Raw genomic sequence first — 144,179 nt, 5'->3', positions numbered from 1 at the left:
TCTTCTTTGGAGAAATGTCTATTTAGGTCTTCTGCCCATTTTTGGATTGGGTTGTTTTGATACTGAGCTGCATGAGCTGCTTGTAAATTTTGGAGATTAATCCTTTGTCAGTTGCTTCATTTGTAAATATTTTCTCCCATTCTGAAGGTTGTCTTTTGGTCTTGTTTATGGTTTCCTTTGCTGTGCAAAAGCTTTTAAGTTTCCTCAGGTCCCATATGTTTATTTTTGTTTCTATTTCCATTTCTCTAGGAGCTGGGTCAAAAAGGATCTTGCTGTGATTTATGTCATAGAGTGTTCTGCCTATGTTTTCCTCTAAGAGTTTGATAGTGTCTGGCCTTACACTTAGGTTTTTAATCCATTTTGAGTTTATTTTTGTGTATGGTGTCAGGGAGTGTTCTAATTTCATACTTTTACATGTACCTGTCCAGTTTTCCCAGCACCACTTATTGAAGAGGCTGTCTTTTCTCCACTGTATATGCTTGCCTCCTTTATCAAAGATAAGGTGACCATACGTGCGTGGGTTTATCTCTGGGCTTTCTATCCTGTTCCATTGATCTATGTTTCTGTTTCTGTGCCAGTACCAAACTGTCTTGATTACTGTAGCTTTGTAATATAGTCTGAAGTCAGGGAGCCTGATTCCTCCAGCTCCATTTTTCGTTCTCAAGATTGCTTTGGCTATTCGGGGTCTTTTGTGTTTCCATACAAATTGTGAAATTTTTTGTTCTAGTTCTGTGAAAAATGCCATTGGTAGTTTGATAGGGATTGCATTGAATCTGCAGATTGCTTTGGGTAGCAGAGTCATTTTCACAATGTTGATTCTTCCAATCCAAGAACATGGTATATCTCTCCATCTATTTGTATCATCTTTAATTTCTTTCATCAGTGTCTTATAATTTTCTGCATATAGGTCTTTTTTTTCCTTAGGTAGGTTTATTCCTAGATATTTTATTCTTTTTGTTGCAATGGTAAACGGGAGTGTTTTCTTAATTTCACTTTCAGATTTCTCATCATTAGTGTATAGGAATGCAAGAGATTTCTGTGCATTAATTTTGTATCCTGCTACTTTACCAAAATCATTGATTAGCTCTAGTAGTTTTCTGGTAGCATCTTTAGGATTCTCTATGTATAGTATCATGTCATCTGCAAACAGTGACAGCTTTATTTCTTCTTTTCTGATTTGGATTCCTTTTATTTCTTTTTCTTCTCTGATTGCTGTGGCTAACACTTCCAAAACTATGTTGAATAATAGTGGTGAGAGTGGGCAACCTTGTCTTGTTCCTGATCTTAGTGGAAATGGTTTCAGTTTTTCACCATTGAGGACAATGTTGACTGTGGGTTTGTCATATATGGCCTTTATTATGTTGAGGAAAGTTCCCTCTATGCCTACTTTCTGCAGGGCTTTTATCATAAATGGGTGTTGAATTTTGTCGAAAGCTTTCTCTGCATCTATTGAGATGATCATATGGTTTTTCTCCTTCAATTTGTTAATATGATATATCACGTTGATTGATTTGTGTATATTGAAGAATCCTTGCATTCCTGGAATAAGCCCCACTTGATCATGGTGTATGATCCTCTTAATGTGCTGTTGGATTCTGTGTGCTAGTATTTTGTTGAGGATTTTTTCATCTATGTTCATCAGTGATATTGGCCTGTAGTTTTCTTTCGTTGTGACATCTTTGTCTGGTTTTGGTATCAGGGTGATGGTGGCCTCGTAGAATGAGTTGGGGAGTGTTCCTCCCTCTGCAATATTTTGGAAGAGTTTGAGAAGGATAGGTGTTAGCTCTTCTCTAAATGTTTGATAGAATTCGCCTGTGAAGCCATCTGGCCCTGGGCTTTTGTTTGTTTGAATATACTTCACTGGGTCACAATCAAATGTCAAATTTATACCACTGCTACTTTATCTAGTACCAGTACTGGAGGCATAAGTTGAATAAATGTTGACTTGAATTGCTAGAAATCCAATCTAGACTGAGACAGGCTAGTTTCAAAAGCAATTGGAAACTGAATGATGAAGTAAAGGATGAAAAATAGACAGTTATAGGTAATGGTTTACTGCATGTTAATTTACTTCAAAATTGCCTGATGTTCAGTATCTTGATAAGCCATGCTTCATGTATTTCATGGAGATTTTTTGTTTGTTTTAGGTCAGAGCATAAATTCTGTGTCTGTTACTTGATATTGGGTGGAGTATCTGTGTTTCTTAGGAAAAGGCTCATCATATCTTATTAAATGAGATTTATTCTCCAGTATGACACTACAGGTGTGATATTGGTTACACAATCAATTTGACAAGTTATGAGTCTATTTGTCCAATTATATATCTTGGTAAAAAGGAGGATGGATTTTCATTGAGCCTATGTAAATAAAGCGATTGCTTGGAAAATGTAAGGTGATTCTGTAAAGTATTTCTCTCTCAATTCTGAAGAGTTATTGAGAACAAATTTTATTTAAAATGGTTAATTTCAGTTTGGAAAAGCATAACCTACTATATTAAGAGTTAAAAGGGTTTCCTCATTTTCTTAGTCATTTGGGCTGCTATAAAAAAATACCATAAACTACGTGGCTTATAAACAACAGAAATTTATTTCTCACAGTTCTGTAGACTTGGAATTCCAAGATCAAGGTGCCAGTAGATTCAGTGTCTGGTGAGAACCTGCTTCCTGGTTCACAGACAGCTGTCTTGCAGTGTCCTCACATGGTGGAAAAGACAAGGGAGCTCTCTGGGGTCTCTTTTATAAGGGCATGAATCCATTCATGACGGCTCACAGTCATGACTCAATCACCTCCCAAAGGCCCACCTCCAAATACATCACATTGGTCATTAGGATTTAACATATGAATTGGGGGCAGCAGGGTGGGAACAAATTCAGTCTATAAAACTCATATATACATAAAATTAGAACAATAAAATGATACCAATAATATTTCCAAAATATCACCACAATTGAATTTCCTTCATCATTTCATTATGTAATTTGTAATTTTTGTAACTATTCATCTTGAGTAAGTGGTCTGCTTTCATAAAGTAGGTCTGCTTCCAGACAGAAAAGAGTTCTAGAATTACTGACTCAGACCACCTATATTGTACGAATGTTTCCTAAGCGTTGTCAGCTTGGAAGATACTTCTAATTATCTGTTCCTTGAAGCAAGAATAATTTAGAGTGTCTGGTGAAGTCCTTTCAGTAGGCATTTTGACTGCCTTTTTAAATCGTATCACAAAATCCAACCTATAGTTTATAGCAAGTCTTCTGGCAAATTATTTGAGTGCTGCATAATTTCTGAAATACTGATTATAATAATATTTGACCTATATAATCTTTACTAAAGAAAAAGTTGTGTGTTTCTGCTGTTTTGATGATTCTTCCCACACAGATTTTACAATAATGTTAAGCTAATTATGAAATATGGAACACAGCAAACAACCCTAATTGTTACTATCATCTCTTTTTTTATAAGGTAAAGCGACAGATATTTGTGCTTGTCTAGAAGACCTATAAAGACCCCCTAAATATATTGTTTTATTTTTTTCTAAATTTGGGATCTGATATTTGAGGCAAACCAAAAAATTAGAACAGATTTGATGACTCAAGATAGGACCATTGATGCGGAGAAACAGTATTTGGCTATCTACTTAAAGTGATAAAATGCTTTAAATAAACATAAAAAATTATAACAGTTTTGTAAGAAACTTTCCTTTTTCCATAAGTGAATAAATATTTTCCTTTTTTGTTTTAAATTAACCAGTTGCATATAAAGTCAAACCTAAGCAGAGAATATTATTCTGATAAGATATGGCATCTCTGCTATGTGGGAAGTTTATATAGAAGATGAAGAATGATATTTTATTATCCATTAAGAGTTTCTAAGACTTAGTTTTCAATTTGACAGAGAAAAAAGCCAAATTTTAATTTTGCATCAATGTATGTTTGACAGCAAAATTTTCATGAGTCTCCCCCAACCTCTTTAAATTATCTGGTGAGTAAGTCCGTTGAAACTGACTTAACTTTGCCAAAATTTAAAACTTTTCATAGAGACTTTCAAGCCCAGGTATTATAAACCAAGGCAAACAAAATTAACTTCCCTCATACCTTCTACTACTTGCTGTACACAGCAAAGTTTTTTTTTCCTTTTCTGTGTTTTTTCTTATTTTGGATCAAACTTGTACTTTAAGACAAAATTACTCTCTTTTTTTCTTTGAAAGCAAATGCCTCAATTTTACATACACAGTGATTTTCTCAATGATTATTACTCCTAGTATAGTCTCAATAACCAATATTAGTTATAATTTTTAACCGAAATTACCATCTTCTATTGAAAGAGGAAACTGGAAGATGGTACTGAAACTTCATTATATCTAAGCACAATTTTAGCAAATTACCACAGCTCATAGATACATATAAGTATAGCTACAAACATCTGTTTTCTGCCTTATTAAAGTGGCAAGAAAGAACAGGTTCATTACCATGAACCAAAGATAAAGCCACTCCATACCACATGCAGATAAGAAGTAAATAATATAAAATTAAAATTATGCTGTGTGACCAGTTGTTCACTATTCAGTCTCACTTGGAAATTATCTAAGAATTTAAAGATTATTCACTAACTCATTTTAGTATTAGTTGAAGGATTTTGGTTATCTAAAGATCTACGAAATTTTGTTCAGTATGATGTACTATAAAACATATTTATACTTTTTATAAAAAAATCTTGTCAGAATTATGATTCAACTTAATTAAATCCACACTTACATTTTTAAAAATCATTTTCACAGTTGTTCTCTTTTTTCAAAATTTACTTTTGGCTGCGTTCGGTCTTCATTGTTGCCTGTGGGCTTTCTCTAGTTGCTGCAAGCAGGGGCTAGTCCTCGTTGTGATGCGCAGGCTTCTCATTGTGGTGGCTTCTCCTGTGGCAGAGCACGGGCTCCAGTAGTTGTGGCACGTGGGCTCAGTAGTTGTGTCTAGCGGGCTGTACAGCACAGGCTCAGTAGCTGTGGTGCACAGGCTTAGTTGCTCCGCAGCATGTGGGATCTTCCCGGACCAGGGCTCGAACCCATATCCCCTACATTGGCAGGCGGATTCTTAACCACTGCACCACCAGGGAAGCCCTTCACGCTTACATATTTTATGATCCTAAACATTATATAGATTTAATGTTAGTAAACCAGTATGAGAAGTTTAGAAATTTCAGACTAATTTATCTCTTTATGAGAAAACAAATCCAAATTTTATAAAAAATAAAGCTCTTATAAATCTTATAAAATAGGTAATATTTTTATAATCTTCGAAAAGGTTTATATTTTATGCCATATTGAAACAAGTAACAAACATATAGTTATCATTTATTTTTAAACATAAAATTATTTAAGTAATATAATTTTAAAAATTCACATTGATTATATGATCTTGTACTCTTTAAATGTTTCTATGATAGCAGTGTCTGTAATAAACATATGTCTTAGTACTTTTAAAGGATCATTGATTCATTTTACTTATTTACTGTGAAATTTAAAAATATTCTAATTTTTATATGTGCATACATTTAACTATAAAACAATTGGAAGATAATCTATTTAATTAAGAAATGTTATAATCTACTTTGTACCTTCTGGAATTAGGAAAATATTTCACACTCAAAATTAAAGCTTTCTTCAGTTACAGACACATAGACAAATTATGTTTCAATTCTACAAACTAAACCCTGAGTCAAAAGTAAACACAAAATGAAAAATCATCTTTTCAGATTTCAAAGAGCTGTTTTCCTTCTCAGTGCGTATGCAATTCTTAATTGATATACACTCACAAATAAATCAACAGGCTAAAAAGCAATTTTAAAAAACTAACAAATAAATAGACTAACAAGCCATATATTCCTTCCTAGCTCAAACAACATAGAATAGATCTCTATAATCTTTTTGATGGAGATTATCAAATATTTAGACCATAAAATCAAATATTTGATTTTTATTATTACTGTAGTAGAATAACTTGTTGTCTGTGTACAAACTAGAAACAAAAACAAAATGATAAAAACAGTAAGAAGTAAAGAAGAAAAAAGTCACAGATATCTTAGTACTATTGTCATTTGGGATTCACTCATGGAACCAAGAAAAGATATGCCTGGGTTTAAATCTCTCACAGGATACACTTCTCTGCCATTACTGCTTACTTGCTGCCATCAGGTGTGTTCATCTGGCATTTCAGTGGATGATATACAATTTTCTTTCTTTCTTTCTCTTTCTTTTGTTTTTTTTTCTTTTTTTCTTTTTTTTTTGCCATTGACATAGACTTTTATTTCCCTGTGCCATGGTAATATGGGGCTTTAATATCTGACTTTTCCTTATTTTGCTGACACATTACAAAAAAATAATGGAATGTAAAATGACCTACTTCCAGTTCATAAGCCGTTAAGAAATAGAAACAGCTAATATCATTATTCAAGAAGGAGTCAAAGGTAATGAATGAGTAGGACCTATGTACCATTCACTTTATGTGTGCAATGTCATTTAATCCATACACCAGTCTCATGAGATAAGATTCCTATTTTATAAATGAGGACCCTGAGACCAAGGTCTCCTTAAACAGTGGTGGCATTTAAGCTGTGGTTTGCCTAACCAAAAAGCCTGAGTATATTTTCCATTGACTATACTGTTTACTAACCTCCCCATGGGATTTACTGAAAAAAAAAAAAAATCTTAAAGTAATACAAAGAAGTGTTATCCCTATTTTACATTCTCTAAGTATCAATCTTTGATTTTCACAAAGGCACAAGATTACTTTTGCGCATTTATTTGAGTTTCAAGCTATGTTCTAGCCATATGCCAATAGAACTATAATTTACTCAACAGTTCTCTTGTATGAATTCATTTTTAATTTAAATTTATTTAAAGAGGAAACTTTATATCACTATTATAAAGGTAAATCCACCATGTTTATCAGAAAGAGAACAAAAAAGAGAAATAACTATGAAAATATGGGAGTTCATACAGCTTCTAGAATTCTTTCAGGCAGGCATCCTCAACTGTGTCTCCTGTAACCCTGGGGTGGTGGTGGTGATACAGGACTGGGAAGTGAGAAGGCTTCTTGCAGGTAGAGGAGTGGTCTGCAGGACGAGTTTCTTGAGAGTCCCATCCAGGCCTCGATGTCATCACATCATTTACTTTTCTACTTTCAGACATCAGAGATTCATGGTATTGTGGATGACATTAGCCCATTATATGAAATTTTCTCTCTTAAACATGACTAAATTACAGTAACAAGGATGCATATGTTATTGGAGCAGGAGCTTTAGAATTCCAAGTGTAATAATAATCAGAATAAATTAGTTTCTGCTGTATACTTATTTTGGTTTTCCTGATATAAAAACTTGCACTGAATGCTGATATATATACATAACACCCAGTGACTGTGTAACCAAAGATTCTAAAATGAAAGTTTAAATACACTGTATCTCCAGTACAAATCTGTTCAAATGGCTGCTTCTCCTGGACCTTGGCGCCAAACTTACAGTTCCATAAAGAGTAATCTTCATTAATTTTGGAAACTTTGGGTCAATAATCCAGATCAATAAACTTTTCTCTTAAAATATTTGAGCTGACGAAACTAACTTTGTATTTGAAATATGTGATTGGACTTCTATTGTAAAAGGGCATATGAGCTTCACAGAATTAAATTATATTTTATGTACATTTTCATGAAGTTTTAAATCAGAAGTTATTTTTAGTTGAATTTTTTTAACTGATAAAAAATCAAAATTGGTGGGTCAGAGGCCTGGGAAGTGTAATAGCATCAGTTGAATGACTCTAAAAGGCGAATTAAAGGGAAATTTGTGGACTTTCCTAGTAGCACAGTGGTTAAGAATCCACCTGTCAATGCAGGGGTCACAGGTTCAATCCCAGGTCCAGGAAGATCCCACATGCCGCAGAGCAACTAAGCCTGTGCACCACAATTACTGAGCCTGCGCTCTAGAGCCCAAGGGCCCCAACTACTGAGCCCACGCACCAAAACTACTGAAGCCCATGAACCAGAGCCCATGCTCTGCAACAAGAGAAGCCACCACAATGAGAAGCCCGTGCACCACAACGAAGAGTGGCCCCTGCTCACCTCAACTAGAGAAAGCCCTCATGCAGTGACAAAAACCCAATGCAGCAAAAAATAAATAAATAATTAAAAAATTTTTTTAAAAAAGGACATTTGTAAGGCCCATTAAATGTAGAATCATCCATTGCATCAGTACTACTAGAAATCAGAATGGCAGTGTCAAGCGAAGTCACACAAGGATGAACCAGAATATCCTAAATGGAAATCCACTGGTGGGAGCAGAATGTTTAAAGTTAAATATTTTAAAAGGTAAAATCATGACTTTCAGGCACATTGAAAGACAACTTTTGTCATAGATTTTATTTAACTCATTAATTAATGAGGAAACTGGGAAGATGTTAAAACTTGTCCACACAACACTTAAGAAACTAGGCTATTTGTGGTAAATTTAAGAAAGTGATGTTAGAATAAGATTGCCTGGTTACATACAAAACTTGTTAATATCTCACAGAGCAATAAAATATAACTGTGTACACACTACTATATATAAAATAGATAATCAACAAGGACTTACTGTATATCACAGGGAACTCTACTCAAAATTCTGTAATAACCGAAATGGGAAAAGAATTTGAAAAAGAATAGATATATGTATATGTGTAACTAAATCACTTTGCTGTACACCCAAAACTCACACACATTGTAAATCAACTATAATATAAAATAAAGATTAAAAAAAAAAAGATAACCTTGTGGTTATCTGTTTTACTGAACAAAAATTGACATCTCTTCTAGATTAAAAAAATAAAATATCTAGGAATAAACCTACCTAGGGAGACAAAAGACCTGTATGCAGAAAACTATAAGACACTGATGAAAGAAATTAAAGATGATACCAACAGATGGAGAGATATACCATGTTCTTCGATTAGAAGAATCAATATTGTGAAAATGACTATACTACCCAAAGCAATCTACAGATTCAATGCAATCCCTATCAAATTACCAATGGCATTTTTTAAGGAACTAGAACAAATCATCTTAAAATTTGTATGGAGACACAAAAGACCCCAAATAGCCAAAGCAGTCTTGAGGGAAAAAAATGGAGCTGGAGGAATCAGACTCCCTGACTTCAGACTATACTACAAAGCTACAGTAATCAAGACAATATGGTACTGGCACAAAAACAGAAACATAGATCAATGGAACAAGATAGAAAGCCCAGAGATAAACCCATGCACCTATGGTCAACTAATCTATGACAAAGGAGGCAAAGATATACAATGGAGAAAAGACAGTGTCTTCAATAAGTGGTGCTGGGAAAACTGGACAACTACATGTAAAAGAATAAAATTAGAACACTCCCTAACACCATACACAAAAATAAACTCAAAGTGGATTTGAGACCTAAATGTAAGACCGGACACTATAAAACTCTTAGAGGAAAACATAGGAAGAGCACTCTTTGACATAAATCACAGCAAGATCTTTTTTGATCCACCTCCTAGAGTAATGGAAATAAAAACAAAAATAAACAAATGGGACCTAATGAAACTTCAAAGCTTTTGCACAGCAAAGGAAACCGTAAACAAGACGAAAAGACAACCCTCAGAATGGGAGAAAATATTTGCAAACGAATCATCGGACAAAGGATTAATCTCCAAAATATACAAACAGCTCATGCAGCTCAATATTAAAGAAACAAACAACCCAATCCAAAAATAGGTGGAAGACCTAAATAGACATTTCTCCAAAGAAGACATACAGATGGCCAAGAAGCACATGAAAAGCTGCTCAACATCACTAATTATTAGAGAAATGCAAATCAAAACTACAATGAGGTATCACCTCACACCAGTTAGAATGGGCATCATCAGCAAATCTACAAACAACAAATGCTGGAGAGGGTGTGGGGAAAAGGGCACCCTCTTGCACTGTTGGCGGGAATGTAAATTGATACAGCCACTCTGGAGAACAGTATGGAGGTTCCTTAAAAAACTAAATATAGAATTACCATATGATCTAGCAATCCCACTACTGGGCATATACCCACAGAAAACCATTATTCAAAAAGACACATGCACCCCAATGTTCATTGCAGCACTATTTACAATAGCCAGGTCATTGGAGCAACCTAAATGCCCATCAACAGATGAATGGATAAAGAAGATGTGGTACATATATACAATGGAATATTACTCAGCCTTAAAAAGGAATGAAATTGAGTCATTTGTTGAGACGTGGATGGATTTAGAGACTGTCATACAGAGTGAAGTAAGTCAGAAAGAGAAAAACAAATATCGTATATTAATGCATGTATGTGGAACCTAGAAAAATGGTACAGATGAACCAGTTTGCAGGGCAGAAGTTGAGACACAGATGTAGAGAACAAACGTATGGACACCAAGAGGGGAAAACCACCGTGGGGTGGGGATGGTGGTGTGCTGAATTGGGCAATTGGGATTGACATGTATACACTGATCTGTATAAAATTGATGACTAATAAGAACCTGTAGTATAAAAAAACAAACAAACAAACAAAACACAGTTAATCTACAGCTTCACTCAGTTTAAGACTTTTAATCAATTGGAAATAAGTCAAACTAAAGACATTTCCTTTGGTTTTCATCTGGTGGCCTTCAGTTCATCCCACCTATCTTTTTGATTAATTTATATATTTTGGTTTACATTTTCACAACAGTATAACAAGAGAATAGTGATCCCTGGCACAAAATAAAGATATCCTGAGCATTACCTGACTCATTTCCCATCCCTTAAGTTCAAAGCAGAGGTTGGGATGATGAAAGGTGAAAAGAAAATCCCTTTATTAACAGCAATCCAAATAAATATGATAGGGGTTTCCTGCCACCAAGGAGCTAAGTGTGGAAGTTCAAAATGTATTGATATTTGGACCTATGCCACTATGTTGTGGGTACAACTGAAAATAAGGGAGAAATTGCCATACTACCTGGGGAAAAAAAAGAACACTGGAGAACAGGAGTCAGGTAGTCACCTGTAAATACTTGATGTAAATACTTGATGCTGGAAATACTTGATGCTGGAAGAGTACAATACATGCCTTGAAGTGTACTGTGGGTAGGCTGAGTATCACCAGCTGAGCTGCTTGAGAACTTGCAACAGACAATCAGGAGAAGTGCAGACAATGATCTTTAGGAAAAATTGAACAAGAGTTTAGGTGATGATGAGTACTGGCATGAACTTGTTGCAATTCAAATGCTAATGACCAAAACAACTGTTGATAAAGGTGAAAAGCACTTCATGGAGTGTTAGGACAGCAGAGAAGTAAGTACTTTGACAAAGTATCTGTCTTGGAAATTCCCAAGGGAAGACCAGAAGGAGAAAGGACTTGCATCCTGTTTGAAAGTTATAAAATTGGCGCTTTGGACTCTACGATCAACTAAAAAAGCACATTTCCATGGAAAGTACAAGTTGGTGATGACTGTGTGGTATTAAGATTACAAATAATACTGCATAAGGGGGTGAAGTCAAAGAGTTCTAAATCTAAAATTGCTATATACAGAGACGATTTATATCATTTCTCGTCATCTGGTCAGGGAAGAATAGATATTTCCTGTACTTCTCAGAATGTAATTAATATACTTTTCTCTCAAATAGAAAGCCCTGATTATCCTACTGAAGCTGTCCTGACACACCCATAGTGTGTTAATCTCACCTGATTAAAAAAAGGAGGAATATGGAGCTTGGCATCAGATGAAATTTTGTGGGTAGAGGGGGTTAGCAAAATAGCAGAGGTTAGATCAATTTTTGAAGAGAGAAAAAAATCTGAATGAAAGAAATTAGGATAAAAATAGTCTTTCTCTATAAAGAGACCTTCTTCCCCTCCTACCTCCTTAAAGCTTAACCTCTTGAATAAGTACCCTTATTCTGTAAGAAAATTATTATGTGGCACATATCTCTAAGTTTTCTCCTCCTACACTGTAATTACATTTCATTTTCTCAAGGCTTTAATTAAGTCTTATACACCTGTATGTTTTATATAATAGTGTCATGGAAAATAAAGATAGAGAACAGTAAATAAAGTGTGACTTGCCCTGCAGTAACCTCTCCAATGGCACTAGTCGGGAGAATTTTGAGTCCTATTGAGGAAACAGTGAGACCAGGAGTTCCAGACAAGGCCTTGATCCTAAGGAACTCCTCTTCAAGACTTTGGGAAAAGTGGGTGACAAGCAGAATACCCCAAGGAACACTAATAAACAGACAACAAGAAAAACTAGAGTAAAATCTACTTTTCTTTCTGTCTGTGCTAGACGACGGACCATTGATTGTAGTGGGATAGAAGCTTTGTAGAAGTCTCCTCAGAAATGAAGAAACTGAACATGAGCATGCATGACCACAGGCATGCTGCTTGTCAACAGCAGTACCAGATAGAGCCTGAGATTTTTCAAATGCAGGTACAATATTCTTTTCACTGGACTAGTTTTCACAGGAAGAGACTTAATGGAAATACAACCCTGACAGGTTCTATGAAAGTAGGAGCATACCTCGTCTTATTGTGCTTTGCTTTATTGCACTTCACAGATAGAACGTTGTTTACAAATTGAAGATTTGTGGCAACATTTCTTCAAGCTAGACTATCAGTGCCATTTTTTCTAAAAGTATTTGCTCACTTCATGTCTCTGTGTTACATTTTGGTGAGTCTCACAATATTTCAAACTTTTTCGTTATATTTGTTATGGTGAACTGTGATCCGTGATCTTTGATGTTACTATTGTAATTGTGTCGCGGCACCACAAACTGTGCCATATATGGTGGTCAACTTAATCAATAAATATTGTGCGTATGTTCTGACTGCTCCACCAGCTGGCTGTTCCCCCATCTCTCTCCCTCTCCTCAGGCCTTCCTATTCCTGAGGACAAAACCATATTGAAATTAGGCCAATTAATAACCCTACAGTGGCCTCTAAGTGTTCAACTGAAAGGAAAAGTCACAAGTCTCTCACTTTAAATCAAAAGCTAGAAATGATTAAACTTAGTGAGGAAGGCATGTTGAAAGCTGACATAGGCCAAAATCTGGGCCTCTTGCACCAGTTAGCCAGGTTGTGAATGCGAAGGAAAAGTTCTTGAAGGAAATTATATGTGCTGCTCCAGTGGACACACAAATGTTAAGAAAACAAAACAGACTTATCGCTAGTTATGGAGAAAGTATTAGTGGTTTGGATACACCAAATCATACACAATATTCCCTAGAGCCAAAGCCTAATCCAAAAGAAGGCTCTAATTCATTTCAATTCTGTTAAGGTTGAGAGAGGTAAGGAAGCTGCAGAAAAAAGGTTTGAAGCCAGCAGAGGTTGGTTCATGAGGGTTAAGGAAAGAAGCCATCTCTGTAACATAAAAGTGCAAGGTGAAGCCATGAGTGTTCACGTAGAACTGCAGCAAGTTATCCAGAAGATGTAGCTCAGATAATTAATGTAGGTGGCTATACTAAACAACAGATTTTCAATGTAGATGAAACAACCTTATGTTGGAAGAAGATGCCACCTAGGACTTTCATAGGTAGAGAGGAGAAGTCAATACCTGGCTTCAAAGTTTCAAAGGACAGACAGGCTGACTCTCATTAGGGGCTAATGCATCTGGTGACTTAAAGTTGAAGCCAGGTCTCATTTACCATTCCCAAAATCCGTGGCCCTTAAAAATGATGCTAAATCTATTCTGCCTGTGTTTTAGAAATGTAACAACAAAGTCTAGATGATGGTGCATCTGTTTACAACATCATTTAAGCCCACTGCGGAGACCTACTGCTCAGAAAAGATTCCTTTCAAAATATGACTTCTCACTGACAATGTACCTGGTCACCCAAGATCTCTGATGGATATGTACAAGGAGATTAATGCTGTTGTCATGCCTGTTAACACAACATCCATTCTGCAGTCCATGGGACAAGGAGTAATTTTGACTTTCAGGTCTTATTTAAGAAATACATTTCACAAGGCTATAGCCCATAAATGGCGATTCTTCTGATGGATCTTGGCAAAGTAAACTGAAAACCTGTGGAAAGGATTCATCATTCCAGATGCCGTTATGAATATTTATGGTTCCTGGGAAGAGGCTAAAATATCAATATTAACAGGAGTTTGGAAGAGGTTGATTCCAATCCTCATGGATGACTTTAAGGGATTCAAGTTTTCAGTGGAGGAAGTAACTGTAGATGCGGTGGAAAGAACTAGAATTAGAAGTGGAGCCTGAAGATGTGACTGAATGCCTGCAATTTCATGATAAAAATTGAACAGATGAGCAATCGCTTCTCATAGATGAGAAAGAAAGTGTTTTCTTGGGATGGAATCTACTTCTGGTGGAGATGCTGTGAAGATTGCTTAAATGACAAGAAAGGATTTAGAATATGACGTTAACTTATTTGATAAAGCAGCAGCAGGATTTAAGAGGATTGACTCTGATTTTGAAAGAAATTCAGCTGGGGGTAAAATGTTATCAAACAGCACTGTGAGCTACAGAGAAATCTTTCGTGAAAGGAAGAGTCCATCAATGGGGCAAATGTCATTGTTGTCTTTTTTTTTTTTTTTAATAAATTTATTTATTTATTTTTGGCTGCACTGGGTCTTTGTTGCTGTGCACGGCCTTTCTCTGGTTGCGGTGAGCGAGGGTTACTCTTCGTTGCGGTGCGTGGGCTTCTCATTGCGGTGGCTTCTCTTGTTGCGGAGCACGGGCTCTAGGCATGCGGGCTTCAGTAGTTGTGGCGTGCGGGCTGTAGAGCACAGGCTCAGTAGTTGTGGTGCACATGCTTAGTTGCTCCGCGCCACGTGGGATCTTCCCGGACCAGGGCTCGAACCCGTGTCCCCTGCCTTGGCAGGCGGAATCTTAACCACTGCGCCCCAGGGAAGCCCCATTGTTGTCTTATTTAAATAAATTGCCACAGACACCCCCAGATTCAGCAACCACCACCTAATCTGTCAGCAGCCATCAATATTAAGGCAGGAACCTCCATCAGCAAAAGATTAGGACTCCGCTAAAGGCTCAGAGGATGGTTAGCATATTTTAGCAATAAAGTATTGTTTTTTAATTAAGGTATGTACATTGTTTTTTTAGACATAATGCTATTGCACACTTAATAGACTAGGATATAGTGTAAACAAACTTTTTATGCACTGGGAAGCCAAAAAAAATTTGTGTGACTCACTTTATTGTGATATTTAATTTATTGATGTGATCTGGAATTGAACTCACAATATCTCTCAGGTGTGCCTGTAGTAAGGAAGATGCACTTTCTTCCATAAAGGAGAACAAAAGAAGCCACCAGAACCTGGGTTCAAGATTCTACTTGACCCCTAATAGTTATGGGAATTTAAGCAATACAATTCACTACTTTGAGCCTTACTCATCAATGAAATGGTTATGTTAATACCTTCTTGGAGTGTTGTTGTGAGGTAAAATTATAATCTGTAAATATAAAGTTTTAATAAAATAAATGTTCTATAAATCTAAAGTATAGATAATATGCATACAATAAAAAGATTCTTTCCAAATCTTTATGCCTATCTGACTTTCTCCCCTTCTTTAGTTGAATTTACCCAGGTGGGTATAGTCATTCATTCAACAAACACTATCCTTATCACTAGAATATGATTCCCTTATCTTTATATCCCATTCCCTCCCTCTCCCACATTTAGAAGACTGCCATAGTAGAAATGTAATATTTGTTAAATGATTAAAGTCATGACGGATTTATTTAGTGCCACATTTTTCCTGATTCTTTGCTTGGTGCTTCGAATGAGATAAATAAGAAATATCCCTTGTCCCCATCGTCTTCATCTTTTTCTGTCTTAATTATATAAACTTTTAATCATTGCATTTTGACTTCCTAGTTTACCACCAAATGAGATTCTTTTCAGTAAGGAAATGCACCTATACAGAGCAGTTCACATTTTATGCATATTTAAGGAGCCCAGTGAATTGTAATCTGTGTTTACATCTTACCACGTTGTGGTGCCATTTTAGGTGATAAATACAAACCCAATGTGCTTATCCGGCTCAGTTTTAAATAAAGCACATTTTCTATCATGCGTCACCTATGAACACATCTTTGTTTTAAATGTGGCCACAAAAAGGAATCTTAGCAAAATTAAATCAACATTTTTCTATTGTGGTTTTATAATACATAATACTATGTGAATTTAGCAAGTGTCCTTTGATAATCCCTCTATATCTGCCACAAAGTACACATGGCTGCTAGAAACCTTGCAGAATATCCTCCTCCTCCTGCTGATACATATGTGAGGGTGGTGAGAAGTGAAGGTAAAATAAATAATAAGGAATAAAGGGTCCTTCTCACCTTCAGATGATGTCTTAAACTTCAATGGGTTTCTAAAGTCCACTCCTCAGAGAGGAAAAGGGCTACTGTCAAGTGAAAGCCTGCATTTCAAAATCGTCTCTCTGAGGCTGGTGAAACCATGACTAATTATAACTTCTTACATCATTTCTCATATCCTCTCATTTTTTCCTTTATCTTATTACATGTTTCCGTTCACTCAGTGCTGTTTTTTCCTGCTGTGTGCCTACCATTTCCAAAAGACATATGAAAAAGGCAGTATTTGATTACTTTGGAATTTTAATTTTGTCATAACTTTATTTTTATTTTTATATATAAAAATAAAATGCTAGCTATTTTATCTTAAGCCAAAACTAAATATTAAAGTTCATTTTTCATTTGTATAGTAACTTTCTTAATATCTCCAAACTCAACTTTATGTAGTTTCATCCTGTATGGATCAGTTTACCATTTGCTTGTTCATAGTTATTTCTAATTTTCAATGTAGAGAGATTCTCCCTTCAATGACACCAAAAGTTCCCGGAAATATGCTATCTTCTCTTTTTTTCTGAGTTTTGAAAAATGAGATGATTCTCTAAGCAGAAAGGAAGAGACAGGTCATTCTTGACAGAGAGGACATTGTAGGCTTAGGGTCATATCGGTGGAATATGACAACTCAGAGATGTGAGTCCAGCTCAGTACCACTGCAAAACCCACAGAGGCCCTCTGAGTTCATGTGCAATAAGAAATCTAGTTTGAAAAAGTTCTCTAATAAGTATACAAATTTTGGCAATCATCTATGTGAGAGAACATTTCCAGGTGACCCTTGATTTGAAAGTCTAAGCAGATTCTGGAGATATTTTTGTCTGTTTCTTTTTCTGGTGATATTTACATAAAGGAAACATTGGCAGAAATCCTCAATCCTGGTGTACATCCAATTTCTTTTTGTTTTGATTGGCTAGGCTTCAGTAAATGATTTTCACATTAACAAAGAGATATTGAAATACTAATTTGGAATCCTGTATTCCTTTCTGATGCTGATGTTGATGAGTCTGAATGCTGAAGTTCATGAAGGTAATGTACACAGGTTTTGACTTATGAAAAAAATATGGCATTTATTTCAGATTACCGGTTATATTACAGTAAAGTAGACTTCATTTTTGACTTGGAGAAAGCAAAGGAAAGGTAATCAGATGCCACTTAAAACAAATTTCTAGGTTGGAAATATGTAAAAAAGTTTCATTGTCTGCCATAATTTTGACAGGTTATATTCAATTACTAAGAACTATTTAATTTGTTTACCTCAACTACTTTTGAGAAGATGCAGATTTGCATGGTTATATGTAATTTAGATCTAATTGTTAAGTTTTAAGATCTTGGAAACAGAAATCAGCAGAAAAACTATATTCTTTGAGAAACTGATTTATCAGTTGCAGAGAGGTTGGAAATAGTAAAGACTTTTGATGAAATTTTAGTAGTTTAAATACATGATTATTTGTGGAATATAATGAGGAGTAGTCCAATATGATCTAGAGGGTGAATTAATGACTAACAAAATAATTTCCTTTTATACATGATGTGCTAGTCTGTGCTGGCTACATTGTACAAATATACATTGTACATGTACATTGTACAACTACAGTAAGATAAGAAAAGCAAAGATGAAAAAACTTAAGAGGAATGAGGCCATTTATTTTCAACATTTGATTCTGATTTTAAAAGTGTTCCCTGAGAAATGTTGGACAATATAAGAATATAAAAAGAAGATTAAATTATTGATAATTCCAATATCCAAAGTTTAATATTTTGTTATGATGAAAAGTTTTTCACTACTCAGATGATTAATAAATAGATGGATAAAAAATAATGAAGGTAGAAATAGATATATATTTATAAAATTGGCATTAAACTGCCAATTATCCTGCAAATACATTATTGTATATTTGTTTTAACTCAATACTTGCTTTTAGCATTAGGCTATATTAAATCTTCAAAAGTATAAAATATTTGATGAATAACATTCTATAAGATATGGGCAACATAAATTACTGAACAATCTCATCTATTAATTTGTAGGTTAGTTCTTTTTTTCCCCTATAAACAATTCTATAATGCATATTCTCATCTAAATTGTCACACCTATGAATGAAGTTTTGAGGAATTTAGTTCTCGCACAAAGGATAGAAAAATACTTTTGTCCTCTCTATATAGACTTCCAAAATCATTTCCAGACCTGCACCACAATTTTATCTTTCATCAGCAGTAATAAGTTTTGGTCACACCATACCCTCTCTCACAAAGTATTAGTCCTAAAAAATTTTTTTTGGCAGCAAATAGAATTTAGTTATTTTAAATTAAGTAATTATATCAATATTAAAGTAAAACACTTCTTTAAAAAATTGTACCCATTCTTTCACATCTATTTCTATTTTTATTGCTGTATATGTTAATACATTTAGATTTATGACATTTTTACATATTAAAAAATTAACTTCGATCATACTTATTACAAAATATACAAGTTTATTTTTTAATCTTTTCATGTTATCTGTGACTATTCAGGGTTTAAAATATTTATAAAATGTGTACTTAATATGTCACCCTATTCATCCCCGATTATTTTCCCTTAGAGCATCATCATTTTACATTTTGTTTATACTGTTTCTGGTGTTTTAAGACTGCTCATTTTTACACATAACTTCTAAATTTATTGGGCGGCATATAGTTTAGTTGTTCTATGATGTAAAGATCCAAACTTAATTTTTTCCAGCCACTTTTCTAAAAACTGTATTTTAAAAGAATACTTTTCCATTAGTGTGTAATGCTCTCTTTAAGATACATTTAATTCTATATGCCAAAAATATTCAACAACATTTGTAGGTTTCTCCTGGCTCGGAGAACATAGGAGATTTAACTCCTCTTAAATCGGATGATAGGTGCTACGGGGAAGTTAGTCATAAATGCCAGCACTCACTTGGGAGCAGTGTGTGTCGCACTGTTCAGTCATTTGCATCTTGAGTTAGTAAAACACTGAAAACTCTTTAGCTTCTTTAGCAGGTTTCTTGTATAGTCTGAATGAAGAGAAATAAATGGTGTTTTGGGGGAGAAATCACAATAACAGGACACTTTATTATGAACAATTATGTCTCTGGATAGAGTTTGGAAAAACCAGATATAGCTATAAATAAGGTTGAAATTGCTTTGCATAATAATATAAAGGAGTTTTTTTCATTTCTGGCATGTCATATTTCTACCGATTATTGCTTTAGGAAAACGATCATTCTTTATTAATATGGATTTAGACCTCATTGAATCTGAGAATAATTTTATTTCCTTAGAAGAGGTATGTGAGTGTGTGTCTCTGGTGTGTGTGTGTGTGTGTGTGTGTGTGGCATAGCCTAGTCTGAATCAACTCTTTTGCTGAAATTACTTTGCCCCTTTAACACACCATATTAAAAATGATAGGGCTTCCCTGGTGGCACAGTGGTTAAGAATCTGCCTGACAACGCAGGGGACACAGGTTCTAGCCCTGGTCCGGAAGATACCACATGCTGCGGATCAGCTAAGCCCGTGCACCACAACTACTGAGCTTGCACTCTAGAGCCCGCGAGCCACGACTACTGAAGCCCGCGCCTAGAACCTATGCTCTGCCACAAGAGAAGCCACCGCAATGAGAAGCCCGCGCACCGCAACGAAGAGTAGCCCCTGCTCGCCGCAACTAGAGAAAGCCCGCGCACAGCAACAAAGACCCAACACAGCACAAAATAAAATTAATAAAAATTTAAAAAATGATACTATTCCTAGACTGAGCATTGAAATTTGGGGAAATGCATTGGTGAAAGATTTTGAAAAAACGTTAAAGATATTTTTTCTCCTTTTTTGACATTTTTGTGGAAGTATAATATATGTACAGAAAAATACACAAATCAAAAGTGGGGGGATTAATTTATAAATTTACTACACCTGTAACCAGCACTGGCATGTAGGAACAGAACATCCTAGCAGCATCCTAGAAAAATCTAACATGTAATCATCTATTCATTTCTCCCCCAGGGTAATCACTATTCTGATTTTTAATATTACAGATTCATTTTGCCTGTTTTTAAACTGCACATCAATAGAATCATATACTTTTGGTATCTGGCTTCTTTGGCTCAAAATAATATATCTGAGATTCATCCATGTTGTTGCAAGTAGGTGTAAATCATTCATTCTCATTTCCGTAGAGCGTTCCATTCTTTGACCATATCGTATTTTATTCACTCAACTCTTGATTGGGATTTGCATTGTTTCAATTTTAGGGTCCCTTATGAATAGTGCTGCTATAAACACACTAATATATGTCTTTTGGTGTGCACATTTCTGTTAGTAACACACCCAGAAATGGAGTCGGTGGGTAATAGATTATGTTCAGTGTAGGTTTGTACTACCAAGTAATTTTCTAAAGAGTTTGTTAACAATTTATATACCCACCAGCAGTGTATAATGAGATTCCCTATTACCCCAATTCCCTGACAGCTGTTGCTATGATCCCTTTTACATTTTAGAATGTCCCTTGGGTATTCAGTGAAATTTTATTGTAATTTAAATTTACATTTCCCTGATAACAAATGAAGTGGGACATTTTTCATTTGCTTTTTGGCCATTTATGCGCATCCTTTTTTATAAAGTACCCCTTCAAATTTGCTTTTTTCTACTGATTTTTAATCAACTTGTAAAAGTTTCTTTTGTTATCTTTTGAGAACTAGATATTTGTCAAATATATGTGCTACAAATATCTTATTCCATTCTATGTATTGCCTCTTCATTCTTATAACCCATCTATTGATGGAAAAATGTTCTTAATCTTCTTCACACATTGTTATTTATTTTTTATTTCCTTTTTTAAAAGTATTTTTAAAAATTGAGCATGAGATGGCTATGCCTAATCCAAGTTCAGGAGACATTCTCTATGTTTTCTTCAAAAGTCTGTGTTAATTTACCTTCCATAACGATGTCAGCAGCATATCTGGCATTGAATTTTTGTTGTCATAAGAAGAACAAAGTTCCTCTATTTCCCTTATGGATATCAACTTACCTAGCACCTTTCATTTTATTTTTTATTTTTTTGAATTTTATTTTATTTATTTTTTTATACAGCAGGTTCTTATTTGTTATCTATTTTATACATATTAGTGTATGTATGTCAATCCCAATCTCCCAATTCATCACACACACCTCCCCTGCGCCTCTTTCCCCCCTTGGTGTCCATACATTTATTCTCTATGTCTGTGTCTCTATTTCTGCCCTGCAAACCAGTTCATCTGTACCATTTTTCTAGGTGCCACATGTATGTGTTAATATATCATATTTGATTTTCTCTTTCTGACTTACTTCACTCTGTATGACAGTCTCTAGATCCATCCATGTCTCTACAAATGACCCAATTTTGTTCCTTTTTATGGCTGAGTAATATTCCATTGTATATATTACCACATCTTCTTTATCCATTTGTCTGTCAATGGGCATTTAGGTTGCTTCCACGACCTGGCTATTGTAAATAGTAGCACCCTTTATTTAAAATACTATCCTTTCTCCATTGTACTGTGGTGTCACCTGTTTCATGAATCAGTTTACCATGTATGTATGCATTTTTATTGTGTTCCATTGGTCAATTTGTATATTCTTGTTAAATTACCACACTCTTTTGAAAATTATAATTCTATAATAGAAATCAATATCTTGTACTGGCTCACTTTGTTCTTCTTGAAAAATACCTTGGCTATTCTCGGCCATGAAATCGTAATTGTGTCCTAGTTTACCCTGCTGATGTGGGTGATGGAATGAAGGATGAGGAGAGGTTGATAGAAGTTATAGAGCCAAGCCACACCCTGAGAAAAGAAAGGTGTTTTTTTCATTGTTTGTTTGTTTTTTAATTTCAATCAAGTCCTCTTTCTCAAACATAGAAGAGGACATACTTCAGGTCAGGCATGCTAGTTTGGATGTGAACTGAGTATGTGAGTAGTCCCTTCTAAAAGTTTTGTGCTTTTTTGAAAGATTTTTTTCCCTCAGTATCTAGACATATTTTCCTTTAGTTTTCCCCCAAGTAATCTATAATGTTTCATATATACAATGTTTTTATTTAAGTTGAATTGAAGCCAATTTAGGAATAACACTGTGAAAGGAAGGGTGGTTTTCCCCGGGTGTTCTGTCTCTAGAATAAAATTTCACAGCTGCAAAGAAATTTAGAGACAATTTTCTGCCTTCGATCTTAGCATAAGATGAAATAAAGAACTTGAGGAAAGGGCAGAATCTGAGGAATCTGCAGACTTTAAGTTTGAAGATTATACTCAAGATTTTATTTGAGGAACTACTAGTCAAATGTCTCACTGGTTATTATTGGTGGCAGGGCACTATAAATTCGATTGCAGACTATTCCATGTTAAGATAATAAATGGAACTGTCAGAGGTGGCTTTTATCTTAGCTTTAAAACACATTAAAGCAACACTAGTTGTATTTATAGTACTGGAATAGAATCACTTCAGCATACTGATTTCATTTTCTTCACATGTCAATAACTAACATTTTCATTTCCTGGACTTAAGCCAATCAGGAAAGAAAAATAGAATACTCATCATTTATAATAAATCATTTACCACTCAGTCAAGCAAGTAGGGTTGTATGTTACTTTCTATAGCTGTAAGAAGCTTTAATTATTAATACAATTGCATCTTGGGTTATGAGTCCTTAAAACTATGGGGCTGATGATTTCTGAACTTGCATAAGTGACTTCAAAAAGACGATAGAAAGCTATAAGCACATTTTTATCATTCTTGTTTTTAAGTTCTCTCATTTGATACCCAATAGTTACAAGATAGTTGTTCTTCTGTTTTTTGTCAAAGGCTTTTAAGTATCTTTTCTTTTGTTATTGAATCCCAGGGTTAGTTGGTCTGAACTCAGTATTTCAACTAGTTCCAAGCTGAGAACTATACTTGAATTGGTTCTGTGAAATGTGAAGGAAACAAAGATTGGATACGTTGTCATTTAAACTTTCACTAGCCTGGACCCAAAAGGTTAGAAAGGTATTTTCCATATTCCAGTTTAAATGGGTATGTAAATAATATTTTAGAGACAAAAAAATGTATAATATACTATTTATTGCAAATATATGCAAATTATAAAGCATGATAAATTATTTAAATTTTGGGAGTAAGGACAATGTGAAGAGCATGACATTTAAATATCTTACTGAGTAATTGTTTAAAGCACCCAATAATCACTTAATTTTTTAGGAGAGATTACTTTATTTGATTTGACTATTTGCTGTTAAGGGCTTAGACTACAGAAGTAACATGTTAACTTGTAGACCTGTCTAGTCAAAATAATAACTTTCTGGTAGAAAATAGAACTCTAAAGATTACAACTTTATTGCCCTGTAAGCTATTAACCAGTTTGATTTAGTACACATATTTTGGACTATCTTCCCCAGTGGGCTATAAATACTCTGTTCCTAAAAATATCATTTGAACATGCTGATTAATTAGTAAGCTGCCTAAATCTGACATATATTTAATCACATTTTAAAGTGTTTATAAATTGTATTTTGACAGTTTTGGAGAACCCACCAAAAGTTCAAAGGACTCACCTGCCAGAGACAATTAAATCGTCTTGTCTGAGAAGCACACTTCATAGACTCAGGCAAATCTTTTCATAGCCCCTGAAATGATTCTCAGGTAACACTAGGACCTTACTTTCACTGACTCTATTTCTCTAATTTGTGTTCTTTCTTGTAATCTTGATTTCTTTTGGTTTCTTTTTTTTTTTATTGAGTGTGTTATTTTGTTTGCATCTTGCCTAACTCATGGTCATGTCCATGCTTTTTCCATAACAAGGCCCAGGGACTTATTAATCTGTACCTCATCCTGGGATATACTACGTTGTCTCACCTGTATAGCAAAGAGAGCACCGCAGGTATGTGTCAAGCTGATTTGTACACAGTTGATAATTTATTCCATTATGGAAGCAGCAAAGATTGTATTCTGGTTTATGTGACCATTTGATGATCTCAGTCAAGTGGATGATGAGATCTATTCTTTGTTGGATAAGAGATGACAGAGGATCAAGTTTTTTTAGACTATTTCATTTTAGTCTATTTGTAAGATTTACTGCCCACTGGAAAGGAGAATGGCTCTTTGAGATATGAAACTGTGATTTTTTTATGCTTCTGTGTTTACTTTGACTAGGGTAATCTCTAAGCTTTCTGTAGGTCTGCCATCTGTAAATAGAAAGGGTCTTTATATCTCCTTGTGTGAATGTGAAACATTTTTTCTATGTTCAAAAGTATTAATAAATTAGATTAAAATATCTCTTAAAATAAGAATATTTTAATTGGTTCATAAATAAATGTATATAAATTAAATATTTCAACATTTCCAGGAGATAAACTAAATTTCTAATACTTTAATCGTGCTCAGTATTTCTCAAAAGTGTGCTGTCTATGAGGTCAAAACTATTTTCATAATAATATTAAGACATTATATGCTTTTTTACTCTCATTTTTTATGGGAACATAGTGGATCTGTCTAGATGTTGTATATTTGATGAGAATATTTTTCAGAGAGCTAATGGAAAATGTTTTTGTGATTGCTAGAATTTTTAAGGTAGTAGCTTTTGTATGTAAATACATGCATATTCAGACATTGACTCAGTATATTCTCAGTAGTATTATTATCCTCTTACTAGCTGTACCTACTGCTATCCCCATAACCTCATCATTGTCCATTTTTACTTGACAGAATGATAAATAGACATAGTTATTCAGATTTGGATATTTAGCAGACATTTTCTGAAAAGTGAATAAGTACATCTGTTAAGTCAAGGAAAAACCGACAGCACTTGTTATTAAAAATTTTTGAGCTTTCAAACAAAAATTATAATTTTGGAAAACTTGTATCTGTCACCATGATCTTAAGAACTTGCTAGTAGTAAGAGATTTTTCTGATGAGATCACTGGTGATATTAACTAATACAATTTCTGATATCGTATGATCAGTTGTGTTTACATTTGGAAGATCTGTATAATCCAGTGAACTAATATTTTCCAAATGACCAATGGAAGATCTTATAAAAGGAAGGACAGATAAAAGATCCATTCAAAAGACAGAATACATCAATGGATTTTAAAGAAACAGTATGAAAAATTTACTGATATGATATCAAATTCCACATTGCAAATAACCTTTAGAAATAACGTATCATGTTTTTGAAGTAGTATCAAAGGAAAATATCTACAATGATCTAAAAAAGCTATTCAAATACTCTCTGTTTTTCTAACTACATATCTAGTGAGGACAGATGTTCTACATAAACTTGACAGGTTGAATGCAGATATATATTTTATTAAGGAGATCTATTTATTAAGGAGATATTAAAGTATAAAATGATCCCATTCTTCTCAAAATTTTATTTTGGAAAATACAGTTTAATAAATAAATCGTGTTATAGACATTAATATGTTATGGATTTATTATTGTTATTTTTAAATAAATTAATAAAAAAATATTTAAAGTGGCTAATACAGTAAACGTTGAGAGATAAACCCACTGAAAACACTTTAAGTTTTTCAGAATTTTTTAGGAGTTGTAGAGAGTTCTTGAGTCCAGAGTTTGAGCACTGATATTAGTCTTTCGAGAAAGAAAGAGAGTCAGAAACTGCTAGCTCAGAAACCTTTTTATATAAGATTGAAAGTTTGTATTATTAAGAAGAATCCTTGGATGAATCAGACTAGTTTGATACTTTTAGTTGAAAAGAGGAGAGAGAAAATCACTGAAGTCAAAAAGCACTATAGGAGAAATCTAGTGGAGAGAATTTTTTTTCTTGGTTAGCCTCAAGATGAAAGAGATAATAATAAAGGCTTTCACATTATACAATTTGAGATTCCTTAACGAAATTTTGAGACAGAAATTAATTCTCTTGCTTCAGAATGTGCTCAATACTGTATACTCAAAGAAGTTTATATGGTTAATTAACACTTCTTATAGCCCTATGTAAATAATTAAGCCAAAGCCTACTGCAACTATCATTTTTTTTTTAACATCTTTATTGGAGTATAATTGCCTTACAATGGTGTGTTAGTTTCTGCTTTATAACAAAGTGAATCAGTTATACATATACATATGTTCCCATATTTCTTCCCTCTTGCATCTCCCTCCCTCCCACCCTCCCTATCCCACCCCTCTAGGTGGTCACAAAGCACCGAGCTGATCTCCCTGTACTATGCGGCTGCTTCCCACTAGCTATCTATTTTACATTTGGTAGTGTATATATGTCCATGCCACTCTCTCACTTTGTCCCAGCTTACCCTTCCCCGTCCCCACATCCTCACGTCCATTCTCTAGTAGGTCTGTGTCTTTAACCCTGTCTTGCCCCTAGGTTCTTCATGACCTTTTTTTTTAATCTTAGATTCCATATATATGTGTTAGCATACGGTATTTGTTTTTCTCTTTCTGACTTACTTCATTCTGTATGACAGACTCCAAGTCCATCCACCTCATTACAAATAACTCAATTTCGTTTCTTTTTACGACTGAGTAATTTTCCATTGTATATATGTGCCACATCTTCTTTATCCATTCATCTGTTGATGGACACCTAGGTTGCTTCCATGCCCTGGCTATTGTAAATAGAGCTGCAATGAACATTGTGGTACATGACTCTTTCTGAATTATGGTTTTCTCAGGGTATATGCCCAGTAGTGGGATTGCTGAGTCGTATGGTAGTTCTATTTTTAGTTTTTTAAGGAACCTCCATACTGTTCTCCATAGTGGCTGTATCAATTTACATTCCCACCAACAGTGCAAGAGGGTTCCCTTTTCTCCACACCCTCTCCAGCATTTGTTGTTTGTAGATTTTTTGATGATGGCCATTCTGACCGGTGTGAGGTGATATCTCATTGTGGTATTGATTTGCATTTCTCTAATGGTTAGTGATGTTGAGCATCCTTTCATGTGTTTGTTGGCAATCTGTATATCTTCTTTGGAGAAATGTCTATTTAGGTCTTCTGCCCATTTTTGGATTGGGTTGCTTGTTTTTTTTGATATTGAGCTGCATGAACTGCTTGTAAATTTTGGAGATTAATCCTTTGTCAGTTGCTTCATTTGTAAATATTTTCTCCCATTCTGAGGGTTGTCTTTTGGTCTTGTTTATGGTTTCCTTTGCTGTGCAAAAGCTTTTAAGTTTCATTAGGTCCCATTTGTTTATTTTTGTTTTTATTTCCATTTCTCTAGGAGGGACTATCATTTTTGTGATCAAGAATAACCTTTGGAGACTATATATTATCAAATTGGCAGGGTCATTAAGAACAATTATTTACAACTTGGAAATAAAGCAGAAATGTGGACAGTATATTCTTTCAAATTTATATTGAAACTTCTGCAACGAATGACTTAACACTCTAGAAAAATGTAACTGTGGTTGATGTTGCTATTAAATAAAGGCTCACACACTCATAAATTACCTGTTAACTTGTAGATCTTATCCAATAGAATTGCAAATAATTTCTGTCCTGTAGAAAAATAACCCCAAAGGTTATGTACTGTCCTGTAGGTCGTTAATCATTTTTGTTGCTAACTAAGTAGACTATTTTAGAATGCCTTTTACAGTAGACTTATAATCATTTTTCTTCTAATTCTTGTTTGAATCAGGTTTACCATCTGATCAGTTCCCTCCTTCATTAATGAGCTGAATAAAATCTTTCTCATGTTTTCATTGTATGTGTGTCTGAAAATCATTTTTTTAACTTTTTGAAAAAATGAGCACTTTTTAAAAGTTTGCATTTTGCTTTGTAGAAATATTTAATTGCTATATCACCTGTGAATGCAGTGGTATAGGACCACTATACCTATAGTGGCTGGGACCACTGAGTATTGGCACCAAAGAGCCTATTATTTGCATCTTTTCCCAATTTCACTTTCAGATCTGCAATGTTGCTAGTTAGAAAATCAGCCATGATGGCAATATTTACACCACAAAAATCAGTATAAACTAAAAATCATGACTTTTTGTTTTTTGAAGAGCCAATTTACCATCACGCCACTTTATGCATGTTAAAAAAATTGCTTAATTTTGCTTATGTTTGAACTTTAAAATGGTCTTGTACTTTCTTTTTTCACTAAACATGTTTCTTAGAGTTATCTGTACTGTTGCATCTAGTGATAGTTCACTCCTTTACCCTGATGTATTATATGTGAATATTCTATTTATTCATTCCCTTACTAATGAACTTTTGTGTTGCTTCCAGTTTATGTTATTACAAACATATTGTATAGCTATAAATATCAATGCACATTTTTTAAAATACTAGTTTAAATCTTATTCATTTTCCTACTGGTTTTCTTTATTTTAAATTCATTTGTGGGATATTTATACTTACCTATTAGAGATATGTGGAATATATACATATATATGTATGTTTTATATATATACATTGTGTGTGTGTGTGTGTGTGTGTGTAGCTTGTGAGCTATATTTGTTGCAAATAATTTCTCCCACTCTGTGGCTTGCATTTTCATTCTCTTGGCAGGAGTGTCTTGATGAATTCAAGTTTTTAATTTTAATGTAGCCCAGCTTATTTTCTTGTCTCATTAAGTTTAAAAATTTTCTTTGTGCTTATTAAAAGGTTTTGCCTATCCTGAAGTCAAAAGCATGTTTTACTAAATAATCTCCTAAAATACATATTATTTTTCACATTAACATTATTTTACACATCTCTTGAAAGCCTAACACATTTTTTCTCAAAAAATCTGAAGTAGGATTAGGTTCCACTTTTTTTCCCATGTAGGTAATTTTCCAGCAACTTTTATTGAGAACTTTCTTATTTGTCTATCACTCTGCAGTAATACTTTCAAGGGTCCACTTATATGTGAGTTTGTATCTGAGCGTTTATCTCTTTATTCTTATACCAATGTGTATTGCCATATTTATTATAGCTTTATAATTAGTCTTGGCATTCAGTAAAGTAAGTCTTCTCATCTTATCCTTTTAAAATAAATATTTGGTTCTTATTGACCACTTATATTCCCAAATAAACTTTAGTTTTACCTTGTCAAATTTCCTCAAATTCTTATGGATTTTGATTGAAATTGAACTAAATCTAAATTTGGGGGAAGTGTCAAATTCAAAATATTATCTTCTGCCTAATAAATCTGATAACTCTTGCATTTTATGAAACACAGCTTTTATGGGTTTCTATGTAGAAATCTTTTACTTCATTTGTTAAATTTATTCCCAGGTTTATAATATTTTTGTACTATTATAAATGGTATATGTTTTTACATTTTATCCTATATTTGTTGTTAATACACAGAGAGAAATTGTATTTTTTCATAAATTTGTTTCATATTATCACCAAACAAAAATATATAGAATATTTTCCTAGAGAGAATTGTACTTTAGATATTAAGAAAATAATTTTGCTAATTAATTTTGAAATCATTGCAAGTTCATTAGCACAAAACAATCAAATTCTAGTATTATTTCTTAAATAGGGTGATATGCAAGAAAAATTAACAGTAATATACTATACAGGATATCTGGCTTAGGTAGTATCCATTTATGTACCATAAAGCCAGAAGAATTTCAAGAAAATAACTTGCTGTTTTGTGGTTCTTTAAAAATCTACCAGTTTTCACAGATTTTCAATCAGACAATTATGTTGATGTGTTATTTGTTATGTTTTTGAGATGAGGAAGACTAGAGGTGAGTATGTAGTGAAAAAAGTATTTGTGTTACTACTTGTACATAAAACTTGAGATGCTTATTAAACATTAAAGAGGAGATTGCAAGTAGCTTGAAACTCATAGAAAGCTTGCCAAGGAATAAGAATTTGAGAGTTATTGGCTTATGGATGGTATTAAAACCTATGGGCATGGATGAGATCACAGGAAGTAAACATCATTTTCATCAGTCCATTCACATTTCCTTACCTCATTGTCAGTATTTCCACACAGCTCACGCACCTATCATTCAGTAATGTTCATCCCAGTTCATGTAGGTGCCTAATTGCTAATTACCACTGAATTTAACAAAATTGTTAGGGGACAGCTACAAAACAAGTTCAGTTAAAAGGCATTTGTTGAAATCTCTGAGCTGTAATAAACATTGCATGCTTACTGGTGTACTAATAAAGGTCTAGTTTTACTAAAATAATTTAATTTTCTTTCCCCAGAAAGAGTTTAATAAACATTTGGATTAAATTGGCAGCTTAAAATACTCTGTATAATCATGACTGCAATAGGAAATGTAATTGTGACTCCCAGGAATGAAGTGAATAGTGATCAGTTATCAGGAAGAAAAGAGAATATATATGGAGAAGGAGAGAGATCCCTGGCGCTGAATAAATGATCCCTGTGAGGTCAGGAGTTAGTATTTGAAAATCAAGATTTACAGTGCATTTGTATTAATGGCACTTTCTTTTATTACTTTGTTCCAGATGCAGAAATGAATTGAATAGGGGATGAGTGAAAGGTGCTGATGGTTTTCCTTCCATTCCTTTGGGAAGGAAAAACCATTTTGTAAATAAAATTTCCCAAATTCAACTCCTTATTGAACAAGATTTTAATTGCTAATGAATGGGAGTTTATAGACAACTGTCCTATTGGTAAGTGAGATATTGTTACCAAACCAAACTTGGGTCCACTTGCCTGCTTGCAGTAAAGCCAGTCTACTGACACCAAGTTGTGGTGAAGGAGAGTACAGCATTTATTGCAAGACACCCAACCTGGGGCCAAGCAAGGAGAATGAGTAGCTCATGCTCAAAAGACCTGAACCCACTGATGGCTTTCAGGGAAAGTTTTTTAAAGGCAAGGTGAGGAAGAGGGCCACAGGGTGCCTGATCACCTTGTGGACATTCTTCTGATTAGTTGGTGGTTAGGTAACTGGGTGGTATTCTGGGAGTCAACATCATCAACCTCCTGGTTCCAACAGGTCTCGGGTCTACACACTGGTGGTCAGCATGCAGTTAACTTTTTCCACATGGTGGGGATTTTATTATCTGCAAAACAACTCAAAGATATGGCTAGGGATATTATCTGTAGCCTCTGAGGAGGAACTAAAAGTCCTGACTTTTTGTCTTATGGCTAAACTATTATCATTTTGTCTTGCATGAATGTTTTCCTCTGTTTCTGCATTTTCTCACTTCTCTGATTAAATGCGCTCTTTGGAACTCAGGGAAGCCCCAGGAGGCTAAAGCTTTTCTACAAACAAGAGGCAGACAGGGGATACCAGGGATCTGTCCCTGGGAAGGCCCTGCAGGGTCCTGCTCATTTCAATATCACATACCTGACACTAAAGATTTAGTGTAATCAAGACACCCTAATTTTGATTCAGGAAAATTTGGAATGTGAATTTTTAAATTAGATGGCAAGAAATGCATACTGCTTATTACAAATGATACATGCTGTGTATAGGTGTGTAGGGTTGCACTGGAATTCTTGAAAAAGTCTTGAAAAATTTGGAGGAGTACATGGGAAAGAGATATTTTAGGCATCTTTTTGTGCATGCTTGAGGACAGAAGGCATTTTAGGAGAGAAATAAGTGAACCAAAGGATGGGACGGACTCTGCTAGGGAGAGTTGCTGAATAAATACTCTTTATAATGATAAAATTTCTACATTATGTGAGAATCATTTATTTAGGGCTCCCTTTATGTTAATTACTGTATTAACTGCCATGCTTTATCTCATGTAATCAATTCAACAGCCCTATAAAATTGGTAATAATTGAGTTTTAGAGGTTAAAAAAACTGAGACAAAAAATCACCTAATTATTGAATAATTAAGCTTAAACTTGAACCTGGGCTTAATTGATTCCAAAGCCTACATTTTATATGTACATTTATGTGTAAAGCATACATATTTTAACCATTGTATATTCTGATAAAATGTATATCCTAGCAAGCCTAGGGTAGGTGTATAGAGACTCTGGTTACCTGAATGATTTTTTTAAAAATCTCTCATCCATTGAATACCCTTTACTTATATGACAAAAAGGAGATTATTCAACTAGGTCTAATTTAATCACACAAGTTCTTAAACTCAGAGACAGAAGAGGAAATCAGGGAGAACTGAAGTGCAAAAAGAAATTGATGTACCATTGCTGGCTTTGAAGATAAAAAGAGCAATGTTAAAAGAAATGTATTTGGCATTAAGGAGCAGGAGAGAGCCCCACATCCACCTCACTGCCCACAGCAGGTAAGGAAATGGGACCTTAGTCCAACTGATGCAAGGAACTGCATTCTGCCAACAACAAAAATGAGTGTGGAAGATAATTCTTCTCCAGATAATGTGCAAAGGACTAGCCCATCCAACCCTTTGCATTTGGCCTGGGGAGACTCTGAGCAGAGGACCCTGTTGGTCCTGCCTGGATTTCTGACCTAGAGAAACTATGTGATAATAAATGGATGTTGTTCTAAGCTGTAAAGTCTGTTATAATTTGCAGACAGTATAGGAAACTAACACAGTAAGAGAACAGTCAATATGCATCACCCTCATTTTCTTGTATCTGATAATCAGATGAGACAACTGTAAAGCTTTCTCTTTGGAACCAGGGATAAGATGGGTTCTCAAGAAACTTTCAGTTCTATACAATAAAGATGGCAAAATAAAGTTTTATTTTTTTTTATGCTTTGAATGGTCCTCAGTTTCGATACCAATTTGAAATTCTGTTTCCAACCTCTAAATGATAACAAATCTCAGTTGAATAGTGTGACATTTCTATTGAATGTGGTTAGAATTGTGAGGTGGGGACCAAGAATTACACTTTGCAACTCTTGGTTTTAATATCCATTGAAAAACATAGACATGACTGATAAAACTGTAAGAAATATCTCCCTTTGAAAGTGGGCACTGTGCATTAGGTAAGACTGAGTATAAGAAATATTGTCATGCAAAGAAAAAAACTGGGCAGTGGTCCAATTTGGGGACAAAACACATTGAATATCTGATTTTAAAAATTGAATGTTTTTGGTCCAAATCTCCTTGATGTAACATAGATCCAAGCACACACACACACACACACACACACACACAGAAGCAAATTGAAATATTTTAAGCTAACTATTCTTTTTACAAATATGTATATGCTGTTTAATCTTGATATATTCTTAGTGTAATGTTAATGTAAGAAGAAAGAAAGATTGCCTGAGTGGCTTACTTTAATAAAATTTAAATGAATTTCATATGGATGCTAATACAGCCCAATGTCCGCAACATCATTTTCCTGCATCAGAGATGCTCCAGAAATGGACACTTACAAGGGCTTTCCAACTAGATGACTAGGAAATAAACTCAAGTGAAAATGTTGGTTTTTATCATGGATAAGCCTTGAGAAATTATGACTGTAAAAAGCTTCAGTTTTAATGACACCACTTTACCTCTAGTAGGCATGCATTAACAATGAGTCCCTTCTTCATCTTTTTTGCTCCATAAACTTTTACACCCAGTGTAGCCTAGTGACTTCCCTGGGGAGGGTGATTCAAATAATTGAAAACAGAGGCCCAGGCTATTCCAATTATGACTCAGGAGCTTCAATTACTCTCCTATTCATAAACACACCCAACTCAAAAAAGTATTCATTTACTCTGTCCACTTTCCATGAGGATTCTGCTTTGGGACTAGAGAAGAGAAAATAGGCTATTTCTCAATTTTGTTAAAGAATGTGTGAATATGCAAGCAAGCTTGAAAGTTTTCAGTAAACTAATCTAAAAATAATTCACTTTTATATAGCCCTTGCTCCACTGGGTATCTACTAGGTGTTAAAGACTGCTTCAATAATCCTGTGTCTTCAACATAAAGCATGGATGATAAATAATAATATTTATGATCATAATAACCAATGACATTGTTCATGGTTAGTATGTTTTGGGCATACATAAAACATACTTTATTCCCTTTAATCTTGACTATAGCTCTGTAATAGATGCTAGTCTTAAACCTAGATATTACATATCTGGATATTGATCTAATCTCTGTAGGATTCTTCTACTGAACTCCATTATGATTAAAGTATCATTGGGATCTGTGGATCTGTTAATGTGATATCACTAATTAATGTCACTAATTAAATTTCATTATTTTTATTTTTTATTTTATTTTTAATTTTTATTATTATTCCCTGTGTTAATCCTATTACTAGGGCCCATGAGATTACTATTATATACCTTTATGTAGGCTTTCCAGTTATCTCTCTTTTCTTTTATCTATTCAATTGTTGCTTGCTTGACTCCTACCCCTTTAATGATTAAAAATATTTTCATTCACTACTTTACCTATATTGCCATTCTGCCTATGCATCTTTATGATTTCTCATTTTCTTATGTAATATGCTGACATCTCAGCAGATTTCTTTAAATTCTTCACCCATCAAATGGAACAGAATGTAGTTATCAAACAGTTCATATCATATTATTAAAAATATAAAACATGACTCTAAAATGAGACAGTATATATTTTGGTTTTCTATTTTTATGCCCCTAGTTTTCTTATTTTAATTTATATATTAGTAATGTAACAATTATTTGATGTGACTGAATATTAAATCTTGAAAAGACAGTGACTTCTATTTTAGTTGTTTTTTTAAGTAAAGCCATTCAAGCTAGTCTACCTGAGGAGACTTAATTGACATAATAAAGATTTCTTAATACTAATATATTAGTTTAAATCATATTTATTGGTTGAGTAAAAATTCTGAAGAATACACATCAACTACATGCACATATTTGCACATATGTGTTGCACATGCCATGAGAAAAATGAATTCCATTGTCAAATAAATTTAAAAATTTGGGAGGATGCACAGTGTTAAATCATTATCTTTGTTAAAGATTTTATCACGGTAATTAGTACATACCATGGCTCTCTAAAAAGAGCTTTTAGATAGATTTGCATATATATTATCAATGAGAAGTTCTATCAATTAGTCATATCCATATTTTTATCAATATCTATAATTTTTCATCTATAAAATTAAGGATTATTTATAATTGGGGTACACATTACAAGGCAAGCCAAGGTTAAATATATGTGAATTTTCAGAATGAAATTATGAATATGATTTTATATTTATTTATTTTGACAGTTTCTATAAATAATATGGCTTATTCCAAAGGGTTGCTGATATGTAAATTATATAATTTAGCTTACTATTAGCTTGAGACATCCAGTTTGTGTAAAGTATTAGTAGAATGACAATTTTCACCACAGGTTATCTTAAATTTATACTATTAGCAAATCGTGTGTGAGATTTCCCTAGGGCCATTTAGCAAACATAACCTTTTGTAAATGAAATTATCAAAATATAAAAATAGAAATTATACTATCATGAAATATTGTATACTTCATTTTGCTACAACAAGTATAAACTTTTTGCCAGTCTGTATCCTGTATCCCTCCCTCCCAACTTTTTTTTTAAGTGCTAGAGTATTTTCAATCAATCCCAGACAGTATACTGTTTCATATTTTCATATATTTCCACTTTTTCATAAAGACTTTATACTGGTATAGACTTCTCTTTTATTTGTTAACCAACATGATAATATCAATCTTTAAAAAATTAATATTACTTACTACCATGTAACATCTAGCCCATATTTCAATTGTCCCAACTGACTCATAGAATTTATTTTACACTTGCTTGGTTCAAATCGATTTCCAAACAAAGTCCAAACACTACATTTGGTTATTAAAGCTGTTTAAGTTACCTTTATTCTCTCTATAATACTACTCCTCCCCTCAGCTTAAGTTTTTATTTGTTGGAGAAATAAATTTGTTTTATAGATTCTCACATATTGTGGGTTTATCTGATTGTTTCTTTATTGCATTTTTGAACTGTTTCTCTATCCCTTCAGTTTCTGGTAGATTTTTGTCAACAGAAAAAATTAATTAATCTAATTAATTAATCTAAGAAAGAAATAGAAAATTTTATTTGAGCCAAACTGAGGATTATGACCCAGGAAACAGTCTCTCAGAGAGCTCTGAGAACGGTTCCAAAAACATAAGAGAGGAAGGTCAGTATCTATGTGATTTTGGAGAAGGGGGTACCTGCAATCAAACACACATATCAGTAGAAAGTTGCTGCTACACACAAGGAATAGACATTTTAATTAATGAATTTAGTGCTTTTCTAAGTATGGGAAATGCAAGAATCCAGGTTCATAAAAATTTTTTTCTGAAAAAAATCTAACTATGCCTGTTAGTTAGGAAGGCCTGTTCTGCCAGTTTCCCCAGAGAACAGAGTGTTTCATCCTGATCTTCACCCTGAATTCCTTTCAGGGTGTATTGTAGGTCAGCAACTGCAGTGGCTAATGACTTGATTCTTGTAGAACTGGATGGTGGGCAACATTGTTTATTTTACAATCCTTTCCCTTTTGGTCTTAATTTCGACCAAGATTTGGGAGGCATTTTGTGACCAGTTTGCCCCATGGTGCTAGAAATGTTCATTCCCAGTTTAGGCAAGGATTTCATTGGTAGACTCTCAATGTGCTATCACCAGACTAATCCCTGTTAACAGTAGCCAGAAACCTCTGGACCACCTGTCTTACTAGTCTATTATGGTCCAGGAAATTTTTCCCTCTTGTTGCTTCTGCCCATATCTAGAGTTACACTATTACAATCATTGATCTTATAGAACTATTATATTCTGTCAATCGTTTTAAGTTGACTAATGATCATAAATTATATCTGAGGCTCAGTCACACATTTGGTAATACAAGAAACAATAATCAATAATAATAAATAATAATAAAACAATAATAATGCCTTTGTAAAAGTGACCCCACAGAGCTCTCTCACTCTTTCTGATATGTTAACAGATGAGGAAACTGTGCTCAGTGTAGACAGAAATTCCCCAAGGTCACATGATTTGGTCTTATCACCAACAGAGTTGATTTCAAAGCAAAGATTCCTGAACTCCATTTCCAGTGTTTTTAATACATTTTTGCTTATGCCACCACTGAACTTAAAAAACAATGACAGGTAAATTATCAGAGGAAACATAAAGTGTCTATAATGCAAATTAAGAAACAAGAGATTAAAATATAAATAAGTATTAAAATATATTAAATTAAGATTTTCTGTTTGTTTTTAAATTTCTTACATGAAGGTAATTATTAAATTGTGTATCAGTAAAAAAAAATGCTAGCTTAAGCACCACAAACTTACTTTAATATTTTTAATTAAAAAGATTTTTCTTTTTTTTGCAAATAGCAAAAAAGTGATACAAAATATCCAATGTAATTTTATATATCTTAATAAAAAAGAAAAGAATTTTAATTTGCAATTTTGTTTATTAAATGCAATTTAAATATACATTATAAAACTTTCATGAACAAATTGAAGCCTATAATATATATTTATAATTCATAAATGTAATAGATTGTCTGCAGCTTTGCTTCGACTGGCATATATTTGAACTTTCTAACATTTCCAGTATTTGTTCCTCTGTAAGACAGGACAACGTCCTCTAGAAACTATCTGCCTTCCAGTATTTCCAGAAATTTTCATTTTTCTGTGTATAGCTCTTTCATGATCTGAAGAAGCATTTGTCAATTGCAATTCGACTTGAAGAAGTTGGAATACATGCTTCCTTTGTGATTTGGTATATTACAAGGAGGCAGAGTGAATTGCACTTGAGTAATAAATTGTAACTAAAGCCATAAATAAGACTTTTTTGAGTTAGTTTATGATTGTTCCCAAATTCAGATATAACTGTCCAAAAGAGTGCATAATAATAAATTCTCTGGTTTTCTAATTCCAGATGGAATTAGTAAGAACTCCTTAGTACTTTATCAACAATTTCTCTACATGTAGCATAATATTCTTGGTATTGCAGGAAATTTAAAGAACTGTAACACAGAGGCCCAGCCTTAAAAAAGTTTATACTTTATGGGAAAAGACAGGTGTTTAAATATATACACAGCAGTGTGAATTAAACTACAGCTCTCTCACAATTCATATCATGACAATTTGGCTAATGAACGGAAGAGATAATAAAATCTATGAGCAGAGAAATTTCTAAGGTATAAAGCATCATTTATTAAGTCCTACCCCTCACTCCAAAACATAAAATAACATAAAAGATTTTATATTTATCCAGGTGAAGTCTGCAAAGCCACTTTCTAGCACTTAGCATGGTGATTTGAACTTAGATAGTTTTTGATAAGTATCTTGTAACTCAAATAGATAAATATAGAGCAATATTCAACTTGCACATTGATGGAACTAAACCACTCCTGGAGGCTGAAGCTTGGAGGCTGGGCCATGTGCTAGGCTGACATCATATCAAGTCCCCACAGCAGCTCTGAAATTAGTGGTATTAACTCTATTTCATTGATGCAGTAATTAGAGGTGAAAAAGCCTAGCTGTTTCTTCAAGTTCCCCCAGACAGCAAGCCAAAAAAAGAACCCAGATTTTTTTTTCAAGATATCTTTAGTCTTTCTTTTTTTTTTTCCTTAAATTTTTATTGGAGTACAGTTGATTTGCAATGTTGCATTAGTTTCAGGTGTACAGCAAAGTGAATCAGTTATACATATACATATATCCACTCTTTTTTAGATTCTTTTCCCATATAGGCCATTACAGAGTATTGAATAGTGTTCTTTGAAGACTGGGATTGACATATACATACTACTATATATAAAATAGGTAACTAATAAGGACCTACTGTATAGCACAAAGAACCCAGATAATTTAGACTTGAACGTTTATGCTCATTCCACTGAACCATTCAATGTTGTTACCATTCTTATTTAAATGTATAGGAGTCATTTCCTTGTTTTTTAGAAGCTCTGATAATACCCATACTTAATGTCTCTTTAAAGCCTATCCACATAGCCCTTAATAGGGACCCCTTAAAGAGCGAGAATTTAAGATTACCCCTCTGGTTTTTAAATAGTTAAAAGAGGAGCTATAAAACCTAGAGAGCTTTCCCTATTTGAGACCAATCCTTTTTTCTAAGCCACTTTGGAGAAAACATTTTCCAAAGAAATTAGATGTAACCTGAGTTAGGCTAGCATTTTCTCTTGATGACATATTTAAGTAGCATCTGATAACATACAGCTATTGTGCATTAATATTATTAAAGGGAGGAAACTTGGTTGCTGTTGCCTATCTCCTGCATCACGGGGCACCCTAAGGGTCTGAATGTTGGCACAGGTCTGGCATCCTCCCCTCCTTCCTGCCTGTACCCTTCCCTTCATTTTCTCCCTTCCTTTTTAACTCTTTTTTTCACTCCCTCATTTTTCTCTTATTCTTTCATTCCCTTATACCTTCCATCTCATCCTCTCTCCTTCTCTCTCCTTTTCTCCATTCTCTCTCTCTCCTTCTTTCTTTTCCCTCTTTCTTTCCCCCCACCTTATATCCCTTTTAGGTGAAAGCATCTTGTTTTTTGATTCTGCACAGTAAAAATCATTGTCTTTCCCAAGCTGTTTTCCTCTGCTATTCCTATTTGTCACTTGGATCACTTTTTATCTGGGAAATAATCAAGTTAGGTTTTTATCTCTATAATGACCACTCGCCCACTGGTTGTTGCACCAGCCCAAAATATTTCCTCTTCCCTAGGAACTACCATTCCAATCTTTTTTTTAAATTGTTATTTATTTTTTAAATTTTTATTCAATTTTAAGTGTTACACTCCATTTACAGTTATTACTCAATATTGGTTATATTCTCCATGTAGTACAATATATCCTTGAGCCTATCTTGCAGCCAATAGTTTGTACTTTCCAATCCTCCACCCCTCTATTTCCCATCTGCTCCTTCTCCCCACTGGTCACCACTAGTTTGTTCTCTATATCAGTGAGTTTACTTCTTTTTTATTATATTCACTAGTTTGTTGTATTTTTTAGATTCCCCATATAAGTGATATCATACAGTATTTGTCTTTCTCTGTCTGACTTTTTTCACTTAGCATAATGCCCTCCAAGTCCATTTATGTTACTGCAAAATGGTAGAATTTCATTCTCTTTATGGCTGAGTAGTATTCCATTGTGGGTATATATTACCACATCTTCTTTATCCATTCGTATATTGATGGACACTTAAGTTGTTTCATATCTTGGAAACTGTAAATAATGCTGCTATTAACATTAGGGTGCATGAATCTATTTTTGTGAATCTGTCTCCTAAAGCCAAGGAAATAAAAACAAAAGTAAATAAATGGGACCTAATCAAATTTAAATCTTTTGCACAACAAAGGAAACCATGGACAAAAAGAAAAAACAACCTACTGAATGGGAGAAAATATTTGCAAATGATATGACTGATAAGGGATTAATAGCCAACATATGTAAATAGCTCATACAACTCACCATCAAAAAACCAAACAACCCAATTAAAAAATGGGCAGAGGAACTGAATAGACATTTTTCCAAAGAAGACATGCAGATGGTCAACAGTCACATGAAAAGATGCTCAACAACACTAACCATCAGGGAAATGCAAATCAAAATCACAATGAGATATCATTTCATACCTGTCAGAATTGTTATCATCAAAAAGAACACAAGTAACAAACATTGGCAAGGATGTGGAGAAAAGGGAACACTTGTACAGTGTTGGTGGGAATGTAAATTGATGCAGCCACTATGGAAAACAGTATGGAGGTTCCTCAAAAAACTAAAAATAGAACTACCATGTGACCCAGCAATTCCACTTCTGGGTATATATCCAAAAAAAACAAAAACATTAATTTGAAAAGATACATGCATCCCCTGAATCTTTGATATAAAATCTGATCCTCAGAGAGTGGTCTGCTAGGACCACTTGTAAATGTTCCTGTGATAGAACATTTGATGAAAACAGCTGCATTCAAACTAAAAGTTTCTGACAAGGGAGATATGAAAAAAAACTTATAGCAATCACTTTCTCAATGTTGGTTAAGCCACAATGTGTTTTATGTTGCTGATTTTTCTGTAGTAAAAACTGCCATCAATGAACAATGATTTCCATTCTTAGCACATTTGGAAATTATGTAAATTAGAAGAGGAGACAAGAATATTCTGATGCTCTTGAGTATATCTCTGTGTAATGACCATAGTTGGCCTATTTATCTCTTCAAACTCTCAGTATCAGAGGCTTCCAATGAAGAGCCTAGATTAAACAGGCAAATGAATCATAAATAAGCTTGCTCATCCTTTCTGCAGATAAATGTCTAGAATTTTGCTTTAGCTTTATTTGAAATATACATGTCTGGTGGAAGCTAATATGGGTCTTGGAAGGGATAATGAACAGAGAATGCATCCATTTATAACGGTAAGAGAAACTTTAACTACTGAGGCTTTTAAATTTATTTGGGATCTGTCGTATAGGATTATCTGTATTTAGATTTAGAGCTATCAAAATATCCATGAAAATGACACAGGAAAAAGATAGTGGCTTAAAATATGAATAGATTCTTTAAGTCAAGAAGTAAATATTTCTTGTGTTGGCATCAAATTTTATCTGTTGTAAATGGAAGTATATTTTTTGTTACTAATTCAACCTTGCCAAATTTGTATATTTAAATGAAATATTAAACAGATAAATACGGTGAGACCTATTTTGTGGCAGACAATGTCAACTGCCTATCTGACAGCTAGCTATCATACTTCTCTGATATCCCTGTCTTTAAATATCTGATTGCAATTCCTGAGATGCTGAAGTTAGATCAGGAGGGCAGTCATCAGTGACATGTTTAGGGTGGCACAGTGAAAATATGCAAAGCTCTAGGAATGTTGATGATCTTCTGAGTTAACTTTGGAATTGTTCAAACTCAATTTTAGTTGGGCAAGACCAGAGGCTGGAAGACCCATGTTAGAGAGGGTTTTTTTTTCTAGTTCACTGTGAATCCTTTGTATCCCTGTGATTCTAGAGGATAGTTTTATTTTTGCAGCAGAATCATGAAACAAATGGTTGAATTTTGACAGCTAGTGTAGGCTTTTTATGACACATGTCACATTCCCTTGGAATGATGTCTCAGCCCTTTGCTGTTTTGCAGACAATTTTAGAACAATCCTAAATTCTCTGAGATACTGGGAGAATCAAGACCCTGGTGCCCATACCAGTTCCCTAAACACATCCTAAATCCTCCTTCCCTGGCTTCGTTTTTCTGACCCTTCTCTCCTGATTTTGCAGAGAGCTTTCCAAATAATTTACCTGTACCTATGTCTTTGTATCAGACTTTGCTCTTAGGTAGGCTCCAACTAATATACCTACTGTCAAATACATGCAGCATCATAATTTTAGGAATTTAAATGTATAATTTTCAAAATGATAAGAAATATTCAAACTAGAAAAGTTTTTATTTTGCTTCGTTAAACTAACCAGTTGTAGATTAACTGTTGTTAAGGTCTGCAAATTTCACACCTGTCTGGTGAAGGAGGATGGGCATGGGTAGGGTAGAAACCAGGGAAAAAAAACTAAAGCTTAGGTAACGATCACTACTGGAAGTAAAATTAGATCTCAGATATCTGAGTCTCCTTAAATGTAATTAATTGAAAACCTAGTTAGAGTTCTTCTATGTAACTCAAAGGTAAATGTAGTTTTAGTTTAGCCAACATTTAGGAGTTTGAAAGTATTTCTTACATTCTGTTCATCGCATTCTTACCACCAATCTTCCCACTTTATGACTCCCTCCCATACTTTGTAGACAATTTTCTGTATAGAGTATTATATAATCTTAGGTTAGTTTAATTGGCTATTGTCATGCAATAGATGTAATTACTATATATAGATATTATAAAAGTCTTAAAAAAGTGATATAAAATTTCAGCATGGAACAGTTTAGTTGATGTTATATTTTAAATGTTCTTTTTTAACCAACAATGGATGAGCAAACAAGGTATATAATGGAAAAACAAATGAATAGGTATTAAGAGTACAAATATTGCACATTTTTATCAACTGTATTTTGTTAAAACAATTCAGGAACTGAATATATGAGACATGCAAACAATTCCAAGAAAATTCCTGTGGTCATAATACACTCTTCCCCCTCCTGGCAACTTTTTCATAGAATCGTCAATGCTTTACTAAATGTGTATTCTCTACTAAAATCATATTTTTTTTGGAGACAGGTGCAAGGTCTGATTTATCTTTGCTGCATTCACTGTATATCAGCATAGTGCTTCACATAAATACTTTCTATTTCACCTCCCCCCACGCACTACTCTGAATTTCAGCTTCATATTTCCAACTGTCTACTTTGCATCTGCACTTGGATACTGATTCAAGCTAACCATGCCCACATCCAAACGCTAGATTCTTCCCGTTGTCCTGTCATCTTAGTAAGTGTAAATGTTATGTGTTGGTTGCTCAGGACAAAGACTTGGGCATTCATCTTTGACAACTTTCTTTACATCACAATACACATCTAATCAATTAAACAAATATAAAGGAACAAACAAAAATCTCTATTAGCTTTACTTTCAATATAATCTAAAATTTAACCACTTCTTACCATCTCCACCCTTAACATCCTTATCCAAGCCACATGTGTCTCATTGAACTATTGCAGTTGCTCTCTCATTGATCACCTTCCTCCTACTCTTCCTCCTCTATTCCCATCTCAGCTATCAGAGTTTCCTTGTGTACAGAATAAAGCTTATCTGGCTATTAAAGATCTGGACCTCCATTACTTCTCTTACCTTATCTCCTGATAATCTCTCCCTTATCTACTCTGCTATAGGAACATTACCCCTTTACTCTTCCTTTCCTGTGGCTTGTTCCTTGTATTCATCTTCTAGAGCTGTCATAACAAAATGCCATAGATAGGGTGGTTTAAACAACAATAAAGAAATGTATTTTCTTATGATTCTGGCAGCTGGAAGTCCAAGATCAAGATATTGACACAGTTGGCTTCTCTTGAAGATTTTCTCCTTGGCTTGTAGACTGGTACATTCTCTTTATGTCTTCACATGGCCTTTCTCAGTGCACTCCTGATGTCTCTTTTTTTTTTTTTTTTTTTTTTTTTTTTTTTTAGGAAAGAGTACCAAAGTTTAATGCTGATTCTACACAGAATTGGCCAAAGATTTTTCACAGGTCGCCACCACCTGGAACTAGACTAAATCATTGTTACTTAAAGGTGATCTTTAGTACAAGCAGAACCAAAAGGTACAGCAGGTCTGACCTATGAAGTCCCCAGCCTAGGAATGGATTAGAGTTGCCCTTTTTTTTTTGAAGCCCCATATAAAGTGCTATATACAAATGACTACAGTAAGACCTCAGTGTAAAATGTCTTAAGAGCCAGACTTGTACATCTGATGAAATTTGTTAACTGTGACATTTCTTTTTTTTTTTTTTTTTTTCTCACACACACTGTATTTTATTTTTACAAGAGATAAATAGACTGACACCAAGCATTGTACATGGATGACCACAACAAAAGCAACAATGATTGCAATTACCAAACATGAAACACACTCATACTATGTCATAATATTGACATTCAGTCCAGTAATCCTCCACTGCAACAGCTCCTTTACTTTGCAGTGAAAATTGATTTGTATATTCTTTGCCTCTGAGTTCTTGTGGGATTTTTTCTTTTTTTAAATTCAACCAGAAAGTCACAAAAATTATACTCATCCTCATCAGTTCACTCAGTCCCATGTAATTAATTTTTTTTTTTTTTCATCTTGATCTTTTGTTAGCACTTTTATGAGCTCATCAGTTTTTCATTAGAGTTCTGAAAATGCTTATTCATTCAGTTCAGCAGTACAGTCAGGTACCAGAAACCTGTACTTGTCAGAGTCTTTTCCATGAATTTCCTGAAGATGAAACCCTTTTATAGGAACATATTTACAAAAGCATCAGAGTACACCCAGAACTGTCTGTAAATGACAAAAGACTTAAAAATGACCACGGTTAAAGATTTGATGAAAGTTCATAATAATGCAGTTGACAAGAAAATTAGTTATTTCTGAGATATACATTTTAAAGTAATAACTAGGATTATGACTTATAACATTATACCAGAACATATAAGATTTTTAGAAATTTCATGTAATGTCTGTGATGTCTCTTCTTATAAGGATGTCAGTCCTATTGTATTAGGACCCACATTTATGGTGTCATTTAACCTTAATTACTTCCTTAAGGGACCTATCTCCAAATACAGTCACATTAAGGTTAGGGTCCCATGAATGTTGGGAGGACACTATTCAGCCCGTATTATTCCCTTATTCTCTTCATTCATCACTCTGTCAGTGAGCAGTGAAGGTTTCTCTGACTACTCTTCAAAAATTTCACTCCCCTCACCATCACCTTCTTACCCACCCCATTCCTTCTTTATTCTTCTTTATAGCAATTATTACCACTTCATCATAATAAACTTACTGTTGATTGTCTGTGCCCTTCATTAGGTGATAAGCTCCATGAGATCAAGGACTTTTCCTTTTGTTCCTACCTGGTGGTTTTTTTCTCAGCACAGGGATTGATACTCAGCATACATAGTTGCCAAGATAATAAATGAACTATTTCAATTGATAATTTAAAGATAGGTACCAGTAAGGGTTTCAGTAAGATGGGAATATTCAGAAAGGTTTAACTGAAGTGTGATTAGTGGGGGGACTATTTAGAATGGGGTAGGCAGAGTTAAAGGAACCAACAGAGGATGGTGAGACACCAAGGACCTAGCCACAGGGAGAAAACATCTCCCTTTCTAGACTGGAAGGATCAAAGAGGGAAGGACAGCTGTAACTGGAGTCAAGGAAGAGAGTTAGCCTAATGGATGCCTGACCATAGAGAATGGAGACCTTGCCAGCCATAGTGAAACAAGGCAGGTGAAGGGAGAACAAATAGACATCTCTCTCCCTTTCCTCTCTAATCTCCCTTTGGTACCATCCATTGGCCTAAAGGAATTGGACATCGGAGAGCAAGAGAGTATAAATGATGCAGCGTGTAGTTAGCCTCTTGATGGGAACAATCAGGGCAGCAAAGTGAAGAAAATAGATCTGCTTGGAGAAGGGAAGGGGGAAAATGGAAATTAGACAACACAAAGAATTAAGATTTTTGAAATTATTAATATGTCTTTCTATTTTTCATTTTGTCTACATGACCTTCTCCCTAGTAATCTTGAGACACACTCCTACTACCAGGGATAACCCCATTAGGGATTGGGTGAGACATGTACAGAATTGTGATGGGTGACATGCAAAGAGTAATAAAGAATTGCTATTCAGCTACTAGAATTCCCCCAAATCATCTTGCAACAAACAGAAAAGCTTGTGATCCAGGACTGAAAAAGAGATGGAAGATTTTCTAAATTCTCTCAGCATATCATGAACCAATTCTGGAACCAGATCATGTCATATTGTATAGATAAGAAACCTATGCTTACAACTAGCTCATGAGGTTAGCACCCTAGAATAGAATGAAAGAGCAAGGGATAAGAATGCCAGCACAGAGAGGGTCACATGTATCTGTTAAATGGAGGGACCACTGAAAGCAGGGAGCTTTTCCCTTTAACCAATATGAAACCCTGGGAGATAATATTGATGTACCAAAGGGGCTAGTGATATGGGTTTTCCATTAATGTAAACTCAGTGACATGACATGACATTGTTATGTGGAAAAGAGCCTGAGTGTAGCTTCCTTTATTCCCATATAGTGTGAATGTGTCCATTTTCTTTTAGGAGGGATAGTGGCATAGGAGTTAGTTCAACATCTGGCTTAGGAGGTTGGCAGAAGAGGGGGCTCTCCAGAGGGGCAATGGGGACCTTATAGGTAAGGGCTGAAGAGTAGACCACATGGACGGGGTCTATGGACATCACTGCCAGACCTGGAGCCAAGGGACAGCTGCAGTAAGAGTTGAGATGGAGGCGAAACAGCCAAAGACCCACCCTGACCAAGCAGATAAATATGAAAAACTGACACCAGCAGAGGCCCCAGGATGGGCCAGTCACACTTTAGGAGTCTTCGGTCCAGGGAACAGCAGAACACACTTCAGTCAGTTTTGAGACTCTCTTCATTTGATGGCATGTGTGTATTCAACCCCTTCATACCAGCAGACACTAAAGTGAACTGTAGCAGGAGCAAAGATAATCTAAAACACTGGGTGCTTATCCTAGGGAAACTCATCTCCTAAACACTCCAAGAAACTAACCTCCTCAAAGTATATCTCAAATTATAAAATTAAACCAGACTTGACCCTCCCCTCTCAAAAAAGTTAACTTTGATTCCTTTTTACTCTTCTTACCCAACAGTGGCTAGAGGTACGCATGAAGATAATATGTCATTTTCAGAGAATAAGGAACTATATTTTTCTTCAAACTTGAGTATACTATGCACAACTCTGTAATTCCAGAAAAACTCAAAATCTTTTTTAAAGTTACAGATCACAAGTAAGTGTATGCATCTTTAAACTTGTTCAGGCTCAGCTATGCTTTAAATTCACTCTTGGTTCTATCAGATCATTGATTTGACATTGATCTGATTTGATTATACTTAGATGATATCAGCTCTAATATTGAGGAAGTAGACAATGCAAAGTAATTAGTCACAAAGCTCTCTGTAAGCCTCCAATATAATGAACTCTGGGCAAATTAGACCATAAGCATAATATCTCCCATTTTAATTTGATTTCTGAACTCCAGAATTAGGAAGGCCATCAGTAAGATCCGTTGTTATTTTGCCCAATATAATTAGAGGGTCAACAATTTGATCTTGCCTTGATGACAAAACAATTATCTTTGGCATCCCCTTTCCCATTTAGAAAAAAATAAAAGCCTGTGCTTACTTAGGCTTCTTTTCTAATTAAGGAGAGTTAGTCCTGCTTTCACAGCCTTCTCTTTTATCTCCATGAGTATGAGTGACTGTTGGTTGCTCTCTTTTCCCATCTGACCTGTGTTTGCACTGTAAGCTCCCCAGCTATCCTGGCAAATGTCTGGTCACTTCAATTTTCTTCATTTCTTCAGTTATCCTAGTTGGGGGTTTTTCAGTGGAATTTCTCTAGCAAACTATAATAAAATAGAAAATAATTCAAAATAAGGACATGTTGAAGATTTGTGTTTGCTGGTGTTTTGTTTGTTTGTTTGTTTTAACATACTGAAAGTGTGAAATTCTGTGAACTCCCTTGGCAAACCATTCCAATTGCTTACACCCTTGAATGAGGAAGTTCTCTTAAAAGACTAATTTGAAACTTTTGACATTCAGTTAATCCCACTTCCTTCCTATTAACAATCAATATTCAATACTGTGGCACTTAAGTAATATGATAGTTCTTACATATCATTTTATATTTACCACATTAAAACTCTTGGCTGTTTTTGCTCCCCCACTTACAGTTTTTTGTTTTTCCTCCACTTACAAATGAAAGTATGGACTATATACAAACAGCTGAAGTTCTACTTTTATTATGAAATAGACAGTGTCCTTAATTACTTTTTTGGGAAACAGTCTCAATAGCATGAGTGACAGCAACCTAAATAGAGAGAATGGAACCAAAACCCACAATAAGCCCTGTGGACTATGACAGAAAACAAAAAACAAAACAAAACAAAAAAGAAAAAACAGGTTTTTATTGCACAGAATTCTTAACTTTAAAACAAAATGAAGTCCTGTAAAGCTCTGCTTGCGTGGTAAAATTTGCCAAGTATGTGAACCACCATCTTCCCTTTTAATCTTATTGTACTTGTCTTAATTAAAGGATTACTCCTCATCTGTAGTAAAATACCTGATACTTATTTTAGGGTAGGGGAATGAATCAGTTCTTGCCAAAACCACATCCCTGAAGCTAGAGTTCATAGATGTCAGAAGAACATGGGTAAAGACACCTGCTGTAGCAAATTTAGCTCTGTGCTTTGGAGCAAATTGCTTAACCTTGCTAACTTTGTTTTTAACTGTGTTATATCTATGTTTGTTTTATGTATAACAAGAACCATCATACCAACTTCATAAAGTAGTTCTGGGAATTAGTGATATCATAAGTAAGGTTAAGCACTCAATATGGTGCCCAGCAAATAATAAAGGCTCAATAAATGTTCATTGTTTTGATTATTTAGTTTTAGTAGTATTCCTAATTTTCATCTGGAGAAGAAATTCTTTATGGGATTTTTGTTCTCTCCAAGGACTGTTTGAAGCATATTGACAAGCCACAATTAAAAGACAGTTTCACCTATTGTTTTGGGAAAATAGGTCTGTCTAGGAAACCCTCTTGTAACCATGTGTCCTTCTGAAGTACTGAGGATTAGGACTTCTACAGAACTTTTGAGAGAACATTTCAACCCATAATAGTTCCTTAAGAGTAAGTCTTAATTTTACCTTTAGTATTCAGTTTTAGATCATATTTCCTTCCAATTTCCTAAATTACAACAGTTAGAGCAAATTATAGATGGAGACATTTCTGTATGGTTTAATATTTCCAAAATATATAATGATTTTGACATCTAGGTATCTCAAAAGCTCCTTTCCTGCATGTTTTCTTTTTCTTTTTTGTCTTTCTTTGTCCTTTATAAAAGGGCAAATGATACAAGAATACATCCCCAAATGATTGAATTTATCTGCAAATTGCTTCCAGGTGCTCATATCACTTTCTCTCTCTCTTCAAACAAAAGGAGAAAAAAAATAGATTCAATGTCACAGAAGAGCAAAACCATGAGGAATTTAAATGGTTTTGGTTTTCACCTCATTTTCCATCTGAAATATTGCTTGTTTATACTTCTCCAGTCCATATTTACTTATGCTTACCAGTTTATAACACTAGTATAGTATGAGGCTTTTGTTTATTCTGATTTTCCAGTTGCCAACATAGCACATGACTCACAATAGGCACTAAAGAAGTGTTGATTGACTTAATAATGTGGGGTTTTCAAGTGCTTTAAATTCACTCACTTGAGGGTACCTAATGTACCACAACTTCAGAGGATGTATTGGTAATGACAGATCAAAAGAGATTAGTCATCAATACAGAAAAGAAACAGAGTTTAAACTCTGACAATCTCTGTTTATATTCTATTTTCTTATTGTAGATGTAGATGGTACTGTAAGGGGGTTTGAAACATTATTACTCTGTTATAAACTCAATATACAGCTTTTAATTTACTTGGCATTCCTCCACCTCTGTTCCTCTTAAAAAATGCAAAGGTAAATAAGATAGCAGTTAAACCACCATCTAGCCACATAGACCAAATTGTCCGTTTTTCTGGTATCCACAAGAGAGCACAAAAAGAACAAAGGCAAAAATAGACCAGCTACAAATAAATCCATATAACTCCATTGGTGTCTAAATTAAATATGCACCATACAGTATATAAGATTATAAATAATGTATCCATATGTGGATTCATATTGTCTTCATTTGGAACTTTCATTAATTGATAGTGTTGCTTAGCTTCAGTGAAAATTAAGAAAACAACTTAAGGACATCTAAATTAATGAGTCAGTATTATTACTTTCTTATTTTAATAGAGTATGTTAGTTTACTGGATAAATGTTTAGCATGTGGGGTGATATATTGAAACTACATGAACAATATTCACTGTCTTCAACTGTGCAGCAGGATTTTTTCCAGTTGTGTATAACTAAAAGCTAACTCAGCTAGCTTTAACCAAGAAAGGAATTTTCCAAAAACTGTGCAATCAGGGAGTGGCACTAGCCTTAAAGACATCTGAAAAGCAAAAAATGTCATTAGAACCATGTTCTCTCTCTCTCTCTCTCTCTCTCTCTCTGTCTACCTGTAATGCTGGACCTCCCTTCCCCTCTTTGTTTCTTTCTTACTGCTTATTTTTTATGCCTTGGAGATCTTGGATTTACGGTGGGTATCATCAGCCCAGAAAGTTGAAGCATGCATCCTTCCAATTTAGCAAAGTTTGAAGGAAAAAAAAGATTCCCTTGATCTGAGATTGCACATAAACTCCTAGAGAAGCACTCTGATCTGTTTAGTTTGTATGCCTGTCTCTTGGCTGACCACTATGGACTCCAGGGAGAGTGAATACAATAATTTTACTACCCTCAATAAAGTGTTCACTCTTAAGTCACAGAGTTTGAAAACTATGATTTCCAATTAACTCAAACTTCTTAGGTGCAAGATTGAGCAAGCATCCCAAAGAGGAATTGGTAGGTGAAAAGGACTCTATGTACACAAATACAACACATCCTCTAAAGACAGCTAGTCAAGTGAGTGAATATCATCACAAATTTGGAAACATTAGTTCATCTTTAAAATTACAGTGAACCAGAAGGATCAAAGTGCTGTCAATTTGAATACACTCAAACACTATTGTTATGGTGGCAGCTAAAATACAGATAAGGTGATTTTGCACTTCATATGTTTATCCCTTCATTCATTCAGACACATGTTTATTTGCCTCTGCCATGTGCTTAAGGGTCATCCTAATCTCAGTTCAGTTTATTTATTTTACATTTTTATTTTTTTATCCTGAAATTTTTAAACCCATAGAAAAGGTAAAAGAGTGATACAGTGAACAATCACGTATATTTGACTAGATTCACCAATTGTTAACATCCTCTTTCTCTCAATTGTTTGCAAATAAATTGAAGGAATCATGATGTTTTATCCCAAAATACTTTAGTAAGCATCTCAAAAAAAAAAAAAAAGGGTATTTGCTGCAGCTCCTTCTGAAAAGTAACATTAATTCAGTAATACAACGTAATGCACAGTTCATATTCAGTTTTCACCAAAATCTCATTTATCATTATTTTAAAATCCAAGATCCAGTAAAAGTTGATGCATTTGATTTGTATGCTTCATTAGTTGTTTTAAATCTAAGACAGCCCCTCTACCTTTTCTTTTTTTTAATTTCAACATATATATTTTTCATGGAGTTTATGCCACTTATCTTGCAGAACATCTTGCATTCTATATTTATCCATTTGTTTTGTCATTATCAGATTTAGATTAAATACTTTTGGAAAGAATATTACAAAGCTGTTGTTTGAATATTTTATTGCATCAATTCAGGAGGCATGTAAATTCAGTTTCACAAAATTGGTAATGCTTGATTTGATTACTTGGTTAGGGAGAGGGTCATAGAAATTGTAAAAGGTAGTCTTTTTTTCCTTTTTGGAAGAGGGTATGGAAATATTCAGTTCCTCAAAAATAGTTCATCAAAATGTTTTAGCATCCTTTGATGACCTTTACCTGAATTAATCATTACATTGGGGCTTATATCAATAAAATGGTGCATTTTCCCATTCTATCATTTCTTCTACAATTATTAGCTAGAATTTTTCTATAAAGGAAAGTTTTCCTTCTTTTCCTCTCTCTTGTTTTCTAATATGGTTATTATCATCACTATCATCATCATTTTTCTAGTGTCACTGTAGGTCTGTGAATTTTTCAACTCCATGTGTTATGATCTGTTTCTGTTATTATTCACTATTCATTTTAATACTCAAATTGTCCCACATTTAGTTTGTGGAAGTACCATCACACTAGCTCCTGTGTCCTTGTTTTCAGGCATTAAGTGTTCTAAGTTCACTTTATATTTTATCTGCCTAAACCTGGAATCATTCATTTCTACAAGGAGCCTGGTTTCTTTCATTAGGGAATGGTGTTTCAGAAGCAATATTTAAGACCTAAACGTGCTTATGATAGTGAAGTGTCATTATTTCTAAGCCTTTTTAGTGAACAGATGTAGAAAAATATTTTTACAAAATAGGAACCTATATTAATACTTTCCATTATCATCAAACTCCACCGCATTCTTTCTCACCTTCTCTAGTTCACATTACTTTTACCTTCTTAAGCAATGAAAGCTGGTTTCCAAACATATTAGTATATATACTCATATGCTATAATTTACAATATACTAAAAACAATTTTGAATCACACCTCCAACGCTTTTATCAAGAACAAACTGATAACTCAGTCTTGAGTTTTGTCTTTCTGTTTTTTTTTTTTTAAGATTTTTTTTTGCCCTTAGAATACATTCCTTGAGGAGAGTAGTGTTCAAAAGTTATGTGAAATCATGTGTTCTCATGATTTCAATTTGATATGAAGTTAAATTTTGTAATTTCTATTTGCAGTCAATTTTAAGATTTGGTTTTTCTTTCTATTTTATTTATATATTTTGAATATGCAAAACATTGACATGGTTTAAAATTCAAACCATTTTAAAAATTATATCAAGAAATGTCACACTCTCATCCCTCGTCCTTATCATATGTCATCTGCCCTCTAGAAGCCACAATTTCCTTACTTTCTGGTTTATCTTTCTATAAGTTTTTTTTGCAAACATAAACAAACATCACCACACACACACACACACACACACACTCACACTCTTATTTCCCTTTCTATCTCAGGCAAAAAGTAGCCTATAGACATTCTTTCATTCCTTTCATTTTTCATTTAACAATTCATGGCAAAAAATACTAACGTCAGTTTGTAAAGGTTCTTCCTCATTTCAATTAAGCTTCACTGTACTGCACTATGTGAATGTACCATAGTATATTCAGCACAGTCTCTTATGAATGACATGCATGTAATTTCAGATATTTTACTTTTCCAACTGACTCCACTATGAACAAATTTGTTCATATATTTTCTCATACCAGTGGACATATAGCTTCACGATCATTTCTCATAAGTGCAGTGCATTATTCTAATAAATTTTCATGAGGTAAACGTGTACGTGGTTTTGATGCAAATTTATTTAATTCCTCTCCATAATGGGTGCATCACTTTGCTCTTTTTTTTTAATTTATTATTTCATTTAAAAAAAAATTTTAACATCTTTATTGGAGTATAATTGCCTTACAATGGTGTGTTAGTTTCTGCTTTATAACAAAGTGAATCAGTTATACATATACATATGTCCCCATACCTCTTCCCTCTTGTGTCTCCCTCCCTCCCACCCTCCCTATCCCACCCCTGTAGGTGGTCACAAAGCACCGAGCTGATCTCCCTGTGCTATGCGGCTGCTTCCACTAGCAATCTATTTTACGTTTGGTAGTGTATATATGTCCATGCCACTCTCTCACATTGTCCCAGCTTACCCTTCCCCCTCCCTGTATCCTCAAGTCCATTCTCTAGTAGGTCTGCGTCTTTATTCCCATCTTGCCCCTAGGTTCTTCAGGACCTTTTTTTTTTTTTTTTTTAGATTCCATATATATGTGTTAGCATACGGTATTTGTTTTACCCTTTCTGATGTACTTCACTCTGATGACAGACTCTAGGTCCATCCACCTCACTACAAACAACTCAATTTCGTTACTTTTTATGGCTGAGTAATATTACATTGTATATATGTGCCACATCTTCTTTATCCATTCATCTGTTGATGGACACTTAGATTGCTTCCATGTTCTGGCTATTGTAAATAGAGCTGCAATGAACATTTTGGTACATGACTCTTTTTGAATTATGGTTTTCTCAGGGTATATGCCCACTAGTGGGATTGCTGGGTTGTATGGTAGTTCTATTTTTAGTTTTTTAAGGAACCTCCATACTGTTCTCCATAGTGGCTGTATCAATTTACATTCCCACCAACAGTGCAAGAGGGTTCCCTTTTCTCCACACCCTCTCCAGCATTTATTATTTGTAGATTTTTTGATGATGGCCATTCTGACTGGTGTGAGGTGATACCTCATTGTAGTTACGATTTGCATTTCTCTAATGATTAGTGATGTTGAGCATTCTTTCATGTGTTTGTTGGCAATCTCTATATCTTCTTTGGAGAAATGTCTATTTAGGTCTTCTGCCCACTTTTGGATTGGGTTGTTTGTATTTTTGATATTGAGCTGCATGAGCTGCTTGTAAATTTTGGAGATTAATCCTTTGTCAGTTGCTTCATTTGCAAATATTTTCTCCCATTCTGAGGGTTGTCTTTTCATCTTGTTTATGGTTTCCTTGGCTGTGCAAAAGCTTTTAAGTTTCATTAGGTCCCATTTGTTTATTTTTGCTTTTATTTCCATTTCTCTAGGAGGTGGGTCAAAAAGGATCTTGCTGTGATTTATGTCATAGAGTGTTCTGCCTATGTTTTCCTTTAAGAGTTTGATAGTGTCTGGCCTTACATTTAGGTCTTTAATCCATTTTGAGTTTATTTTTGTGTATGGTGTTAGGGAGTGTTCTAATTTCATTCTTTTACATGTAGCTGTACAGTTTTCCCTGTACCACTTATTGAAGAGGTTGTGTTTTTTCCACTGTATATTCTTTCCTCCTTTATCAAAGATAAGGTGACCATATGTGCGTGGGTTTATCTCTGGGCTTTCTATCCTGTTCCATTGATTTATGTTTCTGTTTTTGTGCCAGTACCATACTGTCTTGATTACTGTAGCTTTGTAGTATAGCCTGAAGTCAGGGAGCCTGATTCCTCCAGCTCCATTTTTCTTTCTCAAGATTGCTTTGGCTATTCGGGGTCTTTTGTGTTTCCATACAAATTGTGAAAATTTTTGTTCTAGTTCTGTGAAAAATGCCAGTGGTAGTTTGATACGTATTGCATTGAATCTGTAGATTGTTTTGGGTAGTTGAGTCATTTTCACAATGTTGATTCTACCAATCCAAGAACATGGTATATCTCTCCATCTATTTGTATCATCTTTAATTTCTTTCATCAGTGTCTTATAATTTTCTGCATAGAGGTCTTTTGTCTCCTTAGGTAGGTTTATTCCTAGGTATTTTATTCTTTTTGTTGCAATGGTAAATGAGAGTGTTTTCTTAATTTCAATTTCAGATTTTTCATCATTGGTGTATACGAATGCAAGAGATTTCTGTGCATTAATTTTGTATCCTGCTACTTTACCAAATTAATTGATTAGCTCTAGTAGTTTTCTGGTAGCATCTTTAGGATTCTCTATGTACAGTATCATGTCATCTGCAAACAGTGACAGCTTTACTTCTTCTTTTCTGATTTGGATTCCTTTTATTTCTTTTTCTTCTCTGATTGCTGTGACTAAAACTTCCAAAACTATGTTGAATAATAGTGGTGAGAGTGGGCAACCTTGGCTTGTTCCTGATATTAGTGGAAATGGTTTCAGTTTTTCACCATTGAGGACGATGTTGGCTGTGGGTTTGTCATATATGGGCTTTATTATGTTGAGGAAAGTTCCCTCTATGCCTACTTTCTGGAGGGTTTTTATCATAAATGGGTGTTGAATTTTGTGGAAAGCTTTCTCTGCATCAATTGAGATGATCATATGGTTTTTCTCCTTCAATTTGTTAATATGGTGTATCACATTGATTGATTTGCGTATATTGAAGAATCCTTGCATTCCTGAGATAAACTACACTTGATCATGGTGTATGATCCTTTTAATGTGCTGCTGGATTCTGTATGTTAGTATTTTGTTGAGGATTTTTGCATCTATGTTCATCAGTGATATTGACCTGTAGTTTTCTTTCTTTGTGACATCTTTGTCTGGTTTTGGTATCAGGGTGATGGTGGCCTCATAAAATGAGTTTGGGAGTGTTCCTCCCTCTGCTATATTTTGGAAGAGTTTGAGAAGGATAGGTGCTAGCTCTTCTCTAAATGTTTGATAGAATTCACCTGTGAAGCCATCTCTTCCTGACCTTTTGTTTGTTGGAAGATTTTAAATCACAGTTTCAATTTCAGTGCTTGTGATTGTTCTGTTCATATTTTCTATTTCTTCCAAGTTCAGTATCGGAAGGTTGTGCTTTTCTAAGAATTTGTCCATTTCTTCCAGGTTGTCCATTTTATTGGCATATAGTTGCTTGTAGTAATCTCTCATGATCCTTTGTATTTCTGCAGTGTCAGTTGTTACTTCTCCTTTTTCATTTCTAATTCTATTGATTTGAGTCATCTCCCTTTTTTTCTTGATGAGTCTGGCTAATGGTTTATCAATTTTGTTTACCTTCTGAAAGAACCAGCTTTTAGTTTTATTGATCTTTGGTATCGTTTGCTTCATTTCTTTTTCATTTATTTCTGATATGATCTTTATTATTTCTCTCCTTCTACTAACTTTGGGGGTTTTTTGTTCTTCTTTCTCTAATTGATTTAGGTGTAAGGTTAGGTTGTTTTTTTGAGATGTTTCTTGTTTCTTAAAGTAGGATTTTATTGCTACAAACTTCCCTCTTACAACTGCTTTTGCTGCATCCAATAGGATTTGGGTCATCGTATTTTCATTGTCATTTGTTTCTAGGTAATTTTTGATTTCCCTTTGATTTCTTCGGTGATCTCTTGGTTATTAAGTAGTGTGTTGTTTAGCCTCCATGTGTTTGTATTTTTTACAGATTTTTTCCTGTAATTGATATCTAGTCTCATAGCATTGTGGTCGGAAAAGATAGTTGATATGATTTCAATTTTCTTAAATTTACCAAAGCTTGATTTGTGACCCAAGATATGATCTATCCTGGAGAATGTTCCATGAGCACTTGAGAATAATGTGTATTCTGTTGTTTTCGGATGGAATGTCCTATAAATATCAATGAAGTCCATCTTGTTTAATGTATCATTTAAAGCTTGTGTTTCCTTATTTATTTTCACTTTGGATGGTCTGTCCATTGGTGAAAGTGGAGTGTTAAAGTCCCCTACTATGATTGTGTTACTGTCGATTTCCCCTTTTATGGCTGTTAGTATTTGCCTTATGTATTGAGGTGCTCCTATGTTGGGTGCATAAATATTACAATTGTTTATCTTCTTCTTGGATCGATCCCTTGATCATTATGTAGTGTCCTTCTTTGTCTCTTGTAATAGTCTTTATTTTAAAGTCTATTTTGTCTGATATGAGAATTGCTACTCCAGCTTTCTTTTGATTTCCATTTGCGTGGAATATCTTTTTCCATCCCCTCACTTTCAGTCTGTATGTGTCCCTAGGTCTGAAGTGGGTCTCTTGTAGACAGCATATATACGGGTCTTGTTTTAGTATCCATTCAGCCAATCTATGTGTTTTGGTTGGAGCATTTAATCCATTTACATTTAAGGTAATTATCGATATGTATGTTCCTATTACCATTTTGTTAATTGTTTTTGGTTTGTTATTGTAGGTCTTTCCCTTCTCTTGTGTTTCCTACCTAAAGAAGTTCCTTTAGCATTTGTTATAAAGCTGGTTCCGTGTTGCTGAATTATCGTAGCTTTTGCTTGTCTGTAAAGGTTTTAATTTCTCCGTCAAATCTGAATGGGATCCTTGCTGGGTAGAGTAATCTTGGTTGTAGGTTTTTCTCCTTCATCACTTTAAATATGTCCTGCCACTCCCTTCTGGCTTGCAGAGTTTCTGCTGAAAGATCAGCTGTTAACCTTATGGGGATTCCCTTGTTTGTTATTTGTTGTTTTTCCCTTGCTGCTTTTAATATGTTTTCTTTGTATTTAATTTTTGATAGTTTGATTAATATGTGTCTTGGCATGTTTGTCCTTGGATTTATCCTGTATGGGACTCTCTGTGCTTCCTGGACTTGATTAACTATTTCCTTTCCCATATTAGGGAAGTTTTCAACTCTAATCTCTTCAAATATTTTCTCAGTCCCTTTCTTTTTCTCTTCTTCTTCTGGGACCCCTATAATTCGAATGTTGGTGCATTTAATGTTGTCCCAGAGGTCTCTGAGACTGTCCTCAATTTTTTTCCTTCTTTTTTCTTTATTCTGCTCTGCAGTAGTTATTTCCACTATTTTATCTTCCAGGTCACTTATCTGTTTTCTGCCTCACTTATCCTGCTATTGATCCCTTCTAGAGAATTTTTAATTTCATTTATTGTGTTGTTTATCACTGTTTGTTTGCTCTTTAGTTCTTCTAGGTCCTTGTTAAACGTTTCTTGTATTTTCTCCATTCTATTTCCAAGATTTTGGATCATCTTTACTATCATTATTCTGAATTCTTTTTCAGGTAGACTGCCTATTTCCTCTGCATTTGTTAGGTCTAATGGGTTTTTACCTTGCTCCTTCATCTGCTGTGTGTTTCTCTTTCTTCTCATTTTGCTTAACTTACTGTGTTTGGGGTCTCCTTTTCGCAGGCTGCAGGTTCGTAGTTCCCGTTGTTTTTGGTGTCTGTTCCCAGTGGCTAAGGTTGGTTTAGTGGGTTGTGTAGGTTTCCTGGTGGAGGGGACTAATGCCTGTGTTCTGGTGGATAAGGCTGGATCCTGTCTGTCTGGGGAGCAGGGCCACGTCTGGTGGTGTGTTTTGGGGTGTCTGTGGCCTTATTATGATTTTAGGCAGCCTCTCTGCTAATGGATGGTGTTGTGTTCCTACTTGCTAGTTGTTTGGCATAGGGTGTCCAGCACTGGAGCTTGCTGGTCGTTGAGTGGAGCTGGGTCTTGCCATTGAGATGGAGATCTCTGGGCGATTTTTGCTGTTTGATATTACTTGGAGCTGGGAGGTCTCTTGTGGACCAGTGTCCTGAACTTGGCTCTACCACCTCAGAGGCACAGCCCTGACACCTGGCTGGAGCACCAAGACCCTGTCAGCCACACGGCTCAGAATAAAAGGGAGAAAAAAAAAGAAAGAAAGAAGAAGAAATAAAATAAAATAAAATAAAATAAAGTTATTAAAATAAAAACTAAAAAATAATTATATTAAGAAAAAAAATTTTTTTTGGAGAAAAAAATTTTTTCAAGTAAAAAAAAAAAAAAACAAAAGCAGACAGACAGAACCCTAGGAGAAATGGTAAAAGCAAAGCTATACAGACAAAATCACACACAGAAGAATACACATGCACACTCACAAAAAGAGAAAAAGGGAAAAAATATACATATATCATTGCTTCCAAAGTCCACCTCCTCAATTTGGGATGATTCATTGTCTATTCAGGTATTCCACAGATGCAGGTACATCAAGTTGATTGTGGAGCTTTAATCCGCTGCTCCTGAGGCTGCTGGGAGAGATTTCCCTTTCTCTTCTTTGTTCTCACAGCTCCCGGGGTTCAGCTTTGGATTTGGCCCCGCCTCTGCGTGTAGGTTGCCTGAGGGTGTCTGTTCTTCACTCAGACAGGATGGGGTTAAAGGAGCAGCTGATTTGGCGGCTCTGGCTCACTCAGGCCGGGGGGAGGGATGGGCACGGATGCGGGGCGAGCCTGCGGCGGCAGAGGCCGGTGTGACGTTGCAGCAGCATGAGGTGCGCCGTGTGTTCTCCCGGGGAAGTTGTCCCCGGATCACGGGACCCTGGCGGTGGCGGGCTGCACAGGCTCCCGGGAGGGGCGGTGTGGAGAGTGACCTGTGCTCGCACACAGGCTTCTTGGTGGCGGCAGCAGCAGTCTTAGCGTCCCATGCCCGTCTCTGGGGTCCGCGCTGACAGCCGCGGCTCGCGCCCGTCTCTGGAGCTCCTTTAAGCGGCACTCCCAACCCCCTCTCCTCGCGCACCAGGAAACAAAGAGGCAAGAAAAAGTCTCTTGCCTGTTCGGCAGCTCCAGACCTTTTCCAAGACTCCCTCCCGGCTAGCTGTGGCGCACTAGCCCCTTCAGGCTGTGTTTACGCCGCCAACCCCTGTCCTCTCCCTGGGATCCGACCGAAGCCCGAGCCTCAGCTCCCAGCCCCTGCCCGCCCCGGCGGCTGAGCAGACAAGCCTCTCGGGCTGGTGAGTGCTGGTCGGCACTGCTCCTCTGTGCAGGAATCTCTCCGCTTTGCCCTCCGCACCCCTGTGGCTGCGCTCTCCTCCGTGGCTCTGAAGCTTCCCCCCTCTGCCACCCGCAGTCTCTGCCCACGAAGGGGCTTCCTAGTGTGTGGAAACCTTTCCTCCTTCACGGCTCCCTCCCACTGGTGCAGGTCCCGTCCCTATTCTTTTGTCTCTGTTTTTTCTTTTTTCTTTTGCCCTACCCAGGTACGTGGGGAGTTTCTTGCCTTTTGGGAGGTCTGAGGTCTTCTGCCAGCGTTCAGTAGGTGTTCTGTAGGAGTTGTTCCACATGTAGATGTGTTTCTGATGTTTTTGTGGGGAGGAAGGTGATCTCCGCGTCTCACTCCTTTGCCATATTGAAGCTCTTCCACTTTGCTCTTTAACAAGCAAAGTCAGATAGTGACTGCTTTTTCAGAGATTGACCTAAGAATTTGCTGTTATAATTTTAAAATTTTTGTCAATCTGTTGTCATGGTGAAAAATATCTTACTGAAGTTTTATTTTCTATTTCTTCTACTACGAGTAATTTGGATTATCTTTTCACATGTTGAAGGGCCTTTGGTTTACATTTATTTGCAAAGTACTTTCCTTGAGAAATATTTTGGTGCTTTTTTCCCTTAAAAATTTTTACGTTTTTATTTTGAACTAATTTGGTATCATAGGAAAGTTGCAAAAATAATGCAGAGTAATATCCCAATGTGGTCTTCACTCTATTTCCCCAAATGCGAATTTAACACATAACCATAGTACACCTAACGAAACTAGCAAATTAACACTTTACTCAACTACACACCATATTCAAATTCTATCAGTTTTTCCACTAATGTCTTTCTTCTGTGCTAGGATCCTATATAGATCTCTTTGAGTTTGAAAAGTATTTATATATTAAGGAGATTGGCTTCTTTTTCTGTGATATAAGTTGCCAATATATCCTTCCAATTTGTCATTTGTCTGTGTTCCCTCTCACTGGAACATGCATCTGTCATTCACTACACTCCATTTCCATATGCCCGGCTAATTTTAAGCTAGTTAAGTTCTTGTAATTCTCTGTTCACAGCACTCTCAGAGTTTCCCTCATTGCATTTTATCAACAGTCAAACTTCTTCATCTGGTTACTGCTTGTTTTTTTCTCTCTCCTCACTCACTTATAAAAGCCATGAATGCAGGAGCTATGTTTAGTCATCACCATACAGCCAGCTCCTGGAAGAGTACCTGCCACATATTCACGTTTTACTTTTTACCGTTATCTATTGAGTTCATTAACTAGATCATAAAGAAGCTATGTCATAGAAAGAATCATTGAAGAAGTAAGAATATTTAGTTTGGAACAGGGAAGATTAAATAGAAACATGATATATGTCTTCAAATATTTCAGAAGTAACCATGTAAAAAATTAGATTTATTTTATGTAACTCCGGAGGCCAATCAGGACAGCAAAATTCAGCTAATTTTTTTCCAAAATTAGAAACTGTTTTTCTAATCTTTTCTTTTTTAGCTAGAAGAATAAAAAAAGCTGTCTGACAATGGAAGTGTCTTCTTAGCCATAGAGTATTTTCAAAGAGAAAATGAATCTCAGTCTGATGAAGAGATTGGAGAGGAGGTTTATGAATAAAATTGGTTTGACTAAATAAATTCTAGCAAGTATATTTCCAAAGTTAAGATTGTATAAAGCCATGAAAAAGAACTTTAAGGGTAAATGTTGATATAGCTGTTCTTTTAGAAGAAAGAACTAATTGATGAATGAATTCATAATGGTAACATTTTAACAATTAAACAACTAAATGGGAATGTATTTTGGGTAGTAAATATTTCTGATCACCAGAAAATAATACTATATTTGTAGTTTTTTCTCAGCTTATTGCTCTAGATGATAGCAATTTGTGTGAATCATGCACTAATCTGATACACCTATTAAAAAGTGAAGCTATTTGTATCTGTTGTTAGTTTTTTTTTCCCAGATAGAAAATCACACCAACTATAAGCATGTTAGACTTTAGATGGTGGTTTGGAATTTATATATGAATTAATGAAAAAGAGCTAAAAACTGAGTCTTAATGACTGAAATATACATTTCTACAGGTACTTGAGTAGTACCTGAAGTAAATAAACTAATGCACATGCTTGAAGAATAAGAAACTTAATTTTATGTTTAATCTCAAATTTTAAGTAATGGGTTTTGGGAAATAACATGTCTCACTAATTGTACCAGTGTTGCCATGGCATCCCAAGGTACCCTCAAAATGTTTCATTTGTGAACGAACATGTCTTTAACCCATATTTTATTTGTTGACTAATGACAAATTCAGTGCTGATATCTAATTGCGTGTTGATTCGAAGGATATAAACACACTAAACCTAATGTTAAAGTATAGCACATATGGCAGAAAGAGCCAAAATCTGTGAAATGCAGTGGAAGTGAATTATTAAATCATCAAATATTGAACCCTAGGAGTTTTTTTGCTTATGGCTAGCTACCCAGTTGGAAGGGCCAGTTATTTTTCTGTTTTCTTTAAGGCAGACATTCTGCACATCACCATATGCTCAAAGAAATTCTGCAATTTCATAATCTATTCTACATTTCCTGAGTACATTTTATTTGCCACAGAGGGCGAGTTTGCAAATGCACCTGCACAGTTTGATGTTTATAAAAAAGGCAATTATGATGATGTACCATTGAAATAAAACTTTGTTGGATAGAAATTAAAGAGTGAAAACAATGATCTGCTAAAAACTATTATTTTGTCAGGCTTTCCATTCATCAAAATTGCAATTAATTTCTTCCTCTCCATCGTCATTGTGGTAGAAACAAAGACCAGTAATCTAACATCTGGTTGCAGATTTAAAAAGAGAACACTGTCTTCTTTCACAAAGCTCTGTAAGTATTGTGTTTACATTGTTAAATGAGATAGTTAAAATTCTCTAGTGTTCAATGTTTTATATTTATTGTGATTTAGACTCTGGGAAATTTAAAATCCAAGTATGGAAGATGTGTTTGATAAAAAGATGAATGTCTTGAAACAACCTCCCTTGCATTTTAGTTGCTTTGAGATGTCTGCGATATTAAGATTTAAAAAAAAATGTTAGTGTGTTGTTAGCATTCACTTTACATTTCATATGAAACAATTACTTATTGTACATAAATAAATCCAGAGTTTGCAAGGGTTAGTCCTCATCTTGTCATTTTACTTGCAACCCACCACTTCATTCTGAATGAATCCCCTTACTATGTATGTTCTTTCATGTTCCCTGCTTTTATAACTATACCTTTATACCTTTTGCTTTTCTCATTCATTTCCTCCCCTCTCTCCCTCTGTTTGTCTGAGAAAGTCTTTTTTACTTCTGAAGGATAATTTCATAAAGTACAGAATTCTGGGTAGTTTTTTTTTTTTTTTTTTTTTTTCTTTTGACACTTTACGTATTTAACTGACATTTTCCTTGTTTGCATGGCTACTGAGAAAAAAGTCAGATATAATTCCTATCTTTGTTCCTCTATGTGAAAGTTGTTTTCCTCCTCTGGTTTCTTTCTGATTTTTTTCATTATATTTGACCTTCTATAGTTTGAAAATTATATACCCAAGAGTGTTTTTTTTTGTTTTTGCTGTTTTTGTTTTGTTGGAATTTATCCTGCTTGTTCTCTGAGTTTCCAGGATCTGTGCTTTAATATCTGCCATTAATTTGGAGGAAATTCTTAGTCATTATTTTTTCAAATATTTCTTCTCTTCTCTGTCTCTTTTCTCCTTCTGTTATTCCCAATTATGCGACTACAGATATCTTTTGTAGTTGTCCCACAGTGCTTGGATATTCTGTTCTGTTTTTTCAGTCTTTGTGCTCCTTGCCTTTTGGTGTTCAAGGATTCTCTAGCTCAGAGATTCTTTCCTCAGCTGTGTCCGGGCTATGAAATATCAAAAGCATTCTTCATTTTTGTTACATTGTTTTTTATCTCTAACATTTCTCATTTTGGGTTCTTAGGATTTCCACCACTCTGCTTACATTGTTCATCAGGCTTTGCATGTTGTCTATTTTATCCCCTAGAGCCCTTAGCCTAAAAATCATGGTTGTTTTAAACTCCTGGTCTGATAATTCCAACATCCCTGCTTTGTCTGATCTGATGCATGCTCTCTCTTGTTAAATTGTGTATTTTGCCTTTTAGTTGGCCTTATAATTTTTCCTTGATAAGTGGACAAAGTGTACAGAGTAAAAGGAACAGCTATAAATAGGCCTTCAGTGAGATATGGGGTAACAGGTAGCATTCTATAGTCCTATCAGTAGGTCTCAGTCTTTTAGTGAACTTATTTGTCTGGATTATAAATTTCATAAGAGTTTCTCAGTCTTTTTCTCCCCATTTGGTGGGACAGGATGGCTGGAGTGGGCTAGAGTGGGGTATTTCTCTTCTCCCAGGTCAGTTAGGCTCTGATAATACCCCAGCAGGTTAGGTTCTATTTAATTAGTTTCCTCTAAATGCAGACCTCATTAAGAATAGAATGCTCTGGTGTATTTAAAATGGTTTCTTTTTCTCTCCCCCTGCTAGAAGCATGAGAGGATTATTCTTCATTATTCACCTTGAGAAACTGGTTGAGCTCTTGGAAGTGAACTCTTTACTGATTTTTAACGCTGTTCAGCATTTTATTTGTTGTTAGGACAGTGTGGTGACTTCAAGATTCCTTACTTGTGGAACCAAAAATGAGAAATATTTAGATGGCTGTTTTTTGGCTATAGAGGAAAGGTGGTATAGACCTATGGAACTCCTAAGTTGATATATGTAACCCTAGCTGCAGTTAGATTCATGTATTGAGGTCACAGTTTGTCACTCATCACTCTGTTTCTTCTTTTCTGTTCCCTTAATTGCAAACTTTGACTAGGAATGACTGTTGCCTACCCTCAAAACTCTGAATCAATACTGTATCACTGTAAGAAGCTCAGACTAGCTTTTATAATTAAAGTACTGCTGATAGTTAATGCAATAATTAGCACTAGGGACCTTTCAGTTTCACTGGTTTCCTAAATGTGGAAAAAACTGTATAGAGAAGCACAGAGATAACTTTTCAATTATTTATTTATTTATTCTTTTGCTACTTCTATTTATTTCTCCTCTTAACTTTTATTATATTGCCTTTTAAGGTTGGACCCAATCTCTGAAATCCAAATTTGCAAAATATATTTTTACCAGAGGCAAAAAGGAGTCCCTTGACATTTTATGTTAAGTTAGACAGGTTGAGAGAATTTTGCAAGCACCTTATTGGGATATTTATGAAGGTAGTGTTTACCTAAAAAGAAATTCTTTATACATCAGTCAGAGTATTTTAACCTCTCTCTTTTTCCCTATTAGTAGAAAGCTAATGACATATGTACGTATGTAAGATTATTCTTCTCCAAGGCTCATTATCTCTTTCTCAATGCTTGGGAATTATGATCTTAATGGCTTTCTTGCTGAACTTAATGATTTTTCATGTTTTACCTGTTTCTGTCCAATTCTTTATAAAGAGAAAAAATATGTTGGGATAGCCATAGATATAAGTGTAGTGATTCTCCATTAGTAGAGATTGGCAACGTGAAGTACTCTAGTTTAAGAATATCATGCCTATCAGCCAAAGGGCACCACTCAAGCTAACGGAGTCCTCATTTCCTGTAATCACTATTCTATCTTTTGCATATTAGCAAAGGACAAAGTACCAAAGTACTACTTTAGAAAAAAAATAGTTAAGAAAAAAAATGGAAATAGGAAAATTCTTTGCAGAGACTTCTGAGTATGTAAAACTTTTGTTCTCTTTCACTATGCTTTTTTCTGGTTCATTGAGATAAACATTAGGATGCTTATGCACTTTAAGAAAATTTAACATTAGAAGTAAACATTGTTTTTCATATAACGCAAAATAAAACTTGAGGGTTGTTTTTTTCTTCTTTTGCTCTCTTTCTTTCTTACCTCTGTTTGAGAAACCAGAAGCCTTCACCAAAATATATAAAAATGAATTTGGGGAGAGGAAGTAGTAAACAGACTAAACGTATTTTTACTTAAGAGAAGTAATGTCTATGATTAATATAAATATATCTGTCTGAAAATAAGCAATTTTCAGAAGTCATTCAAAAATTTGCCTCTGAGAAATGCAACTATCTGCATATACATAATAGTTTCCTAATCCATATTGATGTTGGGATTACAGTTTATAAAATACAGTATCAATCCATGTTTAGTTAGTCTGTTTCACAACTGAGAAAATTGAGACTTCCCAAAGTTCAACTTTTTTAAAGTTCTATGCCCATGGGTTTGAGTTGGGAGATCTGAATCTGACAACTTTCCCTTGCTGCATGTTATAATCTTAATACATTTTGAAAATCTTCCTAAGTATTTTATCTTCATTTATTTTTGATCTTCTTCATAAATTTAGAATTTTTTTGTATTTTTCCTTGTTCTAAAAATATTTTGATTAAAATATATATTCATAAAATAGTTTTGGAATATTCTTTTCCTGAAGCAAGTTTTAAAAGTTGCAGCTTGTCTGGGAAGTTTTTATCATCAAACATTACTAGTGAAATTCTCCGTGGAGTTCAGGGAAAGAGGTTTACTTGATTCACTTTTGATAACTGAGAGAATAGTCATTAGCTACTTTTTAGTCTTTACAGGGTAGAGATTTACTTAAATTCCTTATTTTTTTGATCTCTTTTACCTATTTATTTTTCCCAGAGTTGTAGGAAATAGAGAGATTCTAAGATGGTTGAAATAAAGTAAACTAGTTCAGCAGAAGGAACTAAGCCAAAGGTCAGACAGTTAAGCCACAGGGATCATCTTATCAAATCTGTACAATGAACAGATGAGAAAAAAAAAACTTAAAAATTTTGAATCACTTCCCTTATTCCCCAGTGACTCATGCCTCCTAATAGTGAGTCTTTCCTCTGACACATTCCAGGCTACCTGTACAGGTAGTTTTAAAGAAAGGTTGCTCTACTTCCCTGGGAGAACACAAAGCGTGCCTCAGGTGTTGCAATGTCACGCTGGCCTCTGCTGCTGCAGGCTCTCCCCGCATTCTGTACCCATCCCACCCCACCGGCCTGAGTGAGCCAGAGCCCCCTAATCAGCTGCTACTTTAACCCTGTCCTATCTGAGCGAAGAACAGATGCCCTCAGGCCACCTACACGCAGAGGCAGGGCCAAATCCAAAGCTGAACCCCAGGAGCTGTGCGAACAAAGAAGAGAAAGGGAAATTTCTCCCAGCAGCCTCAGGAGAAGTGGATTAAATCTTCACAATCAACTTGATGTACCCTGAATCTCTGGAATACCTGAATAGACAATGAATCATCCGAAAATTGAGGCAGTGGCCTTTGGGAGCAATGATATATATATATTTTTCCTTTTTCTCTTTTTCCGTGTGGCTGACAGGGTCTTGGTGCTCCAGCCAGGTGTCAGGCCTGTGCCTCTGAGGTGGGAGAGACAAGTTCAGGACATTGGTCCACCAGAGACCTCCCAGCTCCACATAACATCAAGCAGCAAAAGGTCTCCTGGAGATCTCCATCACAATGCTAGGACCCAGCTCCACTCAACAACCGGCAAGCTACATGCTGGACACCCTACGCCAAACAACTAACAAGACAGGAACACAACCCTATCCATCAGCAGAGAGGATGCTTAAAATCATAATAAGGTAACAGACACCCCAAAACACACCACCAGATGTGGTTCTGCCCACAAAAAAATGATCCAGCCTCATCCACCAGAACACAAGCACTAGTCCCCTCCACCAGGAAACCTACACAACCCACTGAACCAACTGTAGCCACTGGGGGCAGACACCAAAAATAACGGGAACTACAAACTTGCAGCCTGAGAAAAGGGGACGCCAAACACAGTAAGTTAAGCAAAATGAGAAGACAGAGAAGCACACAGCAGATGAAGGAGCAAGGTAAAAACCCACCAGACCAAACAAATGAAGAGGAAATAGGCAGTCTACCTAAAAAGGAATTCAGAGTAATGATAGTAAAGATGATCCAAAAGCTTGGAAATAGAAAGGAGAAAATACAAGAAACATTTAACAAGGAACTAGAAGAACAATAGAGCAAACAAACGACGATGAACAACACAATAAATGAAATTAAAAATTCTCTAGAAGGAATCAATAGCAGAATAAGTGAGAAAGAAGAACAGATAAGTGACCTGGAAGATAAAATAGTGGAAATAGCTACTGCAGAGCAGAATAAAGAAAAAAGAATGAAAAGAATTGAGGACAGTCTCAGAGAACTCTGGGACAACATTGAACACACCAACATTCAAATTATAGGGGTCCAGAAGAGAAGAGAAAAAAAAAAAGGGACTGAGAAAATATTTGAACAGATTATAGTTGAAAACTTCCCTAATATGGGAAAAGAAATAGTTAATCAAGTCCAGGAAGTGCAGAGAGTCCCATACAGGATAAATCCAAGGACAAACATGCCAAGATACATACTAATCAAACTATCAAAAATTAAATACAAAGAAAAAATAGTAAAAGCAGCAAGGGAAAAACAACAAATAACATACAAGGGAATCCCGAAAAGGTTAACAGCTGAATTTTAGTAGAAACTCTGCAAGCCAGAAGGGAGTGGCAGGACATATTTAAAGTGATGGAAGGGAAAAAAACTACAATCAAGATTACTATACCCAGCAAGAATTTCATTCAGATATGATGGAGAATTTAAAACTCTTACAGAAAAGCAAAAGAAAGAGAATTCAGCATCACCAAACCAGCTTTAAAACAAATGCTAAAGGAATTTCTCTATGCAGGAAACACAAGAGAAGGGAAAGACCTACAGTAACAAACCCAAAACAATTAAGAAAATGGTAATAGGAACATACAGGGCGATAATTACCTTAAATGTAAATGGATTAAATGCTCCCACCAAAAGACATAGACTGGCTGAATGGACACAAAAACAAGACCCATACATATGCTGTCTACAAGGGACCCACTTCAGACCTAGGGACACATACAGACTGAAAGTGAGGGGATGGAAAAAGATATTCCATGTAAATTGACATCAAAAGAAAGCTGGAGTATCAATACTCACATCAGACAAAATAGACTTTAAAATAAAGACTATTACAAGAGACAAAGAAGGACACTATATAATGATCAAGGGATCAATCCAAGAAGAAGATATAGCAATTGTAAATATTTATGCACCCAACATAGGAGCACCTCAATACATAAGGCAAATACTAACAGCCATAAAAGGGGAAATGGACAGTAACACAATCATAGTAGGGGACTTTAACACCCCACTATCACCAATGGACAGATCATCCAAAATGAAGATAAATAAGGAAACACAAGCTTTAAATGATACATTAAAAATGATGGACTTAATTGATATTTATAGGACATTCCATCCAAAAACAACAGAATACACTTTCTTCTCAAGTGCTCATGGAACATTCTCCAGGATAGATCATATCTTGGATCACAAATCAAGCCCTGGTAAATTTAAGAAAATTGAAATCATATCATGTGTCTTTTCCGACCACAACACTATGAGATTAAATATCAATTACAGAAAAAATCTGTAAAAAATACAAACACATGGAAGCTAAACAATACACTAATTAATAACCAAGAGATTATTGAAGAAATGAAAGAGGAAATCAAAAAATACCTAGAAACAAATGACAATGAAAACACGACAACCCAAAACCTATGGGATCCAACAAAAGCAGTTCTAAGAGGGAAGTTTATAGCAATACAATCCTACCCCAAGAAACAAGAAACATCTCAAATAAACAACCTAACTTTACACCTAAAGCAGTTAGAGACAGAACAACAAAAAAAACCCCAAAGTTAGCAGAAAGAAAGAAATCATAAAGATCATATCAGAAATAAATGAAAAGAAATGAAGGAAACAATAGCAAAGATCAATACAACCAAAAGCTGGTTCTTTGAGAAGATAAACAAAATTGATAAACCATTAGTCAGACTCATCAAGAGAAAAAGGGAGAAGACTCAAATCAATAGAATTAGAAATGAAAAAGAAGAAATTACAACTGACACTTCAGAAATACAAAGGATCATGAGAGATTACTACAAGCAACTATATGCCAATAAAATGGACAACCTGGAAGAAATGGGCAAATTCTTAGAAAAGCACAACCTTCCTAGACTGAACCAGGAAGAAATACAAAATATAAACAGATAAGTCACAATCACTGAAATTGAGACTGTGATAAAAATTCTCCAACAAACAAAAGCCCAGGACCAGATTGCTTCACAGGAGAATTCTATCAAACATTTAGAGAAGAGCTAGTACCTATCCTTCTCAAATGCTTCCAAAATATAGCAGAGGGAGGAACACTCCCAAACTCATTCTACGAGGTCACCATCACCCTGATACTAAAACCAGACAAAGATGTCACAAAGAAAGAAAACTACAGACCAATATCACTGATGAACATAGATGCAAAAATCCTCAACAAAATATAGCAGACAAAATCCAACAACACATTAAAAGTATCATACACATGATCAGGTGCGGTTTATCCCAGAAATGCAAGGATTCTTCAATATACACAAATCAATCCATGTGATAAACCATACTAACAAATTGAAGGAGAAAAACCGTATGATCATCTCAAAGATGCAGATCAACAAAATTCAACACCCATTTATGATAAAACTCCTCCAGAAAGTACGCATAGAGGGAACCTATTACAGCATAATAAAGGACATATATGACAAACCCACAGTCAACATCGTTCACAATGGTGAAAAACTGAAACCTTTTCCACTAAGATCAGGAACAAGACAAGGTTGCACTCTCATCACTATTATTCAACATAGTTTTGGAAGTTTTAGCCACAGCAATCAGAGAAGAAAAAGAAATAAAAGGAATCCAAACCGGAAAAGAAGAAGTAAAGCTGTCACTGCTTGCAGATGACATGATACTATACATAGAGAATCCTAAACATGCTACCAGAAAACTAGTAGAGCTAATCAATTAATTTGGTAAAGTAGCAGGATACAAAATTAATGCACAGAAATCTCTTCCATTCCTATACACTAATGACGAAAAATCTGAAAGAGAAATTAAGGAAACCCTCCCATTTACCACAGCAACAGAAAGAATAAAATACCTAGGAATAAACCTACCTAAGGAGACAAAAGACCTGTATGCAGAAAACTATAAGAAACTGATGAAAGAAGTTAAAGATAATACAAACATATGGAGAGATATACCACGTTTTTGGATTGGAAGAATCAACATTGTGAAAATTACTATACTATCCAAAGCAATCTACAGATTCAATGCAATCCCTACCAATGATATTTTTCACAGCACTAAAACAAAAATATTCACTATTTGTTTGGAAACAGAAAAGACCCCGAATAGCCAAAGCAATCTTGAGAAAGAAAAATGGAGCTGAAGCAATCAGACTTCCTGACTTCAGATTATAGTACAAAGCTACAGTCATCAAGACAGTATGGTACAGACACAAAAACAGAAATATAGATCAATGGAACAGGATAGAAAGCCCAGAGATGAACCCACACACATATGGTCACCTTATTTTTGATAAAGGAGGCAAGAATATACAGTGGAGAAAAGACAGCCTCTTCAAAAGTAGTGCAGGGAAAACTGGACAGGTACATGTAAAAGTATGAAATTAGAACACTCTCTAACACCATACACAAAAATAAACTAAAAATGGATTAAAGACCTAAATATAAGGCCAGACACTATCAAACTCTTAGAGGAAAACATAGGCAGAACACTCTATGACATAAATCACAACAAGCTCCTTTTTGACCCACCTCCTAGAGAAATAGAAATAAAAACAAAAATAAACAAATGGGACCTAATGAAATTTAAAAGCTTTTGCACAGCAAAGGAAACTGTAAACAAGATGAAAACAGAACCCTCAGAATGGGAGAAAATATTTGCAAATGAAGCACCTGACAAAGGATTAATCTCCAGAATTTACAAGCAGCTCATGCAGCTCAATATCAAAAAAACAAAAAATCCAATCCAAAAATGGGCAGAAGACCTAAACAGACATTTCTCCAAAGAAGATATACAGATTGCCAACAAACACATGAAAGAATGTTCAACATCACTAATCATTAGATAAATGCAAATCAAAACTACAAGGAGGTATCACCTCAAACCAGTCAGAATGGCCATCATCAAAAAATCTACAAACAATAAATGCTGGAGAGGGTGTGGAGGAAAGGGTACCCTCTTGCACTGTTGGTGGGAATGTAAATTGATACAGCCACTATGGAGAACAGTATGGAGGTTCCTTAAAAAAGCTGAAAATAGAACTAACATACAACTCAGCAACCCCACTATTGGGCATATACCCTGAGAAAACCATAAGTCAAAAAGAGTCATGTACCACAATGTTCATTGCAGCTGTTTACAATAGTCAGGACATGGAAGCAACCTAAGTGTCCAACAACAGATTAATGGATAAAGAAGATGTGGCACATATATACAATGGAATATTACTCAGCCATAATAAGAAACGAAATTGAGTTATTTGTGGTGAGGTGGATGGACCTAGAATCTGTCATACAGAGTGAAGTAAGTCAGAAAGAGAAAAACAAATACCGTATGCTAACACATATATATGGAATCTAAAAAATAAAAACGGTTGTGAAGAGCCTAGAGGCAGGACAGGAATAAAGACGCAGATGTAGAGAATGGACCTGAGGACACGGGGAGGGGAAGGGTAAGCTGGGACAAAGTGAGAGAGTGGCATGGACTTATATATACTACCAAATATATAATAGATAGCTAGTGGGAAGCAGTCGCATAACACAGGGAGATCAGCTCAGTTCTTTGTGACCACCTAGAGTGGTGGGGTAGGGAGGGAGGGAGGGAGATGCAAGAGGGAGTAGATATGGGTTTATATGTATATGTATAGCTGATTCATTTTGTTATAAGGCAGAAACTAACACACCATTGTAAAGCAATTATACACCAATAAAGATGTTAAAAAAAAGGTTGCTCGGGCTTCCCTGGTGGCGCAGTGGTTGAGAATCTGCCTGCCAATGCAGGGGACACGGGTTCGAGCCCTGGTCTGGGAAGATCCCACATGCTGCGGAGCAACTGGGCCCGTGAGCCACAACTACTGAGCCTGCGCGTCTGGAGGCTGTGCTCCACAACTAGAGAGGCCGCGATAGTGAGAGGCCCACGCACCGCGATGAAGAGTGGCCCCCGCTTGCCATAACTAGAGAAAGCCCTCGCACTGAAACGAAGACCCAACACAGGCAAAAATTAATTAATTTAAAAAAAAAGGTTGCTCTTTTCATATATGTATGTACATGTACATGTATGTATGTATCCATTCATTTTTAGTCCAATATCCTAAAGGTTGATGATTAATTGCTAGAAATTATTTTACATTTAATTATCCAAAGCCAGAAAGCCACATATCAGTATCAGAAGAGATAAAATTAAAATTCTGTATTCAAAAAATATAGAAATATTTTACTCAATTCTGAGCAGGGGAAAGAGTATGGATAGGTAACAGAGCTTATTTGAAAATACTATCAATTATACCCAGATCTTGGCTCCTTAAAAGTCTTTCCTATGATTATAATTTTCAGCCATGTTATATTTTCAAGCATTTTTTATTACTCCTTTTTATAAAGATTTGTGATTTTTTTCAAAAACGGAAAACAGTAGTTGAATGTAGTTTCTAAGTAAGAACATTCTTTTTAATTGAGACAATGAAACTTTTGTGAACTGAGGCAACTCCTCTCACTTATCAGTATCTTTACTTAAATGCCAAGATTCCTAAACAGGAATTCAAACGAAGATCAAACTAGCCTCAGAAAACATTACCATGCAATTTGTGGAAAAAATAGTTTTTGTTTTGTTTTTTATTAGTAATAGTACATTAAGGGTAACTTTGCTTATTCTCTTTCTTAAAATTTAGAGTGAGTTGAAACTTAATGAATCACCTTCCATATGTGATAACTCGTGACTGCTGATGTATAACCTCTATGATCATACTTTTTGTCAGAGCTACACCATCTTGTGTTTTTCCCAGTTTTTATTTCAATTATTTTCTTGAATTTAAACATGATCCAAAGGTATCTTGTGCCGTTGAAGTCAATGCTTAATTGACACATAATTTTACAAAGCACTACGATTCAGATAGAAAATGTACTGTAGTAGAGTGATGATTGGCTTTGTATGGAGACAAAACTTAAGTGAAAATCCCTGCTCTACCATTTTCTAGTTGTAAATATGTAGGCAATTTATTTAAACTCTTTCTATAATCTCGTTTTTCTCATCTGTAAATAGGAATAGAATATTTTCTTCACTCTTTACTTATAAGTATTAAATAAAATACCATATGTGAAATTTGTGCTCCACACATTTTGACGTAGAATCAGTAACAGAAAGTGTGGCTTTTCCTTTCCATCTATTTTCTTCTCTTCAGCCCTTCCTCTTTCTTTATTTCCATGGTAAGGCTCCCATTCAATCTTGGGGACAGACTGTTCTTTGGTTTGTTTTTTAGGGACATATATACCTGAAGGTTCAATCTCTCTTTGGTTTCTACCATCTTCAAATAACTAAGAGGATTTTGGCTCTTTCCTGCAATTGTGAACTAAGCATATAGGGATTTCCTACTTGATTGATCCCTGCAATGTCAGCCAGGGCAGTTGAGGGCCAGGGTGTGGCTGATAAATATGTCTAACTGTATGCTTTACTTGGACAATTAAAGGAGAAGGAGACAGGCAGCATTCAAATTAATTCTTGTCTCTAATATTGATGAAGAGTTAGCCAAATAGAATGGGCCTGCCTCACTAAAATAGAAAATCCAACAATGACCACAAAATTTAGATGGAAATCTGAACAACAGAATTCCTTCTAATTCATTGGTTTTATATTAACAGCATGAACCATATGTCTTATGTATTGTTTCATTTTTTAAGATCTGATATCATCCCCAATTGATATAAAAATATATCTGGCTCAGAGAGGTTTGACTGTATTTTGCCCAAAAATTATAAATGGCAGAGGTAAAATTTGAATAAACAGCTGTCTACAAAGTCTATGTTTAAAATATGAGTGGTCAATGGTGACCACAGGTCTTCTAATGGAATGATCCCTATTGTTTTCATTAGCTTTAGATCCAAAGCACATGACAGATTTGAATATTTTTCAAAATTCCCAGTTCCTAGATGCCTAAATTGTCTTCTGAAGTATCAAAATTATTTCCTTTCTTTTTTGCTGTAGTTCAAATATTGTTTTTCCCTGAAAGATGTATGAATGTGTAGCAACTTAATCAAATTGCCAAGAACTGAAGAAGAAAAAAATGTCACTATCATATTTTGATCTTCTGTGAATAATATTTAAGTAGAAATAATATATAAATAATAGTTAATGGAGATTGTTCAGCTTTCACATTTCACCTTCCTTCTAGTGATAAAAATCATCACAAGAAGAAATGCCATGTTTTATTTGTTAGGACCCTGAAGAGATCAAAATAAATGAAAAATAGGATGTGGGGCTGGGGATAAGATCGATATGAGATTTCACTGAAATGTTAAAGATTCTGTTTATGATAGATTGACCCCTTGTCTTCTCTATTGTCAAAGTTGTTAAAGCTGAAAGGCTTTGAGGCAAGAGGTGAAGAGACTACAAATGCACCAGAACATAGTTAGAAGTATGACTTATTATATGAGTTTACGTATGACACCGAGGAAATCATGTTTTTGGAAATAAAACTACATAGAGAAGATATATGATCAATACAAATGTGTACTGTGTCTTACTTTTTGACTACAACAAAGGTCTCCTGTTGTCTTTTGGGATCCACACTCTCTGCTCTATAACTTAATTTCCAAAAAGCATCCAGAGTAATTAAAATGTAAGTTAGATTATATTGCTTTATACTTAACTATTTCCAATCACCTAAAACAGGTTTTTTTAACCTGGACACTATAACATTTTAGGCAGGGTAGTTCTTTGCTGTGAGGAACTGTCCGTGTATTGTACAATGTTTAGCATCATCCTTCAGCTCACTAAATGCCAGTAACATCTCCATGCCCCCCCACCATCTGTGACAACCAAAAATGTGTCCACATTGCCAAGTGTCCCCTAGGGAGCAAAACTGTCACCTTGTTGAGAATCATTGTGCCAAAGACTGTATACAATTCAAAATAAAATTCACACTCATTATCCCAGCCTACAAAATCCCAAACTGATCTGTTCATATTTGCACAGGCCACATGCAAGGCCCCACCCCCAATCGCAGGGGAAGAAGAATGCTTTTATAAAGGGGAAAAGGAAGTTGGGAGGGCTATCGTAAGGGAAGAGTCCGTGGCTTCTCACTGGCTGAGTCCTTGCCCAGAAAAAAGAGGAGTCTTTCATCTTCCTGTTGGGCTCTGCTATGGTCACAGGTCATGAGAGCTCCCCATACTGGTCTCCTGACTCTATTTAATTGAGTTTTCTGTCTATTAATTTTTACAAGCCCTTAAATAAATTGTTCTCTCAACTTGGACTACTTGGTCTCAAGATCTTCAAGTAAGTAGCTCTTTCACATCTCATATCAATTGTCACTTCCTGAGGACCTTCCTTGTCGACCCTACTTAAATTAGCCACCTAGTTCCTTGTATGGCATCACCTTGTTTTATACCTTTCATAAAACTTATTACTGTATTTTGAAATTTATGTGTTTTTTTTTAATACCCTTCCACTGGAATATAAGGTACATACAGACACTTTGAGTTTTTATACATTTTTATTTAACCTAAACATTATTCTAAGCATGAGGAACATAGTATTAAAATGCCAAAAACATGTCTCAATAAACACACAAGCTGTAAAAATCAAGTAGAATTTAATTATTTAGTCATATCAGGACTGGACTAAGTTACAATAAATATAAGAAATGTGTTCAAGTTCTATAAATCTGTATCAAAAGTGAGAGTCGTTAAAAAGTTTTAATTCCTCTCTGCAATAAGATAATTAGCTTTAGTTTCATCCATGTGTATGATATGATAATGAATGGGAAGATGACAAAAGAATGAAAGAGAATGAAGCGTATGAGAATAAATAAATGAGAAGCTCCTTAACTGCTCCAGGTGGTAAAAGATGCTCTGTTCTCTCTTTTTCTATTGCACTAATGTATCTCCACTATAATAATTAACATGAGGTCTTCAGCTGGTTATAAGGTTTTTGAGGGCAGAACCACGACTTTTCATTCAGTTCTCTGCGGCATATTTCACAGTCTTGATATAAGTAGACCACCAGTAAATGTTTCTCTACTGACTGTCTGGTGAATACATAGCATTTGCGTATTGATTATTTTGTTCATGAATCACAGTTTATGTAATCAATCAACATTTATTGTTTACTTTGTAATCCTCAAGCACTATTTTAGGCACTAGGATTTCACTATTATGCATGTTTTTACCTTTACCTTTTCTTCTCTTGGGTATCATGAAAAAATGCTTGAGCAGTAAGAGCTCTGCCCACTTTCCCCACCCTCCCAAAAAAAAAGAATAAAGAAATTCAGTAATACTAAACTGACAGAACTTCACTGTTTGAGCTTTACTTTTCTCTAATTTGAAAGCCTGCAACTCAGTTAATGAAATTAATGACGGGGAAATTGAGAATCAATGAAAGGAAATACTTTCTTTGCGTTGTGTGTAGTCAGGCGATAGAATTCTCTGACTCAGGTGAGATCAAGTCAAATAATGTGGTTGGATATGAAAGTAGAAGAGATAGTTTTATCTTCATTCATAGCACTTGTAGTTATTAGTCTATTGATCAAACACAGGGGAAATTTATCTTTTGCTTCTAGGCATATTGATATGTTGATTGTCTGCAAAGATAAATGTGTGATACTTTGATCTTCTGTGGAATTTATGTTTCAGTGTGCAAGCAGGGGACGATTGATGTATGGGATTGATCTTAGTGCTCCAGAAAAGCTAGAGATCAGATACCTAAATTGAACCTGTGTGACAAATAGAATGTTCCAAATCATGTTTTATAAGACCTTCAAAAATAAGCAATGAAATAGTTATTAAAGAAAAAAAGGAATTGAAAGATAAAACTTATTTATGGTAAATTTCCTTTATGTAAAATAACCCTGGATTGATAGAAAGAGGGGGAAAAATGTGTATTGAGTACTGATTCTGTCCTAGACACAATTTAAGTGGTCTTACCTAGTTATTCTAATGATCCTAGAAAATGATAGAGGAAAACTACTGACTTAAAGTAAACCATGTATTAGCAAAGATTGCATTCTCTGTATATTGGTAATATTTTAATATTAAAAACAATGCATGAAATTTTTTATTATATTTTCTTAAGATAAAATAACTAAGGAAAGATGACCTGCAATGAAATCAGTAAATAAACTTATGGCTCTCTGATACCTAAGCTTGTGCTTAAGCCTCTCAACACCATTTTGCCAAGGAGAAAATTGAAGCTCATAATGGATAAACAATTTAGTTGTGGTGTGTCACAGTAAAAGAGGAGGAGAGACCACTTTGCGAGTATCTGGAGTATGTTCTTCGGAATAAAAATCACGGTAGACATTTTACTTTTATTTAGAAAATGCCCTGGGCCATTACTTTACCACAAAATAAATTAAAATGAACATTTCAAGTGTGCTTTTAATAGAAAAGTCTGATTTTAAAAAGGAAATAATCATTTGAGAGTAAAATTTAATTTAAATATTATCCTGCAAACCTCCTAATAATATTTCTCACAGAACAGAATTCCACAAGAAGATTTATTTATATCACATCTCACTGCTCATTCTAGTGTCCCAAAGGCTTTATTCAGAGTAATTTAAGCATCAGGAACCACGAGATAGTGTGTATATAAAGACAAAATCATGTTTCATAGCAAAGGGATACACAACGCTGAGTGGGAGAAGTATTTGAGGGAAATTATCAATAAACCACTTTTCTAATTTCAAGCTCACGCAATGAATGGGCACAAATTAGTAAAATCCTCAAGAAAAATATGCAGGCATAGGTAGTTATACAGATTTTGTGGCTTGAATTCATTAGTATCGCTATTTAGGTATACTAATTTAGACAACACATATTTGTTGAACTTGTTCTAGGTGTCAAACACTGTTTCAGATTCTGGGTATGTAGCAGAGAAAGAAATTGACACAGTTCCTGCCCTCATGGAACTTGCAGTCTAGTTGGAGAGATCAATATTTTTCAAATAGATATATAACCAAAAATATACAGATAAAAATGTCTTTAGTTTTAAGAAAAAGTAAAGTGCTATGATGGCATATAACAGGTGATGTCTGATTTGAAAGATCGGGAAGAACATTCTTAAGAAAACTGGGAGGTGAAGACTCTTTACAGAAGTGCCTGCGAGGAAAGGGTATGGGCAGTGTATTCAAGTAAGGGGAAAAACAAATTTACAGAGTCTGAAAAAGGAAGAGAAAAAAATGCCAGAGTCTAGTGAAATGGGTAGGGGCTGGAGAGAGAATTTGTAACTAAGACTTACCTTATGGTCAAAACAACCTCCAAATTTCAATCCCTTACAGGAACATCTGTTTACTTCCTACCGTGTAACATGAGTGCCACATGGTTGCTGTAACCTTACTGCGTTCCTCTCACTTCTCATGGGCTCATCTGGAATCAGTCTGGGGGTAGCTTGGCTCTACAGGGCTTCCCATTTTGGTCCCCAGCCACTCTGTTCTCATGGTGGGAAAATACACTGCACTTACAGTACAGCATGGGAAGGGGGAAGAACAAAGAGATCATTGTGAACAAATGACATAATCTACTACTACTGCCTTCTTTTTTATTACAAATATTTGCTTCCCTCCTATGAGCAGAATACACTCAATATCTTCCCCAAGCCACCCAGAAAGTTCAGCGACATATCTGACTCAAATTACAAGATCTCATGATCTACCTAAAGTGAGTTTTGAGTTCCTTTTGATCATGGAATCTCCATACGAAAACTACAAGTCATCCAGAGATACATGAGCTAAAAATACTCAATATACCAAAACATGGAGTGAAAAGGGAGTGACACTCCCTGTGAACCCTTCCATTCAGAAAAGGGAAGGAAGGGGAGGGCGGAATAGTCACTGGTTCTAATCACTTTTGAAGTCATTCAGGCAAATGTTGTAATGTCTCTTTACTCCTGTAACAAGGGACTTTCCTCCCCCCAAATATTATAGAACTTCCTTAAAAAAAAATGAACTACTTTATTCCAGTCAGTTTTGCATACCAAAAGCAACATCAACAATTCTTTTTTTGCTATATTCCTCTCTCTAAAATTAATAAAGTGTACTTTGAGCTTACCAGACTTCCACACAACCGTATACTTGATCTCTTTTTCCAAGTCATTTTGTCTGACAGGATTTATTGGGGGCCAACTTCATGCAACCAGACCTTAATCTGGTCTTTGCCCAGTGTCTGGGTCTTAATCTGAGAATCTTTTACAAAATGAGGATAAGAAAAGTTGACTCTTTCAACACTGAAACCCATGGAATTTCTGGTTCCTTTCTTTTCTCTTTCATCTCTAATTACGAAAAGACCAATTATTTTCTAAACATTTCTTGTAACCGAATGTACCTAATGACCCACAATTCATGACCTACAGCCACAGTTTCTTTAGATACATTTTATCTTCCTACCAGTTTATCAATAATGACAGCTGTATCAAATATTTCATCACTGCAAGTTTGGGGTAATATTTTTCATCCTCCTATAATGGTTGACTTGTAACCTGCCACCCAGCCTTAAAGCCAACCATATACTTTTTATTTTATGTTAGCCTCTACTTTTAGATTCCAATTAATGTATTAGTTAACTTCTGCTAGGTTATTTGTATAATAACCCACCTTAAAATCTCAATTGGTTACAAAAACATATTTATTTCTAATTTGTGTTACATGAGAGTTGTGGGTCAGCCATGGTTCTCCTGGCTCAGCTGGGGTCTGCAGGACTCTGATGAGCTCATGTGGGCTCTTATTAACTCCACAGGTCTTCTCATTCTGGAACATAGGCTAATTGGATATCTTCTGTTATAGGCTATTCTTCTCATAAGAAAGGTCTGGAGGAAAAAAGTTTCCAGATAAACCATCCAATCATATATTTTTACTTAGATATGACAGATCCTAGAAGCAAAAATGTCACACGATAAAACTCAAAATTAATGGGGCAAGTAAAAATGGCAAAGGTATGGAGAGAACAAATAAACAATTATAAACAAATAATATAATCTACAACCCTCACAATAAAAAATATTAGGGAAAAAACAAAGCATTTAGAATCACATAAACCTAGTTTCTTGTGTTGTTATTGTTCTCTACCAGGTGTTCAATCTTGGGAAATAACCATGACATTTATAAAACTGGTTCTTTATCTTCAAGAAAAGGATAATAATTTCTTCTGTGTTGGATGTTTGGTAAACTAAAAACTAGAAAAAAAATATACAATCTGGAGCAAAACACTTTACATTTAGTAGATGTTCAGTAAGTGTCAGAAAGAATTTATATACCTATTCATTTATAGGAGTAGAAATTTTGAGTAACCATATATTTATTCTAATTCTATTCATAGCTAATCTAACAATAAGGATAGATCTTTAATAATTTACCTAAAAATTCACTAATATGAAGAAAAAAAGAAAGTTGAAAAGAGAACCTTGTGGTTTTGAAAACTGGCTCACAGGTAACACATCAGATGTTTTTATATCCTAGAATTAGTGATAGGGTATTAGGCTTAGAAGAAATGTACTTACATATGAATAGGTTCTGCAGGAAGACATGGGATTAATTTGACAGCTATAACATTTCTTATCTTACTCTTAAATGTACCTTAAAGATCTCATAGAATTGCTGAGATTCTCAAAACACTGGCAAAAATAACGTTAAACTGATGAAATTTGGAAAAGAATATTTTACATGTTTGGTCTTGCTTCTAGTGAAATCATGATATATGTCATTATTCTTATTTTTAACACTAATTGATATTTTTTAAAAATTCAGATTTTTACATTCTAAATTGGATTTCAAACTTTCTAAATATTGCAGTTCAAAAATCAAACTTTATATTTTTTCCTTAAATTAGGCTTAAACTAAATATATTTTTAAGATCTTAGAAAACTCATGGCCAATCCCTTGCAAAGGTGGAATTGCTCAGTTAAAGAAAAAAATAACCAAATTGTAACCTATCCATAGAAAAAAAATTATCTCCAATGTAGGAGATCATTTATAGAAAAAAATGGTAAATAATCAGTAATTATTTGGCAAATATAACTAATATTTTGATTGAAAACCTAATACTAACCTTCCTCAACATTACAGAAAAAAAAAAAAAACCATTAAATTAATGTTAGAGGATTCTTTCCCTAGTTCTACTAGAAATTAATACATGCTAGCTTAGATTTTAAACAAATTATGTTTAATTTTCTTTAATTATGCTTTATTTTCATAAAAACATTTACTAATTTCCTGATGAGAATTATAGTGTGTCACTTTTAAACACTGTATTAGTTAGCTGCTCTGACGCAAAGCCATATAACAAAACCCACCAAAATTTCAGTGTTTTATAACTGCAACTTTATGATTTTCTTTCTTGCCCACTGTACATTTTGGTTGCAGGCTCTGCTTTACTTCTTTTCCTCTCTAGGTTTGAGGATGGAGAAACAATAGAGGGAAAAGGGAAGGAGGTAGACTACTCAGTAGCTATTAAGTATTCTACTTGAAAATGGAATATTTCACATCCATTCACATTCCATTAAACAAAGCAAGTCATATCACCAATCTGGAAGTAAAATGGGATAGGGATGTAAGAATCCTTCTGATATGGGGGTGGAGATATATCATAAAGAGATAAAGTGAATATATTTTAAATATTATAACTTATCACAAACATTTGTCAGACGTTAAAGATTTTCATTTACTTGATTTCCATTTCCAGTGATTGTGCACTTTTATTACATGCTGCACGTAATTATTTGACTGTATATGTATGTGTCATGAGCAAGTATATCAGGGAGTAAACATTTAAATATTTCAAAGAAAAGGTTGGAGAGACTTGAAATGTCACGGTAGTGTAATGTGATAGGAAAACTATATTTTCAGAATGATTATTTTCTGATTATATAGAGAAAGGGATAAACCAATAGGCTTTCAGAGTTTGTGACTCAGATAACAAGTTTACATTAATTAGTGTTCCCCTCCAGCTCCAGTCTGTCTCTATGTAATGAGGTGCAAAATGAGACTGACTGTGCTAATAAGCCATGTAGCTGAAAAATACTACCTAATTGGTTTGGTGTGCTTCTACTCAGCCACATCATGTATGAAGGGCTGTGGTGGTGTCATAGGGTTACAGGGTTATAGGATTGCAATCTAGGACAAGAAACCATGAGTTTTGCTATTCCCATGATATAAAATAGATTTGGGGGAAAATCTCTCCAATTTTATTTTATGGTACTATTAGCCCAAAGGAACAGAGAAACTAAAGTACCTAAACATCTACTCAATTCACATTTACCACAGTTGTCGATTTTATAAAGTATCCTGACTCAGATCCTCTCAGATCTTTCTGAGCTGCACTACAATATGTTCCACTGCCCATTTTTATTAAAAATCTTATGAGTTTTTTTTTGCCTGTGAATGTATTAGACAATTTATTTTTATTTAAAACATTTTTAAATTTTTCATACAATTTTAAAAGGCTACTTTCCATTTACAGTTATTACAAAATATTGACTATATTCCCCATGTTGTACAATACATCCTTGAGCCTATCTTATACACAATAGTTTGTATCTCCCACTCCTCTACCCCTATATTACCCCTCCCCCCCCGCTGGTAACCACTCGTTTATTCTATCTATGAGTCTGCTTCTTTTTTGTTATATTCACTGATTTCTTGAATTTTTTTTTAGATTCCACACACAAGTGATATCATACAATATTTGTCTTTCTTTGTCTGACTTATTTCACTTAGCATAATACCCTTCAAGTCCATCCATGTTGTTGCAAATGGCAAAATTTCATTCTTTTTTTATGGCTGAGTAGTATTCCGCTATATATATAGTGTGTATGTATATATATATATATATACACATACACACCACATCTTCTTTATCCATTCATCTGTTGACGGACACTTAGATTGCTTTCATGCCTTGGCAATTGTGAATAATGCTGCTTTAAACATTGAGTTGCATGTAACTTTCGAATTAGTGTTTTTGTTTCTTTCAAATGTATACCCAGGAGTGGAATTGCTGGGTCATATGGTAGTTTTATTTTTAGTTTCTTGAGAAACCGCCATACTGTTTTCCACAATGGCTGCACCAGTTTACATTCCCACCACAGTGCCCCAGGGCTCCCTTTTCTCCACACCCTCAACAACATTTGTTATTTGTGTTCTTCTTGATGATGGCCATTCTGACAGGTGTGAGGTTATAACTCATTTTGGTTTTGATTTGCATTTCCCTGATGATTAGTGATGTTGAGCATCTTTTCATGTGCCTATTGGCCACCTCTATTTCCTCTTTGGAAAAATGACTATTCAGTTCTTCTGCCTATTTTTTTTAATCAGGTTGTTTTTTTTTTTGGCGTTGAGTTGTATGAGCTGTTTTTATATGTTGGTTATTAATCCCTTATTGCTCATATCTTTTACAAATATATTCTCCCATTCAGCAAGTTGTCTTTTCATTTTGCCTATGGTTTCCTTTGTTGTGCAAAATCTTTTAAGTTTGATTAGGTCCCATTTGTTTATTTTTGCCTTTATTTCTTTTACTTTAGGAGATGGATCCAAAAAATATTGCTGTGATTTATGTCAAATAGTGTACTACCTATATTTGTTTTCCTCTAGGAGTTTTATAGTATCTGGTTTTACATTTAGGTCTTTAATTCATTTTTAGTTTATATGGTGTTAGAGAGTGTTCTAATATTATCCCAAGGAGGTGATATAGAAACATCTGAGCTTTTATTGTTTAAGCATATATGAGATTAATACACATAACTTAAACATAGCAAACTCTATTAAGAGTTTGTGGTGTGTAGAAATATAAAAGAGTTAAAACATGGTATTATATAAAGAACTGATGAAAGATTTTGAGACAACTTATGCAACATCTTGGAATCATAAAATTTTAAAGTAGAAAAAGCACTAAGAAATCTAATACCAATGTATTTAATATTATACATGGGATCTTAGGAGAAATGAGAGTATTTGTATGCCTGACTTATGCAAAGTTAGCAGCAAAAGTCACATTATTCATTCATAAATTTGTTCATTTATTTATGTAAGCATTCATATATATTTAATAATGAACATGTATTGACTATATATAATATGCCTGGTACAGGTGTAGATGTTGAAGATGCAACTGTGATAAAGACACAGACTCTTTGGCATTTGGAGGTTACAATCTAATAAGAAAAATATTGAAAATTAATTAGAAATTACAGCAAAGGAGATGTAAAGAATATTGAGTTAAAAAGAGAGAGAGTGAGAGAGAAAGAGAGAATGGATTAGAACCCAGCATGATTACTCTCAGTCCTATGCTTATTCTACAACACCCAGTGTATCTTGTGACTCATTTTTATAGTTCCCAACTCGGTCTTTATCTGGTAAAAATATTTCTTGATCTCAATCACATTTATGTGTGTCTATCATCTCTTTTTCAGCCAATCTCCTTTTAATGGATCTTTAAACTATTTTCAATTTTTTGCTATTATCAAATAATACTTCAATGTACATACTATACACGATTCTCTGACATATGCACAATCATACACCTTGGGTAGACTATGGTGTAGAATTGCTGAGTATAAGAATATGAACATTTTAAATTTTAACTGACTGTCAAATCACTCTTGAAGAGTAGCTGTATCGATTTATATTCTCAGAGTGTCACACACTTGTCAATAGTTGATATCATTAAGCATTTAATTTTTGCCAATCTTATATGTGAAAAGTGGTTTCTCATTATTTCAATGTGCATATCTCTGATTTCTAATTATTTTGAGTGTTTGATCAAATCCGTTGGTTGCATTGATTTTTATTTTATTGCTTTGTGCTTTCATTGATCTTAACACTCAAATATTCCTCAGTGTTGGCTACATCGCTTTACCTCCCTCATTGTCATTCTAGAAAATTGCCTATGTTTTCTCACATGGATTACTGCAGTTTCTTAATTGGTGTCTCTGTGTTCACTCTGACTAACACCATCCTTCAATCAATTTACCACGTGTAGCAAGAAGGCTTTTTTCAAAATGCAATCTGACCACAGCCCATCTCTTCCTCAGCTTAAACCATTTCTACAGTTTCACATTGCTTTTAACATGAAGAACAATGTCACAAACATGGACTAAAGACCTTATATGAACTTGTCACTAACTTTCTCTAAAGCTTCTCCTTATGTCATGCTGTTTTCTAGACACACAAGCCTTCCTTTAGTTCCTGCATTGTGCCATGTCCCTTTGGACCCCAGTGCCTTTGGACTGGCTCCTGTCTTTCAGCACGCCTACCCCATCAACTTCCCCTAGTTAACACCTACTCACCCTTCAGATCTCAGACTGGTCCAAACTTCCTAAGGAAAATGTTCTCCGAATTCCTCAACAAAGTAAAACTCTCCCATCAAGTATTCTTTTTTGTGACACCTATCTAAGCTTTTGTTTATATAATTTTTGTCTGCTTCTTTGGTATTTGTCTTCTTTAATAGACTCTAGGCTGACTGAGGTCAGAAAGAGTATCTGTTTTTGGTAGCCATTGCATTTTTTTAGCCACTATTTTTTAGTGGCTGGCATATATTATATGTCTATGACTGGATGAATGAATATCCTACTTAACATAGCCCCTCCATATCTTCTAGCTCTTATTCTAGATTCTTGGTTATTTACATAATTTATTTTAAATCTTTCTATTTTCTAACACATACATTGAAGTCATAATATTTTTCTAGGTGTTCTGATTTAGACACATCACACAGGTGTTGATATGCAGTGTTTTTACTTTATTTTACGTAGTCGCCAGTTGCTGTTTTGCTTTCCTCTTTAATATAGTAATGTTTGTCGACACATTTAAATTTCTAAGTGGATGGATTTGTTGAGCTCTCTTTTCATTGTTAATCTCTAAATCAACTGCATTTTAGTCAGAAAATATGTAATGTGTGACTCATGTTGTGACATTTGCTGGTTTTACTAAACAGTAAAATAGTGGGATTTGGAGAATGAGCCATGAGCAGTTGAAAAAACGTATTCTCTATTTTTGGGGTAGAAATTTATACCTAATAATCTTGTTCATTGGAATATTCAAAAGTCCTGTATTCATTAAATTTATTAATATTCCTCAGAAGATTTGATGTTTTGGCCCAGAGAAGTCTCTTTCTGTGATTCATGAGGATATTTTTCCTTCCTGTGGTATATGGAGAAAGATGTAGGAAACTTTTGTCTTTAAAAAAAAAATTCTCATAACTAATAAGAACCTGCTGTACAAAAAAATAAATTAAATAAAATTCTCTTTCTCCATTCCATCTCTTTGATTTGTACTACTTCAATAAGTATTTATTGAGAATTTACTGAGTGTCAGCTGGGAATATATCAATGAGAAAAACAAGAAAATTAATTGCTTTTACAGAACTTGCATTCTAGTGAGGTGCATACATTCTAGTGTAAATTGCATTTGGCATTCTAGCATAACACTGGCCTTGAACTTTTACATCACTAATTCAGCTCTATGCACTTTTTTTCTATTAAACTTGCTCCTCCCTATGTTATTTCTTCTGTTAATTTGATTCTTCTCTTTAAAATTGTTAGACTTCCTTCAAAGTTTTGATGATTCTTGGTTGTCTGCTAATCACTGAAATTTAATATCCATGCACACCTGTCTTTTCTCATAGGTACTGATAACTTGAACATGGCTTTTTGATATAGAAGGAGGGTCAAGACAGGTAGGGTGTGCCCATCATTTGTCTTCTGGATATGGAATTACAACAATCCGATGGGGTTATGCTGGGGCCACTGCGCTGTCTCTCTTTCTATTACAGGAGATAAAGATCTCTTTTATCTAGTATTGAAGTCAAGCAGGATACAGTTTCATTTATTTCCAGTGCAATTTTCCAAGTCATCATTCTAACATTGACTCCAGGGACCCCTGCAACTCATTATACCATTAATAACTCTGAACTGAGAGTTTTGCCATCATCTCTTTGCCACAATTTACTGCAAATAATTTAAGCTATGTTTATTCAATATTTGTTTTACTGTGAATCTGATCCTCTTTATATTTTTAATACTGTCTTTATTGTCCAATACTATTATACATGTATTATATTCAAAAATATTGCTACAGAAAAATAATACTGTGAGATGAATATGCTTAGTAAATGTTCAGTATGTTATGTTGCTGATATCTGAGTTACATCCTTTACCAAAATTTCATTGGTCAATTTGTCAAAATCTATAAAATTTTAAATTCCCGGTGCCTCTGATTAGACAGTGTTTCTAGGAATCAATCTTAAGATAAAGACATTTAAATATAATAGACGAATCTGAATGCTACCTTTTTTTTTTTTTAAACATCTTTATTGGAGTATAATTGCTTTACAATGGTGTGTTAGTTTCTGCTGTATAACAAAGTGAATTAGCTATACAAATACATATATCCCCATATCTCCTCCCTCTTGCGTCTCCCTCCCACCCTCCCTATCCCACTCCTCTAGGTGGTCACAGAGCACCGAGCTGATCTCCCTGTGCTGTGCGGCTGCTTCGCACTAGCTATCTATTTTACATTGGTTAGTATATGTAAGTACATGCCACTCTCTCACTTTGTCCCAGCTTACCCTTCCCCCTCCCTGTGTCCTCAGGTCCATTCACTAAGTCTGCATCTTTATTCCTGTCCTGCACCTAGGTTCTTTAGAACCTTTTTTTTTTTTTTTTTTTAGATTCCATATATATGTGTTATCATACGGTATTTATTTTTCTCTTTCTGACCTACTTCACTCTGTATGACAGATTCTAGGTCCATCCACCTCACTACAAATAACTCAATTTCATTTCCTTTTATGGCTGAGTAATATTCCATTGTATATATGTGCAATATCTTCTTTACCCATTCATCTGTTGATGGACACTTAGGTTGCTTCCATGTCCTGGCTATTGTAAATAGTGCTGCAACGAACATTGTGGTACATGACTCTTCTTGAATTATGGTTTTCTCAGGGTATATGCCCAGTAGTGGGATTGCTGGGTCGTATGGTAGTTCTATTTTTAGTTTTTTAAGGAACCTCCATACTGTTCTCCATAGTGAGTGTATCAGTTTACATTCCCACTAACAGTGCAGGAGGGTTCCCTTTTCTCCACACCCTCTCCAGCATTTTTTGCTTATAGATTATTTTAAAGATGGCCATTCTGATTGGTGTGAGGTGATACTTCCTTGTAGTTTTGATTTGCATTTCTCTAATGATTAGTGATGTAGAGCATTCTTTCATGTGTTTGTTGGCAATCTGTATATCTTCTTTGGAGAAATGTCTATTTAGGTCTTCTGCCCATTTTTGGACTGGGTTGTTTGCTTTTTTGATATTGAGCTGCATGAGCTGTTTGTATATTTTGGAGATTAATCCTTTGTCAGTTGCTTCATTTGCAAATATTTTCTCCCATTCTGAGGGTTGTCTTTTCGTCTTGTTTACGGTTTCCTTGGCTGTGCAAAAGCTTTTAAGTTTCATTAGGTCCCATTAGTTTATTTTTATTTTTATTTCCATTTCTCTAGGAGGTGGGTAAAATAGGTGCTTGCTGTGATTTATGTAATGGAGTGTTCTGCCTATGTTTTCCTCTAAGAGTTTTATAGTGCCTGGCCTTACATTTAGGTCTTTAATCCATTTTGAATTTATTTTTGTGTATGGTGTTAGGGAGTGTTCTCATTTCATTCTTTTACATGTAGCTGTCCAGTTTTCCCAGCACCACTAATTGAAGAGGCTGCCTTTTCTCCATTGTATATTCTTGCCTCCTGTATCAAAAATAAGGTGACCATATGTGCGTGGGTTTATCTCTGGGCTTTCTATCCTGTTCCATTGATCTATATTTCTGTTTTTGTGCCAGTACCATACTCTCTTGAATACTGTAGCTTTGTAGTATAGTCTGAACTCCGGGAGCCTGATTCTTCCAGCTCCGTTTTTCTTTCTCAAGATTGCTTTGGCTATTCGGGGTCTTTTGTGTTTCCATACAAATGGTGAAATTTTTTGTTCTAGTTCTGTAGAAAATGCCATTGGTAGCTTGATAGGGATTGCACTGAATCTGTAGATTGCTTTGGGCAGAATAGTCATTTTCACAATGTTGATTTTTCCAATCCAAGAACATGGTATATCTCTCCATCTGTTTGTATCATCTTTAATTTCTTTCATCAGGGTCTTATAGTTTTCTGCATACAGGTCTTTTACTTCCCTAGGTAGGTATATTCCTAAGTATTTTATTCTTTTTGTTGCAATGGTAAATGGGATTGTTTCCTTAATTTCTCTTTGAGATTTTTCATCTTTAGTGTATAGGAATGCATGTGATTTCTGTGCATTAATTTTGTAGCTGCAACTTGACCAAATTCATTGATTAGCTCTAGTAGTTTTTTGGTGCCATCTTTAGGATTCTCTACCTATAGTATGTCATCTGCAAAGAGTGACAGCTTTACTTCTTCTTTTCTGATTTGGATTCCTTTTATTTCTTTTTCCTCTCTGATTGCTGTGGCTAAAACTGTCAAATGTATGTTGAATAATAATGGTGAGAGTGGACAACCTTGTCTTGTTCCTGACCTTAGAGGAAATTGTTTCAGTTTTTCACCATTGAGAGCAATGTTGGCTGAGTGTTTTGTCATATGGCCTTATTTATGTTGAGGTAAGTTCCCTCTCTGCCTACTTTCCAGAGGGCTTTTATCATAAATGGGTGTTGAATTTTGTCAAAAGCTTTTTCTGCATCTATTGAGATGATCGTATGATTTTTCTCCTTCAATTTGTTAATATGGTTTATCACATGGATTGATTTGTGTATATTGAAGAATCCTTGCATTCCAGGGATAAACCCCAATTGATCATGTGTATGATACTTTTAATGTGTTGTTGGATTCTGTTTGCTAGTATTTTGTTGAGGATTTTTGCATCTATGTTCATCAGTGATATTGGCCTGTAGTTTTCTTTCTTTGTGACATCTTTGTCTGGTTTTAGTATCAGGGTGATGGTGACCTTGTAGAATGAGTTTGGGAGTGTTCCTCCCTCTGCTATATTTTGGAAGAGTTTAAGAAGAATAGGTGTTAGCTCTTCTCTAAATGTTTGATAGAATTCACCTGTGAAGCCATCCGGTCCTGGACTTTAGTTTGTTGGAAGATTTTTAATCGCAGTCTCAATTTCAGTGCTTGTGATTTGTCTGTTTATATTTTGTATTTATTCCTGGTTCAGTCTTGGAACGTTGTGCTTTTCTAAGAATTTGTCCATTTCTTCAAGGTTGTCCATTTTATTGGTATATAGTTGCTTGTAGTAATCTTTCATGATCTTTTGTATTTCTGCAGTGTCTGTTGTTCCTTCCCCTTTTTCATTCCTAATTCTATTGATTTGCGTCTTCTCCCTTTTTCTCTTGATAGTCTGGCTAATGATTTATCAATTTGGTTTATCTTCTCAAAGAACCAGCTTTTGGTTGTATTGATCTTTGCTATTGTTTCCTTCCTTTCTTTTCATTTATTTCTGATATGATCCTTATGATTTCTTTCCTTCTGCTAAGTTTGGGATTTTTTTGTTCTTCTTTCTCTAATTGCTTTAGATGTACGGTTAAGTTGTTTATTTGAGATGTTTCTTGTTTCTTGAGGTAGGATTGTATTGCTATAACCTTCCCTCTTAGAACTTCTTTTGCTGCATCCCATAGGTTTTGGGTCATCGTGTTTTCATTGTCATTTGTTTCTAGGTATTTTTTGATTTCCTCTTTGATTTCTTTAATGATCTGTTGGTTATTAAGTAGTGTATTATTTAGCCTTCATGTGTTTGTATTTTTTAGAGTTTTTTTCCTGTTATTGATATCTAGTCTCATAGTATTACGGTCGGAAAAGACACTTGATACAATTTCAATTTTCTTAAATTTACCAAGGCTTGATTTGTGACCCAAGATATGATTTATCCTGGAGAATGTTCCATGAGCACTTAAGAAGAAAGTGTATTCTGTTGTTTTTGGATGGAATGTCTTATAAATATCAATTAAGTGCATCTTGTTTAATGTATCATTTAATGCTTGTGTTCCTTATTTATTTTCTCTTTTGATGATCTGTCCATTGGTGATGGTGAAAGTGAGGTGTTAAAGTCCCCTACTATGATTGTGTTACTGTCGATTTCCTCTTTTATTGCTCTTAGCATTTGTCTGATGCACTGAGGTGCTCCTGTGTTGGATGCATAAATATTTACAATTGTTTTATCTTCTTCTTGGATTGATTCCTTGATCCTTACGTAGTGTCTTTCTTTGTCTCTTGTAAAAGTCGTTATTTTAAAGTCTATTTTGTCTGATGTGAGAAATGCTACTCCAGCTTTCTTTTGATTTCCATGTGCATGGAATATCTTTTTCCATCCCCTCACTTTCAGTCTGTACGTGTGCCTAGATCTGAAGTGGTCCTCTTGTAGACAGCATATATATGGGTCTTGTTTTTGTATCCATTCAGCCAGTCTATATCTTTTGGTTGGAGCATTTAATCCATTTACATTTAAGGTTGTTATCGATATGTATGTTCCTATTACCATTTTCTTAATTGTTTTGGGTTTGTGATTGTAGGTCTTTTCCTTCTATTGTGCTTCCTGCCTAGAGAATTTCCTTTAGCATTTGTTGTAAAGCTGATTTGGTGGTGCTGAATTCTCTTAGCTTTTGCTTGTCTTTGAAGATTTCAATCTCTCCATCGAATCTGAATGAGATCCTTGCTGGGTAGAGTAATCTTGGTTTTAGATTTTTCCCTTTCATCACTTACAATATGTCCTGCCACTCCCTTCTGGCTTGCAGAGTTTCTGCTGAAAGATCAGCTGTTAACATTATGGGAATTCCCTTGTTTATTAGTTATTGATTTTCCCTTGCTGCTTTTAATATTTTTTCTTTGTATTCAATTTTGGTGGTTTGATTAATATGTTTCTTGCCATGTTTCTCCTTGGATTTATCCTGTATGGGGCTCTGAGCTTCCTGGACTTGATTGACTATTTCCTTTCTCATATTAGGGAAGTTTTCAACTATAATCTCTTCAAATATTTTCTCAGTCACTTTCTTTTTCTCTTCTTCTTCTGGGACCCCTATAATTCAAATGTTGGTGCGTTTAATGTTGTCCCAGAGGTCTGTAAGAGTGTCCTCAATTCTTTTCATTCTTTTTTCTTTATTCTGCTCTGCAGTAGTTATTTCCACTATTTTATGTTCCAGGTCACTTATCCATTCTTCTGCCTCAGTTATTCTGCTATTGATTCCTTCTAGAGAATTTTTAATTTCATTTATTGTCTTGTTCATCATTGTTTGTTTGCTCTGTAGTTCTTCTAGGTCCTTGTTAAAGGCTTCTTGTATTTTCTCCATTCTATTTTCAAGATTTTGGATCATCTTTACTATCTTTACTCTGAATTCTTTTTTGGGTAGACTGCCTAGTTCCTCTTCATTTGTTTGGTGTGGTGGGTTTTTACCTTGCTCCTTCATCTGCTGTGTGTTTCTGTGTCTTATCATTTTGCTTAACTTACTGTGTTTGGGGTCTCCTTTTCACAGGCTGCAGGTCTGTAGTTCCCATTGTTTTTTGTGCCTGCCCCCAGTGGCTAAGGTTGGTTCAGCAGGTTCTGTAGGCTTCCTGGTGGAGGGCACAGTGCCTGTGTTCTGGTTAATAAGTCTGGATCTTGTCTTTCTGATGGGCATGTCTGCATCTGGTGGTGTGTTCTGGGGTGTCTGTGAACTTATTATGATTTTAGGCAGCCTCTCTGCTAATGGGTGGGGTTGTGTTCCTGTTTTGCTAGTTGTTTGGCATAGGGTGTCCAACTCTATCTTGCTGGTTGTTGAGTGGAGCTGGGAGGTCTCTGGTGGACCAATGTCCTGAACTCGGCTCTCCCACCTCAGAGGCACAGGCCTGATACCCGGCCAGAGCACTATGACCCTGTGAGTCACATGGCTCAGAAGAAAAGGGAGAAAAAAAGAAAAGAAAGAAAGAAAGAAAGAAAGAAAGAAAGAAAGAAAGAAAGAAAGAAAGAAAGAAAGAAAGAGAAAGAGAGAAAATAGAAAGAAATAAAGTTATTAAAATTAAAAATATTATTAAAAATTAATTTAAAAAAAGGAAAATGAAAGAAAGATATAAGACAGCAGCCAAACCGAAAAACAAACCCACCAATGATAACAAGCTCTAAAAACTATACAAAACAAAAAACAAAAAATGGACTGATAGAACCCCAGTACAAATGGTAAAAGCAAAGCTATACCGACAAAATCACACAAAGATGCATACACATACACACTCACAGAAAGAGAAAAAGAATAAAGTATATATATCTATATATTAAAAAAAAGGAAGAGAGCAAACAAATCAATAAACAAATCTACCAATGATAATACTAAAAACTAAACTAAGATAAAAATAAAACCAGAAACCAGTCAGTTGCATACAGAAAACCCTAAGTCTACAGTTGCTCCCAAAGTCCACTGCCTCAATTTTGGGATGATTCGTCATCTATTCAGGTATGCCACAGTTGCAGGGTACATCACGTTGATTTTGGAGATTTAATCCACTGCTCCTGAGGCTGCTGAGAGAAATTTCCCTTTCTCTTCATTCTTCGCACAGCTCCTGGGGTTCAGCTTTGGATTGGCCCCGTCTCTGCATGTAGGTCGCCTGAGGGCGTCTGTTCCCTTTTGGGAAGTCTGAGGTCTTCTGTCAATGTTCAGTAGGTGTTCTGTAGGAGTTTTTCCACATGTAGATGTATTTCTGATGTATTTGTGGGAGGAAGGTGATCTCCATGTCTTACTCCTCCGCCATCTTGAAGGTCTCCCCTGAATGCTGCCTTTCTGACAATATTTTTCAGTTGTATACAAAGAATGAAAATTTACTCCATCTTCACGAATCCTATTCTTTGATAATGCTTAATTACATGGCAAATATTCAGAATATATCTTATATAATAATAGTTATGATTTCAAAGTTATGAAAATAGGAATTTCATGTGTGTGAAACTATAGCAGAGAGACAAATGTAGAATATGTATTCCTATCTTTTCTAAATTGTATATGATACACATGCAAAACTTTTAATTATCAAGTAAAAATTCTCATATTTATAATTATTTTTCATGTCTATCACACCTGACATTTGATTCTAAGTCAAATATTAAGAAGGGTCTTAGAGAAAGTTATAACCCACTCCCACGTGTACATATTTGACCAATAAATAGGTGCAAAATGGATAAATGAAACATACATGTGTATTTAATAACAAAAGAAGACTTTTGATACATCTCCCACATATTGGCCCAAGACATATTCTCAAAACATTGAGAATTATTTCTCCTTTATAATCTATCACTTACGTGAATAAAAGAGTGAACATAATCCAGCAAAAAATATATGTGTTCTTTTATTTACTGAACTGCAGAATTCCATGGAAGTTAAGCAATTAAATTCATCCCAAATTAACCAAATAAACAAAACAACACGTTTTCTATGATATTTTCAATAGAAAAAGCTTTGATAAGGCTCTTTACTCCTCTGTGTCATGTCTGTTGTTACACATAACTCTATCATACCACAATAGCTAAATATTCATAAAGACTACTGAAATTAATTTTAAATAAAATTAAATGATTTTTCTAATCTATTTATAAAGCAGGGACATGTAGATATAAAAATATAACAACTAAAGAGTTTTTCCAATTGCTATGTAGGGGACATTCAACTATTTTAAATATCACCTTCCTTTAGGATTCTTCTGGAGAGTCTCACTAAATAAACAAAAACAAAGTTCTTACTCTCCTAATGACTTGACTCAACGTTTGTAAGTTCACTCTTGCTTGTTGTTGTTGTTGTAATGCTCACAGTTGACTATAAGAATGATACATAGTATCAGCAAATGGCTTATTTCATAATAAAGAGCTTTCATTTTCTGTCCTTTAAGTGAACATTGTATTGAGTAAAATATAAGAAAATAACTTCAATATTCTATCCTTGGTAGGACTGAGGAAGGAGAAATCTTTCAAAACCTGACTGAGTAAGACAAACAATGTGAGGCATAATTAAGAAAAGTCATAAAGACAATATGATCAAAACACACTCTAAGAATCAAAGTCTGTGTTTAGTATTTGCATATTTAAAAATAGTATCAACATGTTATTGTATAAAGAAAACAAACTAAAAAGAAAACTAAACAACAGCCACAATTCTGTTAACACCTGAGTTAGATTTGGGACTTTACACATTAATCTAAACATTTTACTCAGCATAGATTCTGTTTCATCCAAGTATTTCTTATTATAACCTGAGTTGCTTTTTAGCTGTTTGTTTAAGCATATAATCAAAACATGTGATTTCTTCTCTGATATTCATTTACATTTTGTATATAACAATGTTCATAATGATATTGAACATTTATAAGTGATTCAGTATAGGAAAAAATCCGTGAATTCTAGTATGTAAACACATGACTACAAAGATGAATAAGATCTAATTAGTATTTACCATCTTTCCAATCTTAGAAAACTCAACTAATGTTATTTATTTATTTATTTATATTTTTATGGAAGAAGATACAGGTTTTGAATTGTGAAATCACTTGATCAAGGTTACACTTGTCAATTAACAGTGTATAGGTGGTTAACAAATCTTCATTCTCAGAATTGAAGTGACAAGTATTTATCCAGGACAATGCCTCACATACAAAAGACACTTAATTTATGGTAATTTTTTCTATTTTTGATTAGTGTTTCTTGAAGGGAAAAGTAGGACACAAATGCTGAGTGGTTAAAAGGAAATTTATAACATCAAAGATTTCTCATGCATTGTAGAGGCATATATTCAGAGAATCTATCCAAAAGATGGAAAGTAGGTCTTGACTAATATATCAAAGCAGAGTAAAGCATCTATGGTCTTGCTGTTATTTGGACTCTGCAAGAGAATTTGCTAAAACTAATAAATAATATTAGGTTTGTGTGTAGAATTTTGGGTTCCATGTCTGCACCCATACAGATTATTTTTTGTTCTCAAATATTTTCCATTCCCATACAACCATAATCTTCTTTCTTAACATAGTTTCTTTAAAATTGAAGCTGAAAGTATCATAACCAGTTCATCTTTAAATAAAGGTACCTTTAATTTAGAAATGACCAGATCCTTTCAGGTTTGGGCTGAAGTTTATTTGAGTATAAATATTACAGAAAAAGTTTGATTTTTTTTTTTTTTGGTTTAAGATGATAAAATTATTTTTTAAATAGGTTATTGAACACTCAAAAAATAGTGATTTCACATTTAAATCCATCAAAAAGTTCCCTATCCCATCCTTAAGAAAGAGTAGCTTTGAAAAGAAATGGAATTAATTTTGGTCGCCTATTGAATTAAACTGAAAGAATGCTTTAATAACATAATTTTTATTAAATAACCGAATTTAATCTCAAAAAATAATGTTATATAAATTGATCTGATTTGTTGAAACCATGAAGTAAGGGGTTTTTTTTGCATATTTCTATCTGATAATTACTATACGGTCAAACACATTTCTCTTCCGTGGGTATAAAGCCACCTCTGGGTGGGGTATCAGGCTAAAGGAATTTCTAACATAGCTTTAGAATTGCCAAATGAGAATTTGAAAGACCCAATTTATTTTTTCCTGGTATGTGTAGGGAGATACTAATATCACAACTATCAGAACTGTTCCAGTCATGTTGGAGTCCTATGGTGGCCAGACCCACATTGAATGAAGGTATTTGTATGCTAGCAACTATGCTACCACATAGACTATATACTGATTTAATTTTCATAAAAACACGGTGGAGGTAGATTATTAAGTTCCCATTTTATACTTAGTTCAGTAAGACTAAAAAATATGCCAAAGATCAGACTTAGTAAAGTTTTAAAGTCAGTTTAACTTGACCCCCCCAATACCAAGTAATGAATGTCAGTAAGAATAAGTCCCTATGGATCACTGTGTGCTTTTTTTGTTTGTTTTAGGTGTTTCCTCTCATCCTCTCTGTTGCCTACATAAAGCTATAGAAGACATTCTGTCATCATAAGTTCTCTTGCTGATAAAAGTAACATTAAAGGCAGGTTTTGTAGGATATCAACATACATAATTCTTCAAAGGGATCTTGGAGCATCTACTCTTAGGTATTTAATTGCCCTTGAAAGCACATTCCAAATTTCATCTTTTATGAGTAAAGGATCCTGTATAAATATGTCTATTTAGACATTTTTCTAAAATTTAAGGTAGATATTTTTATTTCAAGGAAGTTACTATAGCTCTTAAAAGGACACCTAGCTAGGCTGAGGATTTTAATAAAAATGGGTTTATGGTTCATTTTGAACTATGATTTCAGATAAAAGCCAGTACTTTCTATTGCTTTCTTTTAGATGTTTTATACTAGTAACTAATTTTATTAATCAAAATTTACTTTCTCAGATGAAAGGATCAGAAAATTTTTCCCTAGGAAATGAAAATTTCCATGAGCCATTTCTTAAGTATAAAAGAACTATATTTGAATCCTATAAAATATCTATTTTCTGTAATATTAACTAATCATGCCAAATTTTCATTTTTACCTTTAATAACATTAAATTTTGTATTATTTTAAAATGTATTCATCATTGTAAAATTATATTTAGTTTGTAGTAACATTAAGATAGTTGAACATTTTGACCCATAATTCTTTTACTTTTAAAAAGATACTTTAATTTTTCACCATCTTTGTCCAATTTTAGCTACTATTTACAAGATAATTTGCTTGTTTGCTACATATTATAAAATAAATTCACAATTATTGAGGATTTCATCCTCTGTCTCCCAGTCACCCTTCATATCCAGTGGCTGCCATCACACTAATGATTTCTACATCCAGTGGGTATGCCATGTAATAAAAGACTTGAGATTTCCTCATCTACTCAACACCAGTGACTTTGACTTTCACCATACACCTGATGTTGGAAGTGGTACCGATATTGTCAAGGGTACAGAGGATAAGACGAGTGATTTGTGATTTTTAAGTCTTTATATTCAACTATCGTCTAGCCAAGCCCCCAGCTGACTATAGATTTACGAGCAAGCCCTTCTGGAATGGGTCAGACCCTGCCCGAATTAGCTATGTCTGCGTGAGAAAAAAATGTGTTGAATTTAGCCTAACATTAGCTTTTGATCATCAGATCTTTATTCATAGTATTATTGTGGAAATATTTTACAGACACTTTATAGCACCTTAAATTTATTTTTTTCTAAATTTGAATTATCTTTCACTTGCTTGATCCCCCTGACCTTGTAAATTTGAAAATTTCTCCTGAGTTATTCATTTTGGTGAGTGAATAACTTGAAAATCTATGCAATTCTGCAGGTCCAAAATAAAATTTTGGTTTTTTTCATCCCTTTCATTAACTTCCAACTTACAAATTTTTAACAGTTTCTGTTAATTCTACTTTCTACTAACGTTCAAAACTCATTATTCTCTATCTCCACACTGAACATTTCTTACTTCAGTCCCTAATCGTATTTTGCGTAAACTATGATCAGGACTTCTCTCTTCAATTAAATGAAACTCACTTTGATACCACATTGATCTTTCTAAAAGGCAAATTTGATTGGACTACTTTCCTGCTTAAATCCTTTCATTATGTGTCTGGAAAGAGAGTTGACACTATTTTGGATGTTATAAAAAGCCCTTTAGTGTGTAGCCTACACCTTCCTATCTGTCCCCAGTAAGGTTAGTTCTAGAAGTTCTGTGTTTATATGCTTCTGTGTGCATATTCTTTTCTGGCATGACTTTCCAAAAAACACCTCTATTTTAGTATTTATTAATTATTTCAACAAATATTTAGCATATTTTACTTCACTTGTAAGCTCCCAATGACAAGGAACATGTCTTATAAGACATAATATGATTTGCTCCATAATTTAGAGGAAAAATTATCTTTTTTTCCACTCTTGAATTATTTTCTTGGAAGACATTACTGAGAGTGGCATTATATTATGAATTGACTGCACCCAACACTAACAATAACTAAAAAATTAACATTTTCTCATCATTTAAGACTTTTGCTTTTCAATGAAGGATTAGGCAATAGTATATGAAATATTTTTAAAATTTAAAAACTTATATAACTTGATTTAAAATAATCAAAAATATTAGAAACTCTTCAACGTTTTCCGTAAATTAAAATATACCCCCAGAAGTTTCTTACACTGAAAGACATCATATTGTAATCCTCTAAGGTCTGAGATTCATTAACCTGTGCATTTCTTGACATTTTTTTGGTTAAGATGTAACACAAGTCAAGGAAGTCTCAGAAATACATGAGAAAAGTCAATACAAATATTTCTAATATTCTATATGTCATAAATTTTGATCAGAATGAATATTTCTTGATCCATGTTCTAAGACCTTGGGAAATTCCTAGTGTCAAAATTCTTCTCAGTCTCCATTAATAATATGGAAATATATATATTAAGGTGAACATCATAACAATGTATTTCAATTGCAGGATCATATATATATATATATATATATTTTTTTTGGTCTGTATTTTCTATGAAATTGTATATGACATTTTGAGAAGCCTAAGAAAAGGAGCTAACACTTTCAATGAATGTGAGGAACTATTAACAGGTTGCTATTTATTTTAGAACACAGACACATTCACAGAAGCTTGGAAAAAGTACTACATGAATATGAATTGCATTTATTGCAATTATAATTATTTGAGTTCACCTCCCATTGATTTTTATTCTCTTTAAGTGTGACAAGACTATGTTACTTGTTTTATTCTTTTGCTTTTTTTTTTTTTTTTAAAGCATCTCAGCAGAATTTCTTGGTGTGTATTCTCAGATGATTTTACAAAATCTCATAGGATTAGTTTGAATTTTTTAAGTACAGTCGACTCTTGAACAACACAAATTTGAACTGCATGAGTCCACTTACACACGGATTTTTTTCAATAAATAATACAGTAGGACACCATCCACAGGTGATTGAATCCATGGATGTGGAACTTAGGTTATGGAGGGTCACTGAGAAGTTATATTCGGATTTTTGACTCTGCTGGGCATTGGTGCCCCTAATCACCATGTTGTTCAAGAGTCAACTCTATGTACTTGTACCTGATCAGTGTCTAAGCCATAAACTCACTCTAATTTTTAAACGATAGCCCTGAGCTATGTTTTAAATTTGATATACTCTATAAGTACTTGTGACCTTCATTAATTTAGTTATCCATTTAACAAGTATTTATTGAGTGGATATTAATAATAGGACAATATGCTAGATGTTCCTGGAATCACCCCAAAAAAGAGAGGCAACTCAGTATAACTTCTACCAATGGTTTATGTATTTGAGATCAGTAGATAAGCAATATGCACATGTTATGCTCAGAAACGTCACCTTATACAATTAAAGTCTTCCAATGAATAATACAAAAAAGCATAGTGAATGTAAGAAACTAAAAGTAATGAGCAAGTCTTCTGAAATCAGACATTATTATATTGTTCCACGCTCTCTGTGGGTGGAGAGAACCAAGCTGGTTTTTCTAAAGTCAGGTTTTTATTGACTTTATTTTTGTTACCATAATTCCCTTTGCAATGGCTTACCTTCTCAGGAGATTCAGCCAATAAAAGAAGTTGCTTTCTTCCCGAGAAGTCCTTTGTCTTTAATTAACTGACAACACAAATAAAGTAGGTAAAGCAAAACCTGTTGTCCAAAATGAATTTATAGGGGACAAGAGAAATATCAGATGGCAATGTTCTAACAGTTGAGAGTCATCCAAATTAGAACCGAAAATATAGTAGTTGTACTGAGCATGAGACAGCCAATTGACTTCTTTCTAATTTCCATCCTCTTCTCACTTATCAACTGCAAAATAATAATGATCTTCTTTTAAATAATTTGTGCACAAATGGCTTAAGATATCATTTTTATAGAAACATAAAATGTAAAAATTTTAAACTGTAAATTAGAGAAATAATACAGCCTTGTAGAAATTAATAGCACTCTAATTTTCTTTTCATTGTGTCTAAATAGAAGGAAGCCTGTTTGTATCAGAGGCTGGGATAAGGCAAACCACTGTGAGGTCTCCTGAACAGGAGGACAAAAATGTTCTTTTCTGCAACTTGATCAGATAGAGCTCTAGGAAAGACACTGGATTTATTTTGAAAGAGGGAAATGGGTTAACTTTTAGGAAAGAGTCTTTTACTCAAAAGGACCTTGTGAGAGGGAGCAGAACTATAGGAATTTTTAAAATAAATGGAAAAAGGGAGAGAGAGATGAGCATAAATGATTAGGAGATAAAAAGAGTATTAAGGCAAAGATTAACACCCTCAATGGGGAAGGAGAAGCAAATTCCTTGCATGTGGTTTCAGAGAGAAAAAGAGCAATTTTGATAAAACACGTGGGTCCAAGATTTGCCTTTTTTCCATCAAACCTTATATTGGCAGGGATTATTTTGATTTTACAATTATTCACTTCAAAACACTTAGTGTCTTTTGAATGCTGAGAGATTGATTCGTATGAATTTAACTCCTAACATTATTTTAAATTTGATATTTGTCTGACTATATATATATATATGTATTTGTATTTGCTAAACTTTTTAGGTAAGAATATTTTCAGTTACTCACATATTATATCACAACTAGTATGGCATTCTCAGTTTATGACTTCAAACGGGCTGTGAGTAATTTTTTTCCATATCCATGTAAATACCACCAAAAAAGTAACAACATTACTTTGCCAGGTGGATTTAACACTGGTAAAAATTACATGTCACTTATAGACTCATAAGTAATTCAAAGGAGAAAATAAATAAATAAAACCTTTGATTTTGATCTCCATGCTCAGAAATATAGTTGTTCATTGTCAACTTGGTCTTTTATAACTCATTTGCAAAAATGCAGTGATTTTTCAATGGAAAAAATGGGAACGAAAATGGAAACAATGAAAAGATGAGAAATGACACCTTCTTATGGTGAACAGTAGGTGTCCTGTTTTTATTCCATTTTGACTTCTCCTCATCACATCAGCTTACTATTTATACTAATTCATGTATGAGCAGAGACATAACCCAAATTGTGGTGGTTTGCAGAGGAATCTTTAGAGATAATATGTTGGAATACAATGATTATGTTAACCTTTCAGCTCTTAATTTTTATGGATTTCCAAGTTTGTGCATTTACCCTAGGATCTTTCTTTCAACAAATGTCATGTGACATCCAAATACCAAATGCTTCCTTCTATCTTAATTATTTTTTTCATTCAGCAAAAATTTATTGGACTTCTACTTAGTTCCAGCAAAGAATACAAAGATAAAGAATGAATTAATACTAGAGGATATTTCTTATGAATCTAACATAAATTGATTTTTTAGTTCATATATTTTTATAGAGATATCTTTCAACTACAGTTCACACATATAAATAGGTTTTGCAGGTTTGATATTTTTCATCCTGTTGAAACATGTGACAAGTTGACATTGCTGATGACAAGCATTACTTTGTAAAAAGAGACAGGGTGTTAGAGTCATCAAATCTTAGATCTAGAAAGGAAGGTAGGAAACATGGCCTGCTCATTTTCTAGATGAATATGTTGCCGTTGTAAAAAATTAATTAACAGAAACCCCAATTAATGGAGTTGAGAGACCAGAACGGGGAGCTCTCATGCCCCATGATGATAGCAAAGCCCAAGGGGAAGAGAAGTAAGACTCCTTTCCTGGCAAAGACTCAGCCAAAGAAAAGCCATGGACTCTTTGTTTACTAGAGCCCTCCCAACTTCCTTTTCCTCTCTATAAAAGTGTTCTCCTTACCTTGAATGGGGACTTGCATTTGGCTCACCATAGTTGCAGACCCCAAATTGCAACACTCTGCTGATTTTGAAGAAACTCATCTAAGGTTCACCATCTTTTATGCATTTCCTGAGCCAGGTTGCTTGCACCACCTGAAATAGCTACACAATAATTTTAGCCTGACGGATGTAGTGCTGGACAAAAATCACACATTTTTAAGACCTAAGCCTTGAGATCTCCATGTGGAAAAGCCTGCAATTGATCAAGCCTGCCTGTAATTGTTTTTGTAAGTTTGAGTTCACTACTAGAAATGACATTACTGTTGTCCAACTAAGCCACTTTCTCTGGTATTAGTTCTATCAGTAATAGTAGTAACATATTAATCCTTATTGTCTGTTTATTTCCAAATCATTCAGAGCTTGGATCCCCCCCAAATCCCAACAATATTTATTTTATTAGTTTTTGTGTGTGATGTGTGTGTGTGTGTGTGTGTGTGTGTGTGTGTGTGTGTTTTGAGGAGACTAATGACATATCTGTATGAAAAAGTATAATGACCATGTGAGTAGACTTTATGAGAAAAGAGGTATGCAGGGATTTATAATTAGGTTTGCCCGATAAAATAAAGGACATTCAGTTAAATTTAAATTTCATAAAAACAGTAGTAACAACGATATATTTAGTATAAGTATGTTTCATTCATCCTTTATCTGAGATTCAAATTAACTGGGTGCCCTTTATTTTTGTTTGCTAATTCTGGCAATCTTGCTATAATGATTTTTTTTTTCTCAATAGAGGAAAATGCAGTAAAAAATAATGACTAATAAACAATACTAGTCATGGTGTGAATTCACTTCCTGATTATTCACCCTGAGGTTTCTGAAAGACAACCTTGTTTAAAATAGCTATTATGGTGCACGCAGAAGAGAGAAAATGCTAACTTATCTATTTGGATTCATATTTGAGGGCTTTATTTCACACTGGAGTTAGCAGGCAAGAAATCCTTGAAAAGATGTATGAAAATCTTTTCACTAAGACCCATCTGTCTCTCTCACCTTTTATACTTCACTGAGAAACAGAATCTTCGGTGAATTTGATGACCATCAAATTATTAAGAAAACATTTTCCCATTCCTATCAGTCACTTTTCAGCCTTTAATGTCAGAAACAAAATCATCAGTGATCAAAAAGATAAATAAAAGATGAAAACAAGGCAAAGTAACTTGCCCTTAAGAGATCTAATTTAGTAGTAAAAACATACAATAAACAAAAGTCCTAAATGCATCAAAATAACATGAACTCAAATGTCAAATGACCCCACATTTCTCAAAAAAATAGTTGTAGGTAAGAGACTTCCTATTTTTACTAACTTGTCAATCTGGATGCTTAATAGTGTAGAAGAACTAAATCGAATATATTATATTATTGTATTAAATTAGTTGTATACATTTATTAATGCACTATTATATATAATGTATTAATTTAGAGAGAACTTTTTTCTTAGTCACTTTAATGAAAGTAATTTTATTCAAACTTATACATACTTCCTTGACATCAATTTATCATTATTAGTAAATTTCTAAATGATCTAGCAGTTTTTCAAAAAGATTGTCTTTTTTTAATATATTATTTGAGATAGAGTACATATTTTTTGTATACAGTGTGTCAATATGCACAGATTTCTTGATATTAAACAACTTTTAAAAAACCCTATTTGGTCAAAATTTGCATTTGATTAATTATTGCTGCATTTTATATATTATTATGTCATTTAAATATTATATGTGTTTCTGTGCATGTCCCTCTCCATATGTGTGTGTATAAATATACACATATACATACATAGATAATGATTGTTTGCTTTTAATCTAATTTTATTTTGTCATGAGTTTTTTGTTTATTTAAAGATGTTCTTTTGTGAAAAATGATGAGAAGTTATTAAATATTTTGCATATTCTAGAAGAATTTATAAATAAAATGTCTATTTTCTCTTTAAAGGAGAAATTGATCTGGTTCTAATGCCTTTTTCAAAGGAAGAACTGAAATAACATTTCCAATCTCTTTTCCCAGTACACAAAATGAGAACATTTTGAACAGCTTTTCCTTCCAAAACTTTGACAAAGCCCAGGTTTCATGTGTCCTTAACTACTCTTAAGCCATTTGTTTCTCCAGAAAATTAGTTGGGAGTTGGGAGTGTAGTGATAGTAAGCTGTATTCTGATGGTGAACTTTAAACTGGTACTTTAACTAGGTCTTGGTGAAATCATTGGAAGTCGTATCCCAAGTTACAGGCATTCTGCCTTGCTTTATAAAGGGTGTTGTCTTTGCCCAAGTTTCCTGTAAGCAGAGTCAAAGGTGTGCATGAAGGTGTATTATCTGAGAGTAAACAGAGAAAAAGGAAAACCTCTGCTTTATTTAAAAGTTTATCAAAGTTTATCTAGCCGTTACAGAAAATAAATATACTTTTTTTTTTTTTGCTATGCAGTAGGAACTTGTTGTTTATCTATTTTATACATAGTAGTATGTATCTGCTAATCCTGAACTCCTAATTTATCTCTTCCCCGTCCCCAGATAAATGTGTTCTCAATCCCACCTGGACTTTCTGAGGAGCCTCATATAATATGTTGCAAACTGTCTTCCCAGGAGATGAATGAAGGAAATACCCCTACCTCCCAATGATTAACTGTCGCTCTATAGTTGTTGAACTTTGTCCTTCCTACGTATAAATATGTGAGTGCAAAGCAGGCACACTGCTTAGTGAATGTGGGATTTCAAGCCATGGCAGAAATGGGTTGGTAGAACATACTTTCAACCCACCCCTTAATAGGAAGGGAAGTTCTTACCATGCTACGCTGTTCCTTCATGCGAGGCTTTACCTGTAGGAGTGCTGTGTACATTACTAGGAGCTATTGCTGTATGAAGGTACGTTGTGTTTCTGTCTCTTTCCAGAACTGGGGACCAAAACCTTAGGGGTACCCTTTCCTTCTGTTGTCTCTGCCATAGTGTCCAACCCACAACTTCCGGAATCACAGACACATCTAACTCAAATGGTAGCCCTGCTTGGGAGGTGCCCAGAGCTTTAATTTGCTTCACTAGTACCTCAAGGCAGCATGTTGTTCTGATCATCCCCAGTCTCACACATATCCTTTCTTTACCAAGCAGTATAAGGAATGGAGGCACTGTGTCTGGGGGGGTGGGGTCATAAAAGTCCTCCAAAACTTTCAAGTCCCTGCAAAAGCTTGCACCTCTTTCACATTCTTATGGGTTGAATAGGCTTACAGCTTGTCAATCACAGTTTCTGGGATGATACACATCTCACCTGACCAAATAACTCCCCCAAACTTTGCAGCAGTGCCTGGGCCTCGAATTTTCTGCAAATTCACCACCCATCCTCTCCCTTGTAGATGTTCCAGTCAAGTTTGCAGAGCAAAACTGCAGCAAACACAAGTCTTCACATGTTATCATTATATCATCAATGTAACAGGCCCATTTTACTGATGTGGAGAAGGAGAACAGGGCCAGATCTTGGGTTACCACCCATGACATATGGTGGAGTTGTACATGTAGGCTTGGGGAAGCAATTTGAAGGTTCATTGTTGCCCCTCCAATGTGAAGCCAAATTACTTTTGTGACACAGAGGCCAGGGGAATATTGAATAAAGCATTTGCTAACTCCAGTACAATATGGTACACTCCTAGGACCTTGACCAAGATATCTAAGATGGTGGCAATCCTGGACACAGCTGCAGGGATGGGAGCCACTGCTTTTTAAATTTTTGTAGTCAGTGGGTATCTGCCATGGGTCATCTGGATTTTTTTCCATCCATACCAGGCTGTTTGAAAGCAAGATGAGCAGAGCATACAATACCCAATCAGTGCAGTTCTTGGATAGTTCCTCCTATTTCCTTTTACTTCCCAGGCAATTTATATTGTTTGACAGTTACCACTCTTCAAGGGGGTGGTAGACTTACTGATTCCCAGGAAGCATTTCCCCTCAGCACTGAGTTTTCCCTCTAAACCAGAGGCAGAATTCACTGAGAGAGGGTTGCAAAGTTTGACGTTCGATGCCCAATATGTATGTTCTCCAGTACTGAAGAGATAAAAGCCTTGTATTCTCGTGGAGGAAAACACCCAATTTGCAGTGTCAAAGGGACATTTTAGACCATAAACATTTGTTATCTGTAACTATTGATGGTGCTGAAGGGGTCAGAAAACTTCTGAGGGTTAGCAAGTATTAGGGTAAATTTGGCCCCAGTATCAACTAGAGCCGTCACCTTGTCTTTATTTCTGGAGAACCAGCTCAACATGAGGACTTCATTGTCTCCCATGACCCTCACTTGGAGGTCATCTTGGCCTTCATCCTGAACCTGGGACAGAGAAGCACCCACCGAAGAACAGACTGTATCCCTGAGGCCTCTGCTGGAGAACATGGGGCAACAGGGACTGGGGTAGAGGGAGCAGGTCTGAACTATTGTTCAGGTCTTAATGTTTTCCATATGCCCCCAACACAGCGTTGTTGTTTGTCTGTTTTTAAGGTGGGGTTCTGGGCAGCAATGAGGTCAAACCACATTTGCTTCTGGGTTACTTTTACCAAGCCCTTTACAGCCTTTCTTTTCTCTTGCAACTTTCTGATTTTCCTTGAATTAACAATTATTTCATATTTTTAAAATTATGCTTAATGTCCCATGTACCTATTGCTAACTTTTTTCTTAATCTTCGTTTAGAAATCTCAAATGTCTCCTAATAATTTTAAGAAATGCAAAGACACACATAATAATCTATCAGTTTCTTTTTCTTTCTACATTTTTAGGTAATTATCCTACAGCTATTCTCCTGCAGCTACTCTACACTATCCACAGCTGTTATCCCTTTCTACAACTGTCTCATGCAGGACTTGGTGCTTTCTGGATCCTGTCATTTCACCTCTTTAGGTTTACTGTTTCATTTTGCTAAAATACAATCTCAAATAGCTACATAAGAAAGTGTTCTAGTATTGAACAGAAAATTCATCACAGGAACCCCTAAAAGTTCTAAAGATATAAAAACTCAATCAAAGTAGTGATCAGCAAACTGAAGTACCCTCATTTCAATTCATTTCAAATTGACACAAAGTTAAAAACGGCAACACCGAGTGCCAGATGTGTACACAACTGATGGGAGTATGAAAAGGTAAATTTAGTTTAGAAAGCAATTTGGCATTCTCCAGAAAATCCAGAATGTCCTGATTATGATACAAAAGGAGACATGTACAGGAAAGAAATGCTTGACATGTCCATGAAGAGAAAAATATGTAAGTAAATTGTAGTACATTCTTAGCGTAGAGCACTATACAACAGTTAAAACTAGCATGCAGAATGTACATGTAGCAATATAGAAAACTCTAAAAATATAAGTTTGATTAAAAAAGGCAAGTTGCAGAGGATCAATAATGTATATCATTTATATAGTTAAATAGCACATAGAATAATATTATTTTCGGGTAAACAGTATATGAAGGATTATTCACACACATACACATACGCATACACACACACACATCTGAGTGATAAGTCCATGCTAGTTCTTCTCTCCTGGGAAGAAAGAGAGATAAGAAAGAGACTGGGGAGTGTTGTATAGAGTTTAGTGGAATGTATAATTCTATTTTAAAAAAACTCGAAAGTTTAAGAGGTGACAAATCTGAGTGATAGATATACGGATGTTCACTATATAGTTCTTTATACTTGCTTGAAAAATATTTTAAGAGAAAGATTGCCTAGGTGACATGTTTTTGAATATTTGTCCATCAGAATATATCGTTTTTCTTAATTCTTTATTCATAACTTAGCCCTGCATAAAATTCTCAAAAAAGATCATTTTCCCACAGAATTATAAAGCATCACTTCACTGTCTTCCAGTGTTGATACTGAGAATTCTTTAATAGTTTATCAAAATTTATTGCAAATTCATTTGAACCTGGTATTTTGTGTTGGGAAGACATAACTGTTTTGACAATTAATTTAATGGATATATTTAACATTACTAATTCTTCAAGAATCAATGTTGGTAATATAGAATTTTACAGAAAGTTATCAGAGTATTCTTTTCTAGACATTTTACAAATGTATTATCATAAATTTGTTCACCATATTGAGTTGGCTTTTTAATCTATATTTGTAGTTATATATCCCTTTTCATTTTCAACATTATTTATCAGCACCTTTTATCTCCTTTTCTTTTATCAACAATCATCAATCTTATTCCTTCGTTTCCTTGCTTCTCTTTTTCTGCCTTCTGTTAGTTTCATTAATTTTTCTTCATTTTCTTCACCTCTTTTGTTGTCACTCTGCTGATTTAGAAACTGTGAATTGTATCTCTATTCAATAGAAAGAGAGGCAGAGAGAGAAATATACATACACACATACTTTTACATATATACAATATGTAAATTTACCATTATATACAATATATTATATATATATATTTAGCATTCATAATTAACCATGTATTTTTGTTTCAAAAATCTAGTCATTAAGTATTTCTTTTCTCCTCCAGACATCATCATATTTTAAATACAAACTAAACAATTTTTCATGTTTTTGTTTAAATATTAGTTTTATATTTTATATATTTATAATAAAATATATTTATTTTTTTGCACACCAAACATTAGTTTTTTCAGTTTATAATTAATTACATTTGCCAATATATTCTGTTAGCCTGTGTTCATGATTTTTAGTGGTATGTCTCCTCTTCCCTTTATGTTCACATTTGCTGAAAAATTAGCTTTCATTGTTATTTAGTCTGTAAGTTGTGAACTAAGAGTTTTTATATCTGAACATATCTTCATTTTGTTTTCATTCTTGGATGTTAATTTCACTTGGTATCAAATTCTAGATTGTTAGAGACTTTTATTGGCATTTTGAAGATATGCTCTAGTAACTTCTGAAATATATTGTTGCTTTAAACATAGCCTGGAAAATATAAAAGATAAAAAAAAAAAATAGCCTAGTTGCAGCCCAGTTAAGGTTTTATATAATCACTGATATTCTGAAGTTTGCCCATGATACACCTGGGTGTTAATTAATAATTTTCATGTTCAGTATTCAGTGTTTACTTTCAATTTGAAGATTCATGAACAATTCTTGGGTGCTATATCTTCAAGATTTCTTTACAAAATTTTCTCCATTTTCTTTATATGTAGAGGCATTGGTCTATCTTCCATTGATGTCTAATCCTCTTCCATATTTTTAATATTTTTTTCTCCATAATGCATCCTGGGTGAATTGACACTGCATGCAATTTCACTATTTTTCTCATTAATAGCAACCTAAGTAGATTTTATTCTGTTTCATTTTTTTATTCTCATGATTATACTTTTTATCTCCGAAATTTCTTTTATTTTCTTGTCTGTACTGTCTTCAATTATTTATGCATGTTTTGATTTCACAATTGTTTACTCTTTTTTCCCCCAGTTGCCTGTAAGGGATAATAATGTATTAACAATCTACTTGTTCTTTAAAGAGAAGGCACATCTGACTGGCAATGGAATAAAAATGAAGGCCCTTCGCAGAAACACAAATGTCATTATAGTTTTTGAGTATGAGTTCTGTGCAGGGCTAAAATAAAACACCATGAGAGTTTTCTGACTTTTATCATCAGTACTTTCCCAATCAGATTTATCCTCCTCCTTCTTGATCCTCATCTCTCTAAGGAAAATGGTCCCTTTTCAAGCTGTACTGGACATTCATAACACTGAAATATGGGTTTAGGAGAGATGCAGTGATAAAATCGTGAACTGGAAAGAGAATGAGAAGAAAGCACTAGTGAAGAGAGAAAAAATTATCTGGAGAAGTTAAGGTTATGCATAGAGAAGAAGCTAGGAAAAAAAGACCAAAAAGCTCCAGGACTACTTGTGCAATGGAATTTTAGGAGTTTGGTTTATGAGATGCTCAAAAGAGAATTGGGGAAAAAAGGAATGAGGACTTTAAAATATTTGTTGAAGCTTATAAGTCAAATCCTATTTAATTATTTAAAATGCAAATAAATAATGGACTTACTATTCATTTATTTTTTGCTGTGAACTGAGTTTTAAATGTACCTTACAGTCAGTAGACCACAGGAGCCCTGGATATTATTGCAGTTATATTGTTAAACATTCCTTATCACTATGGTAGCTTAGAGTATTATTGTTTAATCATTTCTTGCTCAAAATTTTGCTGGCTCCTGATGATGCAACCAACACTAAAAAATATTAAAACTGATTATTTTGATTTTCATTTGAGGTTATCTGATCAGAATTAGATAGATGATTGATAGATATATGTAGAGATAGATAGATAGATAGATAAATAGATAGATAGATAGATAATGTCCTAGCTAAACAGTTTAAGTGTAAATTGTGGGGAAAAGTTAGTTTCAGCCAACTTCTCTGCTCATCATAGAATGTTTCTTCATAGTGGATAATTGGGCAAGGTGGAAATATTCCATTTATTCTATTGGAATATGTGTTAAAATTGTGATGAAGATGGTGAAAAATATTAAAGTAATAAAATAATAGAATAAAATGTCCGGGGACAGGGGATGTTGTGAAGAACTACTGAGGTTTGGGGGTCTAAGATGGTTTCTCTGAAGAGGTGACTTTCAAACTATGACCAGAATGATGAAAGGGAGCCAGCACTGAGATAACAAGAAGAAACATGTTCCAGGAAAAGAACCATATATTCAAAGAAAAGAAAGAGTTAGTTACATTTGAGGAACTAAAAAGAGGCTAATGTAGTTGGAGTGTAGCAGACTTAGGGTAGAGAGGCATGTAATGAACATAGAGAAGGAAAAAGTACATGATTCTGCAGTGCCTTCTAGGCTAAGTACGGGGTTTTAAAATATATATTATGATTATTTTATTTGAAGTGGACCAGGAAGACATTGAAGGGTTTTACATAGATAGAAGTTACTGGGTAGGACTTAGGGTTAGTCATTAAAGTCTTTTAGTATGGTAAAAACACCAAATGACTTGGAATTTGAGATTTTTGTTTGCAAATTCTGCCTTCAGTTGAAGGATTAAGGCATTCAAATGGGATAATACTGATTTTCTTCATTTTTAAAGTGAGAGACTTCATTGAATGGTACCTAATTTCTTGTGACGGGAGAGTTGGTCAGTGATTTACTCTTCTGATGAAATGATTCACTTTTGAAAGACCAGAGCAGTTATCAAAAATCCACTTATTCTCTTTTGAGGAGTCATTTCTCGGAGCTGCTACTCCAAATGGTGTTCATTATTTATAGTAACTTTTTAATGAATAGCTATGTAAAGCAACAAACATTTACACACTGTAAGCTTTCTAAAAAGAGAAAAGATATATAAATATCTATTGGAGATGAATAAAGGAGATTCAAGTTAAGACTATATGAGGTGTGTAGATTATTCTTAAGGTTTCTTTGAATTCTGAGTTTCTTTGTTGTAGAAGCATTTCTTCCAACAATTATCTCTGCTATATCCATTTATGGCACCAACATTTGGATATTGCATTTTGGATTTAGCATCTTACAAATGCTAATTGATGTTTTAAATTAGCACAAGTGCTGGGGAAAGCAAGAACCTGGTTATTTTCCAGCCATGCTGGAATCTAATGAAAGCTATAAACCCACACTTAGAAATATGTGTATATATTTTTATAAAGTTTCAGGAAGCCATGAACTCTCTGAAGCTTTTTCATGGACCTTCCACATGCAAGCCCTGTGGGGTGAATAAGAAGCGAAAATAGGTACATTCCAAGTATAATCTGTGATTTTCCTGACTGGTTCCTGCCCTACATTTAATAGTCCTAATTAAAGTAAATGTATCTTCATTTGATTTTTCCTTCATACCATAACTGTGAAAATATTAAAACTGCTGCTGCAAGGAAGTAAATAGGAACATAAAGAGAAATTTCAAACATACAATTTTCTGACAACCCAGAAGAGTTAGCACAGCTCATTTTAAACATGGGTTAAATTGTTTTCTCTCCCACCATATTGGCTGAAAGAACCTTGTCTTATACCTGGGCTGAAACTGATTGAAAAATTCAGAGATAAATCTGTCTTTTTTTTTTTTTTTTGACTTGGTAATAAGTGTCTATGCAGTTCTTTAAAACTGATGTTATCTATATGCAAAATTCAGTAGGAATGCAGAAATCAAAAAGTCACCATTTTTTCTCTCAAGGTAAATTAGTGTATTTACAACTGTACTTGGTTTTCATACTTATCACTGCTATCTTTTATGTGCAGGTGAGCCATCATACTTTCAGGCTGATAAGTAAATTTGAAAGATAAAGTGTTGAAGGAATTTAGGTTTGTGGTGAAGTATACTAAAGTAGCAGTAGACTGCTGCCCGTCTTTTTAGTCTCTTCAGAAAAAGGGATTAAATATACAAAGTACTGCAGTTCATAGTTAAACATTTGTTAACACATAATTCTTAGAACAACCCACTGGGCTAGTTGTTATTGCCCATTGACCTTGGGCATGAAATGTAAACTCTGAGTTTCAGTATCCTCATCTGAAAAATGAGGGCAATCACACCTCAGTGGGTTGTTCAAAAGATTATAATGAGAGGGGGTGGAGGCAAGATGGTGGTGTGGGAAGATGAAGAGTTAGCATCTCCCCACAACTAGGGCACCTGCCTGCCACTGGTGGGGGACCCTGATGCCCAAGGAGATGGGAGGAACCCCCATGTGAACCAGTAGGACATGAGGGGAATGAGGGGCAAGGAGAAGTGGAAGCCAGATAGGATCTGCACCCCTGAGGCCAGGGAGATCCGGAGAGGCAGGTGGGAGGGGCCCTCTGGGAGGAGCGGGAGAGGAGTGGAGGGCAATTGCCCCACACACTCGGGGCAATTGATTGTCTTCAACTCTTTTCATTCTTTTTTCTTTATTCTGCTCCTTGGCAGTTATTTCCACCATTTTGTCTTCCAGCTCACTTATTCATTCTTCTGCCTCAGTTATTCTGTTATTGATTTCTTCTAGTATATTTCTCATTTCAGTTATTGTGTTGTTCATCTCTGTTTTTTTGTTCTTTAGTTCTTCCAGATCTTTGTTAAACATTTCTTGTATTTTCTCAATCTGTGCTTCCATTCTATTTCCAAGATTCTGGATCATCTTTACTATCATTACTCTGAATTCTTTTTCAGGTAGATTGCTAGTTCCTCTTCATTTATTTGGTCTTGAAGGTTTTTACCTTGCTCCTTCATCTGTGATGTATTTTAGTAGTAGTCTCTTACGATGCTTTGTATTTCTGCGGTGTCCGTTGTAACTTCTCCTTTTTCATTCCTAATTTTATTGATTTGAGTCCTCTACCTCTTTTTCTTGATGAGTCTGGCTAAAGGTTTATAAATTTTGGTCATCTTCTCAAAGAACCAGATTTTAGTTTTGTTGATCTTTGCTATTGTTTTCTTTGTTTCTATTTCATTTATTTCTTCTCTGATCTTTATGATTTCATTCCTTCTAATAACTTTGGGTTTTGTTTGTTCTTCTTTCTCTAGTTCCTTTAGGTGTAAGGTTAGATTGTTTATTTGAGATTTTTCTTGTTTCTTGAGGTAGGCTTGTATTGCAATAAACTTCCCTCTTTGAATTGCTTTTGCTGCTTCCCATAGGTTTTGGATTGTCGTGTTTTTGTTGGAATTTGTCTCTAGGTAGTTTTTGATTCCCTCTTTGATTTCTTCAGTGATGTCTTGGTTATTTAGTAACGTATTGTTTAGCCTCCATGTGTTTGTGTTTCTTACGGTTTTTTTCACTGTAATTAATTTCTAATCTCACAGAACTGTGGTCGGAAAAGATGCTTGATATGATTTCAATTTTCTTAAATTTACCAAGGCCTGATTTGTGACCCAAGATGTGATCTATCCTGGAGAATGTTCCATGTACACTTGAGAAGAAAGTGTAATCTGCTGTTTTTGGATGGAATGTCCTATAAATATCAATTAAATCTATCTGGTCTATTGTGTCATTTAAACCTTGTGTTTCCTTATTAATTTTCTGTCTCGATGATCTATCCTTTGGTGTCAGTGAGGTGTTTAAGTACCCCACTATTATTGTGGTACTGTTGATTTCCTCTTTTATAGCTGTTAGCAGTTGCCTTATGTATTGAGGTGCTCCTATGTTGGGTGCATATATATTTATAATTGTTATATCTTCTTCTTGGATTGATCCCTTGATGATTATGTAGTGTCCTTCCTTGTCTTTTGTAACATTCTTTATTTTAAAGTCTATTTTATCTGATATGAGTATTGCTACTCCATCTTTCTTTTGATTTCCATTTGCATGGAATATCTTTTTTCCATCCCTTCACTTTCAGTCTGTATGTGTCCCTAGGTCTGATGTAGGTCTCTTGTAGACGGCATATTTATGGGTCTTGTTTTTTGTATCCATTCAGTGAGCCCGTATCTTTTGGTTGGAGCATATAATCCTTTCACGTATAAGGTAATTATCAATATGTATGTTCCTATGACCATTTTCTTAATTGTTATGTGTTTGTTTTTGTAGGTCCTTTTCTTCTCTTGTGTTTCCCAGTTAGAGAAGTTCCTTTAGCATTTGTTGTAGAGCTGGTTTGGTGGTGCTGAATTCTCTTAGCTTTTGCTTGTTTGTAAAGCTTTTGGTTTCTCCGTCGAATCTGAATGAGATCCTTGCCAGGTAGAGTAATCTTGGTTGTAGGTTCTTTCCTTTCATCACTTTAAATATATCGTGTGACTCCCTTCTGGCTTGGAGAGTTTCTGCTGAGAATCAGCTGTTGAGCTTATGGGAGTTCCCTTATATGTTATGTCGTTTTTCCCTTGTTGCTTTCAATAATTTTTCTTGTATGTTATGTCGTTTTTCCCTTGTTGCTTTCAATAATTTTTCTTTGTCTTTTACTTTTGTCAATTAGATTACTATGTGTCTCCATGTGTTTCTCCTTGGGTTTATTCTGACTGGGACTCTCTGTGCTTCCTGGACTTGAGTGGCTATTTCCTTTCCCATTTTAGGGAAGTTTTCAACTATAATCTCTTCAAATATTTTTTCAGGTCCTTTCTCTCTCTCTTCTCCTTCTGGGACCCCTATAATGTGAATGTTGTTGTGTTTAATGTTGCCCCAGAGGTCTCTTAGGCTGTCTTCATTTCTTTTCATTTTTTTTCTTTATTCTGTTCCGTGGCAGTGTATTCCACCATTCTGTCTTCCAGGTTACTTATCTGTTCTTCTGCATCAGTTATTCTGCTATTGGTTCCTTCTAGCGTATTTTTCATTTCAGTTATTGTATTGTACATCTCTGTTTGTTTGTTCTTTAATTCTTCTAGGTCTTTGTTAAACATTTTTTGCATCTTCTCGATCTTTGCCTCCATTCTTTTTCCGAGGTCCTGGATCATCTTCACTATCATTATTCTGAATTCTTTTTCTGGAAGGTTGCCTTTATCTACTTCATTTAGTTGTTTTTCTGCAGTTTTATCTTGTTCCTTTACCTGTTACAAAGTCCTCTGACTTTTCATTTTCTCTATCTTTCTGTGAATGTGGTTTTCCTTTCACAGGCTGCAGAATTGTAGTTCTTTTTGCTTCTGCTCTCTGCCCTCTGGTGGATGAGGCTATCTAAGAGGCTTTTGCAAGCTTCCTGATGGGATGGACTGGTGGTAGGTAGAGCTGGCTGTTGCTCTGGTGGGCAGAGCTCAGTGAAACTTTAACCCACTCTTCTGCTTATGGATGGGGTTGGGTTCCCTCCCTGTTGGTTGTTTGGCCTGAGGCGACCTATCACTCTAGCCTACCCCGCCCTTTGGTGGGACTAATAGCGGATTCTGGGAGGGCTCATGCCAAGGAATACTTCCCAGAACTTCTGCTGCCAGTTTCCTTGTCCCCATGGTGAGCCACAGCCACTCCCTGTCTCTGAAGGAGACCCTCAAACACTAGTAGGTAGGTCTGGTTCAGTCTCCTATGGGGTCACTGCTCCTTCCCCTGGGTCCCAATGTGCACACTACTTTGTGTGTACCCTCCAAGAGTGGAGTCTCTGTTTCCCCCAGTCCTGTTGAAAACCTGCAATCAAATCCCGCTAGCCTTCAAAGTCTGATTCTCTAGGATTTCCTCCTCCCGTTGCCGGACCCCCAGGTTGGGAAGCCTGACGTGAGGCTCAGAACCTTCTTTCCAGTGGGAGGACTTCTGTGGTATAAGTGTTCTCCAGTTTGTGAGTCACCCACCCAGCAGTTATGGGATTTGATTTTATTGTCTCTGTGCCCCTCCTACCATCTCAGTGTGGCTTCGCCTTTGTCTTTGGATGGGGGGTATCTTTTTTGGTGAGTTCCAGTGTCTTCCTGTCAATGATTGTTCAGCAGTTAGTTGTGATTCAGTGCTCTCGCAAGAGGGAGAGAGTGCACGTCCTTCTAATCCCCCATCTTGAACCAATCTCTAATTTAAATTTAAATTTAATTTTAATTTTAAACAGCTACATGTGTGTAGATTGTGGCTATCATATTTGGCAGCACAGCTCTAGAAGTTATGATGAAAGGCTAGTTAAAATACTTAAGGGGACCTTCAACTTCCAACCATACATTTCTTGAACTATGGCATGAGAAATGACTACTAAGGAGCCCACTGGTTTTTCTCTGTAAATAACTACATCATAATGATGGAACATTTAATTATTCATTCATCAAATATTTAGTGACTACTTATTATGTCCCAGACTCTATGCCAGGCACCTGTTATTCAACAGTGACTATGGACAAACATTGACATTGTCTTCAAGGAGTTTATAGTCTGGAGGGAAATAGAAATAATCACTATTGAGACAGAAAGAGCTACACTAATCACAATATACAATAAGTGTTATGAAAGAAACAAACGTGTGGCTGAGCTAAAGAATATGTGGTTTTGTGGAACCAGTTTACACACTTCAGTTGGAGGTGAAGCCTTGTTATTTGAGATGACATACAAATGAGGCTAGATGGGTAAGAAGGAGCTACCCATGTATGAGGGTACAAAGGGAACAACTTCCAAAAGGAGGGACCAGCATATATAACAAACCCAGAGATAAGAAAGAGTGTGGCAACTAAAAGAAGTTCCATGGGATTGGAACATAATGAGTAGTACTAGAAGCATCCTGGGCAAGATTGGAAAAATAAATGAGTGAAATCAGTAGGTCTTATATCATGAATGGAATTATTATTGTTATTATTATTACTATTTTAATTAGGAATACAAAGGAAAGGCATTGTGGAATTTTCAGTACGGATGTAACAAAATCTCAAATTTGTTTTTACTAAATCGCTCTTGTTATCACTTGAAGAAAAAAAAATTGTAGGTAGAATAATGGCAATGGGAAGCCGATTAGAAGATTAAAAATATGGCATTCAAAGATGTTGGCAACTTGGATTTAAGTGGTAGTAGCAGAGGTGAAATAAAGTGTAAAGAATCAAAATCCACAATTGATACTACTTGCTGGGCCAAAGAAGGTTCAGTTTTTAATTGCTTCTTAGAGATTATTCACAAAAAAACACTGTCAAAATAAACAAAGTAAAAATAAGTAAATTAGTAGGTAAATAAATAAATAACCACTTTGTTCTAAGTAGCAGCAGAAATGTTTTTGGATGCATTTGGATGTATCACTATCAGGCAATCATACTTATTTTACTAACCATTATTAATCCAAAGAATCCAGTCACTTGAAATTGCACTGAGTTTTACAAAAATTTCTAAGACAGAATTTCATTTAAAGGTTACATTTTCCAAGATTGTTTAGTATTAAAATTAATAGAAATTTTTCATTATAAAAAAATCCCTGAGATCTAAGACAGTGACATTTTTTTAGGTCAGTTTATTTTTTTCCCAATTCTTTCATAAAGAGATTTCATCATTTTCAAAATAAATCAGCTGTCTTTGGGCATCTGTTTTATCTGAAAAACAAAGGCATTGGGTTAGATGGTCTCTGAAATCTTTTCTATGTCAAATCTCTGTGAATGTTTCAAATAATACTGTGCTAATCAGTAACAACAAGCTCTTTTTCACCAAATTTCAAAAGAAAGCAGCCAGTTGTCTCTATCCGGCTGTAGGTCTTTACATCTGACTGGAATGTTGGGTTACTGTATAAGGCCAAGTGTGTTTGTATGAAAGCAGACCAACTCTGACACTAATAGATCAAACATTTAAAAAAAATCAATCTATCACCCTGGGACATTGCACTGCCCTGCCTGCTAATGTAATTCATACAGAGAGTGATAAATTATATGACTGAATCAACACTGCACAATTTCTATCTCGCTGACTATCCAATGTATTTTGGCATAATTTTTTTAAATTAAGCTTATATCATATCAGTGTTTTCTAATGTCTTATGAGCATGTCCTCCTAATTCTATCCTGTTATCCATTCATACAGAAAAATTTTTAGATACTATGTGCCAACCACTGTTCTGAAGATGAAGGAGTGAATAGTGCAGACTTAGTCCTCACAAATTTAAGTCCAAAATAAATATACCTTAATAAAAAGGTTAAACATTCTCTACCAACCATTAAGAATTCCAAGTAGTTTAGGCATTCACTTGTCGAGAAGTCATTTAATCCTCCAGAGAATCAGTATGAAAAGTGGAAAGTAAGTGAAACTTTAAGTCCAAACTAGGATATCATCCCAGAGACTGCTTTCATTTGTATTTATTTACTTTACAATGTCACTATAAAGCATAAATATGTCATTTCCTAATTTAAAATTTCCCCTTTCTTAGTCAATATTAAGTTTGTGTCCTGACAAGGTACCAAAAAGAAATTTCAAAACTATTTATAATGTGATGAAAGAGAATAATAGTGATGCTGATGTGGAAACATTTGTCTGAATTTTACAAGTGTAATAAAATACTCTGATCTCATGGTAAGGTATGCTCCTAAATCACTCTATGACTATCTCTAAATATAATATATTTTACAGAGTAATAAGATAATTAAATAATCAAGTAAGATACAGTTAAATATCCAGTCTACACATTTCAAACCACTGGCTCTGAAAGGAAAATTCATCAGATGGTTTAGCTGGGCTTTGTACAGAATCCTGTTTATTTTATCTTGAGCTCAGTCTCTAACCCAACCATCTGTTAATGTTTATGCCTACAAATGAAGCACCTCCATTCCCTAAAGACACATGAAATTTCTCAATATGGGGGCACTGCTCTTGGAGCTCCTAGAAATCTCTGGTGACATGTTAAGCAAGTGTCCTTAAGAGCCGGTGGAGCTGAGTCTGCTTCACTATCACCTGGTTTCGTTGGCTTCCCACAAGTCTCATCATTCACATGCTCTGAAATGATCTCAGCTTGCTCTCCACAAAGGACTGTTAAGTTGGAGTCCAATAGTCCAAATATCTCTATGGAGACTAGATGTATAGTGATTACAGGGTGTAATGGGGAGGGGTAACTGTTGGTTAGTAAGAGGTTTGAAACTAGCTCTCACTAGTGATACCTAGCTTGATATTTTAGGCACCATTTGTTATTTTATTGGTGTGTTATTTGTGTAAAAGAGAAATAATATTTTGAGGTATTGACTCTCACAAGATGAATGATGTTGTGGACCTCTTAGTAAGGAAATGATTACATAGCAGTTGACCCAACAAATATGCTTGTAAACAGACTAAGGACAGAACTACTGGCAAACATACTTAATGGTAAGTGCTACCTGGAATATCCTATCCTCAGGGATGCTTTCACAGGATGTACCTGCTCTGTCTAGCTTTGCTTATGGGAAATAAATATGGAATCTGAATTCATGAGACATAGTTCCTTGGAAAATGTCCTTTAAACAATATAACTGAGGATGAAAAGAAAGTTTTATGAAATACATGGCTCCTGCTAAGGTCTGAATGTTGAAATCCTAATGCCCAATGTGATGGTATTTAGTAGGTGGAGCCCTCGGGAGGTGATAAGGTCATTACTCTGGCTAGGAAAATTGTTGAGTCAGGAGTTTTGAATCCCACTAATCCTTTATTTAATAGTCCTGTCTAGCCATAAGGCATAAGGCAGATGGTTCATGGAGTCAATAAGGGATGATCAAGAATTAAACTGGGTGGTTCCTCCAAATGTTTTAGCTACATCTGATATGCTAGAGAATACACAGAGTACAGCAGACCAAGGAGGACCAGTAGGCTAACGGATGCCTTCTTTCAATTTGAATTTTGGAGTCCAGCCAGTCAGTTTACATTCTTATGGAGTAGAACATAGTAGACATACACCATTTTGCCACAGTGCTATTTTATTTGTCAAGGAAATTGCCTTATCTAGTGAGTTGGGACTTGAACTTGCCACTCATTAAGTGCAAGTTCATGCTCCACATTGATGCAGTCATGATCATTGTCTTTTCTGAGGGACTTAAGGATTATTTGCATCAATATAGCTAATGGAGAGTAGCTGATACATCTGGCTAAAGTTTTAGAGCAAGCCAGTTTACAAAATTCCTGGGATTTACAGGAGCTGGAACAACCCAAATACATTCCTCATCACTGTAAAAAATAACTTAAAAATCTCTCACAGAACCTGCTCATAAGCAAGAAACTCAGAGATGGAGACGGCTATTTGAGCTTTGGTAAAAATCATATTTCCAACTGAAGAATCCTATTGGCTCCTCTTCATAATCTCCAAAAAGAAGCTTTAATTGAAATGGGACTCTGAGCAAAAATAATTATTACAGGATTTACTGAAGGCTGTGTCACAGGCAGCCCACTCAGCTTTGTAAAATTCTAGAACATAAGCCTAGGGATGGAGCTGAGAAGTTTCAGCATCCCTGCTGTTATTGTCTGCCTGGAGGGTGGTTTGGGTCCAAACCAAAAATAGATTGAAAGTGGAAAATATCATAGTAAATACAAAGAGTACTCATAAATGGGTCATGATCCCAGTGAGGAATACAGCCATACTAGGTCCAGGAGGGCACCATAGAGTAAGACAATCATACTTCTTTTTAAAAATTTTATTTTATTGAAGTATAGTTGATTTACAATGTCGTGTTCATTTCTGCTGTACAGCAAAGTGATTCAGCTATACATAGGTATACATTCTTTTTCATATTCCTTTCCATTATGGTTTATCACAGGATATTGAATATAGTTCCCTGTGCTCTACAGTAGGACCTTGTTGTTTATCTATCCTATATATAATAGTTTACATCTGCTAATCCCAAACTCCCAATCCATCCCTCCCCCACCCCTTCCCTCGTGGCAACCACTAGTCCGTTCTCTAAGACAATAATACTCTTAATTATACCTCTCAGATCAAGCATTGAAAAAAAGTTGATGCTGGGAGGAACCTTCAGACCTGTTCTTTCTGGACAAAGGAAAATGGGGTCCTACTGACTTCTAAACTGTGCATAAATACTTTCTCTGGATACTTTGGAGGAAAAAATGTGATTGCTCAGCTGGTATGTAGATGACTTCAGCTATCATTCAGTTGCAATTTGCAGGCTAAAAGCGAAAGGGCTAATCAAATAATGACTAATGAAATCATACCCATCAATGACCTGGGAGAAAGCTAGTAATCTTATAGAGGGAAGACTATTAGATATTCTTACCACTGTGGGATCAAATGTCTTTATAGATCAGTAGCCACCTACGGTGCTAAAGATCAAGGCTATAGGGTGCCTGGGAGGGAGCATAATGTGAAGCCTAGTTGTGGCAGGATCACTGAGCAGTGTGGCTTTCCATTATTCTCTAATGTCCTGGTGCTACAGATTAAAAGGGAAATTGCTTTCCTTGTGGTGCAACTGCTTGGAATTTCACAGGGGGAAAGAAAGCAACACCTTGTCATTGTTCTGGGGGGCAAAAACTTTGTGCTGTAAGATCTGGAAGCTGGTGTTTGTAAAACATTTACTATTGAATACAGAATTTCATATGCAAAAGATTATCTAATCATGATCCAGTCACTCAGAATGTGTGATCCATAGGGAAAGCCTTTCCTGTTTGGAAGAAATAGAGTTTTACTGTCATTTTAATTGATATATGGTGTAACAAACATTACTTTAATCTCTCCACCACAATTATGTAGTGCAACAAAGGGCTAGTATATTTATACCATCAGGTTAGAAAAGATAGTGAGAGTCTGATCTCAATCTCTCAATATAATATAATTATATTATATTATGTAATATATTATATAATATATTATATATAATATATTATATATAATATAATATATTATATTATTAATATAATACCTATGGAAACCAGATGGACAAAATAAGAAGTGAGTTTGGCCTTAGAAAAATGACACAGAAAGATGTCTCCATCAGCACATATGAAAATATTCAAGTATAAATAATTCATGTATATGTGGATAATAGAGGGGAAAAAACTTGACTGAGCTAGTAAGAGAATAATACAAAAAAACCTGTGAAACAATATGATTCTACTTAATACTTTATAAAAAATAAATCCCTAATCCCATTTGAATGGTTCAAATTCTGGTCATTGTTATGGTGTTAGGGGACTTCTGTCTTTTGTGTACTATATTGTTGAACAATGGAAAGACATGTGACACATATGTGGAAAGTAGAAATTGACCAAAGTCAGAGGGTGGACTGGGAAGGAAATCGTTTAAAACAGTTTTGTGATCCATGGTCCTTCTACTCATGGGAAGAAAGAATGTGTCATTAGTACAGATAATAATGACAGACCTCCTGGAAAACACACCAACAATATTTGCCAGGAGAGTCCTTACCTATGGAATTATTTTAACAGGATGTACTGTCTCTGTATGGAGGGGTTTATGGTAAATACACCTGGAATCTATGAATCTATGGGGAATATCTCCATGTAGAGGTTTTTTCCTCTGAAATGCATGTTCATGTTTTTGTCCATTTTTCCTATTGATTTATAGGGATATTTCTATTTATTCTAGATACTAATTATCAGATATATGGGTTGCAAATATCTTTTCCTAACTTGTGGTTTGTCTTCATATTTTTATGTGCTTTTTAAGAAACACAACTTTTTAAGTTAAAATGGTTGTATTTATCCTTCTTTCATATTGTAGTTATTACTTGTTGTCTTTTTTTTTTAAACTTCCCTCTCCCAAGATTATTAAGAGAATCTTTATAACATCTGAAATTGATGTTTTTGTCTGACATGAGATAGGCACTAATTTCATATTTTGTTTAGCACCATGCATTGAGTAGTTTATCCTTTTTTCATTTAAGAATGTCACCTCTGCCATATTTCAAGTCATATATAGGCCAGGACAATTTTAGGCTCAAATCCATTGAATTACAGTAAGGATTTCAACTTTTTAATCTGACTGAGATAGGGAAATAACATAAACAGAATAATGGCCCCCCAAAATTTCCACAGCCAATTGCTGGAAGCTGTGAATATGTTGCCTTATATGACAAAAGGAAATGTGCAGATGTGATAGTTAAGGGTCTGGAGATGGGGAAATTATCCTGGGTTATCCAGGTGGGCCTAGTATAATTACAAGGGCTATTATAAGGGAGCAAGAGAGTCAGTCAGTAAGGAGATTTGACTAAGGAAGCAGGTGTTAGATGATGTGTTTTGAAGATGAAAGAAGGGAACATAAACCAAGGAATGCAGGTGACCTCTACAAACTGGCAAAGGCAAGGAAAATGATTCTCCCTGGAGCCTCCAGAAGGAATGCAGCTGAAACGTTGATTTTAGCCTCTGTAGAACTCATGTCAGACTTCTGACATACAGAAATTAAGATAAATTTATATTGCTTTGAGTCATTACAATTTGTTACAGTAGCAATAGGAAACAAATAGAGGGGGTCCTTGGAGAGTTTTACACAGAGGAATTATGTGATTTAACCTACATTTTAACAAGAGCACTCTGGATGCTAAATTGAAGTAGAGTGCACGGGTCTAGGGTGGAGGTAAATCAACCAGTTAGGGATTATTGTGACAGTGGAGGAAAACTACAGTGGTGGATTAGACGAGGGTAAAATGGTAGAGGTGGTAAGTGGCTATATTTGGAAATATTCTAAAGGCAAGGTTCTCAGGGTTTTGGGTAGATTAGAATTGATCTGTGAAGAAAATAAGGTCAAAGTCAACTCTAAGAGTTTAGATTAAGCAACTCAAAATTGTCTAACAATGTACTTCATTTAAACACAGAGATTCTCCCCCCCATCATCTTTCTCTTTCTTCCCTCCCTACTTCCTTCCTTTCTTCCCTCCTTCCCTCCTTCCTTTCATCCTTCTTTCCTTCCTTCCTTCTTTCTCTCTCTCTGTCTCTCTCTTCTATCTATCTATCTATCTATCTATCTAGCTATCTATCTATCTATCTATCTATCATATATCATCTATTTAAATACACCTTGCCGTTTCTGTTAGCAACTAGTTCTGCTTTTAGCAATCTGGACTTTTAAAACAGATTTTACTGCCTACTTTGGATACAGACTGCTTTAGCCAAGTAGCTTCTTAAAATCTATTTCTAGAAGAGCCTGTATTCTAGTCTGAAATAGGTCAGTGCTGTGTGTAGATTGAGTAAGCAAGCCTCTGTTGACAGTATTTGTAGGGCACTGGGTTGACTGGGTGACCCACCCAAATCCCTTCCCACTCACATATGGTGCTGAAATGTTACTGGGCAATACAGTCATTCTCAGTGTTCATTACCTTCATGCTGTTTGTTTCAGTGACACAGTCCTAACAGTAGCATCTTCACCCATTGTGAGAAAGATGAGGTAAGTGGCTAATGAGGGGTTTGAAGGGGGAGCTCCTATAGAGGGATATATCCTACTATTCCAAGATGAGGATAAAACTGTATCCTCAGGGTTTTAAGCTATTAATAATCAACCAGGTCTTTTTTGTAAATGAAGGAACTGAACCCAGATTTTAAAAAAAAAATTATTGAAATATAGTTGATTTACAATACTGTGCCAATCTCTGCTGTACAGCAAAGTGACTCAGTTATACACACATATCCATTCTTTTTTATATTCTTTTCCATTATGGTTTATCACAAGATATTCAATATTGTTCCCTGTGCTATACAGTAGCATCTCGTTATTTATCCATTCTAAATGTAATAGTTTGCATCTACCAACCCCAAACTCCCAGTCCATCCCTTGAATTCAGATTTTTTTTAAACTAAGTGAACATGCGTGCCTTTAAAGAAGGGGAAAGAGATATCTGAAGGAAACTTACACAATTTAGGTTGCTGAGAGTTTAGAAAGTAGATTTGTCTATAACCCCACGTCCTGCATACTGGAAGAAAGCCACGCGAAGAACGTGTAAACAGAAAACTAGGTGAATAATAACCTATTGAAAAACAATGTGACTCTGGTACAGTACTGCAAGTGGATAGTTTACAGGTATGAAGAAGAAGATAATATTTGGTCGTCTTCTTTTGATCTAATGAATCCTCTACCCCAGGGTAGAAAAAAATCTGACTCTGTCATTAAATAATGATCTACAAGCCCCCTTTTCTGCCTCCCTGGCCCACTTGAAAGTATATGTGAGGTCAAAGATTGTTAAAACAGAATATTGGATCTGTGCTGAACAGATTTCCTGGTTTCGTTCAATATACCAGACTTTTCACATACAGGTCATTGGTGTAACAAATAAGCCTGAGATAAAAATTTAAAGTGAGAATAAATGATCAAGGAAAATGTCATAGATAAAGTTGAAATGCAAAAAATATTATTTTCTGTTTAATGAAAAATTCACTTGTCTATCTTGTTGCAGTGTCCCCAAAATCTTTTAATTTATTACGCTAGTCTAATTTCTGAAACAACCCTCAAGTTTTAATACTTTATGCAATGAGCATTTGTTTTTATCATATCATGGCTCAACTCAGTGGGGATCTATTCTACTGGGTCATTAAGAACCCAGGCTTCAGAGGGGGGAGGGTAAGCTGGGACGAAGTGAGAGAGTGTCAGGGACATATATACACTACCAAATGTAAAATAGATAGCTAGTGGGAAGCAGCTGCATGGCACAGGGAGATGAGCTCGGTGTTTTGTGACCACCTAGAGGGGTGGGATAGGGAGGGTGGGAGGGAGACTCAAGAGGGAGGAGAAATGGGGATATATGTATATGTATAACTGATTCACTTTGTTATACAGCAGAAACTAACACACCATTGTAAAGCAATTATACCCCAATAAAGAAATAAAAAAGAAACCCAGGCTTCTTCTCTTAGGTCACTTAGGGACCCACACTCCTTCCACTGACTCATTCAGAGAGCCAGGATCCTTCAATCATGTTGGTCTGCCATCTTCTGACTCTGGATCATTTGCCCCCAGCTGGCTGATAAGCATAGAGAGAAGAGAAGAATCATGCTAGAGGTTTTATAGGTCAGCCTGGAAGTTCTGTTGCTTGACCTTAGTCTGTTGGTCCCACCAAATTATAGAGGGTCTTCATTACAGGAAGAACAGAAAAATGTATATTGGTGGGGATAAGCATTTCCTCCCCCAGTTGCTTCTCTCGTGTTAGGAAGTGCAAGAATCTGTTTGAACTTTTATTTATTCAGGCAAAATTTGGGCCATGCAATTTTATAGACTCAAACTATGAGTACACACAAAAAGCAATAAATAATTTTATTTTCAAGATAATTAGGAATCTGAGGAAGATAAACACACAAATAGTAAAAAAAAACCAAAAAACAAAAAAACCCACAGTAACAGAAGATAACGCCATATTTGAGTATTACAGAAATACAAATGTGGTATGTCCACTCCTCACTGAAAGGCATTGAAGAAGATTTTCTGTCTGGGGTTATCTTTGAGCAGAGTCTTCATGTGAAATAGAGTTAGCTATAGAAAGGGGCTGGTGGGGAAGGGTACATACAGAAGCTTGGGACTGTACAAATGCTGCTCCTTTCCCAGGGGATTAGTTTGGACTGGTGAAAACACATGGTGACTACCTTGAAAGTATATGAAGCTGAATCCAGATCACCAAGAGATTTTTGTGTCTTTGTGTGTGTCTTTTTCAAGAATTTGTACTTTATTTTGAAGGTGCACATTTTCATTAATACAACAAACTTTATGGCAGGGAGAACGTGATAACACTTTAAACATCACATTTAGTCATCAGTATACCTTTCTAAAGTGACCTCTGTAAAAAAAAAAAAAAAGAAAAAGAAAAAAAAGAAAGAAAGAGTGGCACTTTCTGGGTCGGTTTCAAAGATGAGTTTTGTACATTGACCCATTTTTTTCTTCCTCTGAGCCAAGGGGAATTCAGAAAAGGGCAAGGCAGATAAGAATTCTAAAACTCTTTCTTGTGTGGGAATGATTAATCTCACCTTGTTTATATGTGCATTTATTGTCCCTCATTTCCTTCTATATATTTTCAGTTGAAGAGATTTATAATAGTGAATCAGCAAATGTGTGGCCTAAATCAGAGAAAATCCCAACCACTGTTTAATAGTATTACAAAATGAGGATGCAGGTGTGATATGATCTTTTTGATTAAAGAAAATGGCCTGATGAATCATTTCTTCACCATATACCCAATAGATTTTGCCCAGCTTAGCTTGAGTCCAGCCTCTTGAATAATCTTTCCTTGTCTCCCTCAGAGAAAAGAAAGGTGAGTGAAGAACACGCTAGCAGAAAGATTGCATATAAGCCTAAGGCAAAGGTAAATGCATTTGGACACTCTTGAGAAACTGCTGTGACAAGAAACTGTGTTTGGAATAATGCTGCCAAGGACTCTGGCTGTGGAAATACAATTGTTTTGTGTAGCCAACACTTCACTGTTGTGCTGATGAAAATGATTAATTTTCCACACCCTTCCATACTACCCTACTCCTGTCCTTGGCACAAGTTGGGAATACTTTGGAGTCTTCAACTGCACCATGGATAAGCCAATTTCTGTCATAACTATTTCAGAAGCAGGTACAATTAGAAAGTTTGCTAATGAACAAGACTTCGGTGTAGTTGTCCATGGTGGCTAACAATGCGAGTGATTTTTGTTCCCTATGCAGGTTGAGTGGAAGAATAGAGGAAGGATGGGCTTTAGATTCAGTTGGAAAGGAAATGGAGTAACTGATGAACACTAACCAGTTAAGTGATCTTTACTTAGCTAACCTTTCTAAAGCTTCCCAAGTAGAAATTTTAGATAATAATACTTTCCTTGTCAAGTCCATTGTGGATTAAGAATAGTGTTATAGAAAAAGCATCTAGTGCATTCAAAGTAGTGGGTGTCTATTTTCCTTAACAAGTTATATTTTGTGATTTCATTCAGTCTAGATGCCTTATCTACAACTTAACTTTTCTTTTTCTTAATAGTTTCTACAAATTATGTTAAACAGATAATGAGTAAAATGTAGTGTGCAAACATAGTTTTAGCCTGTACTCTCCTATAAGATGTGATTTCTTGAAAGGAATTGAAAGTGGATACTACCTGAATGAACTTAACACAACAACGACAACTCTTTTGTTAAAAAAATGATGGGAATGTAACGGGCAAGTTGACTTTGAATGAAATGGACAGTGATGACTGACTACCAAAAGCCATTCATCCTTTCTACCCTACTTTTGTTCTGGCAGGAAAAAAAGCTCAGGGAAAATAATCTCTTCCACCAGCCACGGAAGATAAACAGTAGTTGGTCTCAACTTGAATAGTGATTTCAACCCCCTTAGCAGTCCACTTTTAGTCAATTGATGGAAAGGTGAATCTTTGGCATCCAGTGGGAAATACAAACTTCTGGGATGGATTTGAAACACAGATATTAAAAAGTCAGAAAAAAGTCAGTCTTCTTCATCCTATACTCAACATGGTTCAGTAAGTTTAATGATGGATGGAGCTTCCTCAGTCATATTCTAACCAAGCAATAACAAACTTATAAACAACAACACTTGCTAATACATTGATAATGACAGAGATAAAGAAGATTGCAAATATTTGAATATATGTTTGAGTGCTTAAACGAAGGCTATGTTTTCATTAATTAAGTCATTTTATTTGGCCACTATGTTCCTTGCAGCTATATGTACCCAGATTGGTAAAACTAACCACTGAAAGAAGGGAACTGACAGCCAATGCTAGAGGAGAGCAAGACTGCCGTGAAAATGACACAAACATTTTAAGCATTTAATTTTTTTCTTTATATTCATTTATTGAGCAAATATGCTTTTAAAATACCTACTCTATTGAAAAGCACTGTTCTGGGATAATCTACAAAATCTCAAATCTTTTAATAAATGTATACCAGTGTATAATATAAATGCAATTTTATAAACAATTATTTGCATCTTATTCACAATGCCAAGTGTGGGTGTGTAATGGGGGAATAAATATTAAGCACATAGAATACTTGAGGCACATAGTAAGCGTTCAATATATAGTAGCAGTTTTTATTATTCGTTGAGTCACAAAATATTTATTATATACCTAACATGTCTCTATTCTATGTATTGGGAACAAAAACTTAACAAAACGGAAAAAAAAAAATCCTTCCTTCCTAGAGCTTATATTCTAGTAATATTAGGTCTTGAAATAATGCACTAAATACTGGTCACACAAAACTAAAGAAATGTCTGTATTTAAGGGGTTTAATGTGTAATTGAAAGCAAATTACATGTATTTTGCAAACTAGCATGTATTCAGTACTAAGGAAAGCAAACTGGCATGTATTCAGTACTAAGATTTCTGATACTAGCTTGACATACATTCTCTCTAATACTAAAAATGTTTAATGATTCTACAAGTTTTTTTTAACTGAAGTATAGTTGATTTACAATATTGTGTTACTTTCAGCTGTACAACACAGTGATTCAGTATTTTTGCTGATTATATTCGATTATAGGCTATTACAAGATATTGGGTGTAATTCCCTGTGCTAAATCCTTGTTGCTTATCCATTTTATGTGTAGTAGTTTGTATCTGTTAACTTCATACCCCTAATTTGTCCCTCCCTCACTCCCTCTCCCCTTTGGTAACCACAAGCTTGTTTTCTATGATTATACAAGGTTTTATGTCTAAGTGCATTTCTGAGCAAGTATTGATAAATTGTCTTCTACATCCAAGGTCTGTAGGACATTGTTATGTCCTACGATCTGAGACAATCTCCTCCTCACAATCTGAGACAAAGTGAGAAGAGTATCGGGAGAAGTATCTGCCACCTTTCTGAGTTTGAAGAACACGTATTTCCCAGGTAGAAGAGAAAAACATATGCAGAAATTTCACAAATAGTTATAATGTATCAGCCCACAAAAGTTTATAACTCCACCCCCCTTCTCAGGCAATATAGAGATGGCGAATTAAAATTTACATTCTCGTCTTTTATCCAGCAGGAAGTGTTATTCTTCATTCAACTGGAGATGTTTGCAAAGGTAATTAGACAAATCAGATTTATAGCCAGGTTTAACCACTCACCTCTAGAAGAATAAATATATATATATAATTCAGACTTTTGTTATAAACCTAAAGTGAAACGTATCCCAAAGACCTCTTTCTGTTTTCCATAACATTTCCTTTTTTTAACACACCATTTGGCCACCATTTACAGTTTGTGGTAAAATTAACAGTGTGTTTATAGCCCTGTGAGGCAGAAACTTCACTTTGACTAGTGCAAAAATTCAGTGTAGACCTCAGTGTGGGTCCATCAGTCCCTGGCCAGGGTTCCCACAAACCTCAGTATTGTTCCAGTTACTTTCCTCCACTACCCCAACTCACCTTGCAAGTGAGTTCATAAATGAGTAAGAAACTCCGTTTGTTCTGGTAGGATGAGAATATGTAGATTTTTAAAATTCTCTAATACCTAGAACGTAATGTATTTACCCCAGGAGCTCTATTAAAAAAAAAAAATCATTCCTTTATTAGAAAGCTGAATAAAGAAATAAATAACGAAGAGGTTCCCTGGGAAATTGAAGGATGGACCAATTCACTGTTTCATTCGATTACATAATAAGCCTGTAAAACTATATGGCAGGATTATGTAACCCAAATGAATGATTAATCTTCTTTTATTGCTCCTGCCAAGTATTTGGCCTAATTATTTACCAAATAATTACCAGGAAATACTATGACGTTGTGAAGAGTTTATTTTCAGTCCTATCATGCCTCAAAGTGTTATGCTTTAATGTGCAGTTATTAGATATTATCATTTATCACATATCATTAGCAAGGACACATTCTGATCTACAAAAGGTCTTTAGATACTGCCACATTTTCTTTCTCAAAAGACTTCTTTCATGTGAAAATATTTAAATGGAATATATTATAAATAAAAGTGTAAATGAAAGCAGGTTTATGTGTGCTTAAAAAAATGAGAGTTGAATTTAAAGAAATTTAAAGAAAAAGATGATTCTTTTTAAGTAAACAATAATTTAATAAGGATTCTGTGCTTATTCATAAGCCTAATTACAAGTACTACTTGCTACTGCCATACACACACACATTCATACAAACACAGGCTAGATCTAAATAACTATTTAAAATATTTTATTGAAGTATAGATGACTTACAACATTATTTTAGTTTCAGGCGTACAATGTAGCAATTTGATATTTTTATAGGTTATAATTCATACAAAGTTATTATAAAATATTGACTATAATCCCTGTGCTATACATTACATCCTTGTAATTTATGTATTTTATATCTAGTAGTATGTACCTCTTAATCCCATTCAACTGTCTTGTCCTTCCCCTCAGCCCTCTCCCCTCTGGTAACCACTAGTTTGTTCTCTACATCTGTAAGTCTTTCTGTTTTGTTATATTCATTTATTTGTTTTACTTTTTAGATTCCACATATAAATGAAAACATACAGTATTTGTCTTTCTCTGTCTAACTTATTTCACTAAGCATTATACCCTCCAGGTCCATTCTATGTTGTCACAAATGGCAAAATTTTATTCTTTCTGTGGCTAATATTCCATAATATATATATTCCATAATAATATGGAATATATTTATATATTCTGATATCCAATTTTATATATATATATATATGTTCCATGTATTCTCTATCCATTCAACTGTTGGTGGACATTTAGGTTGCTTCCATATCTTAGCTATTAAACAATGCTGCTATTACCATTGGAGTTTATTTGTCTTTTTGAATCAGTGTTTTTGTCTTCTTTGGATAAATACCCAGGAGTGGAATTGCTGGATCATATGGTAGTTCTATTTTTAATTTTTGAGGAAACTCCATACTGTTTTCCATAGTGGCTGTACCAATTTACATCTCCATCAACAGTGCAGGAGGGATCCTTTTTTCTCCACATCCTGGCCAATGCTTGTATTTCTTGTCTTTTTAATGATAGCCATTCTGACAGTTGTGAATTGGTATTTCATTGTGGTTTTGATTTGCATTTCCCTGTTGCCTGTTGGCCATCAGTATGTCTTCTTTGGAAGAATGCCTATTCAGGCTCTCTGCCCATTTTTCAATTGGGTTGCTTGCTTTTTGCTTGTTTGTTTGTTTTTGATATTAAGTTCAATGAGTTCTTTACATATTTTGCATAGTAACCCCTGATGGGACATCCTGTTTGAAAATATCTTCTCTCATTTGGTAGGTTGCTTTTTCGTTTTGTTGATGGTTTCCTTCATGGTGCAAAAGCTTTTAAGTTTGATTAGGTTCCATTTGGTTACTTTTGCTTTTGTTTCCCTTGTCTGAGGAGGCATAGCCAAAAAAATACTGCTAAGACCAATGTCAAAGATTCTACTGCCTATGTTTTCTTCTAGGAGTTTTATGGTTTCAAGTCTTACAATTTAGGACTTTAATCTATTTTGAGATTATTTTTTGTCTATGGTGTGAGAAATTCTAGTTTTATTTTATTACATGTGGCTGTCCTGTTTCCCCAACATCACTTTTTGAAGAGATTGTCTTTTTCCCACTGTATATATTTTCCTCCTTTGTCATAGGTTTATTGACCACATAAGTGTGGATTCATTTCTGAGCTGTCTATTCTGTTCCATTGTTCTGTGTATATGTTTTTTGCCAGTATCATACTGTTTTGATTATTGTAGCTTTGTAGTATAGGCTGAAGTCACGGAGTGTGATGCCTCCAGCTTTATTCTTTTTTCTCTGCTTTGGCTATTTGGGGTCGTCTGTGGTTCCATTCAAATTTTAGGATTATTTTTTCTAATCCTATGGAAAATGTCATGGGCATTTTGATAAGGGTCACATTAAATCTGTAGATTACTTTGGGTAGTTTGGTCATTTTAACAATAGTAATTCTTCCAATCCACAAACACAGGATATCTTTCCATTTTTTTGTGTTGTCTTCAGTTTCCTTCATCAATGTCTTACAGTTTCTGGAGTACATGTCTTTCACCCATTTGGTTAAATTTATTTTTAGGTATTTTATTCTTTTTTACATGATTGTAAATGGGATTCTTTTCTTGATTTCTCTTTACTGTATAGAAATGCATATAGATTTATGTAAATTAATCTTGTATCCTGCAACCTCACTGAAGTTATTTATTAGTTCTAATAGATTTTTTGGTAGAGTCTTTAGGGTTTTCTACATATCGTATCCTGTCATCTGCAGATAGTTACAGTTTTATTTCTTCCCTTCCAATTCAGATACCTTTTATTTATTTTTTCTTGTCTGATTGCTGTGTCTGGGACTTCCAACACTATGTTAAATAGAAGTGGCAACAGTGGGCATCCTTGTCTTGTTCTTGATCTTAGAGGAGAAACTTTCAGATTTTCACCATTGAATATAATGTTAGGTGTGAGTTTTGAGTAACTGTTTATTAGAGTGTTTCTTTTATATTTAATCAGATCTCCAGACGGTTGCATATTTAAGTGAAAACTCAACACCATTTGTTTTCCCTACTGCAAAGACTTTTAAAAAAAATTTAAGTGCACTTCTCTCCAAATAACTTATTCTTATCCTAGGAATGATTTAAGGGTTTAAGAGAACCTAAACGCATGTCATCATTTAATGTAATATTTTTTCTACCACATATATTTAGCATAAGTCTTTAAAATAATTTTATCAATCAGATTCTATATAACTTTAAACCCTGATTGGTTTCTCAGTGAATAATTTGTTCAGATAATATATTACATTAGCTTAAGTTATTCCCCCACCATCACCTTACCACCCCTCTGAAGTTATCCAAAGGATCTTGGAGTGTGATAGGACCTCTAGGTAAATCTGCTAGATATGAGCTCTAGGAGGGTTACTGACTTTATAGTCAAATTCTTAATTGCTTTCCTGGAGGCCACTAGGTCTGGCACAAGAAACTTAGTAATTGACTGACTCTAAAATGGTGACAGGATTAAATGGGGTTGGGTTGCTCTGGACATGTCTTAGACATGAGGGATTTTTCACTGAAAGACAACAGTGTATAACAGGAAAAAGCCTGAGCTCTAGAGAAAAAGAACATGCTCTCATAATTTTCTTTTACCTTTTACCACCTATGAGTACTTGAGAAAGTCACTTAAATTCTCTGAGACACAGTCATAATTCATATTTGAAAGATTTGTAAGGATTAAAAAAATAGGCATTTGGATGTTCTTAGCATCTTATTTGGCACATAATAAGTATTTATTAATATGAGTTTCAGTCAGCATTGTGCATATACATTCACTGACCCTTAGTTCCCATTTTGATTGTGTGGACTTCAAATAGCCCACATTTCCTTTCATTCTTGGTTTTAATTATTTTATTGCTCTTTTAGATGCTTCAGAGAATAGATTTTCAAATGTGTCTTTTCTTTCACCTTTTTCCTGTGTGTAACTTCTCTCATTCTGTTTTTCTTCTCCTAATTATTCCTTTTTTAAATTTTAATTTAGTTTGAGCTTTTCTGTTTTCCTTCTGGGTTAAGACTTCCAAAAGCATATCAGGTTGCTCATTATAAGGTATAATGCATACTGTGTAGGAGCCAAAAATTTGTCTTGTTAGAGCTATTTAATTACCAACACAATGGAATTATTTGATCCCGTGTCCTTCAAACGTTCCGTGCAGATATCACAAACAAAAACTACGTTTGTTTTTCTTCATGCACAGTTTTCTCATTTATTCATTCAGAGATGTATGGTTATGGACACAGTCTGTCCGGTTATTAGGTTGTATGCTGTAAGAAAAATGACCGGAGGGACAGATTTTAGAAGATTTCAAAAACAAGAGAAATCATTATTAATATTCCCCCATCCTTAATTTCATAATGAGTGGCACGTCTTTAAATATTTTTGAAATTTGAACTGCCAGGATCTGAAAGATCTTTGAGAAGCTGTTTTGTTTTTGTTTTTAAATTGGCGTCTTTTCATTGTGTCTGCTTGTCATTGAAAGCATCTGTCTGTAAAATGACAGACAGAAAGAAGAGAAACAATGAAATTAATGGAGAGCTACAACATACCTTGGCAATAAAATAGATCTGTCACCAAGTCATAATTTTATTGTTCCCTCTGCAGTATGAAGTCTGTCCAACAGACAATGAGTTGCAATCATAACCCTGTGTGTGAAGAATAATAATGGAAAAACTGCAAGGAGAAAAACTATCTGCTCTCAGATAGTTGAGTGACATCATCTGGATGAAAGGGTCAGGGGCTTGGGAAATAAAATTTGAATGCTTGCAGATGAAATATGAGACTGCTCAAATAATATTCTAATGCACAGCTGAATCCTTTATTTTTATTCGGGTTTCAACCCAGAAGATACTTCCTCAGATAGACCTTCTCTGAATATCCTAGAGAAAGTATCCCCCCAGTTTAAGCACTCACTATGCCATTTCTTCTCATTACAGCACTAAAAATTATATTTATTTGTTTATTTTATTGACACAAGACTATGAATAGCATGAACATGGCCATTCAAACCCTTGCTAGTTTTGTATCCCCAGAACCTGGAACACTGTTTATAGCCCTTAGCGGGTAATCAATAAGCATTCACTGAATAAATGGATGAATGACAACAAATGGGGAAAAAAAAAAACGCTTAAAGTTAATCTTTGACCATTTTTTTAAGTTTAAAATTGAGAAAACCAAACATGACAAAGGAAGTATGTTTCTCAAGATCACACAGAAAGGACTATGGGTCTTTATTCCCAAACCACTATACTTTAGTTTTGAAAAAATATTTCCACCATTTAGGGAGACTGAAAATGTGCAGCTTGATTAACTCTGGGCACAAGTCAAAATGCTATCCTCCCTTCATGGATACTGAGCATGTTGACTGTGGGAAGTTTACCATAAAAAGGGATAGAGGCTTTGGTGTCCCCAGTAAATTTTTAAAATTTTCTTTGCACTGTACAGGGAAAGTGAAGTTAGATTAGCTACAAGATTGAGTTTAGGGGAGCTGAAGTAGTGAAAAAAAAAGAGGGGAGAGAGCACTGTTTCATGCTGATAACAACTGCAAAAACTAAACCTCCCTTCCTTCTTCTACTCAATTAATACATGACCTATGTTTCCACTAAAAACAAAACAAAACAAAGAAAAAGAAAAATGAAAAAATTCAGCTTTTCCCACCAAGGAGTTCCTCATTACCAATATCTGACTTCAGTAAGGCCACACTCTTTTCTTTCTTTGCTAGTCGGAATGTTGCTTTGAGAGTCCTTACCATGTGGAGTTTAGCTTATCTTGTCTACCAGATTAGACAGGGCATGAAAGAACAGGGCATGCTGGCTTTTATTTATTTATTTTGTATTTCCTGCTGCAGCACCTAGTATCTTGTGTACAAAATGCACTTAGTAATCCTCTTGATTGGCAATAAATCTTTATCAGTACCAAGTGAATGCCAACAGTAGGATCATGGTTTCTCTGATATTTACTGTCCGCTGTATGGTGAGCTTTCACTATGTCATTTATTATCTTCTAGGTACCTCACTGATTATTAGAATATACTGCTCCAGGCGAAAAATAATGTGTCAATTCCACACATCCGATTTTCACAGCCATGGATAAGAGAGATACATTTGTACTCACTCTTGATAACTTTGAAACAGAAAGAAAGAAATTTTCTTTGAACAATAGGTGTAATATTAAAAATTGGTTAGAAATTCTCTTTTAATCCCAGAGAATAAGGTTTTCAAGAAAATGCCAACTTTTAGGTTTAGTTGGATTTCTTATAAATAATCTTATTTATTAATCCTTAAAAGCACTAATTCTTCTAGCTCCAGCATTACCCTTGACTTTAGTAGACCATGTCCTTTCAACTGACCTTGAGTTTAAACTTGAAGCCTAAGTTTTCCTAAGACATAAGGATGATTTAAATGTTTTCATGTTTTAAGCCATGTGTTTGCTCTGGAATTGCAGTGAGGAATTTAACAATGGATCATGTGGAAGGTGTCATTTTACATATTATATAACTTCTTTTCTTAATTAATATGAAAGAAGCAAGGTCTTCTCTTTGGTCCACTGCTCCTGATTTCCTGTAACTCTCTTGATGCTGGAGCCAGGCTGCTTATACAGTAGCCTGAGACTTCTCTTTCCAGTGACAACAGTTAGTATTAACTTTTATCCTAACGTCATCAAAGTCCCTCAGTTTAATTACCAACCTATAACACACTAATCGCCATGCTTTATTTTTGTGCCATCAATACCCACCAATCATTTAGACAGATATTGTTTTAAATGATATTTATATTCAATTATCACCATAAAAACAACCTAAATTTACTACATGACATGTGAGCATTTTTCAAAAAAAAAGCTTGTGCTAAAAAAAATATGTATATATATTTATATTTTTATCTATATATCAGTTTATACCAAAGCAGAATGATTAAAAACACTTAAAATCTATAGCAACAGCAATAATTATAAGGAATTCATACAAGAAATACAAAGTAGTTTTACCATTGTGTCCTAAAGAGGAAAGTGTTTGGGTCAGAGGCCATGTTTATCTTTGCTCTACCATTAAAGAACTCTGTGAATTTGCAGTGGTTAACTTATTCTCTAAGTTTCTGCAGTAAGGGGCTATGTTTACCTTCCCAAAATCTCTCACCTCATTTTTTTTGTGTAGAGGACCCCAGTTTTCCTTTGGCAATATACTGAGATTAAGGCCAAACCACTCCAGGAGGGGCCTCATGAACAAAGTTCAGCTAAAGAACACTTAGCTGAAGGTGGTCACTAAGTTCTGGAGACCACCTTGGTTTTGGTGGCTGGTTCTAGAATATGAACATAAGCCAAGCTGGGTCCATGAGACCAGTCCAGGCAGTTGCTGGAACTTTGTCTTACTGTAGTGTCTGCTGAGCTATTAGAATGTAAGCTAAGATTTGCTGGTAGCTATTTTTGCCATGATATCTAAAGAGCTTACCTGAAAATGATGCCTATACAGAGTAAAGCACAGCAAGAGATAGAGACTGACCCCTGTCAACATATTTTTGTACCCTTGAATCTTTTCAATGATATAAATAAATATATAAATCTTTTCAGCTAAAGCTAGTTTGAATCGAGTTTTGGTTACTTGTAACTAAAAACACCCTGACCATAATAAGCTCGATTGATTCAAATTTAAGACATATGGTAATATGTTCTGACACTTAAAACATATGGCAACATGTTTTGTTGGCTGAACCATCCTGGTTCACTTCATAAATATATGAAAATAATTTAAAATTTAAAAACGGCAAAATACACCATCTTTTTCAAGTTTTTCTTGCTCCAGACTGGTGATAACACATTATGTCAGTCACACCGGCCCAGTTTGTTGTTATTATATTTTCTACCTTCAGTGAGAAATATTCTGTATGTTTAAATCTGTTGATAACTTTAGGTCAACATCTTGAATAACATAAATATACTAATGAATTAATTGAAACAAAAAACTTGGGAGCAATTTAACTAAAAGTATTGGTAAATTTAAAAGTTACTTTAAAAATAAAGTAGTAAAAGTAAAAAGGAAATTAGAATAAAAAGAAAAGCAGAGAGGCAGCAAGGATCATTGTGAATGGAATGACAGAAATATCAATGTAAACAAAGATATATAAATTTGATTCTTTTCTGTAGACTTAAACTGCAGGCTACCAAAGCATATTATTTGGGTCATAACAAAAATTTATGGTGTGATATATAAAAAAAAGACCAATATTACTATATATTGCCTCATGCTTAGTAAGATAATTAAGAAATTTTTTTTCTGTCTTGTTGAACAAGTCTGCAAAATTTTCTAAAACACAGTTAGATGAAAGAAAGGTGTACAAAGTGAGGGTCTTAGAGATAGGGGTAGATTTTGCTGAAGGGTTCATTATGATTTCATTCTCAGTTTAGATCAATCCATATGCAATCAATATTATTTTTGACAGACACTGTTCTAGGACATTCTTATACAGGAATGTGAATACTTGGGTGCAATTTTAGAATACCCCCATAGTTAGAAGTAAACCCAGGTTAAGAGGACACTAAAATAATTTTTTTTAATGCTTTGTATTGTATGCAGTCTTACTTAGAATAGAAATTTATGTTGTAGCAATAAAAAACAAACACCCAAATCTCAGTGGATTAAGCAAAAAAAAAGCTCACTTTCTTGCTCATGATCCATGTCCAGTTTGGGTCAATGGAAGGGGGTACGAAGCATCTGCATATCATTGTCACAAAGGGAACCAGGCTGTAGAAGCTTTATCTGAACACATGTTTTCTCAATCACCAAAGCAATAAAAAGAGCTATGTGGACATGGATATTGGTTTTACTGACTTTAACCCACAGTGCTATGTATTATTACTGTTCATGTAGCTGTAAACAAAACAGGACCCCACTTAACTTCTGAAGGTACTTAGAAGGAGGAAAATGGAAAATATGAAAATATTTGTTGAACACCACTCATGGCTACCAGAATTCACCATTCTAATATCAAAGATTTGGTTCCGTCTCCTACCCACAAAATATACTCTCCTACTTGCCAAAGTAGACAGAACAAAATTCCATCCAATGTTAGCATCAATTAGTTCAATATCCCTAGATGGTACACAGTAATCACAATAATAGGGGGTGATGTGTAGTACTTCTACATGTGAATCATCTTGATGTACAAATTGGCGGACTAAAAAAGGAAAGTTAATTGAAACCCATAAAACTAAAATAAACTGTGGAAGAGAGAACACCTAGCATTTATAAAGAAGAATAAAGGGTGATATAGCAGTCATTGATCTGTATTAAGTCTTAAATCCTGGGCAGATATTTCCAGAGTGGCTTATCCTACTGTAGAGAATTATCATTTATTTGGGTCCATTTCTTCCTTGGAAGAAGTTCACCAACCCATTCTTTGTGGACTTTGGCTCCTCTTAACTCAGAGAATTTCTTCTTTTTTCCTGTTTCTGTAAGCTACATCTAGACTGGGCGTCAGAGACGATGACCTCTTTGAGGGTTAAGCAATTCCTTAGCTCACCGGTGGCATGAATATTTGTTGACCAAACTGTGGTTGTAATTCTTCTCAGACAATTGCACTGTCTTTTAATCCAGTTTGGCAGTACTTTTAGCAACATAAACCTGTCAGCAGAATTCAGCTATCTCCATGTGCCTATGGTCATGCCAACAGTTCTTTTATAGACAAATATTTTAGACTCTGTGTGTGTATGTGTTCAATATAGAATTTTCTACTTGTATTTTCTTTTTTTTCCTTTCTTTCTCAATTTAGCTCTTTTGGCTTTGATGGAAGAGCCATACTTTGTTTCCTTTTTCTTGAGCTATTTTGTACAGGTGAAGAATTTTAATCCATTCAGAGGTTGGGTGTAAAGCCCGTATCCTAGATTGGATCCTTCCAATCAAAGTTGTATTTTTATCAGCTTTTGTCATGTGGGATTCAGAAATTACTTCTTCCACTCTCTGAAGTCCCTCTATGTTTGAATCTTCTCTCTTCTATTTCTTCTTGCAAATTGACCCATTCTTTTCTGAGTTCATCTCATTCATTTAATACCTTACCAATTGCAAGTAGCATCAATCACCACAAAGTATCAAAGTTCTTTTACCCACCATTTTACCTTCTGGCTAAAGTTTGTAATTACTTCCTTTCAAGTTATTGCAAGTCATGTTTTACTACTATCCATTAGATAACCTGCATTATCATCCTTTCAGCTTCCAATAACTATTTCTTCAGTGTCTCCTTTCTGCCCCTTAAGTTACTATCATCTATTTTTGGTGTTTTTGTTTTGGCAGCATTTCATCTCCAGTACCAACTTCTATATGGCAGTATAGGCTGTAGTGAAAAGCAATCCAAGGTCTTAGTGGGTCAAATATCAATGGTTTATTCCTCAGAGAATTTCTGAATTTCTTCTAGAATATTAAACTACTCTGGAAACAAACAGAATAGTTTAATATTCCAGAAGAAATTAAAAAACATATATATATACCCAAAATCCACATATATTAATAAATTTGAAAATCTGGATGAAATACATATTTTTCTAAGAAAGTGTACATTATTTGTTTGAATTATGAGTTAGAGACCTTAGTTATGCAAGTAATTATGGAAAAAATTAAGAAGAATAATTTTATAATCATACTGATGGGTTTGGAAAGATTTTTCTAAGCCGGAATAGCACAAAACACAAAAGCAGACAGAAAAAGAAAGTACAGTTTAACAAATAAATGAGTAAAAATGTGAGAGACAAATATATGATAACCAACGTTGACAGACATATGAATAAAAAATTCAACTAATCTCTAGACATAAAATTATGGTCATATTAATTAGTATTAAAATATCATTTTCATCTCTCAGAT

At 34.7% G+C, this 144,179-nt stretch overlaps 1 pseudogene; it reads right to left on the bottom strand.

Annotated features, from left to right (window-relative positions):
• Positions 1-7,184: 7,184 nt before the first annotated feature.
• On the bottom strand, positions 7,185-10,803 carry LOC133099922 (AP-5 complex subunit mu-1-like; annotated as a pseudogene).
• Between the last annotated feature and the right edge of the window lie 133,376 nt (positions 10,804-144,179).

Source organism: Eubalaena glacialis, chromosome 10 (genome assembly GCF_028564815.1).
Source record: "Eubalaena glacialis isolate mEubGla1 chromosome 10, mEubGla1.1.hap2.+ XY, whole genome shotgun sequence".
Lineage (NCBI taxonomy): Eukaryota > Metazoa > Chordata > Mammalia > Artiodactyla > Balaenidae > Eubalaena > Eubalaena glacialis.
This window is presented reverse-complemented; position numbering and strand designations above follow the sequence as displayed.